The sequence below is a fragment of the Heteronotia binoei genome, chromosome 5, assembly GCF_032191835.1.
Source record: "Heteronotia binoei isolate CCM8104 ecotype False Entrance Well chromosome 5, APGP_CSIRO_Hbin_v1, whole genome shotgun sequence".
Classification (NCBI taxonomy): domain Eukaryota; kingdom Metazoa; phylum Chordata; class Lepidosauria; order Squamata; family Gekkonidae; genus Heteronotia; species Heteronotia binoei.
The window spans coordinates 78,408,465-78,546,244 of NC_083227.1; the positions used below are offsets into that span (position 1 = coordinate 78,408,465).

Sequence of the window (137,780 nt, forward strand, 5' to 3'; positions counted from 1 at the left end):
TGGAGGCTGCATCCCTATTTCTTCCCAGGCTTCACCCCCAAAATCTTAAAGAATTTCCCAACCAAGCCAAGCCCACAATGTAGCTTGGATAGGTGATGGGACTTGGGCAGCAAACTGCATCAGGGTACGTCAGAAGAAAAGGAAGGTGGTGGGTCTGGCCTGCTGGGGCCTGTGTGTATTGGGCATGGGCCATTTTGAGACCACAGGGGAAGGGGGTGGCAGAGGGGAAGACCATTGTCCCATATTCCACTTGTCCACTGTGAGAGCCAGTCTGGTGTAGTGGTTAAGTGTGTAGACTCTTATCTTGGAGAACCGGGTTTGATTCCCCACTCCTCCACCCATAGCTATCGCAGGAGCTGTCCTTGAAAGGGCAGCTGCTGTGAGAGCCCTCTCAGCCCCGCCCACCTCACAGTTGTCTGTTGTGGGGGGAGAAGATATAGGAGATTGTAAACCGCTTTGAGTCTCTGATTCAGAGAGGAGGGCGGGGTATAAATCTGCAGTCATCTTCCTCCTCCTCCCCCAGAACAGGGGGCATTTGGAGAATCTAGGGCTGTCCTGTTCCCAGGCTGGAGACAGAGGGCTCTTGGTGAAGCTTGACCCCTCCTCTCTCAAAACTGAGACTCAACCACAGGGATCCCTGAGAAAGGATGCTGGAAGGTGTGCCAACCCTGTAATCTGAAGGAGTGAGACCCTGACAAGAACATTACTGAGAAACAGGGATCTAAAAGGAGGGAATGGATGGCAAATGGACAGGAGCAGATCGGATTTGGAGATTTGCAGACAGTAAGTGGACTTGTGCCTGGGAGTTTGTTTTGTTTCTTTCCTTTTTGTTATTGATTCTAAAAGGGACTGTTTTATTGTTGAGTTGTTTCATATGGGTTTGTTTCATTATTGTTTCCTTTGTTATTGCTGTTTCATTTTCATAATATTTTTTTATTATTATTTCTCACTGGTCTCAATGGAAGAACCCCCTCTCCCATTTTTTGGTGGTTTGTATCTTCATGGTTTTCAATCTGAATTGGGGGGGGGGAACCCTCAGGGAGATTGTAATATTCCCTGAGAACACCCAGATTGCCAAATTTCAGACAGAATACAGGGCTCCTTTTTGAGGCAAAGAAATGCAACCCTATTTAACATTAAAGTGTATGGGAGAATCATCTTATATTCTAATAGCGAAGTCACCCAAATCTAAGGATACCTTAAATCCTGTGATTGGAGCTGTGAACAGGCAAGACGGATCTTTCTGCAAACCTGAAAATGTCCCAGGTTTGCAGAAAAATCTGAAATCTAAAAAAAACCCCCAACATTAAATATATTAAATACATTTTAAAACCCCCAAATGGTAAGAGGAACACCTGTAGCTTTAGCAAATGGATTCCCTCAGTGGCTGTTGCTATGCAACCAAGCATTCCAGGCTGGTATTCAATGAGTAAAAGGCAGGGGTGAGGTGGGTAGGATCCTTTACAAAGCTGTGTTGGCCTTTGAGGCCCATGGCAGCAACTACTAGATGACTCGATGCCACCCAGTTTGCATGATTTAACTGGGTCTAGCTGTTTGCTAATGTTCAACTGAAGCTACCCTATGACAGCCAATTAGGCTTCCCAACCCTCCCGCCCTGGCGGGAGACCCCAGGATTTCCACCCTCTTCCCCCGGTCCCCAAAAAAACGGAAGTGGGGGGAGGGGGGAAATGGCACCGGGGAGCATGGCGAGCCGCCCGATCCTGGAGCGGGCGAGGCCGCCGCGCCGCTGCTGCCCCCTCCCCGCCCACCACAGCTGCTCCTCCGAGATGGGCCCAGGCTGAGCCCATCTCGGAGGAGCAGCCAAGAGCAGCACAGCCAAAACCAGAGAAGGGGAGGGCGAGGCAGGCCAGGAGCATGGCGAGCCGTGTATCCGGGCCCTTCTAGGACCCGGACTTGCGGCTCGCCACGCCCCCGGCCCGCCTCCACCCCCCCCCCCCGCTTCCACCCCTGAGGCGGAGCAGGCGAGGCCGCCGCGCCGCTGCCACCTCTTCTCTGCTCGCCGTGGCTGCTCCTCCGAGATGGGCTGAGCCCATCTCGGAGGAGCAGCCACGGCGAGTGGAGAAGAGGCGGCAGCTGCGGGGTGGCTCGCCACGCTCCCTGGAGCCATTTCCCCCCTCCCCCCTAGCTTCACCCCAGTGTCTCCTGGCTCCACCCCCAAAGTCCCCAGATATTTCTGGGGTTGGACTTGGCAACCCTACAGCCAATATGGAGTAGTGTTAGAGCTTCAGAGTAGGGTCTGGAGACTCAGGTTCCTGTGGAAGCTCACTGGGTGATTTTGGACCAGTCACATATTTTCAGATTAATCTACCCCACTGGGTTGTGTTGTGCAGATAAAAAGCAGAGGAGAATAATGTAAACTGTTTTGGTGCCCACTGTGGAGAAAGGCAGGATATGAATGAAATAGATAATAAATACAGCTGATGTTGGGAGGCAGATAAGAGGTAGATTGGTAAATGGCTGAAAAGGTTTTTGTTTTTTTTGTTTTTTAAAAAGGAAAGGAGAGGGGATATGGGTGCTGCCCAGAGGGGCAGAGGAAATAGTGTGGAGAGGGGGATAGAGGGGAAATTGAGGTGTCACCCCACAAATCATCGAAGGTTCTTTACTATGCAAATAGACTTGACTCAACGGCCAGCATGACACAACTGGGCCACAGTTTTCCTTAGTAGAGGGAAAGCTTAGAACAAAGGGGCAGATAAAGGTAGATTGGCTTTTTGGTGGGAAGAAGATAGGGTTGCCAACTCCAGTTTAGGAAAGTTGTGGAGATTGGAGGGTGGGGTTTAAGGAGGGGAGGGACTTCAGAAAGTATAATGCCATAGACTCCATCCTCCCAAGCATCCTTTTCCTCCAGGGAACTAGAGTTGCCACCTTCCAGTTGTAGACTGGAGATCACTCAGAATTACTCTCTAGATGACAAAGATCAGTTTCCCTGGATAACGTGGCTGCTTTGGAGAGTGGATGATGACATTATGCCTGCTGATGTCACTTCCCTCTCCAAACCTTTCCCTCCCAAGGCTCCATGCCACCCAAACTCCAGAAATTTCCCAGCTTGGAGCTGGCCATCCTAAGGGGAACTGATCTCTGTAATTCGGAGATCCATTGTGATTCCAGGAGATCTCCAGGTCCCACCTGGAGGTTTGTGAGCCTTAAAAGAAAGAAGAACACAGGAAAAAGGGATAGTCTATGGGGGCTTTCAGGAAAGAGAAAGAGGAATTACTGGAGGAAGGAACAATGAGTTGCCTGCAAGTCCTTATGGATCCCTCCCTCCTTGTTTCATCCTAGTGGCTATAGCTTGCAGAGCCTCTCTCCTCCTCCCTCTGAGGAACACTGTGTTCTTTCCCTTTCCTTATTAGAATGCTGGCTGCTGTGTAGAAGCAAACCCAGTACAGGTAAAGACTGCAAAAACCAAAGAAATTAGAACAAAATGAAATCATATTGCTGTTACTTTCATTATGAGCTGGAGAATTTGTTTTGTTTTTGTATTAATTATGAAACACCTCATTTTCATTATTATAATTAATAATGAAACAAATGCTTAATCTAACAGAAAGACTGTGGTCCTTCACTGTTAGGGTTGCCAACCTGTAGAGGGCAGGGTTTGGTTAGGACAGGGTTATTCTCCCATCTGCATGTCAATGCCCTTGAAAGAAATCCCTGGGGAGTTCATCCCGATTATATGGTAAATAGAGAAGTTACAGCCAGAAATGTGTTTTCCACTGTAACAAAATGGAAAGCCAAACCAACATTATGTCAAAAATAGAGGGAATGAAAACAGAGACAGTAATGCACATTCCTATTCTAAAATCCTCTTCCATAGTATTGAGAGACCCAGCTTTATTCATTGCTTGGCATGTTTTGACATTATGAGAAGGACCATCCTGGGCTGAATGAAAAGATCTCTCTAGTCCAGCATCCTGTTTGCAACACTGGCCAGCAGCTGCTTCTGGAAAACCCCAAGCAGGACCTGCAGGGAACCCCCCCACCCCCAGCTATGTGCCTCCCTGGCATCTGGCATTCATAGTATTAAGCAGTAGTGCAACTGCTGATTTCCTGATCAGGAAACCCTCCCCTCTTTCTTTGTAAGTAACTGTGTGAGTTGCAAGTGATCAGGGCCAGACCTAGACTATCTGGCATCCTAGGCAAGGCTAATGTCTGTGCCCCCTCTGCACTGATAATGTCACTGAATCACATGGGGCGCCCAATTAGGCACCCCCAGAAGACTGATGACCTAGGCAATCACCTAGTTTGCCTAGAGGCAGGACCGGCCCTGCAAGTGACTAACCAAAACTATTGATGATTACAGTTGCTGGCAAGGCTTGACTTTCAGCAGTAAGATTGTGGTGACCAAGAGCATGCCCTGCTTCTGACATTTGGCTGTGCTGAAAATTGACCCCCTCCCCCCCCCCAGTAAATTCTACATTGATTTTCCACAGTCAGGTTGTGGTCAGATGACAGGCTTAGCAGTTTTGGCCATGTTCATAATTTTATTCATATTCTTTGTGTGTGTGCCAGATAATTTTCTCCGTACCTCTACTTCTAGCCTGCTGCACCATGCCCTCACTCTGTGGTTGGCCATTCAGATTATTGCTGCATGGTAACCATTAAGCAGTCAGTTGGGCAGCATCCCTTTAAAATTATTTGGTTTTCATGCCTGTGCAGGAGCGTGTATTTGAAGCACTACAGCTTTTTGACAGCTCAGCATGCAATCCCTCTGCCAAGTATTGTGATCTCATTGGTTCATACACAACTGTAGTTCTTCACCAGAAACTACTTCCTTTCTCTCTCATCTTTGAATCTTATCTGTCAGATTGGTCAATAGCAAAACAATTGATTCTTGGAATCCTTTTGGACTTCTCATGTTTAATCTGCAACTGTGTTTGAAGATTTCCAACCAGAGGAATATTGTGATGTGGCTTGGAGTGAAGTTTCAGGGGCAGGATCATGGGAGCTGATTTGGGAGCCTAAATAGGGATTATTTCCACTGCTATCTCACCCCCAAGAAAAAGGAGAAAGTGTTTATTGTATTGAATTTGCCACTCAAATACAAGCCCCCTGGGAGCTCCTAATCCCAACTAAAAATGTGATGCATAAACACACAAATGGTGATTCACAACCCTTGCACAAAGACCCGATGATGTGCACATCATTAACTGATTTTTTTTAAAGACTGAAAATGGAACTGAAGGTTCAGACTTCCCGGATGGCTTGAGTTTCCAAGTGAGAGTTCAGACATGTGGTGTGAAATGACTTACATCCGTAAACCCCAAACTTTTCCTAGTGTCACAAAACTTGCAATTCGACAGGGGTAACAATGGGGGGGGGGGTAACAACTGGGGCCAGGATATGGACAATGCTGTTTGAATGTGCCTTTTCAATCTGTGGGGCAACAGCAACCACATCTGATCAAACAACTCATCTGACTGCACACCAAATGCTTGTGGAACTCTGCAGCTCTTTAAAAGAGTTCTAATGTGTAATGGTTTAAATCTTGCAGATTTTTATCTGAGCAAATATAGCATGAGTAAAAGCCTAATTTGCCTCAGTACAGACTACGGTTGCCAACCCAGGACTGAGGATACTGGGAGATTTGGGGGTGTAGCCTGGGGAGGGTTCAGTTTGTGGAGGGAAGTAACCTCGCGGGGTAAAAGGCCACAGAGTCCACACTCCAAAACAGCCATTTGATCCACGGGAACTGATCTCTGTAGTCTGGACAGCAGTTGCTATTGACAACCTTAATATAGACCCAAGAGGTATACATAATTGGGAAATTCTGCCCCCCCCCCCACACAACAAGCAACTCCTCCTCCAAGATACCATAAGGAAATGATCCTAGGCAGGTTTACTCAGAACAAAATCCTATGCTATGTAATGGGGATTACTTCCAGGAACGTGTCTTCTGGATTGCAGCCTTCAGAGTCATTTGGGGTTTTTTGCCTCTTTCACCCCTTCCCTTTAAACTACCTTCAGCATTCTTTGCTTCCTGATAAATGGGACACATTATGAGTCATCACTGGATCACACTAATTGGTGTGCTACTTTAAAAAAAAGATAAGCAAATATTTTTTTCTGCATAACTGAGGAGTTCACTGAGTACATGGAAATAGGGTTGCCAAGTCCAATTAAAGAAAAATCTGGGGACTTTGGGGGCGGAGCCAGGAGACTTTGGGGGTGGAGCCAGGAGACATTGGGGGTGGAGCCAGGAACAAGGATGTGACAAGCATAATTGAACTCCAAAGGAGTTCTGGCCATCACTTTTAAAGGGACGGCACACCTTTTCAATGCTTTCCTTCCATAGGAAATAATGAAGGATAGGGGCACCATCTTTTGGGGCTCATAGAATTGGACCCCCTGGTCCAATCTTCTTGAAACTTGGGGGGTATTTTGGGGAGAGGCACTAGATGTTATACTAAAAATTTGGTGCCTCTACCTCAAAAAATAGCCCCCCCAGAGCCCCCAATACCCACAGATCAATTCCCTATTATTCCCTATGGGAATCGTTCTCCATAGGGAATAATAGAGTGCCCAGTAGACATTTCCCTCCCCCCACGCTTTCTAAAGGGGGGGAGGGCCTCCAAACCAGGGAATCCCCTACCCCCTCCCTCTCACACACACAAATACTTACCAGATTGGAGAACTCTACTTGCTGTGAAAACGAAAGGAAAAAAAAGGGAGGGGCTGTTCTCCGAAGCTCTTCCTGCTTCCTGCCCAGCCTTAAAGGGGCCACACATTTTACAAACGGCTCAGGATCTCAACAATATGAAGCCTGCAGGTATGTTCTTCCCCCCCCTCCACCCCCCCACCCCCCACCCCCGCTTCCCGATTTCTGGGGGGTGGGAGATTAGGCTGCGAACCCAGAAGTCCCCCGCCAGAGCGGGGGGGGGGGGGGGGTTGGGAAGCCTACATGGAAACCTCAGCTTCATCTGCTATTTTGAAATGCACTGGGCCCTCAACTTTGCTACTAGAGGGGAGAAAGTGAAGACCAGTGATAAAGAATTATGGGAGGGGCAGGGTTGCCAGCTCCAGGTTGGGAAATTCCTGGAGATGTGGGGGTGGAGGTTTGTGGAGAGAAGCAACCTCAGCAAGGCATAATGCCATAGAATCCACCCTCTAAAGTAGCCAGTTTCTCCAGGTGAACTGACCTCTCATTTGGAGAGCAGTTTCATTTCCAGGTGATCTCCAAACTGGAGGCTGGCAACCCTAGAGAGTGAATAAACTACTTGGAAATCCACCTGCCATTGGCTCTCCCTCTAGGATTCTGCTCTTTACTCTGGATTCTAGATGTGATTTTATAAGGGTAGAACATTATCTGGAAACCCACAGAAGAGAAACAGCTGAGAAAGTTGATTTTGAGATTGAAAAAGCTAGCATAGGAATTTAAATGCTTCTGTGTTCCTGCCATTGTTCCATTCTAAACTGCAACCTCCAAGATAGCTTTGTGTTTAAAACAAAAAACAACACCCCCCCCCAAAAAAAAATTGTTACAGGCATTTAGTAGGGTGTAGTAGTTTGCCCTTTAGAAACTTTGGCCAGTCTCCAGTCATTTGTGTTTATTGCCACTAATATTTCACATCCACCTTGAGAAAAGGAAAGTAGAGGGATTTCATCACTCTTCATTTTCAAAACCTTTCAAACAAAGAAATGCATACCACCACTGGCAACAGGCAGAATGGTTTTTTTCACCCTCAACAGAGCAAAGCAACGGACTCTTTGCCTGTAGGTATCAAATGCTCAGTTCATTTTAGAAAACAATACTTTCAATGACACCAGCAGATTTTAAAGAAAAATAACACTCATATCAATAGCTGAAATAAATGTTTATACAAATAATATTTAGCACATATTGTTCAAATAACAATATTTAGCACTTGAAGGATGCATTAACTCTGCCTTAACAATGCTATCCCTGTTGTAGGGATAGATGTGGAAAGAAACTCAAAGACATGTCATTTGAATGTTCACAGAACAACAAATGGTGGGAAGCAATCAAATACAAATCCAGAGGTTCTGGGTGACATAACAGTAAAAAAATACTTCCTCTAAACCACTTGTATTGCATAAATCAACACTCGCTCTTAGCTTGATGTCAGGGGTGTCAAATAATTTAGGCTTCCAGTCCCCAGGTCTGGGAAGGGGATCCCCCAGTTTTGCAGGCTCCTCCCTGCTTCCAGCCAGCAGGCTGGTGGGGGGAAGTCCCACCCCCAACAGCCATGATGTGTCTTTAGATCCCCAGCAGGTTTAGAAGCTAGCAAACTGCTTGTGTTTTGGAAGGTGTGTATGTGTGTTTAAATCTCAGAGAGACCATGGGGGTGGGGTGAGCAGGAAGACCAACCTGTGTGAGAGAAGAAAGAGCGCCCAGTCCCTCTTTTTGTTTTGTATTCCTTTCAGAAGCTGTTTATATAGTAAAGGGGATAGTAAAGAGTTAACTAGAACCTGATTATGGGATAGAGGAAAACTCCACCCCCTAGACCTCCTTCTTAAATTGGTTGAAATATAGCAGACTGTTATATTCAGTAACTTTGGTGAGGAAAACTATTTATACCATTGCCCTAGGGAGATCACAAAAGTGTGGACATGCAAACTGTGTTTATGTGGGCTGCTTTGTGAGAGTGTGTATGTGTGTTCACTTTCACTTAGTGGGAGTGCAGCTGCTGGGGAACAAAAAAAAGGCAAAAAAGAGGTTAAGGGAATGAAGATGTAACCTGCCCTGAGCCTGCTTGCAGGAAGGGTGGGATATAAGTTAAAATAAATAAATAAGACTATTTGAGGGAACTACACTGATGTATTTTTATTTATTTATTTGGAGTGGGAAAGTCTCCTGGCTCCACTCCCAAAGTTCCCAAATATTCCCTGAGTTGGACCTGGCAACCTTATCAAACATACAGTCTGTGGGCTGGAACTGGCCTGCTCAGAGGTTTAATCCAGCCGTGAGCAAGTGGTGGTGACACTACAGAATGGCTGCCCTACAGCAGGCCTATAGCCTCCTCCCCTCTCCACCAAACAGCTTGGAAAAGGCAGGAGCTCTGCATCACTCAGAGGGCTAATTAAATTGCATTGCTTGATGGCAGAGAACTGCTGGCCCGGAAGCCTCCTCCTCTTCCTACCAAACAGCTTGGAAAAGAGAGGAGGCCTGCATCATCCAGAGGGCTATTGTCATGATGAGGTCATGATGAATACATGCAAGCCAAGCACCCGCCCCCCTCCAGCCTGCTTTAGATCCCATTATGGTCATCAAGCAGGGTTGCCAATCCCCAGGTGGGGGCAGGGGATCCCCTGGTTTGGAGGCCCTCCCCCCGCTTCAGGGTCCTCAGAAAGCGGGTGAGGGGGAGGGGGGAAATGTCTGCTGGGAACTCTGTTATTCCCTATGGAGATTTATTCCCATAGAAAATCATGGAGAATTGATCCATAGGTATCTGGGGCTCTGGGGGGGGGCCTGTTTTTTGGGGTAGAGGCACCGAAGTTTCCTTATAGCATCTAGTGCCTCTCCCCAAAATACCCCCCAAGTTTCAAAAAGATTGGACCAGGGGGTCCAATTCTATGAGCCCCAAAAGAAGGTGCCCCTATCCTTTATTATTTCCTATGGAAGAAAGGAATTGAAAAGGTGTGCCATCCCTTTAAATGTGATGGCCAGAACTCCCTTTGGAGTTCAATTATGCTTGTCACAGCCTTGATCTTGGCTCCACCCCTAACGTCTCCTGGCTCCACCCCCAAAGTCCCCAGATATTTCTTGAGTTGGACTTGGCAACCTATCATCAAGAAAGCAAACAGTTAAAAAAAAAAGATAACACAAATCTTTTTTTTTTAAAGTACATACGCATAAGCAAACAAATATTGGATTGTGATTTTTTTGGAGGATTACATTTGATGTATCAAATATGTAACTCTGTTTAAAAAACCGAATGATGCATTTCTCAATATTAAAAACAAGGTTTCCCCTCCCTTGTACTAGCTATATTATGTCTCTTTTGATCCTTTGATCCAGTGTTAAGAGACTTGCTCCGAACTTAACATTTAAGTGTTAAAAAGGAGAGCATACTTGCCAGCCAAAAAAGAGCTTTTCAAGCCACCTGCATTCAGAAGGCTTTTGCAACAGATGAGGTTTGGGACTGGTTCGCTACTTATAAGTTAAAGCACTTAAGTGGGACTGGGAGGATGTTAATTTGGTTTGAAGGAAATAGAGGTTGCAGAGAGCATTCATCAATTTTGCATCTGTTTAAAGAAGTTAATAAAAATAACAGCTGAATCCGAAGAAGAAAAAGCAATGTCATATAATCAACTGCTCAAGATTCAAGGAGATAAAATTGAATTAAAATCCTCTAAGAGACTATGATTTAGATATATTCAAAAAGGAGTGGAAGAAATTTAAAGGATATATGGAGAAAGAGTGGAATGTAAAAAGACATTGGACAATTTTTTTAGTATTAATGAGAAAAAAATATATTGAACTTTGATTGGTTAGTGGTACCTTTAGTATTGAACTTAATCTATAACTTCGGGGAAGTCAACATTGGAGGGAGGGGGGGTTGAAATATCATATAGGTTAGTATCGAAAATTTATAATTAAGTTTTGTAACCATATGTTATCAATAAATTGTTAAAACATGAAAGAAGTTAATGACTGACTTGCTCCTATTACAGACACTGAAATACAAAAGGTTGATAACCTTGACATGGATAGTTACATCCTTGAGGAGGAATTCAACAAAATGAATCTAAACCAGGTACTCATTGGATGGACTCTTTAGCTAAATTATACTGGATGGACTCTTTGATAATATTGTACTTCCTTTTTATGTGATAAATAGTTTTATAACATTTTTGGTAAAAGTTTACAATATGTTAGCCAGCATATCACAGTTTCTGTTATTTCTTTATTATGAACTGTGATCCCATATTGCTGTTGTTGCTTTGGTTAGTGAATGAAATATTAGAGATAGTGTTAGACTGAGATGGATTTTTGCAGAAAGAATGAAACGATGCATGAATTGTAAGTGTAGACTGATTCACAGATGTTTGCAGAGGTCTTGCTTGGAAGAAGTGTGCATGAAATAATCCTTAGTTGACTCCTTGTTCAGGATTCTTGGGACTTTATTTGTGCAGTCTTCAGTGGAGGTTTTGAGAAGATCAGATAATATTCTTCATTGAACTGTGGGATTTATTCCTTTTGGGTGGCATTTATGGTAAAACCTAAAAAGAACTTTTGTAGTTCTCATTTTTGGAAATATAAAAATATACAGAACTTTGATATGTTTTGTGTAACTTAGATATATTGAAGTATTCTGAGATTGTAAACATTTTTTTGCAAGTGTTTAACCTACAGGTAGAGGCTGGAGATCTGGGATTACAGCCGATTTCCAGGTGACAGATATCAGTTTCTCTGGAGAAAATGGCTTCTTTGGAAGGTGGAGTTTGTGGCAATATACCCATCTGAAGTTCCTCCCCTTCCCAAACCCCATCCTCCTCAGGGTCCACCCCTAAAATCTCCAAGTAGTTCCCAACCCAAACCTGGCCACCCTAAACACTGTGCCAATGAGTCATAGCCCCTTCCAAATTTCCCTGGTTTTTTTTAAAGTTCTTCAGGCAATTTAAAACATAGGAGCTCTGCCATAAACAAGCTGTTTGACTCTTAAGAATACTTTCTTTTTGCCAACCTTCCCTATCTTCCCATGCTCATTCAGCCATCTTCTTATAAGCAATTGTTGACATTTATGGGTATTAGGTGGCAAGTAGTCAAGAATACTAGTATCAGAGCATATCTGTTTATTCATTATGCCAAACTCAAATGGAAAAGTGTATTATTTCAGTAGCAAAGAGAGCAGTGTGCTATCAGTGGAGTAAGTTAAAAGCTGCTTCTGCATGGATATTTTTCTCCATCTTTGCTCCCAAACTGTGCTGTTTGAGTGAATCCATATGGTGTCTCCAGTAATTGTCAGCTTTCTAGTCTTTCCTCAGTACACTTTTTATCAAACATGTTTTAGTATGATCTTTTAGCGAAGAACACAGTCCAATCACATTAGCCACTGTCTGGATAAGAAGACGTGAATTTTCCTTCTGCCAGCTGTTTGCAGGCACCATTTCTCGGCTGCTCCAGTTGTTGTTGTTTTTAAATGATAATTGCTATAGTGATACAGCAATTATTACCTATGAGCGTATGTGTTGTCAAGTCACTACTGTCTTTTGGTGACCCCAGCAAGGGGAAATCTTTTGTGTGGATGCTCAGTTGCCAGGGCCTTCACATTCACATCTATGATGAATGTGGAACAGAGAATTATTATCATGAAGATACAGGCTAAGTTGAGAGAAAGGGGAGGAAAAGGAAGCAGCTCAGCAGCTTCTGACATTCACCAAAGCCAGGCAGAAGCATAGGGAATTGTTAGCATGTTTCATTCTGCAGAAGACCCAGCATGCAACAGCATAAAAAGAAAATGGGTTTTGTGGCCCTTTGTTTGTAGCATCAGCTTTTGCAGACTAAAGCCACTTCATCAACTGCATGACCTGATATCCTAAATTTTCAGCTACACTGCAAAATAATTAGTAAACTTTCAGGCCGAAGGAACATGTAATAAAATCAGTAGCTGCTGATCTACAAGTTTCTATCCACAGCTCAAATGCATGCAAGATATAAACTGAGTAGCCAGTTCCCAATGGCAGTGATGGGTGACAAAATGCTTGCTATGCTGATTTATCATTCAAAGAGTGACAGTTATTTTCTAAACGGAGAAAGAGATACTGACTCTCAATCCAAATGGAACAGAATCAAATTCTCTAATGAGTTCTGGCACAGTGGCTTTATGTTAAGAGTTTCCATTTGAAGCTTCTTTTTCAAAGCCTGATCTCAGCAGTGCATTTAATGATTCTCTGATCCTGACCTGAAAGTCACTGTCTAAAAGGGCTTTTTTTTTTGGTAGAAAAAGCCCAGCAGGAACTCATGCACATTAGGCGACACCCCCTGATATCACCATTGTTTCACATAGGGCTTTTTTGTGGGAAAAACCCAGCATATTAGGCCACACCCCCTGACACTAAGCCAGCTGGAACTGTGTTCCTGTGTGTTCCTGCTCAAAAAAAGCCCTGCTGTCTAATGATATTAGCCTCACGGGAGCACGATCTGAATCTTTACAAATATTTTGCCATCCTGCCAATAAAGCTACTCTTTTCCTCACTGCTTTTTTCAGCAATGAGGACTCAGTGAGGCACTCTGGCTTATCCCAAAGCCTTGGTTCTTTGCCCCTCTTTTGCTGACACCTGCTGCCGCCACTAAATTCTCTAAATCTGCATCTAGTAATAGGTTATTTCATGATAAAACTGATCCCAGACCAATTAGCTTACTAGACTGAGTCACTAAAAGCCTTGCTTAGTGCTCTCAAAAATATTTCTCCTTATAAAGGCCAGGGCAGCCCCGCACCCCCAAATCTCATTAAGGAGGAGTGGGTGCCACCAGAACATGGCTGCCATGGAGGACTAATGCCAAGCACTGACAGGGGTGCCATCCTCCAGGTGGTGATTTGCAATCTCTCGGAAGTACAACTAATCTCCTGGTGACAGAGATCAGTTCACCTAGTTTGGTGTAATGGTTAAGTGTGTGGACTCTTATCTGGGAGAACCGGGTTTGATTCCCCACTCCTCCACTTGCACCTGCTGGAATGGCCTCGGGTCAGCCATAGCTCTTGGCAGAAGTTGTCCTTGAAAGGGCAGCTGCTGGGAGAGCCCTCTCCAGCCTCACCCACCTCACAGGGTGTCTGTTGTGGGGGAGGAAGGTAAAGGAGATTGTGAGCCGCTCTGAGACTCTTCGGAGTGGAGGGCAGGATACAAATCCAATATCTTCTTCTTCATCTTCTTCTGGGAAAAATAGCTGCTTTAGAAGTTGGACTCTATGGTATTAGACTTCACTAAGGTCCCTTTCTGCCCTAAATCCCACCTTCTTCAGGCTCCATCTCCCAAATCTCCAAGAATTACCTAACCTTGACCTGGCAATCCTATGTTAGGAGGATGCTTGGCTTCCAGCCTCCCATTATAGAGGAGCTTGTTTTGGAATGGGTGCTCCTTAGAGGCACAAAGGTGATGCTTTTTCCTTTGTTGGATTTTCCTTTCCTGGATTTTTCCAAAGTGCCTCCTGCTCCAGCCAGGTAGAGGAAAGTCAGAACTAGCTCTAGGCTTTGGAGAAGAACCAGATGGGAGCCAGGGCACATCAATTGCCATCGCAGTGCCCTCAGGGGCTATGTTGGGGACCACTGCCCTGGGGTGGAATGGGGCTCCAAATCTGGGCTATCCAAATGACAGCAAAGACACATTCCAGCTCTCCATCACACTGAGGCACTCTTGAGGCATTGATCAGTATTTTTCCAGAAGGAACATGTAATCCAGATGCAGCACTTTTAAGGGGCAGCAAGTAGAATGCCAGCAAGTAAACACTGTCAGATCTGAAGAACTCCTTTAAAAAAAAAATCCCTGGGTCCCAGCACAGTCTTTGCCTCTTTCACTGAAGACTGTCTCATCCCTTTCGCTTGTAACACAGCACTGACTGTTTCTTAACGGCAAGCTCTGAAAGATGTTCTTGGTAGCGATACAGTTCTCTCTCACAAACTCGCAATATGCTTTGGCTGAAAACCTAATGTTTTTAAGCAAGCAAGTGGGAATAGTGTCAGATTTGTTTACTAAAATACCCAGAAGAAAAATACAAAATGCTTTGACAGGCTTGCAAAAGGGACCAGGAAAAGCTCTGGGTTTGTTTGTTTGTTTCCTTTTTGGCTCCAGGAGCACATTTGGACTCGAGTCACTAGATCTCCATCGCAGTCACTGAGATTTTGTACCCATTATGCATAGCTGCTATTTACACTGCTGGATACTTAAAGGTGCAAAGCTAAGTAAGGTTAACAGATGTGCTAAGCACTGCACACATCCATCTATAAGCCTGACTGGTTCCCATCCTCACAGTTCGCCTCTCCAACGGCTATTAGTGCTGCCATGGGCAGTAAATATATCAAGTGGAGGACTGTGGCTGCCTTTTCTTACACCAGAGCCTGGACATTGGCCTTCAGTTTCCAGATGAAACAGCCATGGCTTCCCTTCAGCCAAATGAGAGCCAGTTTGGTGTAGCAGTTAAGTGTGCAGGCTCTTATGTGGGAGAACTGGATTCCCCATTCCTCCACATGCAACTGCTGATGCGACCTTGAGTCAGTCTAGGGCTGCCAAGTTCCCACCAGGGGCAGGGGGTCCCCCGCTTTGGCGAGCCCCAACCTGCCGGCAGGAAGGTCACTGGGGAGGGGATCCCAGCCCCTAAGAAGTCCTGACACCGTGCAACATGTGCAGCACCCAGAAGTGATGTATCATGCTGGGCACATTGTGTGGAGATGCTCTAGGAGTCAGAGGGGAACTTTACAGTTTTGTGCAGGAAAGCTCTAGCAATTTGGGGGGAAACTATGGTTTTGTGTAGGAACTATGGTACCATAGAGTTTCCCCCAATTGCTAGATCATCCCAGTGCAAAACCATAGAGTTTCCTGTGGATTCCTAGTGTCCCCATGCAATGCTCCCACCACAATAGTCACTTCCGGGTGATGTCATTGTGTTGCACATGCTGTGTGTGAGTGGAAAAAAGTCCCCCACCAGCAGCCATGGAGGACTTGGCAACCCTAAGTCAGTCAAGTTCTCTCAGAGCTGTTTTCTCAAGAGCAGTTCTCTCAGAGCTCTCTCAGCCTCACCTACCTCACAGGATGTCTGTTGTGGGGAGGGAAAGGGAAAGGAGATTGTAATCTGCTCTAAGAATCCTTCAAGTAGTGAAGGCCAGGGTATAAATTCAATCTCCCCCTCCTCTTCCTCTTCTCCCACCCATTTCTTCCCAGCTCCTGCCATCTATGTGTAAATTATTTCACATGTTCTGTAAGGAGGCTGTTTTCCCCCTCCTCTGTACTGTACTCCCAACAGCAGCCCTGTGAAATAGGACAGGACGAGAGATCATGGCTGCTGGCTCAAGATCACCCAAGACAGAGTTCAATATACAACAGGGCGGCAGGGCCATGGGCCCTAAACTGTAAGGTTCCTCCTAGGCAAAAGCACAAGCCTAAAGGTGAGAGTCAAAGGGCTCTTGGCCTGAGGCTCCTAGCCTGGTAAAGGCCTGGGGCCCCTGCATCACTCTGAGGATCATTACCTGACATAAGATAAAGTGCTCTGAATCCACTAGGTACATTTAAACCACTCACCAGATAGAAAGCTGGGTGGTGGTGGGGACTATCTTGTGGTCTGCAGAGAGTGACACATGTACAATTATCTACCCTTTGTGTGGAAACTATGAATGTGAACTTGCTGCATGGAGCTTGTGGCTCTCAGGGAGCAGGTTCATTCCTTCGAGGCTAGTGTTGCAGAAGAAGCTGAGGCAGGGAGAGAGGTTTAGGAAAGAAATCCTCAAGTATTTAGCAGAACAGTCCCTCTCCTGTGCTGACAGCTCTTCTGCTGTTGTGGAAAGTGAGAGTCTTGAGGTTGGAGGGTGTCAGTCTGAGGAGGAGAAGACTGGCCCTCCAGAGGAAATGGTTGGCTACTGTGGGAGACAGGATGGTGGACTAGATGAACTATTGGTCTGAACCAGCAAGGCTCTTCTTATGTTCTTATGTATCATCTGCAACAGCATTAATTTACTTCCATAAACAACCCAGAAGTGACATAATGTCTGTCTTGGAATCATGGGGAACTATAGTAAAATCATAGAGTTTCAGCTGTTTGTAGAGATCCTTGATGTCACTTCTGCTTCTGATGGAAACCTGGAAGTGATATCAGTCCTCTCTAGGAATTGCTGGACATTCACTGATTCCTACAGAGACTTGATGTCACTTGCAGGTTTCCCTTAGAAGTGACATTGCATTGTTGCCATGTCCCTGGCTTCCTGCTGTCCTGCTGGTTACCAGGCTAGGCTGGCAACCCAAAGTTTAGCCTGTGTATAATTCCCACTGAAGCCATACAAAACAGGAGGAGTCCCCTGCTTGGAAAATTGTGATCCAGCACTTCACGACTGCCATAATCTGCTTTTTTGGCCACTGTAGTTTTTCCTCAGTCCTAATGGCTGCAAAGGAGATCAGGAGACTGGCAATACAGGTTAAAAGATGTTGCTTGTGGTAGAGCCCCACACTTTGTCTTTTAGAAATAAACTTCAAATTTAAGCACCATGGAAATATTGACCAAATGGTACTGGTACTTCTCTGTAAGCTATTTTTAAAGGGTGAGGCTAAAGCAGTGCCCCCCTTCTGCATCTTGCAGTAATTAGATCAGTTTTTAAAATCTTTACGTGGGGAAACGAAGATTTATTACCAAGCCAAAACCTTTGGTGTTATGCTGAAACAAAATGATTAAAGTTCTACTCTGAAAGCCTTTTGGAGAGTGCTGTGTTCTCCCGCTGAGCGAGATAGAGAAAGCATGGCCATTTGGTGGCAGTTTATTGATTAATTCAGCCAGAGAGAGGGCAGATTAAATCCGTTTTACGCAATGTACTCTAATCTAATTGACAAAGATTGAAACCACCTGAGATTCTTCAGACTTTTCAACAGAAGAGGGATGATAAATGGTTTCACTGGTGTTGCTCCAAAAGCAAGAGACAGAGAGAATTAATGTCATTCTACACATGACTCAGAGAGGGGGACGGGGGCGGGGGAGATTGTGCAGTCTGCAGTGATACAGCAGAGGGAGGACCATGTTCAGAAGAGTGAACATGTAAAAATGGGTCCTAATTAGTTCCAAAGATCTACTTGAGGCTTCAGGTCACAGCTGCTCTACTTCTGGTAAAAACAAGTTTCCTGCTTGCTAGTTCTCAGGCTACAGAGGAGAACCAGCTGCCCCCCTTTTAGAAAACAGACACCAGATTCTTGCCTACAGAAAGCCACAGAGCCTTGCTTTGGAACCACTACTGTAGGCCCACATCTGTCATCGTCTATCATTTTCGGGTTTTTGATTCTTAAAGGCATGGAGTCAAGATGGGGGTGCCTGGGAGAGATGGCATAAGATGAAGTGCTCCAAACCACAGAAACATCATGACTAGGAGCAAGACTAGGACCAGACCATAAGCAAGACTAGGACCAGGCACACTGAGGCTGTTGGCAGTATGATAGAATTTGGTTTGTTATTTATTTAGAATGCTTTTTATGTCATCTCTTTGGGGAAGTTTCCCTATGCAGCTTACAAAAGGAAGCATAATAAAAACCATAAAGCATTAAAAGCTGCTTATTAAAACCCAACATTTAAAAACCCAGACAGATCATAAAAACAAGTCATTGAACAGCCTGACATGAATTTGATGGTTTTCAGGCTACAAGCACACTGAGAAAGTAGTGTTAGGCAATCAGCCCCTTATTTCAAAGCCAGGTATGGAAACTGTACATCTGTCAACTGATCATTTTTAGCATTTCCATTGTGCTTTCCCAGGTCCTAGAACACTTCATTGAAGTATGATGATAATCTTTACAGCCATCTGTGAAGATCAATATAAGCATTATTAGCCTTTATTGTTCTATGTTGAAAAGAGGGTTGGATCCAAGAGAACATCATTTGTATACAAAATTGCCAAGAGTCCTGGGGAGAGAGGGGGGAAAAACCCTGTCCCTTTAACTGCCCTAATGTGTGGAAAAGGACATTTGAACTTGCTTTTCATGACATAGCAGTAACATCACCTAGTAAATAACAGACCTTTACATCTCTATTAAAGGGACAAGATAGCTTTTGTTGCTCCACCCAGCCCTACTTGCATTTGGGAATGTAAATTCCCAGTTCTTAGCAACAAGTGGGACTTGTACAAGTCAAGTACACGTGGTGCTATGGACTTTAGCTAACTCCTGATATTATCAGACCAACAGGGGACCATCATATCCTTCCTGACCAGAGTGGGAGCTTGGGAAACAACATTCTGCTTTCACAGCATGGTTTTGCTATTGCTGCAGTAGCAACTTTATTTTTCACATTGTGGACAAAATGTAAAAACCACACACTTTTCAACAAATGGGCTGCTACTGTGAGTAGTGAGAAGTTTCAAGGGCTGACCCTTGGTCTGATTCCCTTTGGAGGAGAGAGAGCACTGGAGATTCATTGTATTTTTGTAGTATTTGTTCGTGGACTGGGTGGCCCTGTGTTTCCTGACATCCAAGGCCCATCTAGGAAGCAGCTACAGCACTTAATAGTACACATGACATTTTTTTTTTTACTTTTATGCACGCATACACACACAAACACACATCTAGAAGTAATGATGACTTCTGTTGGCTGACCCCTACTGAGGGCCTGGAGGATATTCAGAGAGGCAGCTGAATAAGGCCTGCCCCTGTCCTCCTGACTGCTGGTATTCCTTGGAGGTCTCCTATTCAAATACTTGCTAGAGTTGACCCTGCTTAGCTTCCGAGAGCCAATAAGATTGGGCTTGCCTGGACTATCCAGGTCAGGGCTCACATGGAAATTTCTTTTGACATGTGAGAAAGACTGTTCCCACAGCAATCAGAGACAAAGCACAGAAGACAGAGCCATTCAAGCTCATTACAAATGTGTCAAATCCTGTAGTAGTATGTGCGCAGAAGGGGCTCATGGCAGCGAGTGTTCTCTATCTTCTCCTTCCTCAAGCAGTTGCCTGAGATGCAGAAAGAATGATGCTAAGAGTTGGGAAGCCTGTGTGGTCAAAAGGGTAAGCAGCACTGGTGGCTGCAGTGAAACCTGCTCTTTTATCCACTGTTCCACCTGGAGCCTCTTCCACCCACAAAAATAATATTGCACTGGTGGAATGGAAGCATAAAATCCACCCCCCCCCCAGTGTATTTGGGGAAATTGTGCCTGTTTACCTCATGCATTATTTCAATACACCAAACCTTTTGAGGAGCTGAAAGTTAATATTAAACCATTTAAAACATTTGGTTTGAATGCATGCACATACATATGTAATATGCGAGAGGGAAAGAACGATGGAAAATTGCCACAATTAAAACAAAACATTTCATGAACACAAAACTGCCTAAAAGGAAATGCAACTTCTGCCTGGTACATCTGAATTCTAAAGATAGCAGAACAAACAGCAGGTCTGTAATTGGTCACATCGTTATATAATAGCTTCTATGAACATCTGCAGTTTTGGAAGTAAATTCTTTCGGTCCCATCTCTTAGTACTGCTGGGCAAGCCTGTGGCCCATCCCTTCTTTCAGTGTCTTTCCAGTTTCTCTATAAAAGAGTATCCCATATTTTCCACGTTTTATTTGAAGTTTGTGGGCAGCCCTTCCCGCTGTAATTGCCATCTCAGAGTCAATTTCCTAAGCACAAAGTAGGTTTGGCCTCTTATTAACTTGAAATGACATCAGAGTTACCCCGTGATTTAAGCAGCAGGAGAAGAAATTCTTGCAGAGAACATGGCAAAGAAAAGACCAGTAATTACCATATAGAAAGCGTGGGGTGTCAACGCCTAGAAAGAAATCAAATTCCCTTTCAATTATAGCAGTTCATCCAATTGGCCCCAAGGTGTCCCCATAGCTCCACTCTGAGTGCATGGACACTTTGCAATAAATACAACATTCCAACCTTTTTGAAGTCCATGTTCTGCTAGTGTCTTTTTGGTGCTCCCCACCACACTTTTTTTTTGGTCATAAAAAGTTCCAAAGTGTTTGCTTGTTGTAGGAAGTGCTAAAATCTCCTTACCTCTAATTTCTATACATCAGGAGAGGACTGAGAGAATCTTGCTTTTGGGGCCTAGCTGTACTACATTGGGGTCGCATTGCCTTAAGAAGTCTGAGGGAAGTTGTATTCCAGCTTTGCAGAGGAAGCTAACAGCACATCACCTCTGCTTTTCCCGTGCCTTGAAAGCCTCTTTCTGGGGTCACAATAAGTCAGTTGTGACTTCTTGATACTTTCATACATTCATGTTTGGGTCCCATGCAGTAAGAGTGTAGCCAGAAGCCTGAAGTAACTTTGGGAAACTTTGGGATCGTCTACCACACAATTGTTTCTGCCTACCCCCTGACCTTCTCAGTCTACTTCCAGCATCTGATCAAAGCAAGCTGCTGCCTACAAAACATAAATGGAAGAGAAAAAACCTCAACAACCTCTTAAACTGGAATCAAGCCAAACTTGGAGATCCAAGGAATGGATCAAGTTCACCCCCAGGTTCCAATCCATGCTCGGTTATGAAAGTGCTCATGGCCCAGTTACTGTCTAGTAATCTGATCCATACACATGGTGGATTGCAACTGTCTAGGTCAACCTGTATTGGAAGGCTAAAATAGGATGATTCTGAGGTCTTTAAAGGAAAGGAAATTAATCTTAAACAGAGGCACAGCCTTCTATGGTCATTGACTTCAGTGGAGGTATAAGGGTGTAACTTTGCTTAGGATAGTCCTGTAAAATAAGCATCTTGAGGGTGCACTGATTTTATGTATTTAACTTTCCCAGTGCAATCGCTAGAGGTCAAAGGTATTTCACTTGCCTGAATCTAGGTCACTAGAAGCCTCATTAGGCACAGGGAATATTTATATATAGTATCTCTTTACTGCAGCGTGTGCATGTTATGTATCATCATTTCTGACTTTTGGTGACCTTACAAATTAATGACCTCCAAAACATTCTATCATTAACAACCTTGCTCAGACTGTTACTGTATTTGGGGAGGCACTGCACTGTGTATGCCTCCCCAAACACACTTTAAACTGATCCTAATGACATTTACTTGGAAGGAAGTCTCCTGGATTTCAATGGGCCTTGCATCCAAGTAACCACAGAAACGTTAGCTGACAATTAGATAACATAATGCTGTCTTCTTATACTGCTTTACTGGATGGAAAGCCACACGCTTGTATCTCTTCCATCTTCCTAATAAGGCAGATTCTTGGATGTGGACCTGAGTGCAACCAATTATGCTCATGGACAACTCATTACAAAAACAGCATGCATCGAGGGAACTGTCTACAGGGAAAGTATATTGGAAACATCATGAAATTAAGCCTACATATGTGGTAATGTACAGCTGAAAACCTGAGAATACACAAAAAATGAGCAGCCATCCACACCATACCCCAAATGGTTCCTCTGAAGGACCTCCGACCACATCTCTCAATATGAACCGGTCCGCCAGTTACATTCGTCTGGCCAATGCCTTCTCTCCATTGCTTCCTACACCTAGAATGGTTTACTTGGCTATTACCAGAGCTTGAGCATTTTTAAGCATCAGCCTGGCTCAATGGAATTTGTTACCCAAAGTGGGATGAAGAATTCTTTTATTGAGCTTTAGAACAGCAAGCAAGACGAGAGTCCCCCCCCCTTGGAGTCTTCTAATAATTGCTGTACTTTGGGCTGTAATTTTTGTTTGGTGTTGCATCAAGTTTTGTGATTGGTATTTTGATTGCTCTCATTGTTCTATGTTTTATACATGTCTATATAATATTTCTTGCTTTAGCATACCATAAACTACCTTGTATCTTGGGAGAAAAGTGGGATATTTTTTTTAAAAAAATACAAAGTTTCTTTAGAAGAGTGCATGTAAACAGTGCCCCAATTACAGCAATGGTCAGTTGCTATGCTAGACAAAAGCCAGAGTTCACCATTCTACTGCCTTTTGCAATTCTCCCTGTTTTGGTACTGAGAAGACTCACACTAGATATTAAGGTTAATTTGTATTAGGATGGCAGAAGCCAGTTCCCCATGAGGACTCAACCCTCAATTTCTTCAAGGGATCAATTTAGATGAGGGCCATAGCAGAGGAGAGGAGGGACTTCAGTCTTCCCTCCATGCCATCTTCCTAACCCAAAGTACTCTGCTTTCAGAAATCTCTCTCCAGAACAAATTAAATTCAGTTTGAATAAATCAATCTACTTGGATTAGCACCCAGCTCTGGGTAGTGTCAATTGCAGACTTCCCCAGGTGTGAATTTCATTTTAGTCTAATGCAGGGGCAGCCAACAGTAGCTCTCCGGATGTTTTCTGCCTACAACTCCCATCAGCCCCAGTCATTGGCCATGCTGGCTGGGGCTGATGGGAGTTTTAGACAAAAAACATCTGGAGAGCTACCATTGGCCACCTCTGGTCTAATGCATCAGAGAGGAGTACCATGTTCAAAAAGCACAATGATGGAAGTACCAAGCCACTGTTTTTGAATAAACCCTTTAATTTTTAATCCTACCTAAACACACCAAACACTTTGTAAACACCAGTGCTGCATTGCACACACCTTCACACCAGCATTACTGCAGTCATCCAATTTGAAGTACAATTATATAACAAAGGAGACACCCTCTGCACACAGGCAAAAAAAAGAAGAAGCAGGATGGGAAAGACAGGCTTTATTTAAGCAAAACTGGCCCTCTGGACCAATTCAGATTTACAGTTTCAAGACTGATGCTTCAAGTACAATTGCTACAAAGCTTGGCAGCCTGGCAAGGGCTTACCAATAAGGCCGTCTTTTCCCACAAACGCACCGCACCCACTTTCACACACTCCACCATGCCTCCAAATCCCACATGATCGCTGCTTAAAGTTTCCTATTTTCCTATTTCTAGAGTGCATTCTCTTCCCCAGGACTCCAAAGTGCTTCCCAAAAAATAAACAGAAATGCCTGCCAGATTTGGCCCATACATAAGAAGGCAGCTTCTTTGGGTGAGAAGCAACGACTGGTTTTAAAAGGGGGTTAAGACAGATGCATAGAGGATGGGTCAATCAATGCCTATCAACTATGGTTAGTAAAGGGAACCTTCATATTCATATAAACCTCTGAAGCCAGTGCTAAGATGCATCGGGGAAGGCCTTGGTCTCTGTGCCCTGTTTGTTGGCCCTCCAGGTTAACTGGTTGTCTGCGATGTGAAACAGGATGCTGGACTAGATGGACCCAATCTAACTCAGCTCTTATTATGTGGCAATGTTCCACCATTAGGGACAAACCCTAGTTTAATGGAAGGGAAGGTCATCCAGGGGTAGGGCACACACAAAGCAGGGCAGCCCTGTTCTAAGTGCTGTGCTCTTCTTCTACCAGCTGCTGCTAGAAAGCCAAAAGACCTTCCTTCTTCCCTAGGTCAGTGATCCCTTCTCTCCAGATGAGGGCTAGTCACCTGGCTCTTTCTAAATGCAGTTGACATGAATACAATCTGGAGGAAGTCTATCCCCAACCAAAGACAATAATGGTAAAGAAAACAAAGGTTTCAAGGAAAACAAACAATGGTTGCTGTCACCCTGGAGGTGCTTGTTTTTCATCCTCTGTGGTGCTAAGAGAGAAAGGAAACAAATGCAAGTGCACATTTTCAGAAAATAAACAGGCTGGATGTGTGGGATCTGCCCTGTGTACTTCTGCATGGAGAACAGAGATCCCATTAGCAGAGCTGGAGGGTGATGGGATCCAAAGGTATCAAGCGGTTCAATGGTCTTCCCTAAGTTGGTAATGGAGAAAATGGATGACCCTCTCTGCCTGCAGGTGTTTTGAAACTCACTTGCCTCAGCCCACCCCTAGCATTTAAAATGGACCTTGTTCTGCAGATTTAGCCCACATTCTGCTGGGCTTGGTAAAAACAGCAGGCCACAACAATCCAATCCAATATATGTTCTTTACAAAAAAAAAAGGACTGAAGAAAATCATTTGTTGTTTCTCTTGGCTAGACTACTGATGCACACAAGTGCACGTACACACAGATGCCAAGTGGGCAATCGACTAAGCACTGCTCCAGTGGAATTTCTAGTCATGTCAATGGAATTTGCAGGGGAATGAGGTCTAAGAGGTGCCCAGCTCTATCAAATGTCAGCTGAGAGGTAGTGGAAGGGAGATGAAATAGGCTTTGTTTCATAGAAAATCCTTGTTCATACTATGACACTGTTCACAGTAAGACACTTTTTGGTGGCTCACATTCTATTTTCGTTGATGTTCGAGAGAGAGGTTCAAAGGAATTTTAAACACACTAAAAACACATACTTTTTATTGCTTTCCAGATTGTTCCTGACTGACTCCACCCACCCCACCTCCTCACAAAAGGCCACAACTCCAGTATATTCTGGAAATAGCTTTCTTTGGTTGAGAAACAGGAGGAAGTACAATTAAACAGTAGTAGTTTCCTTAACTTGGAAAAGAGAAAGATATGAAACTATAGCTGCTATGTTAATAAACTGGAATCATGCCATATTGTCCACAGCACTGAGAGTGGGAATGGATAAGCAACTCCTGCTTTTGCTCACTGGTTGACAGCAGAAGTCCAAAATGGAGAAGGAAGGGCAGGGTCTCTTGTAACCAGCCTCACCGGATGCGTAAATAAGAAGGAATGGAGTAGTTGAAGAGCAAGTAATCCATTTTGTATAAATTAAAAAGTCTCCTTTGGTAAAAGGGGCTAATGTTCTGAAAGAACTTAGCTGTCATGTCATCATTGGTCCTGGTGGTCTTGGAGGAAGATGGGAATTTGACGCCTGCGTCAGCCTCGATCATTCGCAGGATGTAGTTGGCATCCTCGGTCAATGTCTCATACTTGCCTATTACATCATAGTGGATGATGCAGGGGTGGCAAAGGGAATGCACCCTCTCCCAGTGCTCATTGAAAGGCTCCTCATGCTGTGTCTGTGGATCTAGCAGGTAGTACACAAACTCCTCAAAACGCACATCGTGGCCACGCTCCATGGCCTCTTCACTAGGGTCTTGCCGATGCCGCTGAATGATCTTGGTCCCGTATCGCTTGTGGAATGCTGTGTTGTAGCTACGAGTGAACTTGTTGCGATAGGCCGAGACCAGCCGTTCGAGAGGTTCCCGCACAAAGATGAACTTGAGGTAGTTACGCAAGCGGTAGTTGATCTCAGGAGTGCTGTACTCAGAGAGAGTGCGCAGGTTGGAGGATACATGAGCCTCGTTGGCTGGGATGTCCAAAGGGTCCTGGTACTTGCCATGCCCCGTCAAGACCATCATGACTCGCTTCCAGTTAGTGCAGGCCACCTTAGGGACATAGCAATAAAGCAGACCATGAACATCATCAACGACCAAGTGGCGCAAGTCATCAGAAGTCAGGAGGCGTCGCTTGCGGGTGTAGCGATTACACACTCCACTTAGAAGGTCTCGCCTCTGTTGGTGAGTAGCTTGTAGGGATGTCAGCTCAACCTGAGGAAACACAAGAGGGAAATGTTTACTGCAAGATAACCATTAAACTCATAGACCTATATTCCAATCATTTCCGTGTTCATTACCACAAACTCCTATGTATTAGGGAGACAAAGTTAATTCATGCCACTCAAAAGCAGCGTTCACATGATCATCTACCAGAAGCTAATTTCCCATCAGCACATTTTAATTTTATTTATTTATATCCTGCTTTTCTCCCTAATGGGAACCTGATATGGGTTATACTCCAGAAAAGAAAACACTATTGATATGAACAAAGGAAGATGGGAGGCAATAGGAGCACAGAGCAGACCTCTATCCTGAATGCTCTTGAGCCTAGGCTACAGCCCTCAAGCTAAGAACCAAAAGACAATGTCCCTTTGAGCATGGCTGGGGCCCTAACTACCTGTGGAGCAGGAAGATAATCAAGTCAGCTAGATGTTATTCAGTTGCTTAGCCAGCTAGCAGGCTCTTCTCCACTTCCTCCTCTGCCAGCTATCTATCTTTAATATGGCAACAAAGCAGAACAGAATGAACACCATTCTTCCATGGAACGCAAGGGGGGAGGGGGACTGATTTTAGCCCATTTTAGAACAAATAGTGAAGACCGTGTTTTTTTTTGGAGATAAAGGGCATGCTCGTGACTGCTTTTACTGTAGCCAAGGGGAAGAGAAGAGGAAGCAGCAGTATTTTTCTACTCTAGCTGTAGATCACTACTGATGGTTTATTTAACCTAGCAAATTAGGATTCAGTGGTGAGAGGATCACAGAATGGTAAGCAAGCAGAAACATGAGGGTGAAACAGGTGAAAAGCCAGCTGGAGGGGAAAGCTCTTATTCAGTTCCTCATCCTGAGGTCCACTTCAGTCCTGGTGCTGGGTTTAGCAAACTACAGTTGCTAGTGGAGAATGGACGCAATTAGGCTTGCCAGACTGAAAATGTTTGTTTCCTTCATACCACAGATAAAACGTAAAAGGAAGCTCCAAAACATGCACAGGATGAAAAGATTAAACAGGAGATCACTGGCAATGTAGAGGCCAGCAGAGTTTATTCCACACAAGAGTTTGTGAGTCACAGCTCACTTTGTCAGATGCATGAAGATATCGTGCATACATCTGATGAAGTGAGCTCTAACTCATGAAATGTTATGTCGTTGATAAAATCCATTATGTCTCTACAGTGTCACTGAACTCCTGTTTTATTTTGCTACTACGGACTAACATGGTTACCCTTCTAGAATATTCATACTTTACCTACCTTCTTCATCAGGCAAGGATAGGACTCATTCCATGATGATAAAGATTTAGCTGTCTTAATAGTTATTCCATCCCCTGGAAATGGAAAGGCAAGGGGGCTGTGATCGCTGAAGTTCTGCAGTACACTCACGAAACTGCAATTCCCAGAATTCTTTGGGGGAAACTGAATTTTAAACTGCTGTAATACCAATACAGCATATGCCCATAGCATATGAGGCTTGTTACCACCAGTGTTCTTTCTAAACTGAGTTAGCGTGAGCTAGCTCACAGTTTTTAGCCAGCTCACACATTTTTGTCTTAACTCAAGAAAAATGGCCCCAGAGCAAGCTAATTTATGCAGTAGCTCACAATTTTAATTCCAGTAGCCCTCAAAGTAGAATTTTGGCTTACAGTATCCCACAGCTTGGAGGGAGCACTGGTTACCATTTCAGAATTCCTTAGCAGTACTAACCTCTCCCCCAAGTGGTGGCTCACTGGTCTCTATTCTTTCCCTGTACACTTGTGTGATAGCTATGGGGTGAGGTGGCGGCGGCGGCGGGGGAGGGGATGGGAGAATCTGAGGCAACTGCCTTCTGGGTTGTAAAAAAATACCCTATCTTCCACTTTGGCCTCTCCTAGAAGTTCTTTAAACCCCAGCCACCTGCAATCAGATAAAAAGGGTACACAAGCCTTGGTAGCGTTTCTGCTATGTGCTCTCTAAAGATCTCCGGTTTGGAAACCTGTACTTATTTCTGAGATAAACAGAAAATATTTTTGACTTTACAGACAAGGTACAGATGGAGATAAACAACCAAAAATTATTTAACTGAAGATAAAGTATTTAATAAGGAAATGGTATGTGTGGATGGCTATATAAAATAAAGCTGCACCTCAAGTAGCATAAATAAGCCTGAAGGGAGATCTCCCTTTCTCTGGATAGCAGGTTCCCTGGACAGCGGGTTGCTCTTTTCCCACACACACCTTTTCAAGCACCTATAACCACCAGTTAGGAATGATGGGTCCTTAATAGGATGTTTATTTGTCACACTAAAATAAATTTTCTTCCTTAAACTGACCCCCAACTAAAAGCCAAATAAAAGCCTGGCTAGGTTGACACTCCTTTTCAGAGCCACAAAATCTCTATCCAAAAGAAAAAAAGTTTTTTTCATCCCCCACATCTCAGAAACTAAGCAGGGGCAGCTGGGATGACCTTCATTTTAAGATTTTAGGATGGGAGACCTCCAACTAGGATTGCCAGGGCCAACTCAGAAAATATCTGGGGACTTTGAGGGTGAAGCCAGGAGACTTTCCCAATCCCTAAAATAAAAATACAGCAGCCTTCATTTCCTCATCCCCCAGCAGCTGCACTTCCACTAAATGAAAGTGAACATGCACACACACACTCTCATAAAGCAGCCAAAATAAACACAGTATGCACAGTTTTGTGATCTCACTAGAGCATTTTGGTCAACCAGCTTCTTCAGACTAACAGGAAAATGACAGCAGAGCAGTCTAAGGGATGGAATTTTGCTTGCTTTTGCTTGCTTCTCTTCCTTTCTCACATGCTTCACACACTCACCGGGAAGACCCACATGGCTCTGCCTATTCACTCCACCCATTCAGCCTTCCTCTTGCTCAGATTTAAAGGTACACATAAACAGTTCAAAACACAGGCACTTTGCAGGCTTCTTTTAAGCCTGCACAAATTTAAAGGCACATGGTGGCTGCTGGGGGTAGGGTTGGCAGTGAGGAGGAGGAGCCTGCAAAACTGGGGAATTCCCCACTGGGACCTGGGGGCTGGCAAGCCTACCTCCAATGTATACCAGAGTTGTGATGCAGAGGCAGGTAATGGCAAACCACCTCTGAATGTTTCTTGCCTTGAAAACCCTATGGGAGTGAGTTAGCTGTGACTTGACAGCACTTTCCACCACCAATTAAGCTGAGGCTGGCCACCCCCTTTATCCAGTGGAGCTTCACTGGATTTGCATGAGGAAAGCCTAAATCACAATAATTGGTTCACAGTCCTTCAGGAGAGGTGGGATTTCTATGAATGTCACAACTTGTTATTTGGAATTCCCAAATAATAGCTCATTAGTCCAGAAGAATTAATCCAGAGTAACTACTGCCACTACATCTGAGGTACCACTCTGTACACAAGAGGGCGACCCAACTTGCTTGCACGTACAGAAGGAATGTGCTGCTAAGGGGTCTCTGAATTACCATGGGCATTACACACTGGTTGAAGAGAAAATAAAAGCCACAAAGGCTGGTACCAAATGCAAACATGAGTGCTCTGGGCTGGGCAAAGTCAACTTTGGATGGAATTGCACGATCAGAAATCTTCCTTTGGGCTATGGAAACATTTCTCTTCCTTCTCCTTATTGCATTCCTTTCCTCTGTCAGCCCCATCTGTTTGGGAAAGTCATGCCAGGCTACTCAGCAGGGCACAGTACTACCCTTGGCCTGAACAAGTTCAAGCTCTAAACTGCCTCTTTGGGGCTTGCTCTCCCTTTCTTGTATTTCCCCACTCATCAGCACCTGCCTTCCTCTAGAGGACCACAAAACAACCTTAATTAAAGGAAGAACCCTCCCCTTCTTTTCCTCCCAATATCAGATAGAAACAGACTGTTCTCTGAAGCCCTAAAAAGCTCCAGTTTCAGCATGTGAGTTTGAGCTGTTGTGTTTATTTCCCCTGAGTAAACCTGGGTACACTGTCCTGGAAATGCCATCTCCCTTGAGGCTCACCTGACATTAGTCTTGTAGGCACCAGGGCAGACCTTGGTTTTACCAGACTTTTAGTTGAAATGTTTGTGAACTACCTCGAACAATTCTTTGGAGAGATCTTGGGGTCGTGGTAGATAACTCACTGAAAATCTCAAGACAGTGTGCGTTTGCAATAAAAAAGGCCAACGCCATGCTGGGAATTATTAGGAAGGGAATTGAAAACAAATCAGCCAGTATCATAATGCCCCTGTATAAATCGATGGTGCGGTCTCATTTGGAGTACTGTGTGCAGTTTTGGTCACCGCACCTCAAAAAGGATATTATAGCATTGGAGAAAGTTCAGAAAAGGGCAACTAGAATGATTAAAGGGCTGGAACACTTTCCCTATGAAGAAAGGTTGAAACGCTTGGGACTCTTTAGCTTGGAGAAACGTCGACTGCGGGGTGACATGATAGAGGTTTACAAGATAATGCATGGAATGGAGAAAGTAGAGAAAGAAGTACTTTTCTCCCTTTCTCACAATACAAGAACTCGTGGGCATTCGATGAAATTGCTGAGCAGACAGGTTAAAACAGATAAAAGGAAGTACTTCTTCACCCAAAGGGTGATTAACATGTGGAATTCACTGCCACAGGATGTGGTGGCGGCCACAAGCATAGCCACCTTCAAGAGGGGTTTAGATAAAAATATGGAGCAGAGGTCCATCAGTGGCTATTAGCCACAGTGTATGTGTGTATATATAAAATTTTTTGCCACTGTGTGACACAGGGTGTTGGACTGGATGGGCCATTGGCCTGATCCAACATGGCTTCTCTTATGTTATGTTCCATCTTTTAAAGCTGTTTTTATGGTCTGCTTCTATCCCTGGGAGCTGTTTTATGGATATCATTTTAAGATACTTCATTTTTGTTATGGTTTGTTTAAATATTGATAATTTCACTATTGTTTTATGGTTTTATTGACTTTTTTTAACTTTGTGAACTACCTCGAACAATTCTTTGGAGAAGTAGCACATCAATGCCTTAAATAAGTAAGCTCTGAGTAGCATACACTTTATTTTGATATGCAATGGCTGATCTATGATTGCAACAATGTTGTGATATCCAGTGAAGCTGATTCTCTGCTTTACACTCAAAACAGTGGCCCACCCCTGTGCTTGGTGAAGTATGACACTTTCTGCGAAGCTTAAAGCGCTTTCCTTCAACAGAAGGGGATGGAAAAGCCACTCCCCCCAGAAGAAGGCCCATAAGGCTGGTGGAAGGCAGAATGGCAGGAGACATGCTGCCATGTAGGACTTCTATAAAAACAAAGCTATACCTCTAAAATCAAAATCCAGTCTGCAGAGGAGGAGGTTTTGGAGGATGTCAGCAGTACTCACAACTGCATGACTGGGTTTCCTTCCTGTGGCAATGTACCTTGGCTTTCTTCACACTGTGGCTTCTGAGGATTCCTGCCAACTGTCAAGCATTGTTTTCTCAAAGTCGAGGAACATGCTGACTCAGCCTGCCCTGCCTGGTGCAACTTCTCACACACTGGCATCTACCATTTCCATATAAGATGAGGAATGAGGCCAAGGCTAGCAGGCAGCCATGGGGCAAGAGAAAACCAATGGCAGGGCTCTTGCACCTGGGTTGAGATTAGGGAGCCTGGATTATACCAAGGATTGCTTACTCACTCAGTTTCCCATTATTTAAATGCCATGAGAATTTTAGTATGCATATTAAATTTAAAATGTGTTTGCATAATGTCATAAACAAGGCAGTCAAACAACAACATGCTTACCACAGCCCCCAAGTAAGCACAATGGAGACATTAAGGCATAAATGTTATAACACTAAACAGTCATTCTGTTTGCTATATGGGCTCACCAGGGAGTTGTTCTTGCTGCTGTGAGAGCAGTTATCTAGCTTGCATTGCCTTATTTCCATTTCCTTAATTGTCAAAAGTGACATTTTAGAGTATTTTAAGAGGAGAAGAAATTTTATTCTACCACAAGTCAATTAGGCTTACCACACCCAGACAGCATCCTGGCATATGTGTAATGTAGTGGACAGTGCACCTTACCTTTCCTTGCTACGCATCAGTCTTGGCATAAATTAGATCATTTCATGGAGGCTGTGGCCTAGTTTTCTCTGGCAGCACATGAGGTAATAAACCTGTGTGCAGACTGTACAACTTCAACCGGAATGCTCTTCACTGAAAGAAATTCCCACAAAAAGAAAACTAGCATGTCAATTTAGCATTAAATCCTTCTAGCTTTTTATTTGTAGGGAATTATTTTGAATGGATGACCACTCACTCATACCAGGCCTCACATCTATAGTCTGAAGGCACACTGTCCAGGGCCTCATCTGCTGTTCAAGAGAACTAGAAGAACCAATCTATGTCTAGGCCAATCTCTGGATAGCAGAAGGTTGACACAAGTAGGGCAGTTTTGATATAATGCTTCATAGTGTGATATGTTATTACCACACAGTAAACCACAGAAGGTGTAAACTATATCATAAAAGGTGCAATCTGTCAGCTACCTGCCCATCATGGCATCCACTTTCAGGTGTCAGATCAGTAAGATAAGTAAAAAGCAATTGCCTCCAGGTCTTGATTATACAACCCAAGATAACCTTAGAATTTACTTCAGCTTCAGACTTGTTTACACATACCAAGAATGAATGGGAAGCTGAAGTGAATTCAGCCTCCTTTGGCATGATCAGAGGTTATTGACTCTATTTCCCTTCTATCTGGCACAAGTAAATACACAAATAGGAGCAAGGGTGTTATGTTCTTGTAGAAGGAATTCAGAATTCCATGTGGAAATCTGGATGCTCCAAACTGGTCATAAATCCTTGCTTTTGTAGGCAGGGCTTGTTATTTCTGGATTTATCCTTCATTTATACATTTATTCACTTTTTTCAGCTCATACTTGTTCTATTTTACCTAAAAAGCTAGTAATACCAACCTCCTAGTCTAAAATTTATAAACAAAACCTCAAGTTGCCTATGCAAGTGCAAGCAGAACAGATAGTGGGGAATATGAAGAAAGTGATGATGCCATGTTGTGTAGAGAGCGCTTTTTATTAAAAAGGGAAAATGTACAAGTGCACAGTTTGGTGTGGAGAGCCAGTTTGGTGTAGTGGTTAAGTGTGCGGACTCTTATCTGGGAGAACTGGGTTTGATTCCCCACTCCTCCACTTGCACCTGCTAGCATGGCCTTGGGTCAGCCATAGCTCTGGCAGAGGTTGTCCTTGAAAGGGCAGCTGCTGTGAGAGCCCTCTCCAGCCCCACCCACCTCACAGGGTGTCTGTTGTGGGGGAGGAAGGTAAAGGAGATTGTGAGCCGCTCTGAGACTCTTCGGAGTGGAGGGCGAGATATAAATCCAATATCTTCTTCTTCTTCTTCTTCTTCTTCTTCTTCTACAGGGGCCTGATTCAGATAGGGACCACAGCACCAGAGGAAGGGGACTTAAATCTTTCTTCCTCTTGCAACTAAGGCAGCCTCAAATGGCCCCAGGCCCCACTGGGAGAAACATGCAGGTTCAGAAACAGGTTCCTGTTATGTTCACGATAAAACCGAGGAGCAGTTGCCCCTTTAAAGACTCAAGTTTATTCTAGTAAGAGCTTTCAGAAACAGAGCTAACTTCAGGTACAAAATATATCTGAAGAAGTGAGTACTCTCTCATGAAACTACATACTGGAATAAACGTTAGGCTTTAAAGTGCCACTAGACAACAGACTAACAAGGCTACTCCACTGGAATGTCTATAACAAACAGAGGAAGTAATGGATCCCTGGGGGACTGTTTCAAGATGGGGAAATGGAAGGGGTCTCAATCTCCCTACCCACCTGCATACTGCAGTCCTAATACAAGCTTGGCCCAGTGCATCTGGCTTGTCAAGGAAAAAAATGCTTTGGGGGGATCTGTGCATGGAACCCAGTGCCACATGCTGTTGAGCCAGTGTGTCAAAGATGTTTGAGTCTCTAATATTATATGGTTACACAGATTCTGTGGTATAAGCTTTCCCTTGGTCTTACAGAGGGGAGGAAAAGAAAGCCAACACTGAACAAGATTCAAGCCAATGGCCATCCTACAGTGACCAGCACACCCAAATAAGTTTGGGTGGTTTTAGAAGTTCAAAAATCCTTCATTATCAAGGATCATGGCAGATCCCATGAGGATCTGTCTACATTAAATTTCTTGGCCAATGTATTTTAACTAGTGTTCATTCATTCCCATTTCTTTATCATGTGCCTAGAAGACTTTTAAGACCCCTTCTCATCACTGCTATAGCCCGGGTGGGATCAGTAGGTGCACTGTCTAACTTACAGGAATGCATTTTCTCCAGGGAACTCAGGGCAGTATATTTTGTTCTCAGCAAGGGTAAAGTTAGGCATAGAGTGAGTGGCCGAAGGCAGCACCATAGCGATGGTGTGTGTGTATGTTGGAAGTGTTGTCCTTCCTGGAAAATATGTCATCCCACACCTATGAAGTTCCATCTTTTTTGGGGGAGGGAGACACCCCAAGTCTGTGGCACTTTCAGTTGCAGCAATATACAGGAAAGTTCAGACAATTGTTACCCCATTCCCTGAAAGAAAGTGCGAGTGGAAGAGACAAGACTGCTAGAGCTGATTCACTCAACCCCTGTCTGACCAAATTCCTTCTCTTCTGCTGCGCCATATCCCCTTTTTTGATCTTGTTTCTCCCTGCTTTAATGTCCATAGTTAAATAGGCAGAACACTGCAGTATGATTCATATTGCTTTGGGATTGTCTCCTCTGTTTGCAGCAGGAAAATTTACTTCAGCAGTAAGTGAAGGATTGGGGGAAGGGGGAGGTAGGGGCAGAAAATCAGTGCCAGTTTCACTCAGCATGATCTTGGGTTTTAATCATTAACTGAAAATCTCCTTGGGTAACTTGCCTGTGTAAGAACATGAATGCCTCTGAGCATATGCCAAATGCCTTTTACTCACCCATGAATAAGCACTGTGATGCTCCTGTTCTCCCCCTCCCATCTGCAATTAGCCTTACAGAAGCATAATGCTCAAATAAATACTTTATTGCAGAAGGCCAAAAGGCTGAAGGGGCATAATATCCAGGCAGTCTTAAGTTACACCAGTGTCCAGTACTTTAAAAATAAGGTATTTGTAAGAATTAATCTGTGCCAAGAATAATCAGTTTTTGAATGTCAAAACTGCAAATAGTTTGCCTTCTGCTCACTGTACAGGTACCACATATCTATAGCTACCTGGTATCAGGGCTTAATTTCTAAGTGGGAGGACAAAATGGTTTCCAGGCAGGTCACAACTCTGGAATCTTCCATTTAATAAATAAGGCGTTGATTAATCACTGTCTCCCCCCTGCCCCCAACTTTCCCAACACACTTTGGAATCCTGCCCTACAATCTTGTGTTCTGCAACATCTCTTGGGAGAAGTATGCAGGTACACTAAATAAATCAACCAAGGACTCATAGTATAATCATGAGCAAATCACCTTTCCCTGGATAGCTTATGGTGTGCCCCACTACAATTATAGGGCTTCTTTTAAGATTTCTATGCTTGCCTCCTTGTAGGAACAACTACTGATGTAAATTTGTGGTTGGAGGCAATAAAAGACACTACAGGCTCAAGTACAATTTAGATTTAGCATATAGTTAATTTCCATGTTATTTGTTTTTGTTTTGTAAATGGCCCTTCCCTTCAGACTATGTGCTACATTACCAGTGGTGTGGGGAAATACTACTATTATTACTGCCATTTAACCTGCCACCAATGGCCCTACCATATAACTGGACTCCTACCTATAACCTCATCAGGCCCTGCTCAAAAAGTCTCAGGGTTCAAGGTTTAGCCCGTCTTCTCAATGGAATCATGATGACTCCTCACCATAATATTTCTTACTATGGGCCTGGTTCAAGGTTTACCTGCTGAGCTTCATGGATGAAGTGGGGATTTCTCTTGCCTTAGTTTAACAATCTAACCACCATGGCATGCTAAATCTCACTTCCTAAACGACAAAATCAAAATAGCATAGCACAGATTTCCTTCTGCCATTTATCATGTCAGGGAGGTACTGTGAGATCTAAATATATTCACCATCAGACTGCCAGAATTCTCATTCTGCCTGCAGCCAAGAAGTTGTTGCTGTGCTGCTGAAGGATTTGAGGACATTCAATCTAATTTCTGCAAACAATCTGGGGAAAAGTCAACAGTGGCTCAGAAAGGTACCTGGAGGGGAACTGTTCAATGAATAAAGAGGTTCATCTTGGACAATACCCTGATGGACAATACCCTGATACAGACTTTCTTGGTGGATGATTTGAAGGCAGTGGTGGTGGTGGAGGGGTCCTTATTGAGTGGGAACGGAAGATTCTTTTCACTTACCATGAAGTCTTCCTTCTCTGTGGTTCTGGAGTGGTCCAGTCCTCACTCTTGGGATCATAGCTCCTCCTCTCTGAAAGCAGGGCTGAACAAACATGACCTCGAGGGAAGGTGCTTGACCCTTGGAATCCAGTCCCTCTACAAGCCGTCACACCTCCCTAAATATAACTCTAACGAAAACTGGGGAAAGAAAACCCAAGAACATTCCCCTCGAAACGCCACTCCCGAGCCGTCACCCCAACAAACCCATTGGGGTCCAGACCTATGGGGTAACCTGAAACAGGACCTTCAGCACCTGGACCCAGGGTCGACGCTGAGTCCCCCTGACACAATTGGGTGAGTAGGACTGGACCACTTCGGGACCACAGAGAAGGAAGACCTCACAGTAAGTGAAAAGAATCTTCCATTCTCCAGTGGTCCCAGGAGTGAGCCAGTCCTCACTCTTGAGACGTAAAAAAAGCCTTGTCCCAGGGTGGGCTTCTCAGCTATGCCCCTAGACCACGTGCTGAAGGACCTTCCTGCCAAATGCAGCCTCAGCCGAGGCCACCTTATCGATTCTGTAGTGTTTGGTAAAGGAGTGGACCGATTTCCATGTGGCCGCCTTGCAAACTACCTCTAAAGAAGGAAACAATCTATAGGTGGCCGAAGTGGCCACCCTTCTGAGGGAATGAGCCGTAACTCCCTGTGGGGGATTCAGACCCTTTGCCTTGTAGGCTTCAGCAATATAACCCCTGATCCATCTGCTAATGGTGGCTGGTGAAATTTTGCGCCCTTTATCTGAGTTCCTAAATGAAGCGAACAGAGATTCCGACTGGCGAATCTCCATGGTCCTATCAAGATAAAAACTAAGGGCTCTGCAAATGTCCAGGCAATGCCACAGTTTTTCCTTCTCATGAGCTGGAGTGGGATAGAAGGATGGCAAAACAATGTCCTCCAACAGGTGAAACCTGGAATTTACTTTAGGAATAAATACTGGATCTGTGCGGAGAACCACTTTATCTTGATGTAACACGCACAGGTCCTTGTGACTAGATACAGCCTGAAGCTCTGAAACCCTGCACGCCGAGGTAATGCCCACCAGAAACACAGTCTTAAAGGTGAGCAATTTAAGACTGCATGATGTCATGGGTTCAAAGGGCTTTCAACAGAAAGCGTCCAATACAGTATTTAAGCTCCAAGAGGGAAACAGGTGGACTTGAGGTGGATTAATCAAGGGCACCCCTTTCAAGAAATGCCTAATGTGTGGGTGGGTTGTAAGAGATCTACCCTTTCTAGACCCCCTAATAGCTGCGATGGCCACCACCTGTCTACGAAGGGTGCTAGTACTAAGGCCTTTCTCTAGCCCATCCTATAGGAAGGCAAGAACAACTGGTACTGGGGCCCTTAGGGGATCCTTCCTTCTCTCCCCACACCAGGTGTGGAACACCTGCCAGGTGATGTTATAGGCCCTATCAGTGGAAGGCTTCCTAGAGGATAGCATGGTGTCCACCACTGATGCCGGGTAGCCTATGCTAATCAACTGCTGCTGCTCAATCTCCAGACATTGAGGTTGAGCAACTCCGGACGTGGATGATTCAGGTTTCCTTGTGAGAGTAGGTCTGGTCTTAGCAGAAGTCTCCAGGGAAGCCCCACTGCCAGTCTTTGGAGCTCCTAGAACCAGGCCATCCTGGGCCAAAAGGGAGCCACCACAATCACTTCTGCCTTCTGCTCCTGAATTCTTTGCAGAAACCGCAGCAGGATCTGGAAAGAAGGAAAGGCATAAAGGAGTGCCTGAGGCCAATCTGAGTTTAGGGCATCTATTGTCACGGCCCCTCTGCTTCTGGTCCTGGTGAAGTACTGGTCCACCTGATGATTGCTGTCCGATGCGAACAGGTCCACCTCTGGAGTCCCGAACCTGAGGCACAGGTGATGAAAGGTCTCACAATGAAGTGCCCATTCCGCTTGGTCCAGCACTTGACAACTCAGCCAATCAGCCACTATGTTGTCCCTTCCTGTGACGTGAGTGTTCTTGATGGACAGGAGGTGGCCCTCCGTCCAGTGAAACAATGTCTCTACTTCAGCCTGAAGCTTCCTGTATCTTGTGCCTCCTTGTCTGTTTACATAGGCTTTTGCTGTCATGTTGTCTGTTTGAACCAGAATGTGAGTACCTTCCACCTGCTTCACCATCTTGAGTAGGGCTAGCCTTATGGCTCGCAGCTCCAGGAGGTTTATGCTTTCCTTGGCCTCCTGGGAGGTCCACTGACCCTGGGCTACAGCTCCTGCTATGAGGGCTTCCCATCCGAACAGACTGGCACCTGTAGTAATCACTAATCTCCTGGGCTCCCTCATCGCCTGACCCAAGAGGAAATGGTTGGGGACCTGCCACCATTTGAGGGATCGCTGTACCCCAGTTGGTACTGAAACTAGCATTGGCTCCTGGGGCTTATCTGTTTCTGAAAAGGCAGGAGAAAATGTTGTAGAGGTCTTGTGTGGAAGCGGGCCCACTGGACTACCTCCTGACACGACACTAGCATGCCCAGTAATTTTGCCAGGCTCATCAGCTTTACCTTCGTTTTCTGTTTGACTTCGGTCAACAGCTGGAGAATCTTTGACCGCCTTTCCGGAGTCAAAAAGACCCTGTTCCCGTTGGAGTCAATCTGGACCCCTAGGTGCGTCAGGAATTGGGACAGTAGAAGCGAACTCTTCTGGACGTTTATAACAAACCCGTGTGAAGTGAGAGTCCTTATGGTCTGTTCTAATGCTTCTGTCGTCTGTTCTGCCAAAGAGGCCTTGACCAGTATGTCGTCCAGGTATGGAAATAAGGCCACCCCCTTTAGCCGGAGGGCTAACACTAGGGTGACCAGGACTTTGGTGAATACTCTGGAAGAAGACTTGAGCTCAAAGGGCAAGGCCCTGCATTGGTAATGACACCCATCGTAGGTGAAATGAAAGAAATGTGATGCTTCTGTGCAATGAGAATGTGGAGGTAGGCCTCCGAGAGGTCTATCGAGGCCATGAAGTCCCCCTGCTGAATCGCTGCTAGGATAGACTTCAAGATCTCCATCCTGAACTTCTTTGTGATGATCCATTTGTTCACCCACTTCTCTGTTTTTCTTGGGCACTACAAAAAAGACCAAGTAGGCCCCTTGAAATTTTTCTGCCGGGGAACCGGTTCTATGGCAATTATCTGTACAAGATGGTCCATGGCTAAGAGCAGCATCTGATGCTTCTCGGCAGATTGGGACCTCGGCAGATTGGGACCAAAAAACGATCCTGGGGGGATAAGTGGAACTCTAGGGAGCAGCCGTTTGATACTGTGTCCAGAACCCATCAGTCCGTTATTGTCTGGTGCCAAATGTGGGAAAATTTCTGGAGCCGAACGCCGATCCCCTCCGTTGCCGATGTCCTGTCCCAGTCAGGTTGAGTTAGACTTCTTTGGACCTTTAGACATCTGGTTCTGTTTCCCTGAAAAAGAGGATCTGCCTTCTCTGGATTTCGGTTGCCAATTAGGTCTGTAGGGCTTGAAGGATGATTGTCTGGAATCCCTCCTGTTGTCTCAAAAGGGCTGGAACCTCCGTTTTGGTCTATTGCCCCTTTTCTTAGAGGGCAGGACCTTTTTCTCGTTCCTATCTTTGATGAGGTATCTGTCCAGGGCTTCCCCAAACAAAACCCCCCCTTTGAATGGAACTGCTGCCACCTTGGATCTGGCGGAGGGGTCCGCATCCCAATTCCTTAGCCAGGTGTTCCTTCATGCTGTGATGCTAGAAGCCATGGCTCTGGCAGCTGGACTGCTTCCAACGTAGAGTCCGCTGCAAAGGCAGTAATCTTCTTCAAGGAGTCCTTGACATCCTTCAGAAGGTCATCCCTCTTGGCCAGGTCTGATAGCCAGATGAAGGAAGCTCTGCAGAACAGAGACGTGGCGGCTGACACCTTCAGGGAATTGGTCGATGCTTCGAAGTCCTGTCTGAGTGCTTGCTCAATGTGCTTGTCCGTGGGGTCCTTTAGCATCCCATCTGCAAACATTGGGAGGATGGTGTTGGAAACCAGACTGCTGACCAGGTCATCCACCACTGGTAACTTTAGACGTTTAGTGGCTTCTGAGATGAAGGAATAGAATTTGGTAAAATTAAAAGAGGTGGCTTTGGGCTTCGCCATATGTTCCCACTCTGACTTGATAATGGAATAAAACCCAGTTGGCAGGAGGACCTGCAGTGGCTTAAAGTCTGATTTTGGGATAATGTCTTCCAATCCCACAGGGAATTCTGCGTCCTCCTCATCTTTGTTCTTGGGGGTGTATTGGATCTGCAGCGCCCGAACCACCTTAGGAAGCAAGCGGGAGTAGACGTCTGGGGGGAAGAGCTTGGAGTGTGTGGAGGCCGCCTCCTCCTCTTCCTCCGAGAGTTCCTCTGTTTCCTTAGGAGTAGATGTGTCAGAGAGGTCAGAGTCCTCCTCCTCTTGGTCCGACGGGGAGGGACTTCCGTCTGCTCTGCTGCACTTGTGGGTCCTGGGGGCCAAACTCTCCTCTTCCCTGTCTGGTTCTCTGTGTTTCAGTTTTGCTGTTCTTTTGGCTGGGAGGGTCAGGTTGGTGATTGTGGAGGAAGCTGCCTGAACCTCCTTCTTCACCAAGAGTTGGATTCAGGAGAAAAGATTGTTCTTCGCATCTTCTCCTGACAGGTCTATGGGATGGCTGTCTGCCCCCTCTTCCTGGGCTGGGGAGTCAGCTAGATCCAGATCGCATGGGGCATCCTCAAGTATTGCTCTCTTGGAGAAGCTGGTGGAGGCGGCCATCTTAAAATGGGAGCTGAAAGTGAAAGTAAAAAACAAAATGGCCTTCATTCTCGCCTAAAATCACTCAGACCCGGACTCCCCTGAGTGAGACTTGTCCCCTTTTCTACCTCCGATTCCCACACAGCCTTGCACAGACCCTGGCTGTGTTGATCTCCCAGTTTAAATTCAGGGAAGGGGGGGGGTGTTCAGTCGAACGCTGCCTCAGCTGCAATGCACGAGGACTCAGGCTGCTCCCTAAAAGGGATTTGTCTGCGGGCTGGAGCTGAACTGGAGTGGGGGTAGGGCTGACATGGCCTCCTCGCCCCCTGAGCCGCCCTAGAACCTCCTTACACGAGTCCTCCCGGGTGCAACCATCCTTACCGCGATTCAGCTGCTTTTGCGGTTCGTGCCGGGTTTCTGGGTCGTCTCCGGCAGCTTGGGAGGGCTGTGCAACAGCTGCAAGTCCTCTCCCAATCTCTGTCAGTTTGCTGCTGCTCGCCAGGCCCCCGGGATCGCCGGGGTGCCTTCAGTGGGGAGCGCAGGTAAAACGGCGCTCTTCTGTGGCCTCCCTGCTCTTCTGTGGGGCCGCAGGGATTGGCGTGGGCATTCCTCTCGTCCGAGGCTCGTCTGACGCCAGTGGGCTGCTTCCTCCTGCCCTGAATGTTAAGTGCGGTGTTGCTCTGCGCTCTGCTTCTTCTCTTCTTTTTCGTCTTCTTTCTGTCTTTTTTTTTAGTAGTTTTCCGGGCCAGGAGCCAAAAGGCTCTATCAGCATGTCCTGCTCCGATGGCAGGGCTAAACAAAACTGGATTCCAAGGGTCAAGCACCTCCCCTCCGGGTCAAGTTTGTTCTGCCCTGCTTTCGGAGAGGAAGAGCTATGATCCCAAGAGTAAGGACTGGCCCACTCCTGGGACCACTGGAAAATAAGTAGAAAAGCTTAACTTTTTCCCTTAACAGTAGCCCATTATACCTTTCATAAAGGGAAAGGCCTTTTTTCTCCAGGCAGTTGACAACCCTAAGTGCTGATGGCTGAAGGGGGAGCCAGTGGATACCCCCCCACACACAAACACACTATTTCCTCTTCTCCTTGAAACAGCTTCTCCACAACTATTAGTTTCTACTCAAGTATAACTTCTGGTAACAAGCTCCAATCAGGAGAAAAGCAACCAGTGAGGAACAGTTTGAGGAGTACTATTGAGCTCCCTCTCACACCCACATTGCCCTGTAAATCATCTCCTCCTGTCCCACCACGTCATAGGAAACTGGCACTTAGCAGGTTCAGATGCACAGGAACTGCCGCCAGCATTTCTAGACCAGCTGTTTTTCCATATAAATGAGTTTCTCTCTTCCTTCCCATCTATGAATATTAAATGCCTTGTGTAGGATCCAAACCTCCAAAAGGTCTGATATACTCTGTAAGCAAGGGATCTCTTCTGACTGGGTACTGTTGATGTGTACACACAATACTCCCCTAGTAGATTTGTTCACTGCCTTCACATGCTTCATTGTCTCTCACTCACCTTGTCGATATCATAAAGAGTCTGAAGAGGACTTCGACCAGACTTGTCATGCCAGCTAACCTTCAGAATCCTGTCCTCTGCAGCTGGAGGGAAATAGAAAAGGGAAGGGAAGAAGTGCTATTTTTTTTTTCTTTAAATCTTATGTAATTGAGATAGTAGAGAGTGGCAGATACCAAGAGAGGATTCCCTCTTGAAAGGATTTTACATGTGCTCAATTTTGCCTGGGCCAAGATGAACAAATGAAAAGGCAATAATGCTAGGAAAAGTTAAAGGCAGCAGGAAAAGAGGAAGACTCAACGTGAGATGGATCAACTCAATCAAGGAAGCTATAGTCCTTTGTTTGCAAGAACTGAACAAGGCTGTTAAGTATAGGATGTTTTGGAAGACATTAATGCACAGGGTTGCCACAAGCTGGAAACAACTTGACAGCGCCTAACCCACACAAGATGAACAAACACCATGAAATCCAGATGCTCAAGTTCAGTATTTTGTAATTATAAACTGTCGAATAAACACATCTTGCTCTCCTCTCATTCTCAATCCTCTACATTCATAACCTTTCACATTTTTTCCCAGTCTGTGGGATCCATACATCAACACACATGAACAATATTTTTATTATTTATAGATTACTGGATAACACACACACACACATACAAAAATAATACAAGATTTTAGGCACCAGCATTTAGTTTTTGAGTGCTAGCCTCTGCTCTGGGCTGCAATTATTGTCCAGATTACTAGGTACCAGCAAAGGAGGGGGGGGGGGGCTAACATATTTAATCCAGCATGTAGTTATGCTAATGGCACTCAGAATGAACACCATTATAGGTAAAAACTGGCATTCTGAAATGTACTTGGAAGCAAACTGGTAACAGTGCAGTTGCCAACAGACAGGCTGATCATGGCCATGGCTTCGTAGTCTTGACAAACTAAGAACTGTTTGCTCAGCCAGCCTAAGGCTGCAGTCTTTTGCAGGCTTATTGGAACACAGCAATATATATGCAGGCCTGGGCTGTAGGAATCTATTTATTCCAGAATTCTGTTTCCAACTGCGGCTGGGCAAGATGACTCAAACTGGGCATAAAGGCCCTGTTGGTTTCCCCTATATTCAGGGGCATGCGGCATCCGTCAGTTTGCAAGATCTGAGCAAGGCTGTTAATGATAGGGCAGTTTTCTAGGTCATTAATTCCTAGGGTTACCATCAGTCAAAAGCAACTTGACAGCACTTATACACAAGCATGCTGCATCTGAACTGGGAAGTTGTATTGTCACAGCTAATATCTGTTTATGAATTTATCCTCGTTTCCTTATCCATTTTTTAATTAATCATCACAGCTTATGGTAATGGGTTCTTTGAGTTATTAAATGCATTTTGAGAAGAACAGCCGGTGCTTCAACACTGTCTGCTGGTGCTGGGCTTTGCATATGCTCACTGAAATCTTTCATACACACACCTTTTTCATATGGCAGTCCCCATTTATTTCAAAGGCTCTTACCCCAGAGTCACTGTGAAGCTACTGCATTGGATCCAGACTAACTTATTTACAGATGAAAGTCAGAACCTTCCTGATCCTGACCCCCATGAAGCTCCAGGGGCAGAGTGAATCCTTCAGAGTGACATGAGGCGAAAATCAAGGGTGTAAAACAGGAAGGAGAAATCGCCAAGAAATTGTGCCTCTTTGAGCCAGTTTGGTGTAGTGGTTAAATGGGTGGACACTTATCTGGGAGAACCGAGTTTGATTCCCCACTCCTCCACTTGCACCTGCTGGAATGGCCTTGGGTTAGCTATAGCTCTGACAGAAGTTGTCCTTGAAAGGGCAGCTGCTGACTTCCGAGGTTGGAAAATGCTGAGCTGAATTGCTTCTCAGAAGGGGAGCAGGCTGGGGCTTCTGTTCGGGGTAGTAGAGGGCAATTTAATGCCTACTGCCTACGTTTCTCAGTCAGAGATCAGTCCAAGATATGCACAGGAAACTCTGAGGAGATTTACCTTGGCTAAAAGGGAGTCCCGGGAAGGCTCCTTTGAGGGGTCTCCGGAGACTAGTTGCTTATTCATCATCTGCAGAAGTTTCCAGAGTCATTTATTTGACATAAGCTCGACAGGATCCTAACCTTCTTTGAGACTGCTAAACATCTAAAGCTAAACAAGACTGGTGTCGGATCTGGATAACTGCAGAAAAAGGTACTGATGACTATCTTCATTCTGGGACTATTTAAAGTTAAACAAAATAAAATCAGAAGGTGGGAAATAAGAGATTCAGAAAGCTTGGAAGAAGAAGGGGAGAAGGGCGAAATTTGAACTTTGTAAATTTAAAGGACAGTGCTAAAAAGTGGAAAGGAATTTATTGTTTTGTCTACTTGCGGTTTTGGTGAAAAAGCTCCATCGTCACAGATTTGCAGCTCTCACAGTCAACACAGAAAATACGTCAAACATCGCGAGATCTTTTTACCAGTGAAAACGGGATTTGGTGGCAAGAAAAGCAGGAAGTGTCGGATGGAAAAGGGAAATCATTGAAGCAGCTAGCCTACTCTAGGACTATAATATCATAGAAAAACATCGGTGGCCATTGCTAGGAGGTCAAAATTTAAACAAAGTTTTTAAAGTGTTCGGGACATAAAAAATTGGTGAAGCTGACAGAGGTGACAATTATAAGGTAAATACTATTGGACATTATCGCTGATAATTATTTTAGAAGCCTTTTGAAGAAAAATTTTTTCAAAGGGAAGCAGAAAGTCGCGACTGCCATTTTGGAAGAAATAAAAACTTTAAAATTAATATCTGAGCCTAGGAGGCTCTGAGGACGGTGGAATTAGGCTTATTGAAAAGGGCAAGCCTTACTCTATCAAACCTGATAGTTTAAATTTATTTTGGAGAGGTCAAAATTTTTGATGTTTTTTTAAATGTCAGAGCATAAGTTAACCCATGCAAGGACTGCCTCAATGGAGAAAATGCAAGAGCAATTAGAAGCAATGGAAGCCAGGATGATGAAAGGGGTGAGAGACATGATAACTGCTTCTAAAAAAGAAACTAGAAAAGACATTGAAGAGCTAAGGAAAGATATGGAAGATCTCAGAAATGAGACTGTGGTAACATCAAAGAAAGTGCAAGAGGTGGAAGAGAAAGTGAAAGTACATGATTCCATCTTGTTAAAAATGCAAGAAAAGGTGGCAATTCATGACTGCAAATTGATGGAAACCCAGATACATCTGAGAGGAGTACCTGAGGATGAAGAGACTGATTTGAAAGGATATATAATAAGAATAATTGCAGAAGTTTTGGAGGAAGATCCTGAAGGAACTAGAAGCATGTATGACTATATGTATAGAGTGAACTCACTATATGCCAAGAAAAATAATCTACCAAGAGATGTGGTTATAAGATATATGACAAAAGAAATGGTGGGGAAAATCCTGAATAAAAATTTTGAAGACATTGATAGTGGGAGGCAGCAGAGTAAGAATCATGACAGAATTGCCAAGACAAGTGATAAATGACAGAAAAGCATATAAAAAATTGACAGAAAAACTACGTGACAATGAAATGAGGTATAGGTGGATAATACCTGAAGGTCTGAGCTTTGAGCTGCAAGGAAAAAGGATTACAATTACAAGCAGACAGGAACTGTGTAGGTTTTATGAAGAACATAAAGAATTTGCACCATGATGGATTACAAATTATTATCTTGGAATGTAAATGGACTAAATTCATCACAAAAAAGAAAGGCAATGTTTCATTGGATTAAAAAGCAAAATTGTAATATAGTTTGTTTACAAGAAGTGCATATCAAACAAAAGGATTACAATTTTTTATGGAATAAACAACTGGGACTAGAATTTTATTCATTGGCTGAACAGAAGAAAAGGGGAATGATTTTCTATATTAAACAAGAATTGGAGCCGAAATTAGTGTTTAAAGATAAAGATGGAAGATTTGTAGCGGTAGAAATAATATGAAATGCAAAAAAACCTTGTTATTGGGACTGTATGCACCAAATTGTGCAAAGGATGCTTTTAAAAAGACATTATACAACAATCTGATGAACTGACTTATGGCCAAGTTTTGATAACGGGGGACTTTAATGGAACAATTAAGAACACACTGGATAGGTCTGGGGGTAAAAAAAAATAATAAGGAAGGAAAATTGCCAAAGTCTTTTTTGAATTGGTCAAGCAAGAAAATTTGGAGGATATATGGAGGAAATTTAATCCTGAAGTGCGGGACTATACCTTTATTTCAGCAAGACATAAAACTTTTTCCAGAATTGACATGTTGTGAGGCACTAAAGACTTAGGCCTTATAACAAAGAAAATAGAGATTTTACCTAAAATTGGGGCTGACCATAACCCAATAATGTGGATTACAAAATTGTCTAAGAAGTTGAGAAGATGGAGATTGAATGAAGATTTACTATAGAATAAAGAAATAGTGACATCTCTAGAAAATGAAACTAAAGCTTTTTTCAAAATAAACGATAAAGAGGATATAGAATTTCAGACGGTCTGGGATGCTTATAAAGCAGTAATGAGAGGAATATTGATTACATTGAATAATAAAGATAAGAGGGAAAAAGAAAAACAGATGTTGGACATTCAAAATGAAATAAAGAAAAAAGAAGGGGAACTGAGAAAAAGGCCAGGGAAAAAGAAAATTATAAAGGAGATTACAATATTACAAACGCAAATGAGACATTTGTTAAATAAAGAACTGGAATGGAATCTGAAAAGACTGCAGCAGAAATTTTTTGAGGGAGCAAACAAACCCGGAAAATATTTGGCCTGGCAACTGAAGAAAAAGAGAGAAAGTAAAATTATTAATAAAATTGTGGTGGATGGAAGAGAGGTGGTAGATCAAGAAGGAATAAAAAGAGAATTCTTTAAGTATTATGCCAAGTTATTTAAAGGTGTTAAAATAAGGACAGAAAAGATGGATGAGTACTTAGAAAAGATAAATATAGCACCCTTAGCAGAAAATATGCGAAAAGTTTTGAACAATCCAATTGAAAAATAGAAATTGAAAGGGCAGCTGCTGTGAGAGCCCTCTCAGCCCCACCCACCTGTTGTGGGGGGAGAAGATAAAGGAGATTGTAAGCCGCTCTGAGTTTCTGATTCAGGGAGAAGGGCGGGGTATAAATCTGCAATTCTTCTCTATTTTCACTAGTAAAAAATTTAGTCTGGACCCAACCTGCACCATAGAAGCCTGCAGTCCTTTTCAATTGTTATTTAAATACAGGCAACTCAATTCTTCAGTCTTACAATATCCAACCCTTTTTTCAAGCCTTAGGCAGTGTCTGGCTAAATAAAACCATTTCTTACTGTCCCAGAGGCAATTACTCAGCAAGAGGCAGGAGCCACTAACAGTCAGTGACGCCATCTTATGAGACAGAGAGAAGGGGCTGATCAAACAGAGGTCAGCCGCTGTGCTTCAATGAGCCACTCATGTGTGAGGCACCAGGCCTCGACTACTAGTGGTGCCTTTAATTAAAATAGAGACCTGTCACGGCAATTCTACAAGTTTTAAACATTCACTCCCTGCAAATGCTGAAGAATCCTTTGGAAGTCTGGAAAAAGTGAAAGGGCACACTCATTAATTTTGTTTTCCTGCTATTATGGCAAAAACTCAGAAATCGGTGACTGTGGGATTCAAAATGGTGTCAAAGTCCAGGCCCAGGTCCCAGATCCTCACTCTTGTCGGCATAACAACAGAACATCAGCGAGCTGAACAGGCCAATCAGATACCTCTTCATAGCTTTATCTAGTGTGCTGTGCCATTGTCAGAAGATCTAAAGTCAGTGAGGTTAACCAGGAGGCTTGCTCCAAATGGCAGTCCAGATACTTAAAGAGCCAGAGGAGAGTATTTGGGAAGTCTGATAGCACTGTATTGCTGAATATGATGGGGATTTTCAAGTTATGAACTTTTGTTCCTACAGCTTCATCATTCAATTGAAAATATGAGAGTCACTTCTGTCTTGGTTTTGATACAAGAAGAAACAAACACATCTTATATTACTCTGCATTCAGGGAAGTAAGACTCTTCCCGCATCTCCCAAGCATGCTAAGAAAAGAGGCAAGTGTGGCTGCTTCCCACCTTGCCCTAGGGCAAGGCACAACATGAATACAGCCTAATTTTTGAGTGGTAATGGCAACTCTGGTGATCAGTTGAAAAAATTACCTCATATACCCACACAGCTTGCAGCTCTCCTGCCTGCATATCATGGGGCAACTTATGCAGCAATCTTCTCAGGAAGAAAGAACTGGTTCTCTCTGTGGCCAAATACAGTTGCCTTCTGCAAGGCTGACCATCAGCAAGGTGATGCAACATGTCTACAAAAAGTACCTCACAGGCAAGATTTAAGTGTGTGTGAAAAATGCAGTTTCTCCTCAGTTTCTGTCCCAAATGGGATAGAGAAGAGGTGTTGCAAGCAACCACACTCCGGGCCCACAAAGTTACCGTTACAAAGTCAGATGGAGACATTTCGCACTACAGTGGTGCAAATGTGGACTCATAGTTTAGTCCTAGATTGGAAGTGCTCACACCAAGACATTTCCTATGCTTCCAGCAGAATGAGGTGATGCTGAGGTGAAAGAATGGCCGGCAGAATCCAATGTCACTGGCATTGCAAGCTTGAAAGGACTGACCTCAAAGCACAAAGTCACAAACCCAAGCAAGGAGGATGGGATGTTGCAAATTGCAAGCTCTGTGCAAGAAAATGGGAAGGGAACACAAAAGAAAGCCTGGAAAGGGAGGGAACCCCTATTGAAACTGACAAGAACAGTCTGGAAGCCAATAGAAACCCCAAGACAAAGAAACAAACAGACCCCAGAGCTTGCAATGCTGGCCTCAAATCATCCTAGAAAATCCAGAATATATCTGGGATTTTTTCCAGGATTTTGTTTTGTTTTCCAAAAAACCTTTGATATCTTTGGGATGCTGAAATATACCTGAAAAATATTTATAAGAATCTATAAGCAGTGTATTTCCTGTCTGGGTATATCTGAATGCACACCCCTACTGTACTACTTCAGACCAGGCCCATAGCTATGGGGAAGGGGGGGGGGGGCGGCTGCTCTATTAAAAAGCCCCTTCCCTCTGTAGGGCCCCTCCATTGGAGGGCCTCAAGGATCTGAGGAAAAGGGAGGGGGAGAGAGAGAGCGCGCAAGCGAGAGCATGAGATGAAGAGGAGAAAGAGAGGCTGAGAACGGATTTGAATTTCAATCAGGCATGACCAGTATGATGAGGGGGCCGCTGCTGCAGTTTTCCCGACAGGCCAAGCTGGGGGCGGGGTGTGTGTGTGGAAGCAGCAGTGAGACTTTCTGGTTTTGCTCAGGATGGCTGTCACCATCAGAGCTACTGCTCTGGCACACTTTTCTCTCCTCCCCCCCCCCATATCTCCCCATAACTTTCCAACGGCCTCTCCAATCTCAGAGGGCACAGGGGAGGGGAATCTCCCTCCCTCCCTCTGATTCAGAAGAGAGGAGCATTTGAAACATCCCCAAGCAGCCAGCCTAAGCTATGAGGTACCAGACTGCCTGCTTTAGGCTGCCTTTAACCAGCCTGTGCTATGGGCTCAGGCCCCTTGGGAAAGGCAAAGATAGACACTCCCATTACCCTTGCTGCAAGCTGGGCAAAAAAACTGTGCAGGCGTAGTAATTTTTGGATCAGGAGGATACTGCCGCTGTTGGCCCGCTCCCTCCAGGTGGCACCATGGCCACCCCCTCCTGTCTGCCCCCACCATGCCAGACTTCACCAGAGCCCTGCAGGTTCTGTGGACTAGGCTAGGTTTGGAGTTTGAGGTTAATCTGTGCAGGCAAGTGAGCATTTATTCCTACCTGCCTTCATTTGGGGGATGATGCAAAATCTTGCCTATTGGAGAGGTAGGAAAAGTGCCTGGAAAGCTCTTCAGGGATGGGAAAAGATAGCCAAATATTGGCATAGCGCCCCCCCCCCCATTTTTTTTCCTCCATCCAAAATTTTATGGCTATAAGGCTGCTTCAGACCTTTTCCCATAATTTCCCTTCAATTATTTCTCTTTAAGTAAGTGTGCTGGCCCTGATAGTAACACTTTTAAAGACTAGCTAACAACAGTGTGGTCTTGTTTAATTTTGCCTCCATAGTCAGTAGCTGGGCTGTTTCAGTTTATGAGTATTTGAAGATGAAGAGATTTCTGACCTCTAAATTTCATAATTCAGATTTTCTGAGGGAACATATTAGTTTCAAAGACAGAATGATTCAGGGAAACAATAATATTTTTTCTAATATATATATAATGTTTTAGTGGCTATGGAAGGCAAAACTAAGAAAAAAATCTTACCAAATGAAGGTAAAGACCTTGCTTATACGATACTAAGCAAGGTCTGGCTCTGTCTGTCTGCCTACACACACACACACACACTTTCTTTTTCAGCTTGCCTTTTATTTAAAGAAAAAAAATGGTTTACCAATGGTACCTTATTTTGCAGAGCTAGCTAAAATATATAATGTTTGTGTGGATATGTGCTGGTATTGTAAAATCTCCCCACACAGGGTTTCTACACTTGGGCTGCACATGCAAACAAACTGGTAAATTTGGTAAAATGATAACAGACTTATTAAAGCACAGCACAGACTATGACATTCTATTTTGTCCAGAGCATCTGTTGCACCAATGGTTCCCAAAAGATTACAAATTGTTGTGTCATTGAGTCAATGCATCCATTGGGTCAATGCATTTCAGTGGTGCCATTATAGCACTGCAGTGCTATAGTGGTGTAGCACTATAGCACTCACATTTACAAATTTTTAAAAGTCTGAAAAAGATTGCCCGGGGGGGGGGGGAAGTGGCACTGTTTGAAATTACCACAGCGTTTCAGAGACAGCTCATTAGCAGAAGGAAATTTGCTGTATGAAACCCCTGTCCCCGTATCACTACTCAAAATCGGGCCAACAACAAATAACATTTTTGGCTTTCATCCACCAGCTACTGGCAACTAATTTGATCCGTGCAGTCAAGGGGAAATGCCACTTCCTGCCATGTGGGCTTGATCAAGGGATTTCTCAGCAGACGGCAACAGGAGGCTACTAAGGCTGACCTGCTCAAGCTACCCTAATCTTTGCTGCACAGGGTCATGAATCAGCAGGAATACCACAGCAGAACTACAGAACTGTTTGAAGAAATTAGTCCAAGACTTTAGTATGAATGTCGTTAATTTAAAGAGAATGGCCACAGTAAAAAGTTGCTCATTAAAGCATGCAGTTGGCACTTCCATGCTAAACCTATCATAATTTAGAACTTTGTAATTACAAGCTGGACATGCTTGGATTGTGGCCAGATGAGCATTTTGATCTGAAGTTGTTGCTGTTCCTTTCTGTATTTAAAGTGCACAGTCAGAAAGTAACATCTGTTCCCCAGTCATTGGCACCCCATTCTGACCCTATTGCAGTTGGAATTATATGACACTGGAGAAAGTCCAGTCTTTACAGATGTCAGTGCTTTCACCGCACATTTCTGGACGTCTGAACTCCCTTGTTGTGAACTCAAGGTGGTTGGGAAGTGTGAACTTTCCATTGTGCCACACTTTTAAAAATCAGGTTGTGATGTGCACATAAACCTGAAAAAACAGGTTTACACTGCAGCGGGGCAAATCACGGGTTTGCCCCAAGCAAAATGGCAGCAAGGAACAACTGGTGTGAAATCGCCAGCTTGCTCCACGCGGAAACGGAAGTCTGCCCCGACCAAGGTGAGTGCGGAATCAGCCTAGGTCAACAAATGAGAGCATCTGAAAGCATCTTAAATTCCGTGTGCAAGAAGCCACAAATGAACCCATATAATAAGTCTCCCATCTTGTGTATGGATGTTGCAGTGCCTTGGATAGGGAATTTCCTGGCTTTATGGCCTTGTCCAAGACAGAATTTTCTCTCTGCTCCCCACCTACTACAGCAGTTCACCTTAATTCCAGGGTTGCCAGCTTTGAACCCAACTGAAGAGATAGTGTTTCCTGGCAGGGGCTTCCAAATGCTGGCTTCTGAGGAAGTTGGTCCCAAGAAAAACACCCCATTTGACCCATGGTTGTCATGATAAATGGCAATTTTTCTACAACAAGGCCTAGTTCTACATTCGAACCTTCCCATGTACTTCTGCAATACTCAGTAAAACCTTTAGTCTGCTTGGTCACAAGGAAAAAAATGTGTTATTCTTTAAAGAAAATTCACTGTTAATTTATTAGTAGAAGTCTTGAAACTCTGACCTGCATATGAGCTGGAGCCAAGCTTTGGTGGTTTTCATTTTTTAAAAGAATGTTGTAGACTGGACATTTTCCAGACTTCTTGGTTTAGGTCAGAAATGACAACTTTTACAAAGGCTTGCGGCACCCAAAAGAAGTCATAATCCAGAAACTTTGTTTGCTTTACACTCACATTTCCTAGAATCAAATTACTACAACAGTTCTCTGTTGAAATCTGTGCATATCTGAACTTCAGCCTGAAGAAAAGTACTAATGATGTAGCTGGAAGCATGGGATAAATGGTGTGCTGGAAGTCTAAATTGTTCACTTAAGCCTAGGAGATGCCATGGCATTAATCACAGGTTCAGTGGGAACAGGAAATTCAGCCTTTCTTGGGGGTTTCTAGTTGAAGCTATTCTTCAGGGAGCAGTGATGGGACCAGCCAAGCAATATGGCCCCCAACAACACTCATATTTGCAACTAAATCTAAGTGAAGTTGTTAATTCTTGCCTTCAACAAGCATGGAAGTTCCACTTTGCCATGTGAAAGATGACTGAGCTAGTGTCATTGCTATTGGATCACCACATGGGGAGAAACAGTTTAAGAATAGTCAACAGGTTCTTCCTTTCACCCTTTCTGAGCGTTCAAACTACACCTCTTACATTTTTTCCTCAAGAAATAATGCCATCTACCCTCTGTAGAATAAAGCTAGGCCAATTGTCCTGTCAGTCTGCGGTACAGGTGGCTAATGCAGGTACAGAAAGCTGAAAGCCCTGCACATAAAGTACCTTTTAGAGTATACACTGGGCTGGATCCCACAAAGCCAATCCATCAAAGGTGTTTTTATTAACCTCACAGCACATTCCTTGAAAACAGAAGGCTCCAAAGATTCAACCCCATCTTCTTGCGTAACATGGTTAGATATGGTTACATGTATCCTCCATGTTTCAATCCCTTTCTTGAGGCTATAGAATTATCTGAAGCTAAACTGAGAAATAGAGAGTTGTCCAAGTTAACCCTTTAACCTTGAAAGTTTAGCAGGAAATGCTTACCATATCCACACCCAGAAGTATTAAAAATGTTCATTTGATCCACGTTTTTAAAAACCCTTCATTGTTTTCACCCTTGCAAACAAGTTCAAGTTTATTTATATCCTGCCCTTCCCACTGAAGTGGCTCAGGGCGGCTCACAAGCCTGTAGGTCATTACGTCTACATCTATCATAGTGAAGAAGATCTCCAAAAACTGGGTGTCAATGTGGCCAATGAAGTTCAGTATCGGTAAGTGTAAGATTATGCACACTGGGACAAAAACTCCCAACTTCCAGTACATGCTAATGGGATCTGAACTTGCTGAGACTGATAGGGAAAAAGATCTTGAGGTCCTAGTAGACAGGTCAATGACAGTGAAGAAGAGTTGGATTTATACCCCACCTTTATACCCCACTCTTCACTACCCGAAGGAGTCTCAGAGCAGTTTACAATCTCCTTTCCCTTCCCCTCCTCACAACACACATCTTGTGACATAGGTGGAGCTGAGAGCTCTGACAGCAACTGCCCTTGAGAGAACAGCTCTGACAGTTATGACTGACCCAAGGTCACACCAGAAGCTGCGTGTGGAGGAGTGGGGAATCAAACCCAGTTCTCCCAGATTAGAGTCTGCACACTTAACCACTACACCAAATTGACTCTCAACCCAGTATGCTGCAGCACTAAAAAAGGCAAACTCTACATTAGGTATTATTAAGGAAAAGGCTGAGAATACAATGGCTGATATTGTAATGTCCCTGGATTGACTTATGGTGTGGCTTCATTTGGAATACTGTGTACAGTTCTGATCAAAAAGGACATTGCAAAGCTGGAAAAAGTACAGAGGATTAGGAGGCTGGAGCACCTTCCCTATAAGGAAAGGCTGTAGAGTCTGGGATGTAGCGATGACTACGGGAATAAATGGCTAGAAAAGGGGATTAGATAGATGCATGGAGGATGTCTGTCAATGGCTACTAGCCATGACGACAGAGAGGAACCTCCACATTCAGGAACACTAATCCTCTGAATCCCAGAATCAGGAAGCAATGTCAGGGGAAGGTCTCAGCCCCTATGCCTTTTTCCTGGCTTTCCAGAGAAACTGGTTGGCCACTGTGTTTGACACAGGATGCTGGATTAGATGGACTATTGGTTTGATCCATCAGGGCTCTTCTCAGGACATCTTCTTGCAGTAAGGGTATGGGTCAAAGTAGACCTTCAAGCCTGCTCTCTTGGATGAAACTTCAACATACTACACACTGTAGCTAAGATCCATCACAAGTTATCTTTCTAGGGGTATATTTAAAATATATGAATGTACACTGCAAGAGACACTTGTATATGTATCAAAGGTTTGTTTGTTTGTTTTTAAATCAGGGACTTGCGAATGGCTGCACTCCATCAAATGCACACATGGTAGCAACCTCTGGTTTCCTGTTGTCCAATATGTGAAATGGCCTTTAGTAATGGGAGGGGAAATGACATAGAGAAGATAGTCAAAAATGGATGGAGCAGCAGTCAAGGAAAGGGGTAAGGAAGAGCATAATATTTGCTACTTGTAGGTGCTGGGATCACAGCTATCAGGATAGCAGGGATTCAGCATCACAACTTTCCTAAAATCACAGTGCCTTGGTTGAAAATCAGACAAAGTATATACAGGGGATGTCACATGTGTTATCTGATGTATGAAAATCCCTAAAAGTTTCAGCAGAACCAGAATTGCTTCCAAGAGCAAAAGTCCTATTTAACCAGATAAAGCCTCCTCCTCCTCCTGGCCTCACATTCCTGTTCTGTTTGAACCAATTTTTTCCACTACCTTAAACATACACCTGAAATGTGTTGCCTGCCCTATTAATGTAATGTGCAAAACCAGCCCCAACAGAAACTAACAACAATCAGTTAGGAAGTTTTTGGAGTTTTTATCAGAGTAATTAACAGATCCTTCTTGTTCACGCAGGTTGATTTGGTGGCATTCCACTCTTTCTGTATATGAAGAACAGCTCTGCTAAGTTCACCACCACTGCTATAAATCTTGCCTGTAGGGTTCAGGAAAAAGAAACTGCCACTCCAAATTCAAGTAATATTCTATTAAACAGTAATGCTATTATTCTCCAGGAGTTTGATAGCAGTAATAGCTTTAAACTAGGGACCTAAAAAGATTTGCCAGCTGGTTCCCATCACTCTCTTTCAAAAACTGGGAGGAAATCAATTGGAGGCTAAGGCAGTAGGTTTATTAGGCTTACTGAGCAGGCAGAGAGCAAAAAAACCCCAGAGCATTCTGGAGCACCTTAGTTGCAGCACTGGACAATTAAAAAGCAGGAATTCCATGAAAGACTTATACTCTTTTTATTCTAGTATAATTTTCCAAGAACCAAAGCCCACTTTGCCCGGTGCATGTAGTGGGCCCTGGCTCAGCAGACATTTATATAAGAAGTTACAAAGTAAAAAAGCTGTCTAAAGAGCCATGAAATGCAGGAAGGACAGGGTGTGATGAAATTATGTAAAGGGCAAAGGAAAGTACATAGACCTTTCACAAAAACAATCACTGGTGATAGTTCTACTGTTAGAAATAAGAGAACAGTAATGACAAATGCACCTGGAAAGGATTCAAGTTTGTTTGGATGTTAATTGCATATTGGGGGCAAGAATCCCCTTACCATTTTAAAAGAAGGCTCTGAAATTTTGGTGTTCTCAGATCAGGGACCCATAATTTTATTGCCAAAATTTCATGTTTACACTTTAGATCAGGGGTGTCAAACTTATTTGTTATGAGGGCCAGATCTGACATTTATCTTGTTGGGCTAGGCCATGTCAGGCTGGGCTATGTTTGTACCTATTTAAGATTAGGTAGCAGAGATATAAACTTTATGAAGGATACACACAAAAACAATTTAAAAAAAATAAAAATAAAACATGCTTAAAATATTAGCACTCATTAGTCTTAAATATGCTTTCCTTGTATTTCTCCCATGAAATCCAGAGAACTGGGCAAAGGAAACTCTGGCTCTTTCCTTCCTTCCCCAGGGGACCAGGAGGAGGAGGAGCCTCAGCCAATAGAAGGAAGAGAGGCTTGGCTCAATAGCTCTGCTGTGCAATTGAAAGAGCAGGCAAAGCAAGCTTTCCCTCTCCCTCTATTCCCCAAGGGAGGAGCCTCATCCAAGGGAAAAAATAGAGGCTCTGCTCTGTAGCTCCTGTGCAACTGAGGAAGTCTTGCAAAGCAGGCTGTTATGCAGAAGGAAGCAAGAGAGAGGGAGAAGGAAGCAGATGACAGCCAGTTCCTCGGGGGGGGGGGGGGGCTGATAGGAGCCCTCGGGCCACATATTTGACACTCCAGCTTTAGATGTATTGGTCTAATTTCTATTCTGCCTTTCACTGAACATAATAAATACAAGGAGAGTTACACAATATAAATAAAACAGTAAAAATCTTAACATAGATTTTCTTCTTCAAAAGAAATTATAGCTCAGGAGAGTATGTGTGATTTGCAATGGGAAAATGGCAAAGGGGGTGTTTGTGTGTGTGAGGAAAATTAAGCCTCTTCCTTTAAGACCATTGCCATGATCTGCTGGAAAACCTTTGTATATCTCATCTAGTGTGGCCCTGAGTGGGAAACTGACCACCACTTTATTCTGCTTTTCTGCCCAGCAGTCTCCAGTTTGAGTGGTAGGAAGAAGTTAGGAGCTAAAAATTATATAATTAATTTCTCCTTCTAAACCAGGAATATGGAAACCAAAGGAAAAGGCCAAGAGCATTGTCCAATATGGATTTCTCATGCACAAATTTTTGAGAACACAAGTGTGGGCAGGATTTATAGAATATGTGATCTGAGACAAAAAGCATTATTGTTTGGAGATGCCCACAAGCTCTGAAAGTTGAAAATTGAAATGCAGATGTCAACATCAAACTGTGGGTGTTAAACAAGTCACAAGAACTATTCATGCTGTGAACATAAAGACCAAAATGCTAGCTATAATCCGAAGAGGACTATCCATTGTCAACTGAGCTATTTAGGAAACTTGCACTGCCCTTCTCACATGGCAAATTTGGGATGTTATCAAAAAGCAGAATATTCATTTTTTTGCCATCATGAAGATTGGGCATCATCTAGATTTTCTGCCTCAGAAACCAAAACGTCATGGGCCATTTTGTTCATTGTCTGATTCTGTTAGCTCTTGGCTGGCCAGCAGGACATTCTTCAATTTACTATAAACAGCTTGGACATGATGGGCTAAAGTGAGGTTAAACCTAAACTGCCCTGTGTTGTGAGTATGTTGTTGGAACTGCTTCAGGAAATCAAGAGAGTACAACATTGCAATGAATTACATTAGGATTGCCAGGTCTGACTCAAGAAATAACTGGGGACTTTGGGGGTAGAGCCGGGAGACTTTGGGGCTAGAACCAAGGAGAAAGGGTGTTCAAGCACAATTGAACTCCAAATTGAGTTCTGGAAATCACATTTAAAAGGATCGCACACCTTTAAAATGCCTTCCCTCCATTTGAAAATAATGAAGGATAGGAGCACCTTATTTTAGGGCTCATAGAATTGGACTCCCTGGTCCATTCTTTTTGAAACTTAAGGGGTGTTTTCAAAAGAGGCACTGGATGCTAAGTTGAAAATGTTGTGCCTCTACTGCAAAAAACAGCCCCCCAGATATCCATGGATCAATTCTCCATTATTCCCTATGGGAATCAATCTCCATAGGGTATAATGGAGTGGCCAGCAGACATTTCCCTCCCCCACCCTCTGCTTTCTGATAACCCTGAAGCAGGGGGAGGGCCTCCAAATCGGGGGATCCCCTGCCCCCAACTGGGGATTGGAAACCCTAAGTGACATAGTCACACAGACAAACCAGGCTATTAATATCAGGGAGTAATCCACAAGAACTGCAAATAATCATAGTGATGAACAAGGCTGTGTCACTAACAGACAAAAAGCACAGACAAATTGACAGACAGAAAATTACATATGGGAATTCTATGGTCTGGCTCAGTAGCTCCCAACCTTTTCAAGTATGAGGACCCCTTTTTAACATCAAAAATTGAGTGGACCCCTCACATGATAGCAGCTGTACTACTCTCATTCATTGATTAACAGAATGCAGAATGACAAAAAGATCAAGACCACGGTTAGAGCACCTATGAATTTATGGACCTCTTGCAGTAACTCCAAACCCCACTAGGTACTCCTGGTTCCCAGACTGGAAACCACTGGTCTGGCTAAATAGTCACAACAGCTTTAGCGAAATTAACAAAAAATCACACAAAGTTAGCTATTGCGACAGTACAATTTTGGGGGAATGCTGGAAACAATCCAAAAATGCCCAGTCTCAAAAGCAATAGAACTAGTGTAGAGATGTTAGTTAGGGAGATGATACTTATAGGGAACCAAGAAAGTCCTTCCAAGTCATTGATGTTTTGTAGAAACCCTGTGGGAAAACAGATATAAAAGGGGAAATCCCTTTTTCTGGAAAAGCTCCATCCTAACTGGGAATGGAACAAAGTTGGAATCCAGAAGCACCTTAAAGACCAACAAAATTTTATCCAGAATGTAAGCTTTCATGTACATGCACACTTCATCGGACAATGAAATGGGGTCTGATATCAAATTAGACTTGCCAGTCTCCAAGTGAAGCCTAGGGATCTCCCAGAATTAGAGGTTAGTTCCCCTGAAGAAAATGGCAGATTTGGAAGATGGACTGTATGGTATTGATACCCCACTGAGATCCCTCCCCTCCCCAAACCCCATCCTCCCAAGGGCCTCAACTCCCAAATTTCCAAGAATTTACCAAACTGGATTTTGTAATCTTACATTACAGCCTTGCTAAGCACTACCTCCCAAATCTTTAGAAATTTTCCAAGTTCAACTGGGCAACCACATAATCATTTTAGTAGCCCTTTTCTGGACTCTTCCAATACCATTTTTGAGCTGTCAGAATATATATACTGTATTTCAAATGTGACCATGTCAAGGGCTTACATATGGACATGCTATAATACCAATTGTATCCTCAGTTTTTTTCTGATGATCTCCTACCATGGAATTTGCCTAACAACAACAACATTGATGCTACACACTGAAGTCAAAGTTTTCAGTATGCTATTCACCTACAACCCCAATGTCTGTCATCACCACCTCAGACCCCACCAGCATATTCATGAAATTCGAACACTTTGTCCTGATATACATCACTTTTCACTTGTATTTAATTTTGTCAGCTATTTTGTTGCCTGTTCATCCAATCTGGAGAAGTCCTTTCAGAGCTCTCATCATCTCCTTGTGTTTCCACTATCAGGAATAATTTGATGTGAACCTCAGTACCTCAACTGCAACTTCATGTCATATATGAAAAAAAATTAGTAGACCAGCCTCAGCATAGATCCCTGGCTAATCCCAACTCTCAATTCCCTTCAATTTGGAAGCTGTCCATCCCCACCCCCCCTTCTGCTTCCTCTGGCCATTTGATTTGCAGAGGGACCATCACATACCCCAGGAGACTGATCCAACTGCTTGGAGACAGAACAAACAACATTCCAGAATCCCAGGCAGCCGAATGTGACATCATATAAACTGCAGCCAGACAAGGTTTCCCTGTTCAGAAGTGATTAGGAACAGATCTCAGTCCAGAAACTCACATCCTTGGACATCAGCCACAGCACAATCGTAATATCAATGGGAAACCTAGGGCATAAAACATGGCAGCTCCTTGGCAAGGTTCAGCATAAGTGGTGGATTTGACAGTCATGATGTGGCATGAGAGACTGTATCTACTGACTTTTACAAAAATGATTTTGTCATTTGCCTCTGTCAAAATCACAACTGAAATAAACTGGTTTAAATGTTTAAGCAGATGTCAAATTCTCCCATTTAAATCTGTGGCATTCAGAAGTGCTGGACTTGATCTGGATCTTCATGTATTGTTACTGGAAAGCCTGAAATAGAGGCAGGTGGGAGAGTTATGTGCATCTGTTAATTTCTTTGTCTCCCATGCTACTGAAGTCTTACTCCCTTCCTGTTGTGTCTACACAGAATAAAAAAGGTGGGGCAAATGATAGAGCTAACATAAAGCTAGAAATTATAGCTTCAGGCAGTAATTACAGCTGGTGGCTCACCTAGAGGCAGAGATCCTGAAAAAGGATCTAGGAGAATGTTTTATTGTCTGTCTATTGCTTTTAGGGGAAAGCACTGCTTTGAAGAAGCCAACTTCATTTGGAGGCTGCTTTCCTTTCTCCCCACATTAAAATTATAATTTAAAATGTTGAAAAACAGCTACAAAAGGGACATTCAGAGAGACTGTAATAGCAAGCTGCCTTTTTCTACTGGATTTTTTCGATCAGAAGAAACACGTATTGCAAGGGAATTGAGTCGCTATTCTCTGTTCAGCCATAATAAACACACATACACACACGCTCCAGAGTATTCTAAGGCAGATCACAACTGAATCACCTTCACATATAAAGCTAACAAACATCTTTGATCCTTTCTCATGCTTAGTTGTGCCACATAAGAATACTGCTAATAAGAGCCAGAATACAGACAAGGACTGGAATGTGTCCCACAGCCAACTCTACGCTCACAAGGCTCTAATACTTTTATTCTTAGGTGTGGAAAACCTCTTTCAGGGATCAGTTGGATGGCCAGGCTAGCCAAATCTCACCAGTTCTCAGAAGCTAAGCAGGATCAGCCCTGGCTAGTACTTGGACAACAGAGGAAGTCCAGGGTTGCTACATGGACACAGACAATGGCAAACCACCTCTGTGCATCTCTTGCCTTGAAAACCCTGATTTGATGGCACTTTACTCCTCTTTGCCCTTTCCACTGAAGCAGCAAGACAGAAAGCGTGAATGGCCTGAGCAAGTACTCTTCCCTCTACCTTCCGGGCCTAGTGTTAAGAAAAATTTGGTCCCTGCATCAGGACGCTTCACAGAGGATGCAGAAGTGAAGAACTGGAGTTATGAATAGTTTGCCTCTTGCCACTTTTATGGTATATGCCGAGAAGCCCAGAATGATAGGATCTATGACTCAGGTTTAGGGAGATGTTCTAAAGGTTAAAGAAGTGAATGAATACAGCTGTTTTCAAACTAGCACTTACTTTATATTTACTAAACCTAAATGCTTGGTGTTTTTCACACTGTCATGCATTCTGAGTCCACCCAAGATTGTTGATATTCATCGGACTGAGGCTCCCATTCAAACACCCTGCTAACAGAGGGAAGGGGATCTGCTACTAAGCACCTGGCCTATGAAATACCCAACCTGTAACCCTTTAGCTAGTGCCTACATGATGCCTTGTTTAATTTTACTGGGTTATGTTGCTGTGTGTGTGTGCATGTGTGTATGCACATGCGCCCTTTCTTTAAAGTTGTTTAAAGGCTTTCATGCTGGTTTGAGGATTGGTTTTCATTGCTGCCACTAATTGTTTAACTGCTTTTAAAGAAGGATTTCTACAACTGCTATTTTAGTCTAATTTTAATGCTGCAGTTTTCTGTCTTTGGATGTTATTGCTTTGTTAGTTGCCTTTAATAACTGCCTTGCAGTTTGGTGGTGGTGGAAAATGCCATCTAGTCACAGCCAATTTATGGTGACCCCATAGGATTTTCAAGGCAAGAAGGAGAAGAGATTAGATTTATGCCCTGCCCTTCAGAGAGGCTTACAACCTCCCTTCCCTCCTCCTTCCCACAACAAACACCTTATGAGGTAGGTGGGGCTGAGAGAGCGCTTTCCAGAACTGCTCTTGAGAAAGCAGCTCTTTCAAGAACTGTGACTGACCCAAGGTCACTCAGCAGGTACATGTGAAGGAGTAGGGAATCAAACCTGGTTCTCCCAGATTAGAGTCTGTGCTCTTAACCACTACACCGAACTGGCCACCTTCAGGGCTGGCTTGCCTTAGTCTGCTTCTCTATAGTGATGCTAGACTTCCTTAGTGGTCTCCCATCCAAATACTAATCAGGGTTGACCCTGCTTAGCTGCCAAAATCAGATGAGCCTGGGTCATCCTAGAAATACATTAAGTAAACAAAAAATCCCAGGTATTTATCACATTCTTCCCAGAAGGAGAAAGAGACAAAATATTTATTAACTCTAATATCCTAAGTGCAAAGTCTAGTTTTCTTTTCTTTTTCTCACATTGGCTGAAGATTCATTTCCCCAAACTCTGCTATTCCCAGCTCTCTCTTACACAATGAAGACAGTAACCAAAATATCCTAAGTGCAAAGTCTAGAGTTTTCTTTTCTTTTCTCTTTCTCACATTGGCAGGCTCATTTGGGCTCCCCCTCCCCCCCTTGTGGGAGCCTTGCCCTTTTAGTGACTCTGAGGAATTTGGAGAGTCAACGAAGTCAATGTTTGACCACTGTGCTCAATTTCTGCCCCCTTGTAAAATCCTGGAAAATGGAACCATGGAACTGAGAAGCAAATTAATGGAAGTCAGCCACTAATGAAGCCATGAAACTCTGATTCGGATACCAGGACCCCAGTAGCAACAGAAATCTATGGAAGCCTCCTAATATTTATGCAGCAGACACTTTAAATTAACTAGCCCTGCTCCTGGGCTTTTAATATCAGATTTTCTCCTGAATGTCTGACAGGAAATGAAACATCTGAATCTTGCCCTGACATGCTGAGGTAGCAGGACAACGCCCATGCTCAAAATCCCTGTTCTAAAGGCTTAGGACACTTCTCAATTTAAGAGGAGCTCAGATTAATAAGATATTGTTAGAACTTCATGTCAAGATCCTCCCTGCCCCCAGGGCTGAACTGAAAAATAAGTACTGTAGAAAACCAGTAGCCACCTGAGGCTGGGGATCTGAATCAATCATGAAACCATTCTGACAAACCTTGTGAACTTGACAAATTACCTTCCCTCTGGCCCTAAAGCGACATATTTTCCATGGGATAAACTAGTAACTGCTTTTTCTTTCTCCATTCTGCAGCATGCACCATGCTATATATGCAGATGCTTGTTCATCTTTCGAGCCCGAAACCAAGGTGCTTCACAGACGATTTCACACAGTTCTAAATGGAGGAAATCCAGCAATTTTCCTGCCATTCAAGGCCCGGCTTATATTGGCCCTGAATAGCATCTTTATGCTTAATCAGTAGTGTTCCCTTCCTCGTGAGGCATCTCTGCCTCCTGAGTACAGGCCGTTTCTTTTTCTAAGACAGACCTTTCATGCTTGTGGTCTGACAAAACATCATACAACAAAGAACAGACTGTTCCAAGCAGGCTTGGACTACCTATTGAGCACAAACCCACAAATATAACACCTTGCTGAAAAGTGCAACTGGAGACAGTTGATGGGCAAAGATCTGGGACAGCTGTCCCAGTCTCCTATAAATGCAGCAGCAAAGAGTCATAGCTTTTTAAAAGGACATGAATAAACTATTTGAAAATACAAGGTTGGATCTAGTCAGCTTCTTCACTCAGTCTCATCTGATTCCCCTCATCACTACCCATTTCACATGACTTTTGTTTATGTAGGTCCCATGATTCCCAGTACAGACATTTTTGGTAGTCGGAGGGGATCCCCTCTTACCACAGAATAAAAGAATACATGCTCTTAAGGGCTGGTTCACTGATAAGGTTGCCAACCTCCAGATGGACCATGGAGATCTCCCAGCATACCAATTGATTTTCAGAAGACAGAGATCCATTCCCCTGGAGAAAATGGCTGTTTTGGAGGGTGGCCTCTATGGCTTATATCCCAGTGATGTCCCTCCCCAAACCCCACCCTCCCCAGGCTCCACCCCCCTAGAATCTCCGACATTTTCCAAACCAGAGCTGGCAACCCTACACATGCATGTTAATAATTTGATGGCTGCACCATCAAAAAGATTACTCACATGGCTAAGCTCTTGGATAATCTTATGCATTTTGACACTCTCTACCCTCCGATTTTACTTCTGTTTGTTTCCCCATCTTAGAATATTTGTCCTCTCTACAGGAAATTCCTAAAGTAATTGATGACTTGTGTTTGTGGTAAATCTTTTATATTGGCTAATTTGTTCTCTAATTCACCCTTCTTACAGTGCTTTGCTTTTACCAATCTCCGATCTTTACATGCAATATTATTCAATCTATAATTTCTAATATTTGTGATGTATAATTTTTTTTATTTATTTGTGAGTTATATATATACATATATATATTATTTGTACTAGTTATTATGTATAAAACATCAATAAAACACTCATTACTGAAAGGATTGTTCACATGCATGAATGATCCATCGCAGGTTAAATATCAAAGATCATCTCACCCCAAACACCATGAATTTCAATTAAGCCAGTTAACATATTCAACTGCAGGTCATCAAATGTTGAGTGATTATGACCTACAGCACAAATTAATGTCCACCAGTTGAGGAGTGTGCATCAAGTGGTGATTTGTACACATGAATGGGCCATCCCAATTACTGACAGAACTTCTATGTTACCATGAATCACCTCAACACAAAATTATTTCCAGTGGAATAAGTTTCTACGTTCAGTGGACAGTCATTAAATGTAAAGTAATCAAGTGATGCATATGTATCTACAAACTAGCCACAAATAATGAGAAACATTATATGAAGTATGAAAATTATTCAAGTGAAGTAGGAGAACTGCCAAGCAAAGAGCCACCCAGGTTTCAAAAAGGGAAATACTACCCAATATCATGCCTCCTTCACCACAAGTTAATAAGATGGACTGTGATCTTACTCACGCCAGGAGATTATCATAATTCCAGCCTTCTTGAATATTTCCAGTGGAGAGTGAGAGCAAAATTGGCTCAGGTGTCTGAAACGTTCCAAAGTCTTTCTACATTCACAGAACTGCCTTTTCAGAAGCAGCGCTGAAGAGGTGGAGGCCAGAAAGCTCCAGACAGAACTCTTGTCAGGTCTGGCTAAAGAACAGTCCTGGCATTCTTCTCCATCTTTGAAACAAATGTCTTTTTGAAGAGAATGAAGAGCAATTATTCCTCACAAACTGCTTGTGATTCAGGAACATTTTCTTCCCCTGTTTATTTGAGGCACCTGCAACAGTATCTGACCTGAATAGACTGGAGTGAAAATCTCCTGGAATCTTTGTAACCAGGGATTCACTACAACAAACATTTTTCTCCTGTGCTCAAATATCTCCTCTGGCTTCCTGTCTGTTTCTGGGAACAACTCGTAATGCTACTATGGCCCTTGAAGGCTTGGAACTGGGGTGCACTGCCTTCGGTTCATAAACCAGGATGATCCCTGGAGGCCTTCACTGAGTGCCATCACAGCTACCAAAGTGAATGTGGTCTGTTTGCAGAACTTACCATGTCAATCACGGTGTGCCATCTCTGCCATCTTCCAGGTGCAAGGCAAAGTCTATCCTATTAGTTCATGATCTTAAACAGTGGCTATTTCTGAATTCTGTTCTTTGTCATAGCATTTTAAAGATGTTTAAAATTCCAGTGCAACTACCTGGGAATTTGATTTTCTGTTCCTGCTTAACTGCTGTCCCTCTTAATTATATTGTCACAAAAATGTCAACTGATTGTATTTCACTATTTATGATAAGCAGGCTTGTATATTTTGTTTGTGCAGAGAAGCAGCCAATTGTTTTTAAAAATAATAAAATCTGTAGGATATTACTGAGTAAGTGCTGGCTCAAAAACAGACAAACTCCCCAGCTATAATTTATTCTTCTATAAAAATGTGGATCTATAAAATACTGTGGATTAATATATCATGAGACAAAGAAAGGACAGAGATCACTATAGGGTTCTAAAAACAGTGTTGTACACTATGTAAAAACTCCATCATTTTCAATCACATTTCAACTGCCTGATTGTATGTGGTGAGGCTTGATCCATTTGTGTGAAAACAGCATAAAGCTGATGGTCATATGGTTGGGCTCCTACTTCCCAGACATTTTCCCTCCATGTTTTCCAAATTAATTGTGGCCAATATATCTTTAATATGTTACATTGCAAGTGAAAATCCAGCACAGATTTTTCAGGAAGAAAAATCAAATGCAAAATCCAGCAGGAATTTAGAATTCTGTAGCTGGTTAAGGCTTGCCAATCCCCAGGCCCCAGTGGGGGTTCTTCCGCTTTCCCAGGCTCCTTCCTGCCCCAAGTCAGTTGGCTGACGGGGGGAAGCCCCGCCCCTAAAGCTACCATGTGACTTTCCACCTCTGGAGGCTTCAGTCTCCTTATTGGAAAGGCTTCCTCTTGGGATGGTGTGTCTGTGTTACTTTTAAGAAGCTGGCAGCAACTGGTGAGTAGAGATGCCAATCCCTCGCTTCAGAGTCACCAGAAAGGGGGCGGGGGGAGGAGGAAATGTCTGCTGGGCCCTTCATTATTCCCTATGTGGAGATCGATTCTCATAGGGTATAATGGGGAATTGATCTGAAGGTATCAGGGGCTCTGGGGGGGGGCTGTGTTTTAGGTAAAGGCACCAAATTTTCACTATAGCATCTAGTGCCTCTCCCCAAAATACCCCCCAAGTTTCAAAACGATTGGACCAGGGGGTCCAATTCTATGAGCCCCAAAAGAAAGTGCCCCTATCCTTCATTATTTCCTATGGAAGGAAGGCATTTAAAAAGGTGTGCTGTCCCTTTAAATGTGATGGCCAGAACTCCCTTGGAGTTCAATTATGCTTGTCACACCCTTGCTCCTGGCTCCGCCCCAATGTCTCCTGGCTCCACCCCCAAAGTTCCTGGATATTTCTTGAATTGGACTTGGCAACCCTAAGCTGATTTTTAACTGGAAAACCAACATGGATTCTTCACTTTAACATGCTGTTTTTCAGTTATATGTTTCATAGGAATTGCTCTTAAAAGCACACCAGTGAAGAACATTATACCAGAAACAATGCTCAATTTCTGTATGCCTCAGGACCCCATCAGTAATGTTGATGGAATTAGCTTTTCCTTTTCTCACAGGGCATTTCATGTAAAAGATCTTAAATTGCTGATATTCCAGAAAAAGGCAACTTTCTAGAACCTTCTGACCCACACTAAAGGTGCTACGTACTCTCAACAGGTATAGCCTCAATGTAATAGCTACATTATTACTGTAATAAAACATAACTGTCACCTTTTTCTATGAACATATTTAGGGCAAAATCAATCAACAAGACTAAATAACTCAGACAAAACAATATCTGTAAAACACAAAACTGCACAGAAATTAAAACTTTTTATAAGACGCCAGAACATACCAAAGATTTGCTAGCCAATCTCAGTCGAAAGTTGATCACTACTGGTTTAAAATAATTTCTATAAATTCTACAATTTCTATAATAATTTCTATAAAATAATTTCTGTGTTACCAGTTTGACATATACAGGCTAGTTTACAAGCAAAGGCTAGTTTACAAGCAAGCATGTTTGCAATGTCCAAAACATGACGTTTTACTTATTTCTCTTCCATCTGTATCCAAATGCAGTACACATATAAAAACCAGCTTGCACAGAACTTCTCGATACAAAAATGTACACATTTCAAGATATATTTGTGGGTTTTAAAAAATGTTCACTCAAATATACTGTCTGCAAATTCCTTCTTAATTTTCAGATTTAATGCAAAAACCCCAACAACCCAATGACAGCAAAATATGAAGGCATTTCTGTGCTGAATGTGAAAATACTATTGTGTGGTTTCTCTCCCATGTCTGGACATTCTCCCAAGTAGCTTGCAGGATTAGAAATGGCCTTCAATTTAAATATCAAGCTGGACTTAAACTTGATTTACCTTACTGAAGCCGTTTGGGTTTGAACTTGCATTATTTTGGGTTAAGTTTGTGGGGCTTCCACTGCTCCAACCATCAACACCTTGCTTTCCAAAGTGTGGGAGTACTTTATAATGGACAAAATCAACTCCAACCTTCAACAATCTAATTCCTCCAACTTCTCAGTTAAGTGGTTTCCTTTTGTGAGCTATGTAGCATCCTAAGAAATTCCTCCATATAATCCTTTACAAATGTCTCTACTGTACTTCTAATTTTTCTTCTCTTCTTCTGTTCTTTCCTCTCTTCTCTGGGTTATAGGAGTGATTGTATGTTTGCGTTTAACTGTCATGATAGTTATGTATATACTTTTGAAGACGTATCCTACAAATGTTCATTTGTAGGAAAAATCCAATGCATGGTTATAGGATGGGGGAGACTTGTCTTAGCAGTAGTATGTGCAAAAAGGATCTAGGGGTCTTAGTGGATCATATGCTGAACATGAGTCAACAGTGTGATGCGGTAGCTAAAAAGGCAAATGCAATTTTGAGCTGTATCAACAGAAGTATAGTGTCCAAATCACGTGATGTGATGGTGTCGCTTTACTCTGCTCTGGTAAGACCTCACCTGGAGTATTGTGTTCAGTTTTGGGCACCACATTTTAAGAAGGATATAGACAAGCTGGAATGGGTCCAGAGGAGGGCGACAAAGATAGGGGCCCGGAGACAAAGTCCTATGAGGAAAGGTTGAAGGAGCTGGGAATGTTTAGCCTGGAGAGGAGGCGGCTGAGAGGTGATATGATCACCATCTTCAAGTACTTGAAGGGCTGTCATATAGAGGATGATGTGGAATTGTTTTCTGTGGCCCCAGAAGGTAGGCCAGAACCATTGGGTTGAAATTAAATCAAAAGAGTTTCCGGCTCAAAATTAGGAAGAACTTCCTGACCGTAAGAGCGATTCCTCAGTGGAACAGGCTTCCTTGGGAGATGGTGGGTTCTCCTTCCTTGGAGGTTTTTAAACAGAGGCTAGATGGCCATCTGACAGCAATGTAGATCCTGTGATTTTAGGGGGAAGTGTTTGTGAGTTTTCTGCATTGTGCAGGGGGTTGGACTAGATAACCCTAGAGGTCCCTTCCAACTCTATGATTCTATGATTTATAATTTAGCTATGTCTCTGTATTTATTTTATTATTTACTTTTAAAAATTATTTTTATCTATTTATTTTTATGTCTGTCTGCTTCATTCAGTTTCTGGAATCCCAGTTTTAAATAGTATCCCTGGTGCTACAGTATTTGCTTTAGGTCCAATACACATTATGCAGTAATGATGGCGTACTCTCAGATTCTTAAGCCATGTTATGCTTATATTGCAACTGTATTTTATCTAGCATTCCGTCGCTGTATCAGTTTATTTGGTGATTCTTTTTTTTATTCTGTATCTTTTGAATTTTTTAATAAAATTACTTATGAGGGGGGAGTTTGTGGGCCATTGCTAGGATTGTGGTGGTTGCAGATCTCCCAAAATTATAACTGGTCCCCAGGTTACAGAGATCAGTTCCCCTGAAGAATATGGCTGCTTTATACCTCACTGAGTCCTCTCCCCTCTGCAACCTCCCACCCTTCTTCAGGGTCCATCCCCCAAATCTCCATGAATTTCCAAAGCCAGAGCTGACAGCAAGTTCACTGATCTAGTTGCACCTAAAGCATCCTTTAAATGTTATCCCAGCTGAGTAGGAATGATCATGGATGAGCTCAAAAAACAGTAAGGAGGAGCCTCAATAAGGAAAACATCAAGAAACTGGAGGAGGAAATGATAACCAAAGTTGTGTTTGCAGGATGCAAAAGGATCAAATGATCTTGCTGACACAGAATTCTTTGTGGAAATATATGATGGTTTTCAGGCAGAGGCTAGCTTTGTCCTTGAGCTCTTCTTCATCGCTCTCTCCCCAGTGCCTTTAGTTCTTCTTTCCAGTACAAATGGCTGATCATTTAATAGTCCATTGCATCAATCTTCCATATGGGTATGTGGAATTCTACAGTTTCACATTTCCATTATACTGAATCAGTATGGTTCTTTAAATGACCGGTCACAAACATTATTATAAAGCTGAGAGAAAACCTTTTTCCACCAGGAGAAGGAAAAACACCCCCTTATGCTAAGGACAGTTTTTTTTAGTATGAGATAGCCCTCTACTGCAGTAACATGTTTATTTTTAGTTCAGGAGGAAAGAACAGACTTACATAGTGCTGTCTAGCCCAATCTCATCAGATCTTAGAAGCTAAACAGGGCTGACCCCGTTTAGTGTTTGGATAGCAGACCACCAAGGAATTCCAGGATCACTATGCAGAGGCAGGCAATGGCAAACCACCTCTGTTAGTCCCTTGCCTTGAAAACCCTACAAGTTTGCCATGTTGGCTGTGACTTGACAGCACTTCATATTCACACAATCACAAGAACAACAGAAAAACCCTTACTGGATCAGGCCAGCAACCCATCCATCATCCCGTTTCACACAGTGCCCAACCAGATGCCCTGGAAGTCCCAACAAACAGGGCATTGAGACCAGGGGCTTCCCCTGATGCTGCCTCCTATCACTAATCTTCAGAAGTCTGCTATCTTTTTAATATTGATTTTAATGAGTAGCAGCAGGCGCAGAAAATCCTACCCTGCAAACTAATATCACATGGTTTAGAGTTAGAACAGGCAGAGTGTATATCATGCTATTTGCCACAAATCCATGACAGAGTTCACCCTCCATCTTAAGGTTCTGACACACATGTATGCATGCTTGCATACACAAATTCTATGCCACGGGCAACAAAATGAAAAGGGGTATTCTCCTTTAGGAGGCTAAGAAAAGTCTGTGCATTAATTTCTGACCTGCTGTTCTCCTGTATATGAGACTCAAAAGTGGTTTCTAAAGATTAAAATCCTAAAAACACTTAGGATAGCAAAACACTCCACCAATTCCACTCCCTAACACAAACAACCACCAGGAGATGTTAACCGACAGTCTATTCTTATACTCTCCAATGCTCTCTTTTTCTACAGCTCTGTCACACAATGTTCTAGAAAAGCCCTCCTCATCACCTCTAGCAGACTGTTCCAAAAACAGGGAAAGTCACAGAAAGAGTGTGATAGTTTTTAATTTACATAAAGGCACTAGCAACAGCGCCTGAGATAAAGGGTGGAGTTGCCATGTGGGATCTGAGAGGTATGGATTCATATTTGGTAATATGTAGCCAATTTCCGTTTCTCTGTACTTTCCCCCCCTTAATGCTTCAAAAAGGATAGATTTAGGTGGGTAGCCGTGTTGGTCTGAAGTCAGAACAAAGTTTAAGTCCAGTGGCATCTGTAAAACAAGCAAGGTTTAATTCTGGGCATAAGGTTCAGTTCTTCAGATGCACATGAAAGCTTATACCCAGAATTAAATTTTGTTGATCTTAAAGGTGCCACTGGACTCAAACTTTGCTTCGCAAAGGAAGCAGTCACACCCATACTCTTTTAAAGAACAATTATCTCTGCTTGCCCAATCCCAGAGCCCAGGCTGTGGTTCTTCTGAATTCCAGGACCATGCAGGCAATTAGAAAGTAGTCAAAGCTGCCCTCTCTCCTGGGGATTATAATGAAAACATGTTTCTGGCCAACAAATACACTTTAAAAGATTTCATGAGTCATGGTTTTATATGGAACCATACCCCCAAATGGAACTAAAATTGACCGTGAGGAGAAAGGAAAGCACTTTCTTTTAAAGGTTTTTTTAAAATAATAATAATAAAGGAAGCACCATAAACCCCACAAAAGAGAACCGCCTGTGAAAATGGGAGCAACATAAAAAGGAAAGGTTTGAATGGAGCCTACAGCCTATTGGGTGCTGTGATGTATACAGAACTGATGCAGTTTCACTGACACAGCATGTCTAATAGCACAAGTAAGCTTTTTAAAGAAAGCCCAGGCAAAATTATGTGACACCTTCCTACCTTTACAAGTGTTTAGATCCTGAAAATGGCAAAGATTCAACAAGATCTGGGGTTACAGAGGTATCAACAGCAATAGCCTTGGTGCTTTGCATCTGGGGAGCGGAAGCAAAGACCAAACTTTGTGAGCTGTAGGTGGAGGGAGATATGAGATATAATTTTATTTTGTTCTATGGACGTATGCTTAACATAGACTTTTTCTTCCCTAGAGCACCTCTTTAAAAAAAAAAAACCCACTAAAATGGTCAGGATTCAATATTTACATGTTTATTGCAGGAAAGATAAGACGAAGGTCCTCGAAATTGAATTTTTGTGCTTTGAGAAGTGGTAAACTCTTTCACATGGGTTCCTCTAGAGATGCACTTGCATAGAAGAAAAATATTCTGTCTTCAGGCCAATTCTGACATAATGCTGGTTATTCCTGGAAGGGTGCTTTAATGCATACTGCAGTCAGCTATATGATGTGTTCTACCAGGAGACATATGGGCTATTAAATTTGTTAACAGACATTGAGACATACAGCTAAGTCACTGCCAGGCTTTGGGTTCTAGTGTCTAAAGAAAAATGTGACTGCCAAGTTTCTCCCTCCTTCCTTTCTGCTGCTCTCAGAAAAAGGAAAGAGACTGGAACAAGGCTTATTAGAGCATCAAATATCTGCCCGTAACTTTTAATATCCTTGCATCTGAAACTTAACCTCAGCCGTTTCTACCAATTCACCACATTCTATTTAAAAGAAACCTCAGCTGTTTGCAAATTTGACTGTTGGGAGATGTCTGGAAATTGTTTCCTTGCTATTTTAAACACATCATCTAGGGATACTGACAGAAGTCAGAGACAAAATTTGCCATCTGGTTTTCTTTCGGCATGATGGAACAGCCCAAATCACCAGAGAAAACCTTCTCATTATTTGCAGTAAGTTAGGGTTCTTTCTAGGATCTGTTAAAATAATTTTTTACCTTTTCATCATGCAGGAGTCCATGTCTTCCCAAATGAACAATACATGGAAAGTTTGCCAAAACAAAACAAAAAAAACACCCACCCCAAAATTGCTGTCACTGACATTTTTGGTGTGACAAGCCAAAGCCTTGGCAGAGTCTACCTAAAGTTCTCTGGAGTATCTGCATCTTTGCCGAAGTTCAGATGTATTTGATAGAAAGTGTATTGCTGTAAGAGCTCTGCAGCATATGGCGTCCTGCTTTGCAGAGGCTGCCAAGCTATTCGGCCTAGAAGTTAGTCTGAAGAAGACAGAAGTTCTCCACCAGCCTGCACCCCAGGAAGATTATCACCCTCCTTGCACCACTGTGGGTGAATCAGTTTTGAAGACAGTCCAGCAGTTCAGCTACCTGGGGTGCATCATCTCCTCAGATGCCAAGATCGACAAGGAGATTGACAATAGACTGGCAAAGGCAAACCGTGCATTTGGCCGACTGCATAAAAGAGTGTGGAGCAACAAGCATCTGAAAAAAGGCACAAAGATCAATGTTTACAAAGCGGTTGTGATGACAACCCTCATCTATGGCTCCGAATCGTGGGTTTTATACCATCATCACCTGCGACTCCTTGAGCGCTTTCATCAGCGCTGCCTCAACATCCACTGGAGTGACTTTGTGACCAACACTGAAGTCCTCAAGCGGGCGGAGGTTACAAGCATCGAGGCATAGTTGTTGAAGACGCAGCTGCGCTGGGCAGGGCATATCTCCAGGATGGAAAACCACCGCCTTCCCAAAATTGCCCTGTATGGCGAACTTTCCACCGGCCATCGAAATAGAGGGGCACCAAAGAAGAGGTACAAGGACTCCTTGAAGAAATCCCTGGTACCTGTTGCATTAACCATCACCAGGGTCTGTCCTAGCCTCAGATTGCAAATCATGGAGGCACACCATCCACCAGGCTGTCTCTTCCTTTGAGAACGCACGCATAGCTGGTCTTGAGGATAAAAGGAGATTGAGGAAAAATCGTACTGCTACAGCACCAACCCCAAATCAGACTTTTCCCTGCAGCCACTGTGGCCGGACCTGCCTGTCCCGCATTGGTCTTGTCAGCCACCAGCGAGCCTGCAGCAGACGTGGACTACTGCACCTTTCTTAAATCTTCATTCGTGAAGTCAAGCCGAGAGAGAGAGAGTATTGCTGTAAGAGCCTTTGGCCATTAGCACTTGGTGTCCATCAAAACACCAAGCAAACACTACTGAACTTCAGAAGAGGATTTGTTTTGGAATTCATTTGGGAAATCTGGGCTGTAAGCCTCCACACACTTACCTGGGAGTAAGCCCCTCTGCCTGGATAAATGGGGACTGGCTTCTGAATAAGGAATAGGATCCCATCCTCAAGGATGAAAAGGAAGATTCCTGCAGCATTTCTTCAACTTTACTTGAAACGGCCTCTCTTAATTTAATCTATACCTATTCCCACTCTGTTAAAGACTTTGCAACAAGACAATGTCAGTATTAATTTAGAATGAGACTTCTAGTTTCCGGAGCCAGTTTCTGTTTGCAGCCAGCACGCAAACTTCATGTGGAGCAGCTGTTGGGCCTGCAGTTAAATCGTACTTGCATGGATGAATCATTTGCATGAATTGGGGCTCTCAGACAGGTATTGTGCTACTGTAAGGGGTGTAAAATCAGCCTTCAGTCTCCTAAATCTGGTTGGATTAGGAATGTCATTACCAGTTCCAAATATCCAGAACTCTCACAACCAATATCACACCAGTGACCAATCATAAAAAGTACAAGGACAGCATTCAAGATTCTCCACTATACCTTCTGTCCTAACAGCATAATTTCTAATCCCGGATGGGTATGGATTTTTGAACAATGAGGAAGGAAATGCATCCTACACATATCCAGGGCTTTTTGTAGAAAAACCCAAGCAGGAACTAATTTGCATATTAGGCCATACCCTCTGTGTCAAGCTAGCCGGAACTGTGTTCCTGTGCATTCCTGCTCAAACCTCCCCTCCTGCACATATCCATAAACTCTTGCCATTATTATTTCTTAGGCACCAGAATAGTTCTGAGGCCATGTCTTTGTGAGAAGAATTGCAGATTTATACCTGGCCCTTCTCTCTGAATGAGAGGCTCAGAGCAGCTTACAATCTCCTATATCTTCTCCCCGCACAACAAACACCCTGTGAGGTGGGTGGGGCTGAGAGGACTCTCACAGCAGTTGCCGTTTCAAGGACAACCTCTGCCACAGCTATGGCTACTCCAAGGCCATTCCAGCAGGTGCAAATGGAGAAGTGGGGAATCAAACCCGGTTCTCCCAGATAAGAGTCCACACACTTAACCACTACACCAAACTGGCTCTTGTGAGGATTTGAGAAGTGAAGGACTGAAAGTATCAAAAACAAACAAACAAAAAACCCCAGGAAAATGTTGACATTGAGAATATTGAAATGATTTGATCATATGAACCAATTATATCAGTATTTCCAAAAGCATTGTCATACACACCATTCCTGGCACAGCGTCAGTTCTGTGAGAAGGGCCCACATAATCGATGGTCTGCTTATATGGTTGGGTCCTTCAAACATTCTTCCAGCTGTGTAGAAGCCACTCAAAGATATGAGATACTCATGAATTAAATGTCAGAAATAGGAACTCGAAGAGTGAGCCATACAGTGAAAAAGTTTGCAAAAATAAGTACAATTCTATAATTCTATATTAGGCCTGGGGCCTAACAGACTAGGAACAGTTAAGTTCAGTCGCGTTAGGGACTTTATGTTTATTTTCCTTCACCCAAGCTACTGAAGTTTTAAAGCACCTTATCTTTTGCTTCCCCTTTATTGATTTTCCTGTTTAAAATAAACTTTTTTGTTTGTTACTCTGCCTGGTCTACACGTCTATTTTCTTGGCCAAAGCAAGGGATTGGAAGGGTTGGGAGGGGACTCTGGGCCTTCCCAAGGGACCATAGTTCCAGAATGGTGGCAGTGTCAGGTGGCACCCCCATCTGGGTCATGACACTTGGTTTCAAAACTTCTCCACAATTCCTTGATGTTGTTCAGTGAACTAAACAAAAATGGAAAGAAAAGGCTATATTGTGCTTAGCTTTCATTTATCCAATCAACTCAGAGAATATATTATTTTGGATGGGATGAACAGGGATTCTGCTTTTCACCTCTACCTCTGAGTAAGGATGGCCAGTGCAACATGTGATCTACCAAGCCAAATACAGACTGCAGGATAACAATTTGTGGCCTGCAATGCACTTGATCATCCCCTTTGCTGCCATCCTGCTAGAAAGTAAAACCAAGAGGTCTAGCAAGCCCCAGGTGGGCCACCAGACATGACTGGTGGGCAACAAGATGTGCAGGCCAGTACTATGCCCCACTGTTCCATATATGCATTTTTATGGATAACTACTGTAGACCACGTTGAGTCTGCTTGCAAGGAGGGTGGTATAGAAGCCTAATATAATAAATAAATAAATAAATAAATAAATAAATATCCTGCAGTACAGTCATCACAAAGGTCACCTAGCCACTGACATGGCGAAATAGCTCAACGAATGGGTTGGAGCCTACCAAAGATTTCCATTGATGAAAGGGAGGGGGGAATTTTTGCCATTCCCCCCTCCCACTGTAGCTCTCTGACTTTCATTGGGGGAGAGATGTTGGGGCCAGAACAAGAGAGAGGAGGCAATTAGTTCACACTACACTGACAAATCTTTCATTCAGTAGTAATTTTCAGCAGGATCCAAAGCAGTTTGTCATCAGGGTAAACAAAAATCCTGAAGAAAAAATTGTCCCTTTAATATCTTAATTTATGGAAATTAGCAGCTGACACTTTTTTTTTGGCATGAAGGTAAATAACATAATTGGCTAAATAATGCCCCATGAAGCCTTTATTAAAGAGACAGGAGTTTCTTTTCCTCCAAGCAGTAAGCAATCCTATTCACCATATCTGCAAGTAAAATAACTTGTGGGCCTGGTTCAAATAGTTGAGAGGTAGGGATGCCAGGTCAGTCAGACAAGCTGGCAGGGGACCTACCAGGAGGCTCTGGGAATGGCAATAGAAGAAGTGTGATGTGCTCATGTCACTTCCAGGTCACATAAGCACATCAGAGCTGACATGCCTATGTTACCCAGAAATGATGTGGGCATATCAAGGATGTCAGAGGCAACACTCTTGTTTGTGAAGAAAATTCTATGGTAGAATTAGCTTCGCCCCCAAGTCAGAGTGTAGCCCCCTCTACAACACTGATGTGCCTACATCACTTCCAGGTGAAGTAGGCATGTTGCATTTATTTCCAGCTTCGTCCCTCCCCATGGGGTAACTGGGGGGTGAAGAAGAGTGCTTAAAACTAGGGATCTCCTGCTCACCAGGGGGATTTGGCAAATGCAACGCTATTGAAAGGCCTTAGGGGCAGCAACATTGCTGAAGCTAAGGAGGCCTGGCTCTTGCCAGTGCCCAGATGGCAGACTTCCAGGGAACCCCCTTGAATTCCATAATGGAAGGAAGGCAGGATATCAACAGAAGACAGAAACCCAGACAACATTGGTGCTGCAGCTATTGTAGGATGTCCGTCATGTTCAGAACTGCAGTCCTGATTGCTTCTCCTAGCTTAGGTTCTCTTCTTTTGCCTGCTCTCTGTCACTGTGGCTACGGGCAATTTCCATTTTTCTAGATATTCAAAGGACAGGAAACTGATTGTGAGTAGCAGCCTGGGTTCTCTATTTAAAAAAGCTGACAGTATATTTACAAAATGTACCTACTCCACAAGCCTCTCCTATGATTAAATTAATTCATTTCAAATGGAGACCCGAGCATCTGCCCAACAATGAGAATCTTACTACTGCAATCCTAAGAAGCGCGTCACCTTTCTAAATTGACTGAAGTCAAAACAGGCTTAGAAAGGCATAACTCTGCTTAGAATTGCACTATAAAGTACTTGACTTCAGCAAGATTGGGAAAAGCAGAAATGTCCTTTTTAAAAACCAGTATTATGATTTATGACAACAACCTCAGATATGCAGATGACACTACTCTAATGGCAGAAAGTGAGGAGGACCTAAAGAACCTCTTGCTGAGGGTGAAAGAGGAGACCACAAAAGTAGGCTTGAAACTCAACATCAAAAAAGCTAAGATCATGGCATCTGGTCCCAAATAGCAAATGGCAAATAGAAGGGGAAGACATGGAAGTAGTGACAGACTTCAGATTTCTGGAATCCAAGATCACTGTAGATGGTGACTGTAGCCATGAAATTAAAAGACGTTTGCTCCTTGGGAGGACAGCTATGGCAAACCTGGGCAGTATAATAAAAAGTAGAGACTTCACCCTGCCAACAAAAGTCCATATAGACAAAGCGATGGTATTCCCAGTAGTAATGTATGGCTGTGAGAGCTGGACCATAAAAAAGGCCAAGCGCAGAAGAATAGATGCTTTTGAGATGTGGTGCTGGAGAAGAATCTTGAGAGTCCCTTGGACTGCAAGAAGATCAAATCAGTCAGTCCTAAGGGAAATCAACCTAGACTGTTCACTGCAAGGTCAGATGCTGAAGCTCAAATACTTTGGTCACCAAATGAGAAGGGAACACTCCCCGGAGAAGATCCTGATGCTAGGAAAGACAGAAGGCAAAAGAAGAAAGGGATGGCAAAAGATGAGATGGCTGGACAGCGTTACTGATATAACAAACACGAATTGGAGCAGACTTCGGAGGATGGTGAAAGACAGGAGGGCCTGGCGTGACTTTGTCGATGGGGTCGCAAAGAGTCGGACTCGACTGTGTGACTGAACAACAACATTACGATTTAGTAGTATTTAAAATCTTTCTTCTTGGGGATACTAGTACTTTTTCTTAAATAAATTTTAACAAATTCTTGGAAAAAAGCTAAAAAGGAATAATTCAAGGTCCAAATCAAAGGATGACTCGCCTCTCAGGGTGCTCTGCAATCCATCCAGGTAAAAAAAATGGCCCTGCATATGAATCCAAAATGTATGTGTTTAAGTACCGGTATGTGTTTTCTGCCATGGAATTCTAGGTTCACTTCCCGCAGAGAGCGAAATCCAAATTTTCAAAGAACTCCCCAAACTTACATTTGTTTTTGTTGTTATTCATTTTAATACTACCCACTTGTTAACATTCATGTAGCACCAATGGTGTGCTGGTTTATCACTGATTATTCATATTTTCTAAAATATTGTTATACTACTTGTTTATGAAGTTCTATTGTGAGGTTGTGAGATAACCTCAGGAGACAATCTGAGGAAATAAATCAGCATAAAACTTGTGTGAGAAATTCTGTCCTCATCAAGCTTAACTGGGCCTTGATAAATTGCTTGGAACTTGACCTCTGAAACTCCTAATTAAGTCAGACAATTTTCACATTTTAAGAGTTAAGAAATGAGGACATCCAGATCAGTCACCAGAACAGCAGCAGCCCACTACAAAAAGCACCGATGACCTAAGAGGACCCAGCTGACAAAATGTATTTCCTAATGGCTTGGAAATTCCACTCAGGTAGACATCTCAGTAGGAGATCTTTTTTCCAACTTTAATACAAAGTAAATGGGAGGGGAGGGGAACTTCAGATATGTAAGGCTTTTTGCTCAGCTTCTTTGCCTTTTAGGGTAGGTTTGCTTGCTACATCTGTAATTAAGAATACTCTAACAGGAATGGGAGGGTGTGAATAAAAAGTATTGCATGGCTTTTCTACTTGGGTTGTTCTGTGAACTAACATGACTACCAGGAACCTTCATCAGCATTGAAAATGTGTTGGCGGTACCATCCAGAGGATGACCATGGCAGAGCAGGCCTCTCCTTGAGGGCCCCAGAATTGGGGAACCAGCTCAGATTCAAAAGCAAAGCAGGAAAGCCAAAGAATGATTGCTATGCCTTTCCAATTCATGCTTTTGAACGTCCAACCCAAATTTCATTTACCCCAAATGATTGGGTTTAATCCAATTGCATAGTCTAAAAGGACGTCTGTTTATTTTTCAATTTCTTCACTCCCTTTTAGTTAACAGAACTAACAGCCTGTGTCCTGCCCTACAACTACACCATGATCTACTGCCAGCTGTGATGTCTCCTTCCTGAGCTCTTATGTCCATCTCCAGCATGGTGCAGTGGTCAGAGTGTCAGACTACGATGTGGAAGACCCAGGTTTGAATCCCTACTCTGCTATGGGAGCTTGCTGGCTGACACTGGGACTTTTGATACTCTCAACCTAACCTACCACCCAGTGCAATTATGAGAATAAAATGCAGGGGAGGAGAATATTGTAAGCTGCTTTGGGTCCCCACTGGGAGAAAAGGAAAAGTATAAATGAAGTAAAGAAATAAATGCTGCTGCCTATGCATGGATCTAGGAGCCTCCCACTATAGGGTAAATGGGGGGAGGGATTCACTTCTGGTACAAACTGGTAGTTATATCTCTGGGATTTGTAAAAATATATCTATAGAGTTTTTGGTGAATCCCAAGGATTGTGCTGACATCACTTCCAGTTTGCACCAGAAGTTATTCCACCACATCAGTGCCAATCTGGTAAGTCCTTGCTCCTCATAGTCTCCTGCTGGATGCTAGCACTGGGCTGGCAACCGTACATGGATCAGACTCTCCTTTTCATATATTTTTCACATCCCTGCTTTAAGTCCAAAGCCCATTTCTTCATACGACATTTTTTGACCTCACCTTGCTGCATATTATTTGCTCATTCGCTACCACTTGACTGTTTCCTCCAGAAGACCATAGCTCATTTTCAATCCCAACATAAAACTCCTCTTCCTACGTCCCCATTTTTGAATCTCACTTTTCTACCAGGAGTTCCCACCTGCAAGAAACAACTACTTTAAAATCACATATAATCTGATCTCAAAAACAAACAAACCAGTTCTCAAAAGTCAATGACTGTTCACCAAGTATCAGATCCCAAGAAAAAAAATGAAAACTATAGGTGAACTCAGGCAGGATCCCAAAGCTTTCCTTAAAAATTTCCACTGCTTGATGAGAGTATTCAACAATCACAGCAGCACTACTAGAATGGCCAACTTGCCACAACTCAGGCAGTGAAGGAATGCCCAGTAGGGCCTCAGATGACCTGAGAAGCCAGATGCTCACAGATGGGTATATGTTCTAGGTATGCAGCAACTCTGCTGGGCTGTTTCTGGTCAGCCCTTGGATAGTAACTCTCCTGGAAATCCTATTTCTGCCACTTTGAGTACCATGATGGAAGAAAGGAAAGACATAAATGTAACAGGTACTTACTCTGCTTTTGTTCCACTACTTATTTGCACAATAGGCTTGGGTTTAGCTTCCACTGATTTTAAAAACTTGAGTCAGCATTTCAGACGCTACATGGAGCATGCATTAATGGAATGCTTATCCATATAAAAAAGAATCCCAGCACATAGGAAACTGACGTATTAGAAAGGCTGTTTTCTCTGTTGACAGAGGTTCTTTTTTGTTTTGCAAGATGGAGCACAAAATCATGCAAGTCTCCACCTGAACTCTAGTTCAGTTTACCACTCTGTCATGTATGATGCAGCCAGTTTCCAAATCATCAGTAACCACTATTTGGATGTCTGTACACCTGGCCTAAATAGTCCCAAATAATAGGGCAGAGCTGAAGTCAACCCTTCTGATGGTGTGACTCAAAAGCATGTTTCATTTTTATTCACTATGGGATTCAGCCAAATGGCCTGAGTTGGAGGAAGTCTGAATAAACTTAACCTGTTATAAAGTCACACGATGAAAACCCAGATACCTTAAGAAAAGACTGCAACACTTCACAGGAAAAGACTGCAACATTCCACAACAGAAGACGCATGATGTAATTCAGCTGAACAAACCCAGCCAAAGTCCATTTTTGTTGGCAGAGTACCCAGGTGACAAATCACTAGAAGCAGACATTGAAAATGATATTTTATTTGTGCCTTTCCCACCTGACACAGAACTTAGTGCAGTTCAAGGAAACTGACCTGATAAGAACCTGCCCGTTTTATCCACTCCTTCTCCCTTCATTTGAAGGGCTGTATCAGTGTGTGCAGAATTATGATCCTACCAGTAGAATCACACACCCCTTTTCAAAAAATCACCTTCCTTTGCTATAACACAAATAGACTCTTGCCTCTGGATAGTATGAGGAGTATACTTGTTAATGGAAAGCGAAGAAGCTTACTTTGCAGCCCAGGGTTTTGCATATATTTGTGCCAAAGGTGCTCCCTGCCAGTAGGGGAGGGGGACAGTGAAAGAGAAGAAAACAAACTGAAGTTCATAAAGTAACAGAGCAGGAAGTTTGGCTGAATGGAAATGCTAGAGACCCATGTGTGATCCCACACAGATACCTTCCCTCATGCTTAGCAGAGAAAGTCAGCCAAGCATAATATTAAAGTGCCTATCCAGCAGACAGGAGACAGCCAACAGATACAGTATTTGGGCAGGGAGATCTTCATTTTAATTTGCATACTACGTAATGTATTTCATGCACTGCTTCAGATGATGATATGTACATTAGTGCAGTTCATTCCCACTTCTCAGAGTCACCACATTTATCCACAAACTGAAAAACTGTCTGACAGCACTTTCCACATCACCAAGTTAGCTACAGGAACTACTGGCATCTCTCTCTCTCACACACACACACACACACACACACGCACAGGAGAAACAGATTTCTTTGATGATGTATTGCTCACAGACTGGCTTCCCTTCGAGGACTGTGCACACTTGGATGGTATGTCTCTCGTTAGATCTGCCAAATCCACATCTGGAATGGTGAATTTCAGCCCAGAGTACAGTAACCAGATTATGGAAGAACTGAAGATTCAGCACATCTATTCCAGTTGCATCTCTTTGATCGCTTTTGCCTAAGTGAATCTCAAGGGTTTCTACACAACTGAAACAGTGCTGAGATTGCTTAATAAAATGACAAAGTAGTTTTAGTTCATCTTCATTCTCCCTCAGGAATGATAACTGTTTTGTGTCCCTACCCTTGCCAAATGACAGCTCCCAAGATTCTTGGGAACAAGACATGAACTTTAAAAAACCCCAAAAAACCTTTCCTTCTCCCTGGAATATTCACCTAAATCACCACTTCACGAATCAGCCCCAATGTAACTCATGAAAGCTTATACTACAGTACATAATTTAATTAAAGAACCTCATAATTCTGTTCTTTGCTGCAACAGAGATGTAAAGTAGTCCTATGGAACTAGGCAGCTGAACTGATATAAAACCAATATAAATTGGTACCAGATATGTACTAGGATCTTTAGCACTGAAAGGTAAACTGCATCCACTTCAGTGGGAGATGTCAGGACTTGAATGTACAGAGAAAATTATTTGCTATACAATCTCTCCCTGAAATTGTGTTTTAAAAAAAAATTTCTTCAGCACTGTTGAGGTGCTCTGCAATGTTAAGGAGGGCAGTTTAAACCCATCATATGACATTCAATCCAGGGAGAGTCTTTAAATTACAGGGAGCACATTAGGGGTGTGCATTTGGTTCGGCCGAACCTAATCAACTGCCGAATCACCCCTGATTCGGCTGTAAATGGAATCGCATACAGCCGATTCCAATTGGGGCCCATTATGCAGGAGCCGAGTATAGCTCCCCGTATACTTCCGTATAAATATTTGGAAGTATACAGAAGTCAATGCAAAAGGTGGGAAAGGGGCTTCTGCAGCCTCAGGGGAGCTGCTTGCCTCCTTTCCCGCCTTTGGTAGCCTTTTCCCGCCTCTCCCATAGCCTCCCTGGGATCAGGGAGGGGTAGAGGGGGAAGAGGAGCCCCAGCAGCCAATCCAAAGCATGCATTTGCAAAATGCATTGCAAATGCATGCTTTGAAGGGCTTTTGTGTAGCTGATCCTCCAGCCATCAGCAACAATGTTGTTCTTTTATCTGGCCAATCACAGAGCAGTGCTATTTTTTGAAACTGCTCTCTGTAGGGCCAGAGAACCTTTTTAGGAAGTCTGCCTGGCTGGACTCCTCCATTGCTGCTGTGTTGGTGTGAGATTGTGCTGTGCTGGCCCTTGGCCTCAGGCAGCTGCTGCTGCTCAGCCTTACCAGACTTGCCTGGAGTAGAGAAGACGTCTAAAAGGTAAGACAGTCTTGGGGTTCTTGTTTTTATTTTAGTTGGTAAAAGGACTTTTTAAGACTCAGAGTCCCTTTACTTGTCCAGATTTGGGTGGTGGGTACTAGCTTATTTGGGGTTAGGGGGTTCTGCTGGGGGGGCGGGTTGCCAATTTGCCCATATCTTTCTTTAGTGAGAGGACTTTTAAAAGTGCAGTGTCCTTTTACTTTTCCGGATTTGGGTGGCTTGGATTTCTTGGGGTTAGGGTGAAGGTTTTTTGGGGGGGAGGGGTTGGTAAAGTTCCTGTATTGTTAAGGGTTAAGTTTTTTACTGTTTTAAAAGGATTCTGTGTTTGATTTGTTGCTGCTGTGTTGTGCTGCTGTTGTTCCTTTTCTCTTCTGGTTCTGGTTCTTGGGGCGGGGGTGCTGTTTGGCCTAATTTTCATTGTTTAAAAGGTCATTTTTTTAACAGTTGAGTTTCTTGGCCTTCTCCTGTTGTCCCTTTTCCTGGTTCTGGTATTTTTTTTGGGGGGAGACCCAGAACCAGCAGGCTTGTTGTGCTTGACCAGCTCTCCCCATGTTGTTTGGGGCAGGGCTGGAGAGCTGGCATCTGTAGATTGTGTGTTCTGTGGCAGGGAAGCTGGCACCTGGATGAGAGACCCAGAACCAGTAGGCTTGTTGTGCTTGGCCAGCTCTCCCCTTGTTGTTTGGGGCAGGGCTGGAGAGCTGGCATCTGGGTTTGCTGCAGCCAGGTCTGCAGAGCAGACCTTGAGCAGATTGTGTTTTGTGTGGCAGTGACGTTGGCAACTAGGTTTATATTGGTTCCAGGCCTGCAGGGTTCATAGAGTAGATAGAGGTATGTAGTGCATTTGGGTCCTATAGAGATTATCTGGTGTGAAGTTAGGTTTGGCTTTGGGTGCCCCAGGAATTGGACCCCCTGGTCCAATTTTTTTTGGGGGGGGCCTTGTGGGTTTTGTGTGGGACAGTGCCCTGAAGCTGCACAGCAGTTTGGGGGGCTCTCCTCAAAACCTCCTGGCCCAATCTTTTTGGGATTTGGGGGTTTTGTAGGGGAGAGTCCCCTGTGGGTTCCCTGCAGTTTTAGGGGCTCTCCCTCAAACCCCCTGCCCCCCAGTAGCCTCTAATTATGTCCTATGTTGCCATTGATTTCAATGGCCCATAGGGTATAATGGTGGAATAGGGGCACCCTCTTTGGGTGCCCCTGGAATGGGACCCCCTGGCCCAGTCTTTTTGGGACTTGGGGGGTTTGTAGGGGAGAGTCCCCTGCAAATTTGGGGGCTCTCCCTCAAACCCCCTTCCCTCCAGGCGGCTTCAAATATACCCTATTTGACATTGATTTCAATGGCCCATAGGGTATAATGGGGCCATATATTCGGAAATAGCCGCACATCTACCGTATATGTGGCTATTTCAACTACGGAATTCAGAAATATATGGGATTTCGTATTTCTTTCCCCCGTATACTTCCGAATCCGTGTACTTCCGAATTATTTTTTTTTTGCATATCCCTAGAGCACATGCCAGTCCCTAGTGGCTGACATTGAAGCTCTGTATATTGTATGTTGTAGTACAAATAACTGTTTAACCTTTTTCCAAAGAATTTGCCTGAATTGGAAGGGGGGGGGGAGTAGGCTGGATCTCTTCCACTAATGAAGGCACTTCTCCTCCTGAGTAAGAAGTCTTTTGTTAATGTTTATAGCAGACCATAGCTGAAAGTTCCATATTTATTCTGATGAGAATATCCATGACAGGGAGTCACTGTCAACCCATCCTGTGTGCAGGGACCTTCATTTATCCCCCTCTGGCCTCAGAGCTTTTAAGTGTGTGTGTGTGTGTGGGGGGGGCTTTTCAAAAATCCAGTGGGGCCTCCCACATGATTTGAATCGCTGGCAGGGGTGGCCTTCAAGTGACAGCAAAGGTGCAGAGGGAAGGCCACGGCTTTTGCTCTCTGCCACCAGCAAAGGGCTGCCTCTGCCAGAGATCCAAATTGCGTGAAAGGTGGCAGAAGCAGCCGTCAGCCTCACTGCATGATTTATAGGCCCTGCCAACCAAGCCTTTAAATCATGCAAAGGCACTCCCGTCCTCCCCATGATCCAAATCATGTGGGAGGGGCAGCAGGAGCAGTTGCCAGCCCTCCTGCAAAACTGGTTGAAGGAACCTATAAATTGTGTGGGGAGGCTGGCGGCTGCTCCCATCGCCTCTCCCGTGAGATTTGGATTGTGAGGAGGGAGGTGGCAGTGGCAGGGAGCAAAGGCCACTGGTTGGGAGCCTCAAGCTGGGGGCCCCACCCAGAAATCAGGGGCAGGGCCTGGTTTGGAAACTGAAGTCACCTGCCAGCTGTTGCGAATCCTGAAGGAAGGAGGCAGGTTCTATTTCACCAGAGACTACTTTGGGGGGGGGGGAGGAGAAGGAGGAGAGGAAGAAAAAGAAGAGATAATTTTATACCCCACCCTTCAGTATTTGGAGGAGTTTTGGAGCAGCTTTACAATCACCTTCCCCTCCCCTTCCCATAACAGACACTCTGTGAGGTAGGTGTGGCTGAGAGAGTTCTGAGAGGAGAAGAGTGGTTTATACCCCACTCTTCACTACCCAAAGAAGTCTCAAAACAGCTTACATTTGCCTTCCTTCCCTCTCAACACAACAGGCAGGTGGGGCTGAGAGAGCTCTGAGAGAACTGTGACTGACCCAAGGTCACCCAGCTGGCTGCATGTGGAGGAGTGGGGAATTATACCTAGTTCTTCAGATCAGAGCCCGCAGCTCTTAACTACTATACCACATCTGGCTCTCAAAAGCAACAGTAAAGCAGAGAATATTTCTAGATATCACTACCCTCCCCCCAACAAAGCTCAGTTTTCCCAAGCTCCAAAGTTATGGCAACAGAGGAACAGCTGTAAAGTTTGGAGAAGCTTTACTCTGCCCCAAATACAGCAACAAGACAGCGCTGTTCGAGCAGCCACTGCAAACAGAACACACAGGGAGAAAACATGCACAAGGAAAAACAAACCCATTTGCTAGCTTCAATATTTGCAATGCTAAAATAGAAATGCTAACAGAAGCAAAGGGATACTGCCAACCAAGCTTCTAGTGAGAAAGGCCCCAAGTACAGTGTTGTTTCCTATACAAGCAGATCAGCAACTTCTTTTTTGACCAAAAAATACAAAATCAGGGCCCATATTTTGAACAGAGCAAGTAGAAGGACTACCATAGGTTCTAGCCCCTGACTCACTCCCAGTTACATTAAGACACAAAGAGCTCTTGAATTTGCCGCTCCCAAACATAAGCAGCAGCAAATGCTTCAGCTGGACGTTCCCTAGGTTTGCTAGGTACCCCATAGCAACTGGTGTTTGTGTGTGTGGGGGGGGGGGGGGGGACTTAGTGGCAGCAAACTGAGGCCATGATCTCTGTCACCAGCAATATGTTGACATAACTTTTGACCTGCACCAGAAGTGATGTCATAATGTTGGCGATGCAGGGATGCTCTGGTATTTGGGCAAAAACTCTATGATAGAAGCCAGTTTTATCACAGAGGCTTTACCCAAATACCAGAGTGTCCAAGACTCACTGGTGACATGATGACGTTGCTTCCAGTGCACACCAAAGTGATGTCACCACATCGCCAGCAACAGAGGCCTAGGACTCAGTTTGCTACTGTTAAGTTCCCCCACTGGCTGGCTGAACAGCATCAAGTGAGCGGCCCCAAAGTGGGGGATCCCCCAGCCCTGGCAGGGGTCTGGGAACCCTAGCTTCCCCCTAAACTACTTACTTTAAGACTTGGTTTCTTTACTTTAAGACTTAATTTCTTTGCTACCTATAGACAGCAACAATGTGTGTTCAGTTATCACACCAGGCCAACACCAGCTTCATCAAATAGCCTCTGGGATCCTAACTAAGTATGTTGGCCTGATTTGCAAGGGTAGCAGAAAAACTTAAGAGAAGCTTGAAGCTTAAAGACGACAAAAGGGACTACACAAGTGTGTTCTGGGCACCCCATTTAAATCTAGTCCTGAGGCTTGCTTTCAAAGGGCAGCACAGAAGTTAGGGTTGCCAGCCTCTAGGTGGAGCATGGGTATTCTCCTGGAATTAGAACATCTACAGACTACAGAGATTGGTTCTTCTTGACAAAATAGCAGCCTCAGAGGGCAGACTCTAAGATAGCATTGCATCTCTGCCGTATTCCACACACACACACACACACACACACACACACTGTGGCTAATAGCCACAGGGGTCAACCTTACAGTGGCTGACAGCTGACAGCCACAGCCTTACAGTGGCTTTCCTCTTTCCTTGAGGGTCGGGGACAAAGGGTGGCAATTGGAGGAGAGCTGTCCCAGAGACACTCACTCAATTGTGGGGTGCCGCAGGGAGCAGTTCTCTCTCCGATGCTATTCAACATCTTTATGCACCCCCTTGCCCATATTGCCCGGAGACATGGACTGGGTTGCCATCAGTACGCTGATGACACCCAGCTCTATCTATTGATGGGTGACCGGACTGGCAATGCCCCGGAAAATCTGGACTGAGCGTTGCAAGCCGTGGCAGACTGGATTAAGCTGAGTGGGCTGAAACTGAATCCAGCGAAGACAGAGGTCCTTTGCCTGGGTCGCGGCGGTTTAGGGAATGGGGTCTCTCTCTCAGTTTTTGACGGGGCGCAACTGATAGCAGTGCGCAGAGTTAAGAGCTTGGGAGTTCTACTGGAGCCTCCCTTGACAATGGAGGCCCAGATAGAAGCTACTGCCAAGTCCGCCTTTTTTCACCTTAGACGGGCGAGGCAGCTGGCCCCCTTCCTGGAGCGCGGCGACCTGGCAACAGTGATCCACACAACGGTCACCTCGAGGTTGGACTACTGTAATGCCCTCTACATGGGGCTGCCCCTGTACCGAACCTGGAGACTGCAGCTAGTGCAAAATGCAGCAGCCAGGCTGCTACTGGGACTGCCTCGGTGGGAACATGTGCAGTCTGGGCTGCGGGAATTGCACTGGCTGCCAATTGTCTACCGGGTTCGTTACAAGGTGCTGGTCATTACCTTTAAAGCCCTATATGGTCGAGGACCTGCCTACCTTAGGGACCGCCTCTCTCCATATGTTCCCCAGAGGGCACTGCGATCAAGCTCAAAAAATCTTCTTGAAATCCCTGGGCCAAAAGAAACTAGATTAAAAGCTACCAGAGAACAAGCGTTCTCTACAAAGGCCCCCCAATGGTGGAATCAATTGCCGGAAGAGGTGCGGGCCCTACGGGATCTTAACCAGTTCCGTAGGGCCTGCAAAACTGCCCTCTTCCAGCTAGCTTTTTAAGACAGAACTCCTGATAAGATCAGTAATACCGAGCCATCTTATACGCCATTCGATTGTATTTTAATGTCATACTGTTTTATTGGTTTTATTGTCTAAATTATTAATTATATTATCTGTTATTTATCTGTATCATGGTTTACCATGTCCTGTTAGCTGCCCTGAGCCTGCCTAGGCGGGGAGGGCGGGGTATAAATAAAAGTTTATTATTATTATTATTATTATTATTATTATTATTATTATTATTATTATTATTATTATCTAACCCCTTCTTGAAGGTGGCTATGCTTGTGGCCGCCACCACCTCCTGTGGTAGTGAATTCCACATGTTAATCACCCTTTGGGTGAAGAAGTACTTCCTTTTATCCGTTTTAACCTGTCTGCTCAGCAATTTTATCGAATGCCCACAAGTTCTTGTATTGTGAGAAAGGGAGAAAAGTACTTCTTTCTCTGCTTTCTCCATCCCACGCATTATCTTGTAAACCTCTATCATGTCACCCCGCAGTCGACGTTTCTCCAAGCTAAAGAACCCGAAGTGTTTCAACCTTTCTTCATAGGGAAAGTGTTCCAGCCCTTTATTCATTCTAGTTGGTCTCTTCTGGACTTTCTCCAATGCTATAATATCCTTTTTGAGGTGCGGCGACCAGAACTGCACACAGTACTCCAAATGAGACCGCACCATTGATTTATACAGGGGCATTATGATACTGGCTGATTTGTTTTCAATTCCCTTCCTAATAATTCCCAGCATGGTATTGGCCTTTTTTATTGCAATCGCACACTGTCTTGACATTTTCAGTGAGTTATCTACCACGACCCCAAGATCTCTCTCTTGGTCAGTCTCTGCCAGTTCACACCCCATCAACTTGTATTTGTAGCTGGGATTCTTGGCCCCAATGTGCATTACTTTGCACTTGGCCACATTGAACCGCATCTGCCACGTTGACGCCCACTCACCCAGCCTCAACAGATCCCTTTGGAGTTCCTCACAATCCTCTCTGGTTCTCACCACCCTGAACAATTCAGTGTCATCCGCAAACTTGGCCACTTCACTGCTCACTCCCAACTCTAAATCATTTATGAACAAGTTAAAGAGCATGGGACCCAGTACTGAGCCCTGCGGCACCCCATTGCTTACCATCCTCCACTGTGAAGACTGCCCATTTATACTCACTCTCTGCTTCCTATTACTCAGCCAGTTTTTGATCCACAAAAGGACCTGTCCTTTTACTCCATGACTCTCAAGCTTTCTAAGGAGCCTTTGATGAGGAACTTTATCAAAAGCTTTCTGGAAGTCAAGGTAAACAACATCTATCAGGTCTCCTTTGTCCACATGTTTGTTCACCCCCTCAAAGAAATGTAACAGGTTAGTGAGGCAAGATCTTCCCTTACAGAACCCATGCTGAGTCTTCCTCAATAACCCATTTTCATCAATGTGCCTACTCATTCTGTCCTTGATAATGGTTTCTACCAACTTTCCTGGTATTGAAGTCAGACTGACTGGCCTGTAATTTCCCAGATTGCCTCTTCTACCCTAACTCCACCCCCCCCCCCAAATATCCAAGAATTTCCCAAGCCAGAGTTGGCAACCCTAGAAGTTAGCCAAATGCTTCAGCACATTCCCAGCATCTTGTCTAAACTGGGCTTTTGGCCACCATGCCACGTACTTTAGGGTGACCCCTGTAACTGCTCAGAAACTTCACTTGGTACAAAATGCTAGATGGAGTCAGTAAAAATATGCACGTTACACATAATTTGTGAGTGCTGCTTGGCAAACTATCTATTTCCAAGTACAATTCTCAATGCATTGGTTTTCACTTCTAAAGGTTCCATAGCCTGGAGTCTCATATATGCAAGACCACCTCTCTCTGTATATTTTTCAGCAACAGTTATGCTTTGTTAAGGAGTCTTTTTCTCAGCTAGTATCTTTTGATCCATACCCCTGGCCACCAGTGGTCTACATTTAGTTCTGCAGCAAATTTCTAGCTCACAAAAAGCCAACTTCAGCACTGATGTTAAAAGGAACAGCTGTTGCAGTTTAGTTGTAACAACCATTAAAATTATAAGCAGGGAACTATGCCACCAGAAGATCTGGGACAACACTGTTGTACTTTTGAAGCTATCATCTTCTACCAAGCTTACAAACAAAAATTGTTAGGTCCTATTTAAAGTGAGGAGAGTAGTGTTTCTGGAAATGGAGCTTCCAGTCTCATTCCCATTCTTCAGCCTGCTCTGCCCACTGAAATCATGCCCCCATGGTGGGGAGGGGAGTCAGCAGACCCTCAGAAATGAGGAACTGGCAATACCAATTCCTCTTTCTGCTGGCAGAATTCACTTTTGTCTGTAGAATAACCACATAAGCCAGTGATTCTACCGGGTTATCCCACAACGATGAAGAGTGTGGAAGTGATCTTTTTCATGGGACAAGCTACAAAGACAGGAGAAAGTTTTGAAATCTCCCAAAGCTCCTCCGTATTCTGCCTAAAGAAGGATTCTGTATAACATGAGAGGCTGCATGTTTTGCCCAAAAAAGGTGATCTGTAAGGAGACTTAGTTGTGACTGTGCAGCCTGATCTATGTATGTGAAAGGCTGCAGGGATAACCTGAAAATTTGGAGGAGAGTGTGCAGGAAGTCTCCAATTCAGTAGAATTTGCACAGAAGTGTTGTAACATGTAGCCTATATTTATAAATCATTTAACTTCTGATGGATCCCACAGCCATTTAGAATCTCAAAGGCTCTGCTAAAGACAGTGCGGCACTTTGAAGACTGAAAGTTAAGGCTCTAATTCTACCTCCATCAGTCAGCATTTTTTTTTAAAAACAACCTCATTGACTTCAGCAGATCAAGTTCAGATTCTCTATAGCACTAACTGGATGCATGATTCATCATGTACATGTTATGACAGGACAAAAATTTGGATTTAGGAATCAAAGGTTCCTTTCAGGCCACAAAAGCTGTTTTATTCTACAATAAGGGAAACATTTTGTTTAATGCTGCTATAAAAGTCTAATTTTGCTGCTCAGACCTGAATATGTACTGTGGAAAATGCCTGATTACAGACAGAAACAAACTACGTTGGGGAGGGATGGTGGCTCAGTGGTAGAGCATCTGCTTGGGAAGCAGAAGGTCCCAGGTTCAATCCCTGGCATCTCCAAAAAAGGGTCCAGGCAAATAGGTGTGAAAAACCTCAGCTTGAGACCCTGGAGAGCCGCTGCCAGTCTGAGAAGACAATACTGACTTTGATGGACCAAAGGTCTGATTCAGTATAAGGCAGCTTCATATGTTCATATATATGTTCATATGTACGTAAGCACTGCTCCCTCCCCTCCCCCCTTTCTAAGTCTACTGAAGTCAATTGTCTAAAAAGGGTGAAACTCTGCTGAGAACTGGATGGAAAGAATAGCAGTAACATCTCCATGGTCTGAAGCTGAGAAAGCTAGCACAATCTTTATTACCAGAGTAAGAGCTTGGTTGGCCTGACTTGGGGATATCAGGTTAAGATGTCCATGATTATCCATCCATTCAGGACTTCAAATAAGGTTGGATGCCGATTTCATTTTTTACAGGCAGATCTAAAACCAACCTACTTGTTTTTCAGTGGCTTGGCTTTGGTAGTTCAGCCTGTGCTTCTGTCTTTCCTAGTATTAGGCAGGGGCTTCAAAGCAATACCTTCTCTGTCTGCCTGTCTCTGAGCTGACAGGTTTAGCCCTGGACTGACAGGTTTAGCACTACCAGGAAAATCCTGAAAAGACTCACAAAAAAAAAGACAGTTATGCTGATGAAGTAGAGGGATCCAAGTTCAAATTGCTACAAAGTCACTTTTGGGTCGATCACGTATTCTCAGCCTAACCTACCCCAGAGATATACTCAGGATAAAACTCAGCCGGGGGGGTGGGGGGTGGGGGTGGATATGCTGTCCTGAGCTCACTGGAGAAAGGACAGAATAAAACTCAAAACAAAATCACACACACGCACACAAACTTGCTCCATTGGCTTCAGCAGCTCTACATCCTCCACACTACTTTCAAGGTTTCAAGGGAAACAATGATGTGATCATGAGATTTATCCCTCCTTGCATCTGATATGAAACTTGATTCTCAATTGCCTGATTAGAACTGCCTGATCTGTAAAGAGGGCTGATTTGCTTTTGCATCTCTTTGGAAGTTGCAGCATTTGGTTCCTCTTTTAACAGGAAGGGACGCTGGCATCCCTTATCAATTCCTCATTTACCAAATCCCTTATGAGGACATTTTCAGGAAACCACAAAAGTTGAGAAAATCTAAAAAAAGAATTCCACATAAAGGGGAAAGAACACATGAAGCTCATAAGGGGGCCAGCAGATGTAGTGACTGGAAATTGACGTTGGAACCAAGACTTTGGTTCAAATCACTCCAAAGCCATGCAACTCATTGGGTGGCCTTCAGCCAACTGCAGTCTCTCAACGCAGTAACAACAAAGCTGATTGGAGGGGAAAATGAACATAAGAACATATGAGAAGCCATGTTGGATCAGGCCAATGGCCCATCCAGTCCAACACTCTGTGTCACACAGTGGCCAAAAATTTTATCTATATATATCTATATCTATCTATCTATCTATCTATCTATCTATCTATCTATCTATCTATATATATATACACACACACTGTGGCTAATAGCGACTGATGAACCTCTGCTCCATATTTTTATCTAACCCCCTCTTGAAGCTGGCTTTGCTTGTAGCCGCCACCACCTCCTGTGGCAGTGAATTCCACATGTTAATCACCCTTTAGGTGAAGAAGTACTTCCTTTTAGCCGTTTTAACCTGACTGCTCAGCAATTTCATCGAATGCCCACGAGTTCTTGTATTGTGAGAAAGGGAGAAAAGTACCTCTTTCTCTACCTTCTCCATCCCATGCATAATCTTGTAAACCTCTATCATGTCACCCCGCAGTCGACATTTCTCCAAGCTAAAGAGCCCCAAGCGTTTTAACCTTTCTTCATAGGGAAAGTGTTCCAAACCTTTAATCATTCTAGTTGCCCTTTTCTGCACTTTTTCCAATGCTATAATCCTTTTTGAGGTTCGGTGACAGAATTGCACACAGTATTCCAAATGAGACTGCACCATTGATTTATACAGGGGCATTATGATACTGGCTGATTTGTTTTCAATTCCCTTCCTAATAATTCCCAGCATGGCGTTGGCCTTTTTTATTGCAATCGCACACTGTCTTGACATTTTCAGTGAGTTATCTACCAGGACCCCAAGATCTCTCTCTTGGTCAGTCTCTGCCAGTTCACACCCCATCAACTTGTATTTGTAGCTGGGATTCTTGGCCCCAATGTGCATTACTTTGCACCTGGCCACACTGAAAGTCATCTGCCACATTGACACCCACTCACCCAGCCTCAACAGATCCCTTTGGAGTTCCTCACAATCGTCTCTGGTTCTCACCACCCTGAACAATTTAGTGTCATCTGCAAACTTGGCCAAAAATGGCTAGGATAGGCTAACTGCACTCTTTGGGAAAGCAGGATATAAACAAAATAATCCTGGTCCAGGTAGGTAGTTAGGTAACTAGATTTTATGGCACAGAAGTATCTAGGCTATATGGTGCCATTATGTTGCAAGCAGCCATGGCCCATGCTGCTTATGTGCCACTTAGGAAAATGCCGTCAGACCAGTGGTCAGCATTGCCTGCTGTAACTTGTAGGGCCTCTCTGGGGACTCACACAGAGTTCTTTCACATCATCTACCACCTGATTCTTTTTTAACTGGAAATTCCAGGGAATCAAACCTGGGACCTTCTGCATGCTAAGCAGAAGTGCTTCCAATGAACTATGCCCTGGCCCTGTATTATCACCTGTCTTTCAATCCATATGCAAGCAGCATACGAAGTAAAATCCCAGTCTACTTGAGAGTGTGTTTCTATTTCTGCTGACATGTGGCCCTTTGGCACCACATCACTATACTGTGCTCATTTGCCGGTAACAGGGTCCCACATTACACACAGGTGGGAAATGACTCTGACAAAAACTGTAGCAAAAATAACTGATTAAAAAAAAACCCTAAGAGGCTCCTCCATAGTTTGCACTTGTGCCTAGTTATAACAGGCAAAATGAAGTTGTTAGGTGAGATGAGAGGATGGACTCAAAGTCTTGTCTGCTGCTAGCATGTAAGTATGGAGTTCTGGGCAGGGAGATCTTTCAGGATTGGGTCTCTGTGTATAATATCTGCAAAAAAGAAAAATTCAGTGCTTTGATCTGCTCATCTTACAGTCAGAAACACAGCAATATGTGCAACTACAGGCCAGAGTCATGGAGTAGAATGTTTCACCTCCTCCCTCTTGTTTAATGCTGTACATTTCCGACTTGTGCAGAACAAACAGCCTGAGCTGGCATGGTAATCTCTCAGAAAGCTGCGGCATGTTGGTGTCATCAGCCAGTTCCACTTTAAACCCATCAAAAACTCTCTCTCAAAGTCTGGAGCAGCACAGTTAATTTGCATATATAATTTACTACATTCCTGTAGTTGCCTTGATCATTACTGTCTTTGAGATGTTGAATAAACTCATACATAAAAATCACCCCAAACCCCTAAATTGTCACTAAAGGGCAAGCAGTTCACCCTCAGCAACTACAGTTATCTTGAAATCCTTCTTAAAAGGAAAGCGATCTTTAGAAGATAGGCCTGGCAATTAAAACATACAGCCACATTGAGTGCAAAGAACAATGAATTTAATAGAGACCTTCAGAGTTTAACAATACAGTCTTTCACTGCAAATTGACATACTGGGTTGGATCCTGACTTGTGTTTCTGTGGGCACAACAGGCCTCCCAGTTACCAGCACAGGGGCAGGAAATTACCAGCCTCCAGCTCCAATTTTCTTGCCCAGAGAAATTGAGGAGTGGGAGAAAAGTATTACTCTGTGTAGTAATACTTGGGGAATTTTCTCTATTATCACTGTCAAAATCATTGAGACTAGAAAAGACAGCCTAGTAAAGCATCACCCAAAAGAGATATCACAGCCTCCCCAAACTCTGCCGCCCAGCCCCTCCCCACAAAAGTCTCCTGGCATTTGCCAAGGCAGTGTTAGGAACCCTCAGGTACAAGGACTTTAATTCACACAATGAGATTTTCTTGTAGAAAAAGCCCAGCGGGAACTTATTTGCATATTAGGCCACACTCTCTGACATCACCATTGTTTCAGACAGGGCTTTTTGTAGAAAAGGCCCAGCAGGAACTCATCTGCATATTAGGCCACACCCCCTGATGCCAAGCCAGCCAGAACTGTGTTCCTGTGCATTCCTGCTCAAAAACAAACAAACAAACCCTGCCTGCTCCCATGGAGGCCTGAAATGCCCCCTGATTTTGGATAACTTGGTGGGGAAAGAAAAATCACACTTGTTGAGCAGACCTTGCACCTATGGAATAGCAAGTCATATTATATTCTTTATGTAAACAAAGTTTAGAGACTACTCAACTATCTGAAAGAAGTTAAAATATCTGCTATGGTAACCTATTCTCCTCAGATTTCAGAAGCTAAGCAGGGCCAATGTAATTGCAGGCAATGGCAAACCATCTCTGAATGTCTCTTGCCTTCAAAATCCGCCACAGGTCAGCTGTGACTTCACAGCAAAAAAAAAAAAAAAAAAATGAGGAGGAGGGGTTTTAAAAAAAATTATCTGCCCAAGGCACCAAATAGGCTAGGTACTCCACTGGTCAGGTCATCAGAGTCCGCACACATACCCAGGAGGAAGGGAAAAGAGGAAACCAAACAGGAGTGCACTGGCACCTTAGAGACTAACAACATCTATTCCAGCATGAGCTTTCCACTCTATGCAGCAAGCTGACAGCAGTATCCCTATATTAATACGATATAACACAGAGGTGGCCAAACTTGCTTAATGTAAGACCCACATCAAATAAACTGTCAGATGTCTGAGAGCAGTCAGACAAGGAAGGAAGGAAGGAAGGAAGGAAGGAAGGAAGGAAGGAAGGAAGGAAGGAAGGAAGGAAGGAAGGAAGGAAGGAAGGAAGGAAGGAAGGAAGATGGGGAGAGGGAGGAGGGAGAAGAAGTGTAAAGAAAGCAACTTTAAATGCATTCTCCAAGCCACCAGCTGCCTTGGCTTGGAGAAGTGATTTCAAGAGACAAATGCCTTCACCAAGCCAGCCAATCGGGCAGTGGGGGCTTTGAGAGCCACACAATGTGTGTGAAAGAGCCACATGTGGCTCCCAAGCTGCAATTTGGCCACCCCAATATAACATGATGGTTGTCAACTTGCCAGACAGTGTGTGTTTTGCTTTCAGATATATTTGGGTGGGGTTCAGATGCAGGCTGTCAATTAAAGGTAAAGATATGGGAAAGGAAGGCTTGAGTTACACCAGTACAGCTACATTAAATTGGGTTGGACATTGCTCTTTTAAGGCACTGCTTTCTCTGCCTCACCTTCTGCTTGCAGTTCCTGTAAGTAATGTAACAGAAATGGCCTGCATTGTGAGGTCTTACCCAGAAGCAGCCAATTAGGAAATGCAAGTCAGAAGGTTGTGCCTTACCACAAAAGAGACTGGAGGGGAGGAAATTCTTGACAGAGAAAGATTAGGTCTGCACAGGGCACAAGACCTATGACTAAGAGACCTGATTGGAATTCACAGCCACATACTTCCTGCACATGTTAATAAACTTGGCTGATAGTGAAGTATTTGTTTGTGGTTTTCAGCCTGTAAATGCAGTCACACAACTGGTTCAGCATGCAAGCAACTGCATTTTGGACATACTTATTGGTATAGTACATTCCCAGGACAGGCATCAGTAGGATTGTGAGTAGATCTGCTTAGGTTTGCACTATTAGTCCATTAGTGCATTGTTCTGATCTTGTCAACGTACAGCATCCTGATCACCAGAAAGTTTCACACCACTCTTTCATCACAGATCCCTGTTGAGGTACATTCCTACATATGCACTTTTGTGGCAGAATGCACACATAAATGGCTCTATAACATTTTTCTTTTAGGATTCTGTCTCCTGAACATTAGTAACATTTATTTCATGAAGCAGAGATATGTTCCTAGAATAGAAAAATACCCAGACCAATAAATAAAAAAAATTAATGTCATTGTTAATGCAATTATCTTCCACCTTGTATGAAAGTACATTTTCAGGCTCTGGATATCTAGATACTGTAAAACAGTGTCTTCTCCCACCCACAAAACTTTTTTTTTAATCGGGATATTTTTCACACCTAAAATACAATGGAATTTGGCTTGGGGCAGAACTATACCCTAAAATATAAATACTGTTAAGTTTTTTCAGAGTGGTGCGTGAATGCTTGTATCAGGTTTTGCAAATTTTAGACCATCTGAACACATTAACAGAGAAAGAGAAAGAAAGTTATGTGTAGAGACACCTTTAAAATAAAAACAAATACAATAAATCTTATGTGGATTTCACTGGTTTACAGGAAACCTAGATAGGTATTTGATCTGGGATGTTTTAGAATCTCTCTTTCATGACAACAAAGAACTGAAAGAAACACTATGAACCTGAAAGACAGTCACTGCTCTACTTGGAGAGGGCAGACTGTCATTTCAAAGAGTAGCTGATTCATAGTGCAATCCTAAACCAAGTTACATCTTTCTAAGGAAACTAAAGTAAATGGAATTACAAGGTTGTAATTTTGTTTAGGAAATCAGACTGCAACTCTGTGCACACTTACTTGGGAGTAATTGCCACCAAATACAGTGGGACTTGCTTCTTAGAAGACATTATTAGTGTTGTGCTATTCTTATCACATGAACTTTTGCAGCTATATACCAACCGTATTTTTCGCTCCATAAGACACACTTTCCCCCCCAAAAAAAAGTGTGGGGGGGGGAAGTGTGTGCGTCTTATGCAGCGAATACTGCAAAAAAGGGGCATGGCCAAGGGCGAGCACGTGACGGCGGGCGGGAGGGTCCAATCTGCATGTGCCCCTCCCCTCCGTGAGGTGGGGCCAAGAGCACTGAGGGGGTCCGGCTCTGGTCGCGCGCCACCGCCGCCAGTCTGTGGGAAAAATAATAAGCTTTTAAAATTATTATTACTATTATTATTGCCGTCGGAGCTATGTTTTCCTTCAGGCCTCCCAAGGCCACCTTCCAGTCCTACCTTTTGAGTCAGTGAGTGCGTGAGGAGAACCCCCTCAGGATCAGGGCCGCCCCGCCTGGGAACTGCTTTGTCTTAAACAGCCCCCTCTTTTGAATGAGTTGGGAGGAAGGAAACTGACCATTAGCGATTTCTCAGTGGAACAGGCTTCCTCCTCGGGAGGTGGTGGGCTCTCCTTCCTTGGAGGTGTTTAAACAGAGGCTAGATGGCCATCTGACAGCAATGAAGATCCTGTGAGTTTAGGGGGAGGTGTTTGTGAGTTTCCTATAATATTCCAGCATCCCATACATGAAGCAAGCAAAGGGCTTGGGGGCTTAACACAAATCAGAGATGATCCATGATTGGCTCTGGTTATTTACAGCTATCAGTCCACCATCCTGTAGAATCACGTCTATGATGCTGCTCTATTTTATCACACTAGATTTCCTCCCCTCCCTACAACGGATACACTTTTGCTAATACAGTTGTCTGCAGAATTATTTGCTTTTTAGTTAAAAAGTAAATAGCAAAGCCCGGCCATGGATTAAAATCCTGACTTCTCTTACTCAATGTGATCAGAGTAGTTGTACCCAAAGCAATGCAAAACCATTTTACATTTGGTGAAGGAGTATTTGCACTGATTTCATCTAGAACTGAATCCCTAAATGTTAGTGCATTCCCCCCCACCAATTCAGTGAGGCCCAGTAAGATAAACTACTGGTGCTTTTAAAGTACATGATTAGCAGACATATTCAAACACAGTTTTCTCAAAACTGTAGAAGTTGTCTAGCAAACTCTGTATAATGACATAATGGTAAATTTTATCACATACATCAACCTCATCATGCCCTGTTTGAGCTTCTGTTATTCATCAACTCAATTATAGCTTCCCCCAATAAAATAAAATTGTAATGTCATCTCTTTCCATCCATACTGATTATACAAGAAGGAAACTCTGATCAGCTAAATTTATAACAGCTGCATCATGAAAAATGGCAATAGAATATCAAAACCTAACTTCCACACCATCATATTTTGCTGAAAGTACCAAAAGTAAGTACTTTGCAGCAAACAGGCAGGGAAATCATGAACCTTCTCAGGTCCAGGCTGTTTAGCTGTACAGCTGAAACCATTCAGTGAATGAATTAGCAAATTAATCTAGTGGAGCATTAGCCACAGGCTTTGTATCAACTTTAAATTAAGGCAGTTCCTCTGTGAAGGTCTGTTCATGGATGGCAACACTGTTGCCAATTATCTTAGTTCCTTGACTGAGCCAATGTATCTGCCATGACTTAACAGAAATGAAATGAAAATCCATGTTCATTAATTGCTGTCTTCATAAAATAGCACCCATGATATCTGGTCTTGAGATACCTCATTAAATATTGCATTAATTTTAAACAGTTAAACTCTAATTGACTAAAAGTCTTTTTTCTAGTTATACAGACTTTGGGCTTCATTCAGAGACTGTAGTGTGTTTAAATTCCACTAACATCAATGCAACCACCACTCAATCGGGCATTTAAAGAATCACTGAAAATGGTATGCCATTAAAGGTTACTGAAATCAAAATTACTGAAAGTGCGTTTAACTTACTCTGAACTCCACTCAAGGTATGAAATTAAAAATGTTTTTATCCAGAGAGGTAATGCAACATGTCGAATCAAAAAACACATACAAGATGTGAGTTTACACTTGGATCCAACCTGCTTTTCCAGTGGGCAAAAAGGGAAGAAGAGGATCCCCTTTAACTGCCCCCCCCCCACAAGACAATGTTGGGAGCCAGGGGACTTGCATGTGGTATGGGAGCTGTAGTAAGGAGCAGAATCAGACGACAATGAGTGAAAAAGCTAGCTGGATCCAACCCGTATTCTAGCTTGTTCTCCCAAAACCAGATGCTACAATCAGCTTAAGACCAAATACACTACACAGCAGTCTTTTGGGGCACATAACCCTAACTCCAGAAGAGTCATACGAGCATGTTCCCAGGACTGAAAAACACCTTGCACTTAAATTATCTGCAATGGGGCTAGTATACTAATGGGGAGATTCAGTCTCACAGGAAAGAGAGGGGGAGTTGGGACAGCTTCTCACTTTGAGAGGCCTTTGTCTCCTCTGGTTCATCTTTCCTCCATCCTGAGGTTCAGTGAGGTTATTACTCACTGAAAATGTCAAGACAGTGTGCGATTGCAATAAAAAAAGGCCAATGCCATGCTGGGAATTACTAGGAAGGGAACTGAAAACAAACCAGCCAGTATCATAATGCCCCTGAATAAATTGATGGTGCGATCTCATTTGGTATACTGTGTACAATTCTGGTCACCACACCTCAAAAAGGATATTATAGCATTGGAAAAAGTTCAGAAAAGGGCAACTAGAATGATTAAAGGGTTGGAACACTTTCCCTATGAAGAAAGGTTCAAACTCTTGGGGCTCTTTAGCTTGGAGAAACGTCGACTGCGGGGTGACATGATAGAGGTTTACAAGATTATGCATGGGATGGAGAAAGTAGAGAAAGAAGTCCTTTTCACCCTTTCTCACAATACAAGAACTCATGGGCATTCAATGAAATTGCTGAGCAGTCGGGTTAAAACTGATAGAAGGAAGCACTTCACCCAAAGGGTGATTAACACGTGGAATTCACTGCCACAGGTGGTGGTGGCAGCTACAAGCATAGCCAGCTTCAAGAGGGGGTTAGATAAAAATAAGGAGCAGAGGTCCATCAGTGGCTATTAGCCACAGTGTGTGTGTGTGTGTGTGTGTGTGTATTTTTGGCCACTGTGTGACACAGAGTGTTGGATTGGATGGGCCATTGGCCTGATCCAACATTGCTTCTCTTATGTTCTTATGTTTCAGTCCCTCACTTCCCCTACATGTAATCAGAAGGCACATGACACACCAGCTTTGCTGAAGCTAAGATGATCTGGGTCTGATAAGTACCTAGATGGGAAACTTTCTGAGAATCCCATGACTGTTGCCTTGAGTTCCATGCAGAAGAAAGCCAGAATATAAAGGTAGCAAATAAAAGCCATGATTCCTGATAGTCCGTCTAACTGAACTGCAGTTTGCTATGCATCCAGTAGCCCACTGTTGTGTGTGTAGATGTCTAGATCAGAACCAGGGGGTTGCCATGAAGCTGCTACTCCATACCAAGTCAGACCATTGGTCTATCTATGTCAGAACTGTCTACTCTGAAGGTCTCCAGCTCCAGTCTTGGGATCTTTTGCATCACCTGCTATCTCACCCTTTCAAGTGGAGATGCCAGGGATGGGGCCTTTTGCAAGCAAAGCTGATGCTCTACCACTGAGCCATGGTTCCACCTAAGAGTACCTCTATCTAGGACCCAGACAACTATTAGATGTCTTACTGGCTTAACAGTATACTTTTCAGATCTTTCACAGTACTCCCCATTATTGAATATTAGACGTGTGTGCAAGAACATCACGTTGGTAGCACATGTGCTCAAAGCTGCACGCACAAATCACTCAGTTAGTTTGGAGAAGTTTTTATATCCCCCAGAGAATGGCATAGAAAGGGATATCACTAGACAGAGAGCTGGACCAGAATCTGGGTGACCCAGTTCCATCTCTGCTATAGACTCACTGAATTACACCAGTGTCTATTTCAAGATCAGCTTCTACATAAGAAAAGCCATGTTGGATCAGGCCAATAGCCCTTCCAGTCCAACACTCTGGGTCACACAGTATACATATAAAAGCTAATAGCCACAGTATATATACAATAGCTAATAGCCACTGATGGACCTCTGCTCCATATTTTTATCCAATCTCCTCTTGAAGCTGGCTATGGTTGTAGCTGCCACCACCTCCTGTGGCAGTGAATTCCACATGTTAATCACCCTTTGGGTGAAGAAGTACTTCCTTTTATCCATTTTAAACTGACTTCTCAGCAATTTCATTGAATGTCCACGAGTTCTTGTATTGTGAGAAAAGGAGAAAGGTACTTCTTTCTCTACTTTCTCCATCCCATGCATAATCTTGTAAACCTCTATCATGTCACCCCTCAGTCGACGTTTCTCCAAGCTAAAGTGCCCCAAGTATTTTAACCTTTCTTCATACTGCCTATTTATACTCACTCTCTGCTTCCTATTAATTAGCCAGTTTTTGATCCACAAGAGGACCTGTCCTTTTACTCCCTGACTCTCGAGCTGACTAAGGAGCTTACTAAGGAGCCTTTGATAAGGAATTTTATCAAAAGCTTTCTGGAAATCAAGGTAAACAACATCTATTGGGTCCCCTTTGTCCACATGTTTGTTCACCCCCTCAAAGAACTGTAACAGGTTAGTGAGGCAAGATCTTCCCTTACAGAACTCATGCTGAGTCTTTCTCAATAACTTGTGTTTATCAATGTGCCTACTCATTCTGTCCTTGATAATGGTTTCTACCAACTTTCCCGGTATTGAAGTCAGACTGACTGGCCTGTAATTTCCCAGATCTCCTCTGGAACCCTTTTTAAAGATGGGGGTGACATTTGCTACCTTCCAGTCCTCAGGAACGGAGGCAGATTTCAATGAAAGATTATGTATTTTTGTCAGGAGATCCACAAGTTCAATTTTGAGTTCTTTCAGAACTCTTGGATGTATGTCATCCGGACCTGGTGACTTATTAGTTTTTAATTCGTCAATCAGTTGTCGGACCTCCTCTCTTGTCACCTCAATCTGACTCAGGTCTTTCAACACCCCTTCCAAAATTAGTGGTTCTGGAGTGGGCAAACACTTCTCATCTTCCACAGTGAAGACGGAAGCAAAAAATGCATTCAGCTTCTCAGCCATTTCCCTATCCTCCTTCAGTAATCCTTTTACCCCTTGGTCATCCATGGGTCCCACTGCCTCCCTGGCTGGTTTCCTGCTTCTATTATATTTGAAAAATTTTTTATTGTTGGTCTTTATGTTTTTTGCAATATGCAATATGCTTCTCATAGTCCCTTTTTGCCTGCCTGATCACAGTCTTGCATTTGATTTGCCACAGCCTGTGTTCCCTTTTATTAATCTCACTTGGACTAGCTTTCCACCGCTTAAAGGAGTCCTTCTTACCTTTTACAGCTTCCATTACTTTGTTTGTTGACCATGCAGGCCTTTTCTTATGCCTGTTTGTGCCTTTCCTAACTCGTGGTATGTATTTTATCTGAGCTTCTAGGATTGTAGTTTTAAATAGCCTCCAAGCCTCCCCAAGGGTTTTGACTGTATTTACCTTTCCTTTCAGTTTCCTCTTCACATGCCTCCTCATCTCAGAGAACTTACTCTTTTTAAAGTTAAATGTAGTTGTGCTGGTCTTTTGGAGCAACTACCTTTTTATACAAATGGTGAAATCAATAATGTTATGGTCACTGCTCCCAAGCGATGCAATCACTTTTACATCTCTCACCAAGTGTTGGGCATTACTTAGGACCAAATCCAGGATCGCCCCACCCCTGGTAGGTTCTGTGACCATCTGCTCCACAGCAGTCATTGAGAGCATCTAGAAATTCAATCTCTTTCTCTCGACCAGAACACATATTGACCCAATCAATCTGCGGGTAGTTAAAATCACCTATTACAACACAGTTTTTACTTTATCTTTAATCCTTCCATCATATTATAATCATCCTCTAGCTTTTGATTTGATGGGCGATAACAAACTCCCATAGCTAAATTTCCTTTTGGCCCTCTATTTCAACCCAAAGCATTTCTAGAAGGGAATCTAATTCACATATACAGGTTTGCTTGCACAGGGTTATGTTCTTATTTTCACATCTTCCTGCAGCCTTTGCATCTATCAAGGAAAGTGATCTTAGCTAGAAAATATGTAATATTTCAAAGAGATTTTTGCCCTGAGGCCACTTCCTTGATTCAACTCAACAAGGATTTTCCAGCAAGTTGGTATCTGCTAACTGAAGTATTTCACGTACCTGGCATTAACACACAACGTGCCACAGTTCAGATAAGTAAACCCACAAAGCTCTTGTTTATTTCATGAAAGTTACCAATAGCTGAAGGTCCGTTTGAATTCACAGACCTGGCTTGGTGTCATTTCATAGAATTAAAGGCTGGGATTGCGCTCTGATCCTCCAAGCCTGGAGACACTTAGAAGCACATTCCAGCAAATCAAAAGGCCCTTAATTTCAAGCAAATATATTGGTACCTCAAAAGGATATTATAGCATTGGAAAAAGTCCAGAAAAGGGCAACTAGAATGATTAAAGGGTTGGAACACTTTCCCTATGAAGAAAGGTTAAAACGCTTGGGGCTCTTTAGCTTGGAGAAACGTCGACTGCGGGGTGATATGATAGAGGTTTACAAGATAATGCATGGGATGGAGAAAGTAGAGAAAGAAGTACTTTCTCCCTTTCTCACAATACAAGAACTCGTGGGCATTCAATGAAATTGCTGAGCATTCGGGTTAGAACGGATAAAAGGAGGTACTTCTTCACCCAAAGGGTGATTAATGTGTGGAATTCACTGCCACAGGAGGTGGTGGCAGCTACAAGCATAGCCAGCTTCAGGAGGGGGTTAGATAAAAATATGGAGCAGAGGTCCATCAGTGGTTATTAGCCACAGTGTGTGTGTGTGTGTGTGTGTGTGTGTATAATTTATTTATTTTTTTGCCACTGTGTGACATAGAGTGTTGGACTGGATGGGCCATTGGCCTGATCCAACATGGCTTCTCTTATGTTCTTATTAACCCATTTTACTGTTCAGGTTTTAAAAAAAAAAGTTATATAGCAATGTGATCATATTTTACAGAACACTTTGAAATGTATCCAGTGATTACAGTCCAGCAGTCTTTTTAATGGACACCTTGTCTTTTACATCTTTGGAACAGAAAGGGGACAGGACCCTACCAGTGTTCCCTCTAAGTTGAGTTAGCGTGAGCTAGCTCACAGATTTTTAGCCTCCAGTTCACACGTTTTTGTCCTATCTCAGGAAGGATGGTCCCAGAGCACACTAATTTATGCAGTAGCTCACAACTCTAATGCCGGTAGCTCACAACTTTGATACCAGTAGCTCACAAAGTAGAATTTATGCTCACAAGACTCTGCAGCTTAGAGGCAACACTGACCCCTACTTATGACTACAGAAGCTTCCCCGCGTGCGATGCAAGCATTTACCGAAAAAGAAACTTAAGAATGGAAAGAAAGGACCGAAAGTTGCTAAAAGAGGCAGGAAGGACGGGAGAGAGGAAGCTTTGCTTGCAGGGTGAATGTTTAACTTACCTGGGTTCAGGCTGCTCTGGAAGTAGAAGACCACCAGGAGCAAAGAGCCCAGACAAGTGGCCAGGACCATCCGGCAGATCCTGCTTTTTCTCATCCTCTTTCCTACCAGGCATCCCCTGAGGAGGCCAGCCAGGCGTGCAAGTCCGGGGAAGCAGCCGGAGAATCGCGGCAGCTGCTCATGGCTCGGTTTGCCCTGGCTGGAGCTGCTGCAGCTGCTCTTCGTTACAGTCCAAGCTCCGTCCAGTCTCACTCGAAAGCATGAACCGCACGGCAGCCGCGGTAGAGGATTCCCCCCCCCTCCCGGGCGATGGGAAAGAGCTGCAGCAGAGGGCAGGGCCCTACTAAACCAGCGGGCGGAGGGGGGAGGAAGAAACAGGCACGCGTCTCCGGGCAGCCCCCTCAGAGGGTTCCCCCTTGTGCCGCTCGTCTCATGGCTGCTTCTGTTCAGCCTGGTCAAGACAATCAGGCGAAGCCCGCCGACGAGCAGCTTGTTGCACGACCCGTTTGGGAAGCGTGGAAGGAGGGTTTCCCCCCCTCCTTCCTGCCCCATGGATTCGTCCAGCTGAAGAGTAATAGCTAGGCGTGCAACGTTAAAGTTGGGGGGCGTCACTTTTTTGGCAGTTGGATGGGTATCTAGAGGCTCCGTTATGACCTGCGCCTGTTTCCCTAACATAAGGCTCAGGACCTCTGTGCTTAATGTAGAACTCAGACCCGTGAGTAAAGTTACCAATAGCAGACGCTGCTTTATGCCTCTGAGCATACAAAGAATTATTTTCATTGCAAAGGAAACTAGACTTTCCCAAGGGAGGGGAATTGCAAGGGCGACTGTATAGTTTCACCTAGAATTCGGTGATCCTTCTGGGAAAGAACAAGTTTAAAATAGCGTGGATGCTGAATCAAGCTCCAAATATTTTCTTCCAAAGTTTTCAGCACTTTAAAGACAACTGGATTTCATTGGGATTAGAGTAAGAGACCAGTTGCACCTTCAAGACGGAAAAGGGTAAAAGTCGGATCTACACAGATCTTCATGAATTCATATGATTTTTACATTGAAATGAAATCAAACCACTTTAATCCTATAGATCCTGTCCTAGACTATAGGCAGGACCACAAAAATCATGCCTCCACGAATTCGTGGCGCCTCAGCAATGCAAAAACATGTTTCCAAACCACGGATCCTCATGATTTTTGCTTTGGGCCACCCCAAGATAACCAGCCAATCACATATCAATGTCCATGGGCAGATGTTGCACTACAGAAATCATAGATCCATGGCTTCGTGGCAGCGCCAGGGACCAAAAACTTGATTCTGGACCACGGATCCTCATGGATCCACGTGATTTTTGCCTTGGATCCCCCCAAGCCTTCCATCCAGTCACATATCATGTCAATGGGCAGTGTTTGCATCACAGAAATCGTGGATCCACGGCTTTGTGGCAGCACCAGGGACCAAACCCTTGCTTTTGGACCACGGATCCTCATGGATCCACATGATTTCTGCTTTGGATCCCCCCAAGCCCTCCATCCAGTCACATATCATGTCCATGAGCAGAGTCTACAACACAGAAAGCATGGATCCACAGCTTTGTGGCAGCGCCAGGGACCAAAAACTTGATTTTGGACCACGGATCCTCATGGATCCACATGATTCCTGCTTTGGATCCCCCCCAAAGCCTTCATCCAGTCACTTTTCATGTCCATAGGCAGTGTTTGCACCACAGAAAATGTGGCTCCACAGCTCCGTGGCAGCGCCAGGGACCAAAAATATCACATGGATCCATGTGATATTTGCTTCGTATCCCCCAAGCCCTCCATACAGCCACATGTCATGTCCATGGGCAGAAATTCCACCACAGAAATCATGGATCCACTATTTCGTGGCAGCATCAGGGACCAAAAACTTGCTTTTGGACCACGGATCCTCATGGATCCACATGATTTCTGCTTCGGATCCCCCCAAGCCCTCAATCCAATCACATATCTTGTCCATGAGCAGAGCCTGCACCACAGAAATTGTGGATCCACGTCTTCGTGGCAGCGCCAAGTACCAAAAACTTGATTTTGGACCACGGATCCTTATGGATCCACATGATTTCTGCTTCGGAGAAATCTGCCTTGGATCTGCCTTGGATCCCCCCAAGCCCTCCATACAGTCACATATCATGTCCATGGGCAGAGTTTTCACCACAGAAATCGTGGATCCATGGCTTCGTGGCAGCGCCAGGGACCAAAACTTGCTTTTGGACCATGGATCCTCATGGATCTACATGATTTTTGCGTTGGATTCCACCATGATTTTTGGCAGACCTTGCACCACAGGAATGACAGGTCCATGGCTTTGTGCCGGTACCAAGGAGCCAAAATATGGTTTTGAAGTGCGGATCCTTCTTGATCTTAAAGTTATTTGCGTTGGATCAAGGAAAACTCAACATTATACCATATGTAATATCCATGGTCATAGCTTGCTGAACAACTATCATACATTCACAATTTTATTGTTCACCACACTCATTATCCATCCAGATGTCACGTCTATGTCCAGCGTTTGCAAAATACAAATTGGATTTCGAATACCTTGTATGCTGTCACAGTGTGCTTACATACTTTGAAACACTTAATCTTCATGAATTCTGTGACTTTTCATTTTTGAATAGTTGGGCTCATCATGCGTGGTCCCCCTGAGGTTTCTTTCACATCACACAGCACGTCCATGACTACAGAATAACCCAGGAAAACCTCAGAACACTGCCAAGATGCCATACACTGCTTCAGCTACTTTGAGGCTTGTGCATTATGACATCACACCAATGTCTACAGGATGACCAAACAAAAAAATATCTGTAATGTTTCTACCTTACCATGGACAACACAGTAACATGAGAAATCAAAATCATGTCCATACCTTTCACTGTAAATAACTGCATTCTGAACTTTCTGATGCCACCGAGTTGCAAACTATCCAAGGCAGATATTGTAATGGTCTTATCTTTGACTTCAAAACATCTTGCTCACTAGATAGAGGCCACCAAATTAGAATAATGGAATCATAGAGTTGGAAGGGACCTCCAGGGTCATCTAGTCCAACCCCCTGCACAATGCAGGAAACTCACAAACATCTCCCCCTAAACTCACAGGATCTTCATTGCTGTCAGATGGCCATCTAGCCTCTGTTTAAACACCTCCAAGGAAGGAGAGCCCACCACCTCCCGAGGAGGAAGCCTGTTCCACTGAGAAATCGCTAACAGTCAGGAAATTCTTCCTGATGTTGAGCCGAAACCACTTTTGATTCAATCTCAACCAGTTCTGGTTCTGGTCCTACTTTCCGGGGCCACAGAAAACAATTCCACACCATCTTCCATATGACATCTTTCAAGTACTTGAAGATGGTGATCATATCACCTCTCAACCACCTCCTCTCCATGCCCAGCTCCTTCAACCTTTCTTCATAGGACTTTTCATTAATAATTATTTTCATTAATAATGAAAAGCTGTCATCTCTCTTACATTAATTCAACTGTAAATGGTTTAAGGGGGACAGTTTGTTGTTTAGGGGTGAGTTTGTCTTGTACTCATTAACGTAGGTGCAATCACAACTGTTTATGGTCAACAGATTTTTTTAATGTTGTTCAGTCGCACAGTCGAGTCCGACTCTTTGCAGCCGACCTCATGGACAAAGTCAAGCCAGGCCCTCCTGTCTTCCACCATCTTCCCAAGTCTGCTCAAATTCGTGTTTGTTACATCAGTAACGCTGTCCAGCCATCTCATCTTTTGCCATCCTCTTCTTCTTTTGCCTTCTGTCTTTCCCAGCATCAGGGTCCTCTCCAGGGAGCGCTCCCTTCTCATTTGGTGGCCAAAGGATTTGAGTTTCAGCTTCAGCATCTGACCTTCCAGGGAACAGTCTGGGTTGATTTCCCTTAGGACTAACTGACTGGATCTTCTTGCAGTCCAAGGGACTCTCAAGAGTCTTCTTTAATGCAGCCTTCTAAAGCAGGAGTCTCCAAACTAGTGATGCCTATAGGTGCCATGGTGCCCCAAGAGCACCTTTCCTGGTAACAGTGGGTGGTTTTTTTTAAATCAGGTGGCACACTGTGCCCAGCTTGGCTTCTGATTGGTTGTTGTACATTTGATTGACTGTGTGGATTTTGCTAGATGTCGCTTTGGCAGCAGCTGCCTCCAACAGTACAAGAATATTCTCTGTGTGACTGAAGGTAAAACATGGCATCCATTCTTTTGCTGGCTTTGCCCCTGCAGCAGTTGTTTTGTGACAGCCGTTTTATTGGTTGCAGCCACCATGCTGTGTCATGATTCCAAAGATGCAGAAAGGCTTAGGGAAGTCGTACACCCTTGTTCTACATGCTGTACTCTTGGCTCGCCAGGTCATGCAAAACCAGTATGGTGTAGAGGTTGGAATATTACATTAGGATCTAGTAAACCTAGGTTCAAATCCTGACTGCCATGGAAGCTTGCTGTGTGACCTCAGGACAGTCATGCACTCTCCACCTAACCCACCTTGCAGGGTTTCTGTGAGCATAAAAGTGGAGGACAGGAGAATGATGTCAGCCCCTTTGCTTTCATTGGGGAGAAAAGTGATACATACACTAAGCCAGCAAACAAAGGTAGTTTTGGAGACTAATGGAATGAGATGCAAAAGGAGAATCCATCCATGAGTCCTCCCATATACATGTGGAATGTGGGGTGTGGCTGGGCCTTTTCCCTCATCAAATTGGAGAGCATATGACTGAGGAGAGAAGTGTTGTCATACATATGTTATATGTGTCTTGATGGGACACCTTGAGAGTGAAACAGGGTCAGTGGCAAAGGGTTGACTTTTTTCCATACATCACTTACCTGCTCAGAATTAAAACTTATGGGGCGTTTTCGCATTCACCTTAATCAGCAGCGACGCCCCTCTTCACCGCACAGGATCTGCGCGGATTTCGCACTAATTGCCGCGGAGCACCCGGAAGAGCCGGAAAGTCCCGGTGCTTTTGCGGCGCAAACGGAAACTGGTTTTTTGCGGTTTCCGTTTGCGCCGCAAAAACGCCGGGACTTTCCGGCTCTTCCGGGTGCTCTGCGGCAATTAGTGCGAAATCCACGCAGATCCTGCACGGTGAAGAGGGGGTCGCTGCTGATTAAGGTGAGTGCGAAAACGCCCATGGAGTCTTCTTTTAATTACAATAAAAACATAGTGACTTTGCATAATCTGTGGTTTTCCCATGAAAGAGCAAGCTGTGCACTCTGCCTTCTATGCCTGAGGACAAAAGAGCTTCATAGGTTGGTTTCTGAAACGAGACTAGGGATTTCAAGGTCTGCTCTGTTGTGTGATATTCTGATGAATTCTCTCCCATTAGCTGAACCAGGATTGGATGATGTTACCGAATCACCATACTTTTCCTTACAGATATTTAGACTGGAGTACAGCTACCTATTCTTTGATTTAGTGCTTTTGGGAAGTGTACAGAAAAGACAGCTGCTCTTGCGTGAGCTCTCTGGATGTAAGTGGGGGCAGAATATAAGGATCATGCTAAAGTTACATAAAAACAGTTTTGTGGATGGCTGGCCTATTTATAGTTCCTATTTACAGTTCTGGGTTTTATTTTCGAAGTCTCAAACAACTGCAGGATTTTTTTCTGAACCTAGTTGCATCTTCATTATAGCATGGGGGAGACTTATCTTTGCAGTACTATGTATGAAACCAATCTAGGGGGCTTTGTGGACCACACGCTGAACATGAGTCAGCTGTGTGATGTGGCGGCCAAAAAGGCAAACACAATTTTGGGCTGTATCACCAAAAACCAAGTGTCCACATCATGTTCAGTGATTGTGTCGCTTTACTCTGCTGTGGTTAGGACCCTACTAGACTGCTGCGTTCAGTTTGGGGCACCACAGGTTAATAATGAAATATGTCCAGAGAAGGGCAATGGAGATGATGAGGGACATGGAGACCAAGCCCTATGAGGAAAGATTGAAGGAGCTCGGTCTGTTTAGCTTGGAGACAACTGAGGGGTGATATGATCACCATCTTCAAGTACTTCAAGGGCTGTCATATAGCGGATGGTGTGGAATTGTTTTCTGTGGCCCCAGAAGGTAGGACCAGAACCAATGGGTTGAAATTAAATGAAAAGAGTTTCCAGCTCAACATGAGGAAGAACTTCCTGACCGTTAGAGCGGTTCTTCAGTGAAAAAGGCTTCCTCGGGAGGTGGTGGGCTCTCCTTCCCTGGAGGTTTTTCAACAGAGGCTAGATGGACATCTGACAGCAATGAAGATCCTGTGAATTTTGGGGAAGGTGTTTGTGAGTTTCCTGCATTGTGCAGGGAGTTGGACTAGATGACCCTGGAGGTCCCTTCCAACTCTATGATTCTATACAATTCTATTATTTTAGTGTAGAACAGGGGTGGCCAACAGTAGCTCTCCAGAATTTTTTTGCCTACAACTCCCATCAGCCCAGCTGGGGCTGATGGGAGTTGTAGGCAAAAAACTTCTGAAGAGCTATCGTTGGCCACCCCTGGTGTAGAATGTCAATTTGGGGACACTGCTAAACCAGGAATAAAGGTCTACTGTGAAATTGTTTTCCAAGACTCCTATCTTTTCATAAGAGGACCCATGAGGATCCGTGCCTCAAGATCATGTTCTGGATCCATGGTGCTACCACGAAGCCATGGATCCATTATATCTGAGGAGCAAGCTCTTTCCATGGACGCAACATGAGATTGGATGGTGAGCTTGGGATGAGCCAATGCAGATATCATGAGGATATGTGCTTCAAAGCCATGTTTTCACTCCATGATGTTGCCACAATGCCAAGGATCCATGATTTCCAGGGTGTAAACTCATGAGGAACCATGGTGCAAAACCAAGTTCTTCTTCCATGGTGCTGCCATGAAGCGGTGGATCCATGATTTTTGTGGTGGAAGCTCCGCCCATGGACATGATATGCAATTGGATGATGAGGTTGAAGGGATCCAAGGCAAAATTCATGAGGATTCATGAGGATCCGTGGTCCAATACCAAGTTTTTGGTCTCTGGCACTGCCACGAAGCTGTGTATCTATGATTTCTGTGGTGCAAGCTTTACCCATGGACATGATATGTGATTGGATAGTGAGGTTGGGGTGGCCCAAAGTAAAAATCATGAGGATTCATGAGGATCCGTGGTCCAAAAGCAAGTTTTTGGTCCCTGGAGCTGCCATGAAGCTGTGAATCCACGATTTCTGTGGTGCAACACTGCCCATGGACATGATATGTGACTGGATGGAGGGCTTGGGGGGATCCGAAGCAAAAATCACGTGGATCCATGATTTCTGTGGTCGAAACTCTGCCCATGGACATGGCATGTGGCTGTATGGAGGGCTTGGGGGGATCCGAAGCAAAAACCACATGGATCCATGAGGATCCGTGGTACAAAAGCAAGTTTTTGGTCCCTGCACTGCCACGAAGCTGTGGATCCACATTTTCTGTGATGCAAACACGGCCAATGGACATGATAAGTGACTGGATGGAGGGTTTGGGGGGATCACAAGCAGACATCATGTGGATCCATGAAGATCCGTGGTCCAAAATCAAGTTTTTGGTCCCTGGTGCTGCCACGAAGCCGTGGATGCATGATTTCTGTGGTACAGACTCTGCTCATGGGCATGATATGTGATTGGATAGAGGGCTTGGGGGGATCCGAAGCAGAATTCATGTGGATCCATGAGGATCCGTGAGGATCCGTGGTCCAAAACCAAGTTTTTTGTCCCTGGGGCTGCCACGAAACCGTGGATCCATGATTTCTGTGGTGTAAACTGTGCCCATGGACATGATATGTGACTGCATGGAGGGCTTGGGGGGATCCGAAGCAAAAATCACGTGCATCCATGACGATCCGTGGTCCAAAAGCAAGTTTTTGGTCCCTAGAGCTGCCACAAAGCCTTGGATCCATGATTTCTGTGGTGGAAATTCTGCCCATGGACATGATGTGTGACTGAATGGAAGGCTTGGGGGGATCCAAGGCAAAAATCATGTGGATCCATGAGGATCCGTGGTCCAAAAGCAAGTTTTTGGTCCCTGGTGCTGCCACGAAGCCGTGGATCCACGATTTCTGTGGTGCAACATCTGCCCATGGACATGATATGTGATTGGCTGGTTATCTTGGGGTGGCCCAAAGCAAAAATCATGAGGATCCGTGGTTTGGAAACATGTTTTTTCAGTGCTGTGGCGTCACAAATTCGTGGAGGCATGATTTTTCTGGTGCTGCCTATAGTCTAAGAGAGGATCTACAACATGATGGTGGTTTGATTTCATTTCACCATAAAAATCGGGGTGGGTGGTGGGGGGTGGGCTCCCTCTGGGAATCCTACCCCCCCAGGGAAAGTGCATGCGCAATACATAGCCTCTCCTCTCCCGGTGTAGTGAACGCCGCGTGGTCACTGTCTGGCTATGCCTGGCAGATGGTCACTGCAATGGCCTCTCCTGCATTACTGCATCCGTAGCAACACCTTCTCGCTGGTCCCCCCCGTTTTCACAGAGTTTGCTACGTCATGGTGCGACCGAATTGTCCGGCGGTATAACCGGATGGGCAGGCTGGGCCCACCAACCTCGTCAGCCTAAGAGAAGGAAAACTCTAACATCAAACCCGGGCAGATAGAGCTCGTTAATGTAACACCTACCACCTGGAGGACTCACTGCCGGCGTCCCGGCTTACTGGGCCATGGCAGATGACCCCCAGGTGAAAGGGTGGAGCCAGTACCGCGCACACTGCGCTTCACCTAAAAAATTCCTCTGCGCAGGCCTGAAGGGCATATCCACACACACAACTCACAACGCATCAAGTCCTGCAGCGATAGGCAAGGGGCGAAACGGCAGGTGGAAGGTGCCACTGGAAGCCGCAGTCCCGATCCTGCATGTAGGCGGTTCAGGATATTGGTCGCCTGATGCTAACCCGGAGACGAAAGCATCTTTCGGCAGCACCCTGAACGACCAAGCAGCCTTATCTAGGGACAGCACTGCTTGCTCCACACGGAGAGGGGCCTAGAAAAGGTGGCCTAAACAAAGCTCGTCTCCCCCACCCCAGTTGGCTAGCCGCGGTCAACGGGCATCCTTACTTGCGGTCGAAAAATAACAACAAAGAAAAGGCATGCACCTGCCTCACAAAGTGTGCAAAGACTAAAGCTTGCGTGTTGGAACATCAGAACCATGCCTGACACAGTAGGCAGTGGTCGCCCTGAACGACGCTCTGCTCTAGTTGCCCACGAACTTCTCAGGTTGAATATCGACATAGCAGCTCTCAGTGAGGTCCGTTTCCCTGAGGAAGGTAGTCTTCAAGAACACGGTGCTGGCTATACCCTCTACTGGTCGGGTAAGTCAAAGGCTGAGAGCCGCCTTTCTGGCGTTGGCTTCATGGTCAGGAACTCCATTGCCTCCAAACTCGAAAACCTTCCAACAGGTCACTCAGATCGCATCATGTCCATGCGCCTCCCACTTCAAAACAAGCAGCATGCAACACTCTTCAGTGTGTATGCCCCAACCCTTCAAGCAGATCCTGCAGAAAAGAACAAGTTCTATGCTGATCTACGCAACCTCGTACGGAAAACCCCTACAGAGGACAAGGTGATCATCCTTGGCGACTTCAATGCCAGAGTAGGTAAAGACTCGGAAGCCTGGAAAGGAGTACTTGGCAAACACGGCATTGGCAACTGCAATGACAATGGGCGCCTCCTGCTAGAATTCTGCATGGAGCACCAGCTCACCATCACCAACACTATCTTCCAGCAGAAGAACAGTCTGAAGACAACCTGGATGCACCCACGGTCCAAGCATTGGCACCTTATCGACTACATTCTGGTGCGCCAGAGAGACCTGCGAGATGTCTTACACACCCGAGTAATGCCCAGCGCAGAATGTCATACGGATCATCGTCTTGTACGCTGCAATCTCCGTCTTCACTTTAAACCCACACCCAGGAGAGGAGGTATCCCTCGGAGGAAGTTTCAGGTTGGCAGCCTCCAGTCAGCCGAAGTTAAAGCTGCCTTCCAGGCAAAACTCCAGTCAAGAATTGAGGACCTCAGTTGCCCCACAGACCCTTCTCCAGAAGCACTCTGGGAACACCTAAAAACTACCGTCCTGCAGATCTCTGAAGAAGTCCTCGGGTTCTCCACAAGGAAGAACAAGGACTGGTTTGATGAGAACAATCAAGAGATCCAAGAATTACTGGCAAAAAAGAGATCTGCCTACCAAGCACATCTTGCTCAGCCCTCCTGTCCTGGGAAAAAAGCAACCTTTCGCGCTGCATGTAGCAACCTCCAGCTCAAGCTTCGAGACATTCAGAACGAGTGGTGGACCAAGCTTGCAGAGAGAACCCAGCTGTGTGCAGACACTGGTGATTTAAGAGGGTTCTACGAAGCCCTGAAGGCAGTATATGGTCCATCATATCAGGCTCAGAGTCCCTTGCATAGTGCAGATGGCCAAGTGCTCCTCACAGACAAGGCATCCATACTGAACCGGTGGTCAGAGTATTTTCAGGTTCTCTTCAGTGCCAACCGCGTAGTTCAAGATTCAGCAATCCACCTCACCCCACTTCAACCGGTGAAAACAGAGTTGGATGAGATCCCCACCCTAGAAGAGACTGTTAAAGCCATCAAGCAACTGAAAAGTGGCAAGGCAGCAGGAGTTGATGGAATTCCACCAGAGATCTGGAAGCATGGGGGCACAGTACTACACAGCTCACTTCACAAAGTACTTGTCACCTGCTGGGAACAAGGCAAATTACCACAGGACTTTCGCGATGCAATCATCATCACCCTATACAAGAACAAAGGGGAAAAGTCAGACTGCTCCAACTACCGGGGGATAACCCTGCTCTCCATCGCAGGCAAAATCCTTGCCAGAATACTCCTGAACAGACTGGTGCCCACCATTGCAGAAGAACTCCTCCCAGAGAGCCAGTGCGGCTTCAGAGCTAACAGGAGCACCACCGACATGGTATTTGTTCTCAGGCAGCTCCAAGAGAAATGCAGGGAACAGAACAAGGGTCTGTATGTGACTTTTGTCGACCTTACCAAAGCTTTCGATACCGTTAGCAGGAAAGGCCTGTGGCAAATCTTGGAACGTTTAGGATGTCCCCCAAGGTTCCTCAGCATGATCATCCAGCTACACGAAGACCAGCGAGGCCAAGTCAGACACTGCAACGACCTCGGAGCCCTTCCCAATAGGCACAGGTGTAAAGCAAGGCTGCGTTCTCGCGCCAACTCTCTTTACGATCTTCTTTAGCATGATGCTTCAAAGAGCCGCAGTAGATCTAGATGAGGACGATGGTGTCTACATCCGCTATCGCACCGATGGCAGGCTGTTCAACCTGAGGCGACTAAAGGCACACTCCAAGACAATGGAAAAACTCATCCGAGAGCTACTGTTTGCTGATGATGCTGCACTCGTCTCCCACTCGGTATCAGCTCTGCAGCATATGACGTCCTGCTTTGCAGAGGCTGCCAAGCTATTCGGCCTAGAAGTTAGTCTGAAGAAGACAGAAGTTCTCCACCAGCCTGCACCCCAGGAAGATTATCACCCTCCCTGCATCACTGTGGGTGAATCAGTTCTGAAGACAGTCCAGCAGTTCAGCTACCTGGGGTGCATCATCTCCTCAGATGCCAAGATCGACAAGGAGATTGACAACAGGCTGGCAAAGGCAAACCGTGCATTTGGCCGACTGCACAAAAGAGTGTGGAGCAACAAGCATCTGAAAAAAGGCACAAAGATCAATGTTTACAAAGCGGTTGTGTTGACAACCCTCATCTATGGCTCCGAATCGTGGGTTTTATACCGTCATCACCTGCGACTCCTTGAGCGCTTTCATCAGCGCTGCCTTCGCACCATCCTCAACATCCACTGGAGTGACTTTGTGACCAACACTGAAGTCCTCAAGCGGGCAGAGGTTACCAGCATCGAGGCACTGCTGTTGAAGACGCAGCTGCGCTGGGCAGGGCATATTTCTAGGATGGAAAACCACCGCCTTCCCAAGATTGCTCTGTATGGCGAACTTTCCACCGGCCATCGAAATAGAGGGGCACCAAAGAAAAGGTACAAGGACTCCTTGAAGAAATCCCTTAGCACCTGTCACATCAACCATCACCAGTGGTCTGACCTAGCCTCAGATCGCAAAGCATGGAGGCACACCATCCACCAGGCTGTCTCTTCCTTTGAGAACACACACATAGCTGGTCTTGAGGACAAAAGGAGATTGAGGAAGAATCGCACTGCTACAGGACCAACCCTAAATCAGACTTTTCCCTGCAGCCGCTGTGGCCGGACTTGCCTGTCCCACATTGGTCTTGTCAGCCACCAGCGAGCCTGCAGCAAACGTGGACTATTGCACCCTTCTTAAATCTTCGTTCGCGAAGCCAAGCCGAGAGAGAGAGACCATAAAAATCATATGAATTCATGAGGATCCGTGCTTTGGAAGCCAGTTTTTGCACTGCTGAGGCGCCATGAATTCGTGGAGGCATGATTTTTGTGGTCCTGCCTATAGTCTAAGACAGGATCTATAGGTTTAAAGTGGTTTGATTTCATTTCAATGTAAAAATCATATGAATTCATGAAGATCCATGTAGATCTGACTTTTACCCAGACCCCTTAAAGACTAACACCATTTGTGGCAAGGTATGAGCTTTCACGGGACACTGCTGATTTCATGGGAGAAGATAAGAGTTTAGGGGTCTGGGAAGGAAAGTAGCAATATATGGCAAGTTCGAAAGGGGAATCTTCTGCAGCTAAAACAACAGAAAACATTTGGAGCCTGATCCACCATCCATTCTACTTTAAACTTGTCCTTTCCAAGAAGGCTCACTGAATTCTAGGTGACTGCCTCCCAACAAGCAACAGTGACCAGAATCATAAATGGAACCCATTTTTCCAGGGTTTTTTTCTTTAAATTATATAGCAGTGTGATCATATTGTGCAGAAATTTGTGTATCTTGAAGGTGCAACAAGTTTTAGTAACATCTTCCTTTCTGCCTCTCTCGAAATTAATTACACTTGTCCTGTGCTAATTAATGGGCCCTTTCTTTATCAATTAGTGTTAAAATGATGAGGGCCCCCATTCCTATATGTAATGGTTGAAGAAATTCTGTTTCACTGTATCCAAGGAAGTGTGCTTGCACCTGAATACCTTGAATAAAACTTTGTTGGTCTTAAAGGTGCCACTGGACTCCAGCTTTGTTCTGCTGCTTCAGACCCTCACATCTACTCACCTGAATCTATCGTAATGGTGTGTGTCTTTTTAAACAGTCCATAAATAGAAAACCAAACCAAACCTTGGAGGTTTTTAAACAGAGGCTAGATGGCCATCTGACAGCAATGAAGATCCTGTGAATTTTGGGGGAGGTGTTTGTGAGTTTCCTGCATTGTGCAGGGGGTTGGACTAGATGACCCTAGAGATCCCTTCCAACTCTATGATTCTATGAAAGTACCCCAAGCCAGTATGCCAGTTCCATCACATGACATCTTTGAGATCTTGTTAGAGGGAAGGGAGAGATAACAATGTGACCCCTCCATTGACTGTTTACTCAGAAGCAAGTCCTACCAAAACACACAAGATCACTTGCACCAAGCAACTGTCTAGAGTTTCCTGCCTCCTTTTAAAGTGCTGAGGGGGAAGCATCCATAGACAAGGGAGTACATGACTTTTAGTGTGGGCAGAAATGAGGAAAATAGTTAAACAAAAATTAAACTCTGTCTTTCTCTTTGGTTCTTCATTTATGTGCCACTCTGCGGCCCAGTCCTGGGATAGCCTACCTGGAAGTAAATCTTCACTAGGTTCAGAGTTCCATGTATTAGTATGTAGATTGTAAAAAGGTAAAGGTAGTCCCTTGTGCAAGCACCAGTCATTTCGCATCATGACGTTTTCACAGCAGACTTTTCACAGAGTGGTTTGCCATTACCTTCCTCAGTCATCTAAACTTCACCCCACCCCAGCAATCTGGGTACTCATTTTACCTATCTTGGAAGGCTGAGTGAACCTGAAACCAGCTACTTGAACCCAGCTTCCACCAGAATTGAACTCAGGTCATGAGCAGAGAGCTCAGACTGCAGTACTGCAGATTTACCACTCTGCGCCACAGGGCAGATTGTGGCTTTCTACAATTTGGAGATTGTACAGTAGACATAACAAAGGAGGGATTAAAAATGTGAATGACGGGCAGGCTGGAGATCTCCTGGGGTTACGATTGATAGAGATCAATTCACTGAGAGAAAATGGCTTCTCTGGAAGGTGGATTCTGTGACATTATATCCCATTGACGTCTCTTCCTTCCCCAAATCTGCAATCCTCAGGCTCCACCTCCAAAATATCCAGGTATTTCCCAACCTGGAGCTGGCAAGCTTAGTTATGCACCAAGAATTTGTTGGTTTAAGCTCTCACTTCTGCCATGAATTCATTCACTGGGGGAGGAAGAGCCAAGCCCCCCCCCATCTGCAGTAAGAGATAAGAACACTGACCCACCATATATAGTCATTGTTAGGATGAAAGATGTATGTGATGCCCTTCAAATACACATTTAAAATGCTATGTTATAGTATTAATATATAGAATGCACAAAGAATCTCCTGATAATACCATTCAAAGTACTTCATTCTATTATACTACTTGCAAGTTTGGATCAAAACTACTGACTATACAAACATACTTTGGATCAGATTTAGCTTTTTCAAATGATTGTCACTTATGTAGTAATTGATAATAATCATTGCACCAATTTGGTTCACGTTCTGCTTACCAGCCTCATCATGGAACCAAGATTTTTTAAAGGATGAGACTAAGTACTGTGATCCATCCTTGTGATCACTCCTGAAACAGAAGCTGCTAATTGCTGCTGCAAAAAGCAAGCATTGCAGTCTGTCCAATGTCACTCATTTAAAGGATGCACAAGTTGGGGCAGGTGCAAAGTGGGGGGGTGAAGAATTGCAAGAGCTTTTCAGAAGTAAGTCCACTGACAAAGCCACCCTAAGTGAAATTACACTCAAGAGTTTAACTCCACGTAGAATGTTACTTCTAGTGACCTGAATAGCCATTACTCAAGAGAGACACCACCTCTTCTGTGGTAAAGGAGATGATACAGGCCTTGGACTAGGCAAATGCAGCTGCAAAGTCCAAAGTACTGTGCAGGTACAAAGCTGCTCAAAAGGATGCTGTACTCACAACAAACATTGGCAGTGGACATTGAGGCAACCTGATCAGGACAAGGTTGTCTCTGAGTTGGGAAATTCCTAGAGATTTGGAAGTAGAGACTAGGAAGGGTGGGGTTTAGGGAGGAACCTCAGCAGGGTATGATCTCATAAAATTCACCCTCCAAAGCAGCCATTTTTCCAGGGCAATTGTGCTCTGTAGTCTGGAGACTGTGATTCCAGGACATCTCCAGCAAACAACCCTAAAGGTGCTCACTTGGCTGTTGGCAAGGTGGCACAGATGCCGAAGCCTGAAGGCTGCCCAAGGGACCACCTGCTGTGAAATAGTTGCGATTCGTTTATAAAACAAAGGTCCAGAGGCACCTTAAGGAGTAAGAACTCAAGTTGAAGTCAAGGGCATAGATTCAGGTTCAGATTGCTGCAGACCAGGGGCCATAAAAGCAAAAAGTAATAAAACAATTCAGCTTCATAGCAACAATTCACAGGAAGCCTTGACCCACCCATAAGATTTCCTAGTACCATATAGGGATACAAGACCCTGCTGCTGGTACAACTGGGAACAGTAATATAGGGACTAATGAGTTAGAATGGTAGAATTATTCACGATGGGAACAATTGCCAACTTTATGGTAAAGAGTAGTGAAAATCATTGCTCATTAATGTCTTGTGAAGCCATCTTATGAATCAGCACAGGAATGATGAGGGAACAAAAGGCTCTTTTGGATGGTTTCTGTTGAATTTTATACAAACTGCATTTGACAAACTGTGGGAGCCACTTGATTTAAGAAACCACACGAGCTCTTGTTGCACATTAGCTGCACAGCATAGTGATATACTAAACCACTTGTTCACTGAAAGCCAAGCACTTACACTATGGTTGCATCCACAGGATGTTGATCTTCTATGTTGGTTTCATGCAAACCTGAAAACAAAACTATATGATTTCTTTTTACTATAGTAAGCAAATACAAATGAGAAAGGATGTGGTTAAAGAAGAAAGGGTACAGCCAAACAGGAAAGAGGGCCCAGTTATACTTCGTCACCAGGACCCATGAAAACCTGGAACAGACCCTGCTCACATAAAAAAAGTGAATGGAAACAAAGTACCTTTGTTATTAACATTTGGTTGTCAAGGTTCCTGTTTCTGCCTACTCTGATTCCAGGGCACTGGATCATGATCTTTCTTATTTCAAAGCATTTCTTCTCCATGATAATCTGTGGCTCCACTCTTGCATCTTAATAAACTCTGCCCTTTAGTTCAGGGGTGGCCAACAGTAGCTCTCCAGATGTTTTTTGCCTACAACTCCCATCAGCCCCAGCCACCATGTCCAATGGCTGGGGCTGTTGGGAGTTGTAGGCAAAAACATCTGGAGAGCTACCGGCCACCCCTGCTTTATTTAAAAGAAAAAAAACAAACAAACAATTTCTTCACATTGCCTTTCAGACCTTACCATGCCAGCTAAGTCTGGAGAGGGTGGGACTTGAGGTGGGGGGGAGGGAACCTCAGTGAGGTAAAATGACAGGCTCCAAAGCAGCCCTTTTCTCCCTGGGAACTAATTATATAGTCAGTTGTAATTCTGGGATGCCACCAGGCCCCTCCTGGAAGTTGGCAGCCCTAGGAACCCATTTTGTATCTGCAGTGGTGGGTTGTATTCAAGCTTCTGCTTCAATAAATCTTCTTTCTGTCTTATGGTTGTGGTGGTTAGGGTTGCCAGCTCCGGGTTGGGATACCTGAAGATTTTGGGGGTGGAACCTGAGGAGGTCAAGGTTTGGGAGGGGAGGGACTTCAGTGGGATATAATGCCACAGAGTCTGCCTTTCAAAATGGCTGCTTTCTTCAGGCAAACTGATCTCTGCCTCCTGCAGATCAGTTGTAATCCCAGGAGATCTCCGGAGGTTGGCAGCCCTACTGTGGTTAGAATTTTTGAATGATAGTGGAAATTATACTGAATAATGGTGACTTGCCAAGGCCAAAGAAAAAACTCCAAATGGGGTTTGTACGCATTTGTCCACAGCACCCTGGCTCTCAGCAAAAAGCATATTAGCCAAGCATTACAGGGTGTTTTTAAAATGTTCAGTATTCTTTCTTTTCCTTTTATAACCTGATTTAGAAATAGATACAACCTCTAAATCAACTAAAATTTGATAAAGTGTACTAAAAGCCACAGTACTTCCATTAATCATCTAATTTCTTCCATTGGTTTGAGTGGGAAATCAGTTCTGCCTTATGCCTGTTACCCAGAAGTAAATCATATAGTCAGATTATTGGGGCTGGATACAGGATACAGCCTGAAGACCTTTACAGATGTTGTGATCACATATATTAGAGTCTACCAACTGCAGAAAAATTGCCAGGTTGTGTGAACAGGGGTAACATACTTATTTACCATATCTGTACAGACTCAGTTCATGTGACTGGTAACTGGATTTTTCAGGGTTTGCGTTCATACATACCAAGGCTCTATAGTAAACAAGTACATTGCCTGCTCATATTTAAACAACACAGTGACTGCACATATCAGGAGAATGGTTGGCATTACAGTTGGTACTTTCCTGGTATGTGTTTGTAATGTCTGAAAATAATTTTAGTCATCATAATCAAATTTACTTGGATTGGGACCATGGTACCTTCAGTATCCTGAATGTATGCAGTCAGTTAATAAGACAACCAATGTACAGGACTAGGAGTGGAGAGATCTTAGTTCACCAGGTAACCTTGAGTTAATCAGTCTCGTCCAGCCTTATCATCCTCACTGGTTGTTTTGACCAAGCAGCCGACATTGTGAGCATAAAATTGTGGGGAGGAGCCTCCAAGCTTCTTGAATTAAGAGCAGGATGAAAAAAAGTGAGAGCCTTGGATTTCAGATAAGACTAATTAATAACTTATTTAAATATGTCATCAAACAGGATTTTTTGCTTCTTGTGTTCTTGGCCCAATGTACAAATTAAACACTGGATCTGTTACTAAGGCAAACAGATTGGAAATTCTGTAAGAAATCATGGTGAAAAATAAGTTTTCCTTTTCTTCTGAATGGCAGAAAAGAATCTTTAGTGATAGTATTTTGATTTTACACCAAGAGCACCAGTATAACCACATGAATGATTTAAAAAACTAATTAATTTGCATTTTTAAAGAGTGCCACCTGCTGAGCAACAAGGCATCTTACAAGAAAGTTTTCATCAAATCCTGATTTCAGTGGATGCTTCATTATCTGCACAGTGTCTGATAAGTGGCGTTGGGAAATTACTGGATCTTCTGAAACCTCATTTTTCACACCACAGTGTGGGATTTAAATTCACAAATCTCATAAAGACAGAATGAGTAGGGTTGCCAAGTCCAACCCCAGAAATATCTGGGGACTTTGGGGGTGGAGCCAGGAGACTTTGGGGGTGGAGCCAGGAGACACTGGGTGGAGCTAGGGGGGAGGGGGGAAACGGCGCCGGGGAGCGTGGCGAGCCGCCCCGTCTCGGAGCGGGCAATGCCGCTGCGCAGCTGCTGCCTCTTCTCCGCTCGCCGTGGCTGCTCCTCCGAGATGGGCTCAGGCTGAGCCCATCTCGGAGGAGCAGCCACGGCGAGCAGAGAAGAGGCGGCAGCGGCGCGGTGGCCTCTCCGGCTCCACTCCGCCTCTGGGGTGGAATTGGAGGGGGGTGGAGGCGGGCCAGGGGCGTGGCGAGCCGCGAGTCCGGGTCCTAGAAGGGCCCGGATTCGCGGCTCGCCATGCTCCTGGCCTGCCTCGCCTTCCCCTGGCTGCTGCCGCCTCTTGGCTGCTCCTCCGAGATGGGCTCAGCTTGGGCCCATCTCGGAGGAGCAGCTGCGGTGGGCGGGGAGGGGGCGGCAGTGGCATGGCGCAGCAGCCTCGCCCGCTCCGGGATGGGGCGGCTCACCATGCTCCCCGGCGCCATTTCCCCCCTCCCCCCCCCGCTTCCGTTTTTTTGGGGAGCGGGGAAAGAGGGTGGAATCCTGGAGTCCCCCACCAGGGCGGGAGGGTTGGGAAGCCTAAGAATGAGTCAGATTGCAAAAGGTCCAGAGAACAAAGTTTCTTCCATTCATTTGATGGAGCTCTCAAAACAGCATTCACAAGGTTCTTCATGGTGTTCTGGCCTTTTTATGGCAAATATGCAAGCTTTCTCATTCACTTAAATGGGCTCAAGGCAACTCCATATACATATGAGCTCTCTAGTGAAGTGAATGGAAGAAGTCTAGGCAAGAAGATGCTCCATATGCAGATAAGTTATCTTGAGCCTTCAAGCAATCACTAGATGGAGGCAATCAAGGCTTTTTTGGTGGAAAAAGCCCAGCAGGAACTCATTTGCAAACTAGGCCACACACCCCAGACACCAAGCCAGCTGGAACTTCATTCCTGTGCGTTCCTGCTAAAAATAGAACACTGGAGGTAATAATAATTCCACAATAACAACTAATAAGAACTACAGTGAGCCCAGTCTGACTATCAGCATAAAGCCTAACTGCTTCAGGCAGCAGCAGAATTATGCATAAAGATAGCTGGTGTTCGTTCTTGCCATACATTCACTGTTAACCAGTTATATGTTGCTGAACACACATGAACAGATGAAGCTGCTTTATACTGAACCATACCCTTGGTCCATCACGATTAATATTGTCTACTCAAATGGCAGGGTCTTAGGTTAAAGGTCTTTCACACAGCCTAGTCTCTTTAACTGGAGATGCCAGGGGTTGAACCTGGGACTGAGACCTTCTGCCTGCCAAGCAGATGTTCTGACACTGAGTCACAGTTTCATCCCCTGTTCTGTTATATTCACTCCTCTTTTGATTGTATGATTTCAGTTTAATTTTATGCACATAAATATCATTAAAATTACAGATTTTCATAGTGATTTTGTTGTCATTATGGCAATATACAGGCATTATTAAAGCCTATATATATATATATATATATATATATATATATATATATATATATATATATATATATATATATATGTATGTATGTATGTGTGTGTGTGGAGTGCCTTTTCCTTTCGAAGTTTATACGTTATTTTTTGACAAAGAAACCTGAAGGCAACCACTGAGAATGCAAAGAGAGTTTTAGAAATAGATCTAAAGTCTCACTGAGCATGTGCATATGTACTTTCCCTCAGCCAGAACCAGCTTTTAAAAAATAGTTGTAATAACAGTGTCACTGAGAATGTGCAGAGTGCAATCTTTTTTTAGAAACTGCACCTTATAGGGGAAATGGTTAAAAAATGAATACACATTCCTCCTCCCCTCCACCCACTCCATCTTTACATGTGTCGTGTGCAGCAACCAGCAAAAGTCATCAGGATTAAGTTTCGGAAAATATCCCTGGAAACAGTTAGGTTTAAGCTTATTTGGTGACAATTAGATATCTCTAAAATAGATTTCAGGAAATCCATCATTTCTGCCATTTTTAACTTCCTTGATGATGCAATTAAAAATAAACATAAAGAGCAGTTGCTTTGTTTTACAAGGCAGGAATTTGGTTGGGACGAAACTAAATTACAGGCTGCAGAATTTCTCTCTGCTCGAGGGGCTCACATCTGCTGGAAACATACTTGTATTTTATAGGACAGAAACCACATTGTACGGTTTCTAGCAACTGAGGGGTTCATTTAACATTTGCGCTTGAACTAGTCTACTGTGGATTTTAGGAGAGAGAAATTCTACTTTACAGAAAACACAGTTAAGTCAACCTCCTTTGAAGAAAAAGAATTGCAGATTTATACCCTGCCCTTCTCGCTGAATCAGAGACTCAGAGCGGCTTACAATCTCCTATATCTTCTCCCCCCACAACAGACACCCTGTGAGGTGGGTGGGGCTGGAGAGGGCTCTCAGAGCAGCTGCCCTTTCAAGGACAACCTCTGCCAGAGCTATGGCTGACCCAAGGCCATTCCAGCAGGTGCAAGTGGAGGAGTGGGGAATCAAACCCAGTTCTCCCAGATAAGAGTCCACACACTTAACCACTACACCAAACTGAATGGAAGAATACATGGCTTGACACTGTAGGGATAAAACTGAGAAGGGGACAACCATGTATGCCGCTAGCAGAAAACCCAGTTGGATTTAACCCAGTACTGACATTGATAGACCAAGTATAAGGCAGTTTCATGCATTTATGTTTATGTTTAATTCGATTTATACCCCGCCCTCCCCACGAAGGTGGGCTCAGGGCAGCTTACATCAAAGTCATAGAGCGTTTTCTCTCTCTTCGTTATTGCGATATTTCGCAACTTCAGAATTTGGGGGGGGAATCTAGTGCTAGGATTCTCCACTGTGAATGCTTCTGTTAATACATAAAGGGCTGTGGAGGATACTAAAGCTGCAGCCAATCCATAAGCAGAAGCAGCACACGTGATGCGGTTTGTCCACGAAAAGAAGGGGAAGGAACAGCTGTGACTGCTCGATGTTACGTTATTATGTCCTTACGCAACCAGACTTGCGATTAAAAAAAAATGATTGACAGGGCATCGAACTCAAGTCGATGCCAGTGGGAAAACGATTTGAGCCGGGGCTTCATGGAAAGCGACTCCGCAAATGAGTCCATGTGCGAAAACGAGGAAAATGAGCCGGACATAATTGCGCCGTGGAATAAGGGGAGCAAACGCTAAGTGCGAAAACGACCATGTTGAAAAACATACTCCGGCGTGAAACCCCTGAAGCGCTGGAGCAAACCGCAGCGCCGGAGCAACAGGTGCGAAAACCAGGAAAAGATCCGGAGGTAAATGGGGTGCTACGCCGGAGTAAACGCTAGTGCGAAAACGGCCCATGCTTCCGGAGTTTTTGAAAACCTCCGGATCCACACCGGATCCACTCCTCGGAGTTTGCTGTGGGAAATCCATCCACGCCAGATCGACTGCTTTGTGGGCGTCACCCTCTCCCTTTCCATCCTCCCACCCCATCCACCCCCTTGGCCAATCATCAGCCGTTCGCGGCGCTTCCCAAAAGTGCCCGCACAGCCATTTTTTTTAAACTTCATATTTCTTGCGTAATAGCGATATTTCAAAATTAACAAATAGAAAAAAAAAACCCTCCTGGAATAGCCTCAATTGCCACTTCAATTGGTTTCGTTAGAATTTTTTATTATTATTATTATTATTGACTTTAGTTGCGTTATTTCGCTGTTGCGTTATCTCGCAACTACATTATACATTGTTGGGGGGGGGGGGAAATCTAGTGCCGGCGCGGGCCAAAGCGTTCATGTGTGTGTGTTTTAAAAAGGCAATGCCTCCCTCAGCTGTGCCACCAGGATTTCTGGACCTGCACAAAATCGCCATGTATAAAATGGGAAGTTGGAGTCCTGCATTCTTCTCCCTGGCTACATTCCGCTCGGTTAGAAAATAGACGCGAGCTCGCTCTTCACACGCGCCACAGAAGGGGAAGGAGAGAATGGGGCGGGGGGGGAGCTCTGGCGGCAGGAATCAGTCAGGTCCCCGTTGCAAGCGCCAGCCGGGGAGGGGGAAGAGCGCGGAGGAAATCCCAGCTTCGCCACCCGGGAGGGAGCGAGGCTGGGAAAGGAAGAAGCTGCCACACACACACACACACACACACACACAAACCCCTCGATTTCTCTCTCTTCGTTATTGCGATATTTCGCAACTTCAGAATTTGGGGGGGGAATCTAGTGCTAGGATTCTCCACTGTGAATGCTTCTGTTAATACATAAAGGGCTGTGGAGGATACTACAGCTGCAGCCAATCCATAAGCAGAAGCAGCACACATGATGCGGTTTGTCCACGAAAAGAAGGGGAAGGAACAGCTTTGACTGCTCGATGTTACGTTATTACGTCCTTACGCAACCAGACTTGCGCTTAAAAAAAAAATGATTGACAGGGCATCGAACTCAAGTCGATGCCAATGGGAAAACGATTTGAGCCGGGGCTTCATGGAAAGCGACTCCGCAAATGAGTCCATGTGCGAAAACGAGGAAAATGAGCCGGACATAATTGCGCCGTGGAATAAGGGGAGCAAACGCTAAGTGCGAAAACGACCATAGCGTGCTATGATCACAGGCATAAAACAATAAAACCACTTAAATATATAAGTTAAAACACATAGATTAAAACAATATACAGCTTGGTTCTAACACATTAGATGTTCCTCATAGTTCCAGGATGGTGGTTATTCCAGAATTCTCCTACGGCAGGTTGAAGGCCTGCCAGAAGAGGACGGTCTTACAGGCCTTGCAGAACTGGGCAAGCTCCCGCAAGGCCCTAACCTCTTCTGGCAGTTGATTCCACCAGGACGGGGCTGCCACTGAAAAGGCCCGATCCCTGGTGGTCACTAATCTCGCCTCCCTCAGCCCGGGGATCACTAGGAGATGTTGAGATCCAGATCTTAGTACCCTCTGGGGAACATGTGGGGACAGACAGTCCCTCAGGTAAATGGGTCCTCGGCCATACAGGACTTTAAAAGAAATAACTAGCACCTTGTAACAAATCCGGTACACTATCGGTAGCGAGTGCAGTTCCTGCAGCACTGGCTGTATGTGCTCCCACTTGAGCAGCCCCAATAGCAGCCTAGCATCCGCATTCTGCACTAGCTGGAGTTTCCAGGTTCGTGACAAAGGCAGCCCCAAGTAGAGGGCATTACAGTAGTCCAATCTCGAGGTGACCGTTGCATGGATCACAGTTGCCCAGTCGCAACGGTCGAGGAAGGGAACCAGCTGTTTTGCCCACCTTAGATGAAAAAAGGTGGATTTCGCAGTTGCTGCTATCTGGGCCTCCATTGATAGGGAGGCTTCCAACAGCACCCCCAAGCTTCTGACCTTGGGCGCCCTTGACAGTGGCACCCCATCAAAGGCTGGTAGGGGGATTTCCCTGCCCAGGCCACCGCAACTCAGGCAAAAGATCTCTGTCTTAATCAGATTCAGCTTGAGTCAGCTCAGCTTAAGCCAACCATCCACGGCTTTCAACACCTGATCCAGGTTTTCTGGGACAGTGCCAGGCCGGCCATCCATCAGTAGATAGAGCTGGGTGTCATTGGCGTACTGATGGCATCCCAGCCCATACCTTCGGACAATCTGGGCAAGGGGTCTCATGTAATTGTTAAACAGCACTGGGGATAGAACCACCCTCTGAGACACACCACAATTAAGCGGGTGTCTCTGGGACGACTCTCTCCCAATTGACACCCTTTGTCCCCGACCGCATAGGAAAGAGGAAAGCCACTGTAAGGCTAGCCCCTGAACCCCTGCGTCGGCGAGGCAGTGGACTAGCAACTGATGGTTGACCGTATCGAATGCACTCAATAGGTCTAACAACATCAGTACCCCCGAGCCGCCTCGATGCAGATGTCACTGGAGGTCATCCACTAGGGTGACCTCCAGTCTCTGTCCCATGACCAGGCCGGAAGCCAGACTGGTGGGAATCTAGGACGGAAGCGTCCTCCAGAAAACTCTGTAACTGTAATGCTACTGCCCTCTCAATAATTTTCCCCAAAAAGGATAAATTTGAGACCGGTCAATAGTGTGCCAATTCAACCAGGTCTAAGTTGGACTTTTTCAAGAGGGGGCGGACCACTGCCTCTTTAAGAGACATTGGAAAAAGCCCTTCTGAGAGAAATCCGTTTACGATATCCCGTATAGAATATCAGAGCTCTCCCTGGCATGCTTTAATCAGCCAGGGTGGGCATGGATCCAGATCACATGTTGTTGAACGTACAGTAGAGAGTACTCTGTCAACTTCCTCCAAACTGAGCATTTTAAAGCGATCCAAAACCTATTCGAAAGACAGGCATGGAGCCTTGAGTTCGCATACTGTTTCAACTGTAGCAGGTAGGTCGTGACAAAGCAACAAGATCTTGTCTGTGAAAAAATTCGCAAAAGCCTCACAGCCAATATCTAATTCTCTATGATTTGGCCTGCCTTGGGGCAGTACGGTAAGTGACCAAATTACACTAAACAATTGTGCCGGGCGTGATGTCACAGATGCAATCCTAGCCGCAAAGAAAGCTTTCTTTGTGGCTTTGACTGCCATCTCATAGGATCTCATACACTCTCCATAAGATGTTCTGATTGCTTCATCTCGAGTCCGCCACCACGGCCTCTCTAGCCGTCTGAGCCCCATTTCATCAGCTGCAATTCCAGGGTATACCACAGTGCAAGCTTAGAATGGGGGTGCAGAGGGTGCCGTGGTGCAATCTCGTTGATGGCCCTGGAGAGTCGATCATGCCACGACTCTACCAAGTCATCTAGAGAGTTGCCAGGGGACCAGGAACCCCGAAGAGCCATTTGGAACCACTCCAGGTTCATCAGGCTCTGCGGGCGAGCCAAAATACGCTCACAGCCTAAACGGGCTTGAGGTGGAACATCCACATGGGTCTTAGTTACTGTCTCCCTGTCACACATCCAGGTCTCAGTCACGCAGGCCAGGTCCATATCCTGCTCAAGCAGGAAGTCATGAAGGGCTGAGGTTTTATTGTTTATGGACCTGGCATTACATAACACTGATGACGGAAGCGAGTGATTCAAACTGGCCCCTCTACCTGTTACTGTTGGGATGGGACACAGGCTAGAAGGGAGCCGAGCTTCTCCATTTCTCCGCCACCTTATTTTATTATTACGTCTGTTCCCACCGTCATATCTTCCCCTCCCGAGGAGTACCGGGATCGCCAGACTGATCATCACCCCAATGATCTCCACCAGTAGCCTCAGATCAATTTAGAAAGACACAGCCCACAGCCTACATCGTCTAATAGCACTATTCTCTACCTCTTGACTAATCAATAGTCACCTTCCCACCCCCTCATGTATTCCTGCTAATATAACTAACTCCAATAGTTAATTAATTTATAAATCCTACTCACTCCCTAGGAAAGGAAAGGTCCCCTGTTCAAGCACCAGTCGTTTCCGACTCTGGGGTGACGTTGCTTTCACAACTTTTTCACGGCAGACTTTTTACGGGGTGGTTTGCCATTGCCTTCCCCAGTCTTTTACACTTTCCCTCCAGCAAGCTGGGTACTCATTTTACTGACCTCGGAAGGATGGAAGACTGAGTCAACCTTGGGCTGGCTACCTGAATCCAGCTTCCGCTGGAATCGAACTCAGGTCGTGAGCAGAGAGTTCAGACTTCAGTGCTGCAGTACTGCTGCTTTACCACTCTATTACCACTCTATTAATCAGCTAACAGTCAATTCAAAAAGCACAATTAATCGTTATTACCCCCTATCACAATTCATTGCAACAAATTAATTTGCCACAAATCCCTCAATCAATAGCCGATCAATATCAGCTTAATTTAATAAACTACCTAATTTAATTAATTAACTAACAATCTATAATTTGACAACTAATAAGCAAGAATAGTTTCAGCCACTAGGTGGCACTCGCAGCTGAGGAGCAGTAGTAACAAAGGCAACTATAGTCCCAGACTGTTCCTGACCATGTGATGTCAAGCTGACAGAGAAGGACTGAGCAAGAGCACTGGCTCTTAATTTCACATCTTGCTCAACCTAAAAGTATACTTGGAAATCAATTTTGTCCCTTTTTTGATTGATTTATGCATAATGACTGGATGTTGAATGAGTGAAGAGACTCTGAGATGATATCAGCCAAAATGAAAATTCTGTTTGTGGCATGGGTCATGGCTGATGTCTTATTGTACAGTCAGGGCCTGCCAGATTCTGCTGTTAGATTTATAGGATATCCAAAAAGAGGACAAAGAGCTTGTGATAAAGATGGTCATTATTAAGGTTCAAAAAGGTGTCACAGGCAAGCCTTGACATGAGGCCATAGCCAGGATTTTTTGGGGGGGGGAGGCAAGGAGGAGTTTAGCATGGTGGAGCTTACTTCTGAGTAACCGAATAAGCCGATCAGTCTGTGCAAAATAATGAGAAAGCTGCTTTTTTTTTTTTTTACTAAGCAACTGACATGTCTCATGTCTTCCAGTCTGTGTCCCATCCCGATGGTGACAGGTAGTGGGGCCAGGTTGAATTACTCGCCTCCATCATTGGTGTTATGTAATGCCAGGTCCATAAATAATAAGACCTCCATCCTCCAAGAGTTTCTGCTCAAGCAGGACATGGACCTGGCTTGCATGACTGAGACCTGGGTGCGAGCGGGAGACACAGTGGCCCTCTCAAACGGTTCCCCCGGGTTACTCAGTCTTTCACCAATCACGGACCAGCGGACGGGGGCAGGGAGGGGTGGCTCTATTCATACGAGAGGCTTACTCCTTTAGGGCTCTCCCAGCCCTGGAGATCAATGGTATTGAATGTGCTGGTCTAGCGTGGGACGTTGGGGTGGGGTTGGCGATTTGGCTGGTGTACCGTCCGCCTAACGCACCAGCCAGCACATTACCATCCCTGATTGAGGCCGTAACAGGCTGGGCATTGGAGCACCCAAGGCTTGTGATCCTGGGTGACTTCAATGTCCATGCTTATGATGCAGTCTCTAGTCAGGCGATGGATCTAGTGTCATCCATGGCGACACCGGGACTCTCCCAATTTGTTACATCGCCCACTCACCAGGCAGGGCACATGTTAGACTTGATCTTTGCGGCCAGGGTTATGGTGGACGATATAACTGTGGAGGCAGTGGCATGGTCAGACCACTTTGCTCTTAAGGCTCGTGTGGATGCTCCACTCCAAACCCGTTTGGGAGGCGAGCTCATTTTAGCTCACTCGCGGAGTCTGATGGACCCTGAATGGTTCCAAATGGCTCTCCAGGATCCCTGGCCTCCTGGCGATTCTCTCGATGATCTGGTTGATTCCTGGCATGGCCAGCTCTTCAGAGTCATTGATGAGATCACACCTCGACACCCTCTGCGCCCCTGCATTAAGCTGGCTCTGTGGTATACCCCGGAGCTGCAACAGCTGAAACGAGGACTCAGACAGTTAGAGAGGCAATGGCGGCGTACTCGGGATGAAGTGACTAGAACATCTTATAGAGAGTTTATGAGGTCCTATGAGATGGCAGTCAAAACCACAAAGAAGACTTACTTTGCGGCTAAGATTGTGTCTGCAAATTCGCGCCCAGCGCAATTGTTTAGGATGATTTGGAATCTCACAACACTGCCGCAAGGCAAGCCAAATGCTAAGGAATTAGAGATAGGCTGTGAGACTTTTGTGAAATTTTTTGCAGACAAGGTCAAGTCGCTCCTCCACAACCTCCCCACCACATTGGATACAGTATGTGAACTCGAGGCCCCGTGTCTGTCTTCTGGTTCAATCCTGGATCACTTTGACACACTCAACTTGGAGGAAGTTGACAGAATTCTTTCTACTGTACGTCCAACAACTTGTGATCTGGACCCATGCCCCTCCTGGCTAATTAAAGCTTGCCAGAGGGAACTTAGGTGTCCAATATGGGACATCGTAAATAGATCCCTTTTGGAGGGTCTTTTTCCAATGGCTCTTAAAGAGGCTGTGGTTCGCCCCCTCCTGAAAAAGGTTACATCAGAGTCGACCGAATTGGCACATTACCGGCCGGTCTCAAACTTGCCCTTGTTGGGCAAACTTATTGAGAGGGCAGTGGTGTTACAATTGCAGATTTTTCTGGATGACGCTTCCGTCCTAGATCCCCACCAGTCTGGCTTCCACCCGGGCCATGGGATGGAAACAGTGCTGGTCGTCCTGATGGATGATCTCCAGTGGCATCTGGATCGAGGTGATTTGGCGGTGCTGTTGTTGTTAGACCTATTGACTGCGTTCGATACGGTCGACCACCAGCTATTGACCCGCTACCTCACTGATGCAGGGATTCAGGGGCTGGCCTTGCAAAGGCTTTCCTCTTACCTTGAGGGTCAGGGACAAAGGGTGGCGATTGGGGGAGAACTGTCCCAGAGACACCCACTTAATTGTGGCATGCCTCAGGGGGCGGTTCTCTCCCCGATGTTGTTTAACATCTACATGCACCCCCTTGCCCAGAGGTATGGGCTGGGTTGCCACCAGTATGCTGATGACACCCAGCTCTATCTATTGATGGATGGATGGCCTGACGATGTCCCAGAAAATCTGGACCTGGTGCTACAAGCTGTGGCAGGTTGGCTCAGGCTGAGTAGGCTGAAGTTGAATCCAGCGAAGACAGAGGTCCTTTGCCTGAGCTGTGGTGGCCTGGGAAGGGAAATTCCCCTACCGGTTTTTGATGGTGCGCCACTGGAAATAGTGCGCAGGGTCAAGAGCCTGGGGGTACTACTGGAGCTTTCTTTATCAATGGAGGCCGAGATAGCAGCCACTGCTAAATCCGCCTTTTTTCATCTTAGGCGGGCGAGACAGTTGGCTCCCTTCCTGGAGCGTGATGACCTGGCAACAGTGGTCCATGCAACGGTCACCTCGAGGTTAGACGACTGTACTGCCCTCTACATGGGGCTGCCCCTGTGCTGAACCCGGAAACTGCAGCTAGTGCAGAACGCAGCAGCCAGACTGTTGTTGGGACTCCCTAAGTAGGAACATATACAGCCTAGGCTATGGGAACTGCACTGGCTGCCAATTGTGTACTGGATTCGTTACACGGTGCTGGTTATTACATTTAAAGCCCTATATGGCCGAGGACCTGCCTATCTTAAGGCCTATATGGCCGAGGACCATCTTTCCCCATATGTTCCCCAGAGAGTACTGAGATCTGGCTTGCAAAATCTGCTGACAATCCCTGGGCTGAAGGAGGCCAAGTTGAAAGTTAAAAGAGAGAGGCCCTTCTCGATTACAGCTCCCCACTGGTGGAATCAGTTACCAGAAGAGGTACGGGCCTTGTGGAGCCTTAACCAGTTCCACCGGGCCTACAAGATCACCCTCTTCCAGCTGGCTTTTTAATGTGGGATGTTACCGTCGTCATATAAAAACTGTGTTATATTAAGATTGTAGCACCAAATTAATCTGTGGCTTAAATTGTTAGTTTTAACTGTTGGTTTTAAATGTAATAGTATATTTAATTAAGAAATATAATTATGATGTAATTGGGGTATTTTATTATTATGTCATTGTAATATCTGTATTTTATGCTATTTAAGCCGCCCTGAGCCTGCTTCAGCGGGGAGGGCAGGATATAAATTAAAAATTATTATCATTGTTATAAGAAACTTCATATTAACTTTACTTGTGGAGCATTTTGGAGGTTTGGATTGTTCAAAACTGTCTCCTTCATTTTTTAAAAAAAAGTTTTCTCATAGTCTCCAGCCTCATCCAACAACCCTTTGGAAATGGTAATGACCTCCTGACCAGAGTCAATGAAATGGTGAGTTCACACCTTCATGTAGTGAATTCTTTTCAGCCCAATAACACTTTAGAAATATTAATGACCTCCCTGGTCATTTCACAACTCCAGACAGCTAGCAGGGAAATGAAAACAGCTTTTACCTACAAAAGGTTCCCACACCCTCTGTCTCTCCTACCAGAGCAGATAAGGCACGATCAATCTTCCGACTGGGCTGAACAAATTGGGGAGGGGGCTTTGCCTGGTGCAAATTTCATTTGCAGAAATGAATTTCCATGAGCACAGCCCTGGGAAAGAAGAGAGGCACAGCTCTGAACAGC

General features: G+C 44.4%; 1 protein-coding gene across 2 annotated transcripts; it reads right to left on the minus strand.

The window, feature by feature from the left end:
• Nucleotides 1-23,278: 23,278 nt before the first annotated feature.
• Nucleotides 23,279-107,439, minus strand: CHST13 (carbohydrate sulfotransferase 13). 2 transcript variants are annotated; one of them, XM_060239673.1, is made up of 3 exons: nucleotides 107,160-107,439; nucleotides 42,658-42,740; nucleotides 23,279-26,068 (listed from the first exon to the last, which is right to left on the minus strand). In XM_060239673.1, the coding sequence occupies exons 1-3, from the start codon at nucleotides 107,251-107,253 to the stop codon at nucleotides 25,223-25,225; spliced, it is 1,023 nt and encodes a 340-aa protein (XP_060095656.1). In that variant the 5' UTR covers nucleotides 107,254-107,439; the 3' UTR covers nucleotides 23,279-25,222. The 2 variants fall into 2 exon arrangements, with proteins under 2 accessions (XP_060095656.1, XP_060095657.1); XM_060239674.1 differs by lacking the exon at nucleotides 107,160-107,439 and adding an exon at nucleotides 36,110-36,207 and having other exon boundaries at nucleotides 24,845-26,068.
• Nucleotides 107,440-137,780: the final 30,341 nt, after the last annotated feature.

Coding starts and splice junctions, on each gene's coding strand:
- CHST13 (XM_060239673.1), bottom strand. CDS start 107,253: ATGAGAAAAAGCAGGATCTGCCGGATGGTCCTGGCCACTTGTCTGGGC. Junction 42,741..107,159: donor CCAGAGCAGCCTGAACCCAG/GTAAGTTAAACA, acceptor ATTTCCCTCCAG/CTGCAGAGGACAGGATTCTG. Junction 26,069..42,657: donor CTCTTTATGATATCGACAAG/GTGAGTGAGAGA, acceptor GTGTTTCCTCAG/GTTGAGCTGACATCCCTACA.